The following is a 144,179-nucleotide window of genomic DNA, read 5'->3' as shown; positions in this document are numbered from 1 at the left end:
CTCTGTTGACCCACAGAATTTCCTTCTGTTGGATGAGATTGAGAGACCCAACATGAGATTCACCCTGGAGGAAAAGAAAGACGCCTCTGTTGAGATCAAGGACTTAATTTGCTACTGGGACAAGGTGAATATTCTGGTTGAATGTCCAAATGTTGATATACAAAACAAGAAGACGCCTGTCCGGTGTGCTAGTTTCATGTATTGCTATGAAATGTAATTTCTCTCTCTCTCCACAGTGTCTGGACACCCCATCTCTCCAGAACCTGTCACTCACAGTGAAGTCGGAGCAGCTTGTTGCTGTCATTGGACCTGTGGGGTCTGGAAAGGTCAGAGGTCATGCACAGTACATAGTACACTATATATACAAAAGTATGTGAACACCCCTTCAAATTAGTTGATTCTGCTATTTTAGCCACACCCGTTGCTGACAGGTATATAAGATCCAGCACACAGCCATGTAATCTCCATAGACAAACATTGGCAGTAGAATGGTCTTACTGAAGAGCTCTGTGACTTTCAACGTGGCACCGTCATAGGATGTCAGTTCGTCAAATTTCTGCCCTGCTAGAGCTGTCCCGGGCAACTAAGTGCTGTTATTGTGAAATGGAAACGTCTAGGAGCAACAATGACTCAGCTGCGAAGTGGTTGGCCACACAAGCTCACAGAATGGGATAGGCGAGTGCTGAAGCGAGACGTGTCAAAAAAATTTGTAAAAAAAATTCTGTCCTTCGGTTGCAACACTCACTACCGAGTTCCAAACTGCCTCTGGAAGCAACGTCAACACAAGAATTGTTCATCGGGAGCTTCATGAAATGGATTTCCATGGCTGAGCAGCTGCACGCAAGCCTAAAATCACCATGCGCAATGCCAAGTGTTGGCTGGAGTGGTGTAGTAAAGCTCGCCGCCATTGGACTCTGGAGCAGTGGAAACACACTTCACCATCTGGAAGTCCGACAGACGAATCTGGGTTTGACGGATGCCAGGAGAACGCTACCTGCCCCAATGCATAATGTCAATGCATGACACTGCCCACGTGCACAAAGCGAGGTCCATACAGAAATTGTTTGTCAAGATCGGTGTGGAAGAACTTGTCAAGCTTGTACAGAGCCCTGACCTCAACCCCATCGAACACCTTTGGGAGGAATTGGAACACCAACTGTGAGCCAGGCCTAATCGCACAACATCACTAATGCTCTTGAGGCTCTTGAAGCAAGTCCCCAGTATCTAGTGGAAAGCCTTCACAGAAAAGTGGAGGCTGTTATAGCAGCAAAGGGGGGCACCAACTCCATATTAATACCCATGAATTTGGACGAGCAGGTGTCCGAATACTTTTGGTCTTGTAGTGTGTGTGTGTGTGTGTGTGTGTGTGTGTGTGTAGTAAGCCAGCTCACATGTTTACCAGCCTATCTCCCACAGTCCTCTCTGCTCAGCGCCATCCTGGGGGAGCTGCCGCACGACAAGGGGGTGTTGAGGGTCAAAGGTCAGCTGACCTACACCTCCCAGCAGCCCTGGGTGTTCCCTGGAACCATCCGCAGCAACATCCTGTTTGGCAAAGAGCTCCATCCTCAAAAGTATGAGAAGGTCCTGAGAGCCTGCGCCCTCAAGAGGGTAAGACACACTGAATGGAGCTCTCATGGTATTTAACGCTGGGAGATTTGCAATGGTTTTGTGTTCTGACTGTTAGCCCCTGTCGTCTCTGTTGTCCCTTCTGTGTTCAGGACATGGAGCTGCTGCCAGACGGGGACCTGACAGTGATAGGGGACAGAGGAGCCACCCTCAGTGGGGGACAGAAAGCTAGAGTGAACCTGGCCCGGTAAAACCACAGCTCCACTTCATACCAGAGTAGAAATGAGTTGAGGTACATTCTATAGATGAATATCTTCCAGTCTCTGAAAGCCTTGTTGTGTCTCAGGGCTGTGTACCAGGATGCTGATATCTACCTGCTGGACGACCCTCTAAGTTCTGTGGATTCTGAGGTCGGGAGACACCTGTTTGAACAGTGAGTGAACCACAGTTTCAGCTAAACAGGTTGTATTTTTTTTACCTTTATTTTACCGGACTCGTCCCATTGAGATAAATAATTACTTTACAAGAGAGACAAAATAGCAGCTCAAAGTTTGACCCATTTACAACGCACTACAGTTTTAAAAATATGCATTTACACATTGAGTAGCAAGATGATTTGAGGAGGTGTGGTGCAACTATGAAATGATGACCTCTTCCTAAGAATTTGGTGACATGATTCAGTTTGCATATGGTTTCCTAGAAACAAAGGGTGGCTCAACTAACCCCACTATCCTTTAGTACAACTGAACTACATTCTTCCCAGACTCAGATTAGGTCTACTTACTGGCTGCTTCTTTAGGGCAGGAATGGGTTTTTGTATAGCATTTAGAAGTTAATGGATGTTCAGGGTCATGTGGATTCTCTGACGTTAGAACAGGCCTTTAGGCCTTCACCAGCAGTGTGAAACTGCACTTAAACTGTCTGTGTCGGTCTCTCTCCATGTGCCTGTATGTCCAGGTGTATCTGTGGTATTCTGAAGAACAAGCCCCGCATCCTGGTCACCCACCAGTTGCAGTACCTCCAAGCAGTCGACCAGATCCTCGTCCTCAAGGAGGTGTGTTCCTGGCAGAATTTAACATTCTACACATGCTTTGTAACCTACGTATGACCCCAGGTCCATTTCTGCTTACCTTTTTACTTTGCTGAGCACATAATATGTCTGCTGTCAATCTTTATGAAAGGAATAGTTCACCCAAAGGCATATGCATTTACATATGAATACAGACTCCAAACGTTCGGCAGGGTGTGACGTGTGTGTGTGTGTGTGTGTGTGTGTGTGTGTCAGGGTCACATGGTGGCGAGGGGGACATACTCCGAGCTGCAGCACTCTGGGGTTGACTTCACCTCCCTGCTGAAGAGGGACGAGGAGGAGGAGCCACAAACCAACAACAATCACTCAGTGGTCAAACACGCCCTTTCCCAGAACTCAATTTCCTCCCGGAATTCAGAGGTCTCCCACACCTCCTCCATGCACTCTGTTAAAGATGGAGCTGAACAGCTTTCGGTGGGTCCAAACCCCACCCACCTCCTTTCAAGCCCTTAGATACAGTCACAAGGAGGATTTTCATTCTGAAGTGTCCCAGCTTGTCCCTCCTTTAAGTTAACAGGGTATTATGTCCATGTCTCCTCCCTGTCCAGACAGTAGCAGAGGAGAGCCGATCGGAAGGCAACATCGGCGCCAGCCTCTACTTCAAGTACTTAAACGCAGGAGCCAGCATCCTGGTTATGCTGGGCACAGTCCTCCTCAGTCTCATCGCGGAGGTATTAACGCATCCAAAATGTCAGGCAGTGAATGTCACCATTCTACCTCCTAGCATCTACAGTAAATACCAGCATTTTGACTTCTGATAGATGCGTGCAAAATTTTACTCTGAACAGATCAAGGCATTGGAACCAATGATATTGCAATGATCTAACCAACTATAATATAATTTGCCACCCACAGGTAGCGTACGTTCTTCAGGACTGGTGGCTGGCCTATTGGTGAGAAGCATCTGTTGTTACAGTAGTACATTATTTGTCTCACAGTTCAGTTGGACCATAGCAATGTGAATGTTCAAATAACAACACTGACTGTTTGATTGACAGGGCTGGAGAGCAGGAGAAACTCAATATTAACGGCACTGTGATTGTCCAAAATGGCCTCAACATCACTCAAGAATTGGACCTCGGTTTCTACATGGGCATTTATGCAGGTATACAGAAGAGCATTTACATTTACGTCATTTAGCAGACGCTCTTATCCAGAGCGACTTACAAATTGGTGCATTCACCTTAAGATATCCAGTGGAACAACCACTTTACAATAGAAGAATTACTATATCCTATCCCAGGTATTCCTTAAAGAGGTGGGGTTTCAGGTGTCTACGGAAGGTGGTGATTGACTCCGCTGTCCTGGCGTCGTGAGGGAGCTTGTTCCACCATTGGGGTGCCAGAGCAGCGAACAGTTTTGACTGGGCTGAGCGGGAACTGTGCTTCCGCAGAGGTAGGGGGGCCAGCAGGCCAGAGGTGGATGAACACAGTGCCCTTGTTTGGGTGTAGGGCCTAATCAGAGCCTGAAGGTACGGAGGTGCCGTTCCCCTCACAGCTCCGTAGGCAAGCACCGTGGTCTTGTAGCAGATGCGAGCTTCAACTGGAAGCCAGTGGAGTGTGCGGAGGAGCGGGGTGACGTGAGAGAACTTGGGAAGGTTGAACACCAGACGGGCTTCGGCGTTCTGGATGAGTTGTAGGGGTTTAATGGCACAGGCAGGGAGCCCCGCCAACAGGGAGTTGCAGTAATCCAGACGGGAGATGACAAGTGCCTGGATTAGGATCTGCGCCGCTTCCTGTGTAAGGCAGGGTCGTACTCTGCGAATGTTGTATAGCATGAACCTACAGGATCGGGTCACCACCTTGATGTTAGCGGAGAACGACAGGGTGTTGTCCAGGGTCACGCCGAGGCTCTTAGCACTCTGGGAGGAGGACACAATGGAGTTGTCCACCGTGATGGCGAGATCATGGAAAGGGCAGTCCTTCCCCGGGAGGAAGAGCAGCTCCGTCTTGCCGAGGTTCAGCTTGAGGTGGTGATCCGTCATCCACACTGGTATGTCTGCCAGACATGCAGAGATGCGATTCGCCACCTGGTTATCAGAAGGGGGAAAGGAGAAGATTAATTGTGTGTCGTCTGCGTAGCAATAATAGGAGAGACCATGTGAGGATATGACAGAGCCAAGTGACTTGGTGTATAGCGAGAATAGGAGAGGGCCTAGAACTGAGCCCTAGGGGACACCAGTGGCGAGAGCGCGTGGTGCGGAGACGGATTCTCGCCACGCCACCTGGTAGGAGCGACCTGTCAGGTAGGACACAATCCAAGAGTGAGCCGCGCCGGAGATACCCAACTCGGAGAGGGTGGAGAGGAGGATCTGATGGTTCACAGTATCAAAGGCAGCAGATAGGTCTAGAAGGATGAGGGCAGAGGAGAGAGAGTTGGCTTTAGCAGTGCGGACAGCCTCCGTGACACAGAGAAGAGCAGTCTCAGTAGAATGACCAGCCTTGAAACCTGACTGATTTGGATCGAGAAGGTCATTCTGAGAGAGATAACAGGAGAGCTGGCCAAGGACGGCACCTTCAAGAGTTTTGGAGAGAAAAGAAAGAAGGGATACTGGTCTGTAGTTGTTGACATCGGAGGGATCGAGTGTAGGTTTTTTGAGAAGGGGTGCAACTCTCGCTCTCTTGAAGACGGAAGGGACGTAGCCAGCGGTCAAGGATGAGTTGATGAGCGAGGTGAGGTAGGGGAGAAGGTCTCCGGAAATGGTCTGGAGAAGAGAGGAGGGGATAGGGTCAAACGGGCAGGTTGTTGGGCGGGGTAGGGCAATGTGAGCATAGGGTAGGGCAATGTGAGCAGGACCAGCGGTGTCGTTTGACTTAACAAACGAGGATCGGATGTCGTCGACCTTCTTTTCAAAATGGTTGACGAAGTCATCCACAGGGAGGGGGGAGGAGGATTCAGGAGGGAGAAGGTGGCAAAGAGCTTCCTAGGGTTAGAGGCAGATTCTTGGAAGTTAGAGTGGAGGAAAATGTAGAGAGGAGGGAGTGAAAAGATGCCAGGTCCGCAGGGAGGCTAGTTTTCCTCCATTTCCGCTCGGCTGCCCGGAGCCCTGTAAGAGCATTCCTAAATATACTGTATATTTACTTCTCCCTTCAAAGAATGGGAATATTTTCCAAGTAAGTATGAGGTTGTCCCCTTACCTGGGAGGAAGCTTGGAAAAATCGTGTAACGGTTGACAAGTTACCTTCTCTGTGTTCAGGTTTGACTCTGGCCTCGGTCATCTTTGGCTTTGCCAGGAGCCTGGTGATGTTCAATGTGCTGGTGAAAGCTGCTCAGTCTCTGCACAACCGCATGTTCAACTCTATCCTCCGGACACCAGTACGCTTCTTTGACGTCAACCCGATTGGTGAGAAACCCCTCGCATGAAATAGAATCTGTTTGTGTTGTCTTTTTCTTGTTGAGTACAATACAATTTCTTGTAATTTAGTCCTGACCTCCAAAATGCTTTGAAACTGGTTGGGTGAGAGAACAGATGTCATTTCAACATCTAGTTTTGATTTACATTTGGTTGAGTTGTCAACTAACGTGAATTCAATGAAAAAAAACAAATATCATTGTATTTAGATTAAAAGTTGGGTGAAAAATACCCAACTAAATTCCCTTAAATTTGTTTGGAATTAAATTGGTCAAGTTGTGGAGAAATGCTAGATGCTAAATATAAGGCGAACAACTTCTATATTTAAAAGGTTTAATAGACAAACGTTCCTCTAAGAGGTTTGCAGCAAATCTCTCCCCCTCCACAGGAGAGGGCGGAACTAAATACTCGTGCCTTACCTGTTCATTGTTTCACCCTTCCATGTCTCGTGCCAAATAATTAAATCAAGGCTGAGACCTTGGGGTTGAATAGATTATACATTTGAAACGTCTTAATTGCTTAGGACACCCATAGTCGATTTGTATGCCTCAGGGGCCCAGATACCAGTAACTAAGACCTGATTTACGGTGACCTCTGGCCTTAGAGTGTACCTACAGTTGTGGCCAAAAGTTTTGAGAATGACACAAATATTAATTTTCAAAGTCTGCTGCCTCAGTGTCTTTAGATATTTTTGTCAGATGTTACTATGGAATACTGAAGTATAATTACAAGCATTTCATAAGTGTCAAAGGCTTTTATTGACAATTACATGAAGTTGATGCAAAGAGTCAATATTTGCAGTGTTGACCCTTCTTTTTCAAGACCTCTGCAATCCGCCCTGGCATGCTGTCAATTAACTTCTGGGCCACATCCTGACTGATGGCAGCCCATTCTTGCATAATCAATGCTTGGAGTTTGTCAGATTTTGTGGGTTTTTGTTTGTCCATGTGCCTCTTGAGGATGGACCACAAGTTCTCAATGGGATTAAGGTCTGGGGAGTTTCCTGGCCATGGACCCAAAATATCGATGTTTTGTTCCCTGAGCCACTTAGTTATCACTTTTGCCTTATGGCAAGGTGCTCCATCATGCTGGAAAAGGCATTGTTCATCACCAAACTGTTCCTGGATGGTTGGGAGAAGTTGCTCTCAGAGGATGGGTTGGTACCATTCTTTATTCATGGCTGTGTTCTTAGGCAAAATTGTGAGTGAGCCCACTCCCTTGGCTGAGAAGCAACCCCACACATGAATGGTCTCAGGATGCTTTACTGTTGGCATGACACAGGACTGATGGTAGCGCTCACCTTTTCTTCTCCGGAAAAGCTTTTTTCCGGATGTCCCAAAAAATCGGAAAGGGGATTCATCAGAGAAAATGACTTTTACCCCAGTCCTCAGCAGTCCAACCTCTGTACCTTCTGCAGAATATCAGTCTGTCCCTGATGTTTTTCCTGGAGAGAAGTGGCTTCTTTGCTGCCCTTCTTGACACCAGGCCATCCTCCAAAAGTCTTTGCCTCACTGTGCGTGCAGATGCACAGATGCACAGTGCCTGCTGCCATTCCTGCCTGCTGCCATTCCTGAGCAAGCTCTGTACTGGTGGTGCCCCGATCCCGCAGCGGAATCAACTTTAGGAGACTGTCCTGGCGCTTGCTAGACTTTCTTGGATGCCCTGAAGCCTTCTTCACAACAATTGAACCGCTCTCCTAGAAGTTCTTGATGATCCGATAAATGGTTGATTTTGGTGCAATCTTACTGGCAGCAATATCCTTGCCTGTGAAGCACTTTTTGTGCAAAGCAATGATGACGGCACGTGTTTCCTTGCAGGTAACCATGGATGACAGAGGAAGAACAATGATTCCAAGCACCACCCTCCTTTTGAAGCTTCTGGTCTGTTAAACGACCTCAATCAGCATGACAGAGTGATCTCCAGCCTTGTCCTCATCAACACTCACACCTGTGCTAACGAGAGAATCACTGACATGATGTCAGCTGGTCCTTTTGTGGCAGGGCTGAAATGCAGTGGAAATATTTTTTGGGGGATTCAGTTCATTTGCATGGCAAAGAGGGACTTTGCAATTAATTGCAATTCATCTGATCACTGTTCATAACATTCTGGAGTATATGCAAATTGCCATCATACAAACTGAGGCAGCAGACTTGGTGAAAATTAATATTTGTGTCATTCTCAAAACTTTTGGCCACGACTGTAGAGGCCAAATTCCAATAGGGAATAGCCATCCAAAAATAGCATTCTTAGCACGTGATGACTTTTTAAAAATCCTAGCAGTTTTCCACGTTGAGTAAATGTCATCACATTGAGTTTTTTTGTTGAAATGACGTGGCAAACAATGTTGATTTAACCAGTTTTTGCCCAGTGGATTACTTTCTCCTGTTCTGTCACAGGAAGAATTCTCAACAGGTTCTCGAAGGACATCAGCCAGCTGGATTCCATGTTACCTAATACCTTTGTTGACTTCAGTCAGGTAAATGAGTGTATAGCCCTAGAGGGGAACATCTATGTATTTTGGCAGGAGGATATAGATTTCCCAATCCAGTATCTATATTACATAAATATTTTCTTCATGTCTCCTGGGCGTATCTGATCTTGCCACAGTCGATCCTGCAGAATATCGGCGTAGTGGTGGTGGCAGCCTCAGTCATGCCCTGGATCCTCATCCCTGTTGTTCCTCTTCTCATCATATTCCTGTTCCTGAGACGCTACTTCCTGCAGACGTCACGGGACGTCAAACGCCTGGAGTCCACCAGTGAGTGACAGGACTGACTGGGACAGTTAGGGGGGGCAAGGAACAAATGATAATTGTACATTTTCTCTATTAAATGTGTACGATTTCCTTTTGTGTCTGCCGGCGTGTGTGAGTTGATGTATTTCCTGTGTTCTGCAGCTCGGAGTCCTGTCTTCTCCCACCTGTCCTCGTCCCTCCAAGGTCTGTGGACGATCCGAGCCTTCAGAGCCGAGGAGAGATTCCAGAACACCTTTGACGCTCATCAGGATCTGCACTCAGAGTCCTGGTTCCTGTTCCTGGTCACCTCTCGATGGTTCGCTCTCCGACTGGATGGAATCTGCGCAGCCTTTGTCACTGTCACTGCCTTCGGCTGCCTCTTCCTCAGAGATGGTAAGAGGATAAATTATTATGGCTTCATTACACAAGCTGTTACACAACGGTAGAAATCAATGTTGGTTGCATATGTGTCACGAGAATTTTCAATCCCAATGATGATAACTAACAATTATTTAAGCTTTGACCAATCCCGGAGGTTTGTAAGACCCTGGGTTTAATAATTAGACAAAGACTCAGCTTATGCAAAATGTCCGTACAGTTTATTCAGAGAACGTTCTAAAGTCAAAATGCAAAGACATAAAAAGACATAACTCTCACCCCCACCTATTTCCACGCACACACAGACAGTAGGTGGGCTGTATCTTTCCCCACAGTCCGCATTCCTCGTCTATCACTACCAAGCTGGCAGTTCTATCCTCCTGAGATTAGAGGGACCTTGACAGGACTCCCTTTCCTGTCGTAAGTTTCTTAGAGTTCTAACCAGGTCAGGTCATGAATAGTTTAATTGTCCTCTGTATTTTCTTAGTCACACACACACACACACACACACACACTTCTCTCCCTTACTAGTCTCGACCAAACCTTATTGGACTTAAGTTTATCACTCTAATTATTCATAATACATGTTACATAATCTAATAATTATGTTTCAGGGTGAAATTCTTTAGTCATTACCTTAAACATATAAATTCCCTTATCAATATGACATAAAACAAATTGAATGAGGTTGGATAATCTTTCTGCTCAAAGTCTTTGGCTCATTGCCTGTTCCCTTGCAACAACTTGTATTACACTTGGGGCCAAACAGTTATCCAAGCTACACTACCGGTCAAAAGTTTTAGAACACCTACTCATTCAAGGGTTTTTCTTTATTTTAACTATTATCTACTTTGTAGAATAATAGTGAAGACATCAAATCTATGAAATAACATATGGAATCATGTAGTAACCAAAAAAGTGTTAAACAAATCAAACTATTTTATATTTGAGACTCTTCAAATAGCCACCCTTTGCCTTGATGACAGCTTTGCACACATTCTCTCAACCGGTTTCATGAGGTAGTCACCAGGAATGCATTTCAGTTAATTTGTGTAATTTCTTTCCTTAATGCGTTTTAGCCAATCAGTTGTGTTGTGACAAGGTAGGGCTGGTATACAGAAGATAGCCCTATTTGGTAAAAGACCAAGTCCATATTATGGCAAGAACAGCTCCAAAAAAGGAAAGAGAAACGACAGTCCATATGGAACATTTCAAGAACTTTCAAAGTTTCCTCAAGTGCAGTCGCAAAAACCATCAAGCGCTATGATGAAACTGGCTCTCATGCGGACCGCCACAGAAAAGGAAGACCCAAAGTTACCTCTGCTGCAGAGGATAAGTTCATTAGAGTTTCAGAATTCAAGTAACATACATCAACTGTTCAGAGGAGACTGTGTGAATCAGGACGTCGTGGTTGAATTTTTGCAAAGAAACCACTACTAAAAGGACACCAATAATAAGAAAAGCCTTGATTGGGCCAAGAAACACAAGCAATGGACATTAGACCGGTGGAACTTTGACCTTTGATCTGGAGTCCAAATTTGACATTTTTGGTTCCAACCGCCGTGTCTTTGTGGGACGCGATGTGGGTGAACGGATGATCTCCGCATGTGTGGTTCCCACCGTGAAGCATGGAGGTGGTGTGATGGTATGGAGCTGCTTTGATTGGAATTGGAAGTTTACATACACTTAGGTTGGAGTCATTAAAACTCGTTTTTCAACCATTCCACAAATTTCTTGTTAACAAACTATAGTTTTGGGAAGTTGGTTAGGACATCTACTTTGTGCATGACACACGTCATTTTTCCAACAATTGTTTACAGACAGATTATTTCACTGTTTCACAATTCCAGTGGGTCAGAAGTTCACATACACTCAATTAGTATTTGGTAGCATTGCCTTTAAATTGCTTAACTTGGGTCAAATGTTTTGGGTAGCCTTCCACAAGCTTCCCACAATAAGTTGGGTGAATTTTGGCCCATTCCTCCTGACAGAGCTGGTGTAACTGAGTCAGATTTGTAGGCCTCCTTGCTCACACACGCTTTTTCAGATCTGCCCACAGATTTTCTATAGGATTGAGGTCAGGGCTTTGTGATGGCCATTCCAATACCTTGACTTTGTTGTCCTTAAGCCATTTTGCCACAACTTTGGAAGTATGCTTGGGGTCATTGTCCATTTGGAAGACCCATTTGCAACCAAGCTTTAACTTCCTGACTGATGTCTTGATGTTGCTTCAATATATCCACATCATTTTCCATCCACATGATGCCATCTATTTTGTGAAGTGCACCAGTCCCTCCTGCAGCAAAGCACCCCCACAACATGATGCTGCCACCCCCGTGCTTCATGGTTGGGATGGTGTTGTTCGGCTTGCAAGCCTCCCCCTTTTTCTCCAAACATAACGATGGCCAAACAGTTCCATTTTTGTTTCATCAGACCAGAGGACATTTCTCCAAAAAGTACGATCTTTGTCCCCATGTGCTGTTGCAAACCATAGTCTGGCTTTTTTATGGCGGTTTTGGAGCAGTGGCTTCTTCCTTGCTGAGGAGCCTTTCAGGTTTTGTCGATATAGGGCTTGTTTTACTGTGGATATAGATACTTTTACCTGTTTCCTCCAGCATCTTCACAAGGTCCTTTGCTGTTGTTCTGGGATTGATTTGTACTTTTCGTACCAAAGTACGCTCATCTCTAGGAGACAGAACACGTCTCCTTCCTGAGCGGTATGACGGCTGCGTGGTCCCATGGTGTTTATACTTGCGTACTATTGTTTGTACAGATGATAGTGGTACCTTCAGGCGTTTGGAAATTGCTCCCAAGGATGAACCAGACTTGTGGAGGTCTACATTTTTTTTTCTGAGGTCTTGGCTGATTTCCCCATGTTGTCAAGCAAAGAAGCACTGAGTTTGAAGGTAGGCCTTGAAATACATCCACAGGTACACCTCCAATTGACAATTAGCCTATCAGAAGCTTCTAAAGCCATGACACAATTTTCTGGAATGTTCCATGCTGTTTAAAGGCAGTCAACTTAGTGTATGTAATCTTCTGACCCACTGGAATTGTGATACAGTGAATTATAAGTGAAATAATCTGTCCGTAAACAATTGTTGGAAAAATTAATGGTATCATGCACAAAGAAGATGTCCTAACCGACTTGCCAAAACTATAGTTTGTTAACAAGAAATTTGTGGAGTGGTTGAAAAACAAGTTTTAATGACTCCAACCTAAGTGTATGTAAACTTCCGACTTCAACTGTATAAGGTCCCACAGTTGACAGTGCATTTCAGAGCAAAAACCAAGCCATTGAAGGAATTGTCCGTAGAGCTCCGAGACAACAAGATTGTGTCGCAGCACAGATCTGGGGAAGTTTACCAAAAATGTTCTGCAGCATTGAAGGTCCCCAAGAACACAGTGGCCTTCATCATTCTTACATGGAAGAAGTTTGGAACCACCAAGACTCTTCCTAGAGCTGGCTGCCCGGCCAAACTGAGCAATCGAGGGAGAAGGGCCTTGGTCAGGGAGGTGACCAAGATCCCCATGGTCACTCTGACAGAGCTCTAGAGTTCCTCTGTGGAGATGGAGAACATTCCAGAAGGACAACCATCTCTGCAGCACTCCACCAATCAGGGCTTTATGGTAGAATAGCCAGACGAAAGCCACTTCTCATCAAAAAGACACATGACAGCCCGCTTGGAGTTTGCCAAAAGGCACCTAAATGACTCTGACCATGATAAAACCAAGATTGAACTGTTGAACTTAAGGAAACTAGGCACCGCTCATCACTTGGCCAATACCATTGCTATGGTGAAGCATGATGGTGGCAGCATCATGCTGTGGAGATGTTTTTCAGCGGCAGGGACTGAAGACTAGTCAGGATCGAGGGCAGGATAAACGGAGCAAAGTACAGAGATCCTTGATGAAAACCTTCTCCAGAGCGCTCAAGAAAGTCCTTGAGTGGCCCAGCCAAAGCCTGGACTTGAACCCGATCGAACATCTCTGGAGAGACCTGAAAATAGCTGTGCAGTCACGCTTCCCATCCAACATGACAGAGCTTGAGAGGATCTGCAGAGAAGAATGGGAGTGTGCCAAATACAGGTGTGCCAAGCTTCTAGCGTCATACCCAATCAGATTCGAGGCTGTAATCGCTGCCAAAGATACTTCAACAAAGTACTGAGTTAAGGGTCTGAATACTTATGTAAATGTTATATTTCAGTTTATTAACAAACATTTCTAAACTGTTTTTGCTCTGTCATTATGGGGTATTGTGTTGGATTTACAAAAAAATCCATTTTAGAGTAAGGCTGGTACGTAATTGGTACATCATTTTTGGGGAAAAAGTGAATGGATCTGAATACTTTCCGAAGGCACTGTAACTAGGAATAAAGTTTACAGTGCATTCGTCATATGAGTGTGCAAAGGATAAATAAGTATAAGTAAGTAGCAGCATCGTATGTAATGAGTCAAAAGAGTTATTGCAAAAAGGGTCAATGCAGATAGTCCGGGTAGCTATTTAACTAAATACTTTCCACCGAAAGCCTTTAGAGTGGAAGCTGTTCAGGGGCCTGTTGGTTCCAGACTTGGTGCATCGGTAGTGCTTGCCGTGCGATAGAGAAGTCTTTGACATGGGTTGCTGGAGTCTGACAATTTTTAGGTCCTTCCTCTGACACTGCCTGGCATAGAGGTTCTGGGTGGCAGGGAGCTCGGCACTGGGCCTTACGCACTACCCTCTAGCGCCTTGCAGTCAGATGCCAAGCAGCTGCCATACCAAGCGGTGATGCAGTCAGTGAAGATGCTCTCAATGGTACAGTTGTAGAACTTTTTGAGCATCAGAGGACCCATGCTAAATATATTTAGCCTCCTGAGGGAGACCAGGCGTTGTCATGCCCTCTTCGCGACTGTGTTGGTGAGTGTGGAACATGATAGATCCTTAATGATGTGGACACAGAGGAACTTCAAGCTCTCGACCCGCTCCACTACAGCCCAGTCAATGGGGGCATGCTCAGCCCTCCGTTTCCTGTAGTCTATGATCAGGTCCTTTGTCTTGCTGATGTTGAGGGAGAGGAGGTTGTTCTGGCACCACACTTCCAGGTCTCTGACCTCCTCCCAATAGGCTGTCTCATCATCGTCGGTGATCAGGCTTACCCCTGAGGGGCCCCTATGTTGAGGGTTAGTGTGTTGGATGTGTTGTTGCCTACCCTCACCACCTTGGGGCGGCCTGTCAAGAAGTCCAGGTTCCAGTTAGAGGGAGGTGTTCAGTCCCAGGGTCCTTAGCTTATTGATGAGCTTGGAGGGGGTGATGTTGTTGAGCTGTAGTCAATGAACAGCATTCTCACATAGGTTCTCTTGCCCAGGTGGGAAAGGGCAGTGTGGAGTGAAAGAGATTGCGTCATCTGTGGATCTGTTGGAGTGGTATGGAAATTAGTTGGGTCCAGGGTGTCGGTGTTGTGAGCCATGAGCAGCCTTTTAAAGCATTTAAGGCTACAGATGTGAGTGCTACGGGCCATGGTCATTTAGACAGGGTACCTTGGTGTTCTTGGGCACAGGGATTATGGTGGTCTGCTTGAAATGTAGGTATTACAGACTAGATCAGGGAAAGGTTGAAAATATCAGTGAAGACACTTGCCAGCTGGTCACACATGCACAGAGTACGCGTACTGGTAATCCGTCTGGCCCTGCAGCCTTGTGAATATTAACCTGTTTAAAGTTCTTACTCACATCGGCTACAGAGAGCGTGATCAGTCGTCCGGAACAGCTGGTGCTCTCATGCATGATTCAGTGTTGCTTGCCTTGAAGGCATTTAGACCGTCTGGTAGGCTTGCGTCACTGGGCAGCTCGCAGCTGGGTTTCCCTTTGTAATCAGTGATCGTTTGCAAGGCCTGCCACATCCGACCAGTGCCAGAGGATTCGATCTTAGTGCTGTATTGACGGCTCGATGGAGGTTGTTGCGGTATTTCTTATAAGGGTACGGATTAGTGTCCGGCTCCATGAAAGGGACAGCTCTAGCCTTTAGCTCAATGCAGATGTTGCCTGTAATCCATGGCTTCTGGTTGTTGACATGCTGTGTAGCCAATGAATTGAGTAAATGTTCTAATCAGGGCTGGAGGCGGGAGCTGTGGGTTTGGTGTTGTCCTACGCTGTCACCCTTCTTGGGAACTTCCAATGGACCATTCGTCAGAGTGCAGAGATGGAGAACATGGTAAGATCACATCAAAGTCCTAACTCTGGTATTGTCCCTCCCCCAGCTCCCCAGGCCCAGGACCTTTTATAGTATCTGAAATATTTTACCTGGGAATGAATTTCCACAGGGAAATAATCAAACTCAGAGATCTGCGCCAGTGACCTGTAGAAATAAGATTCATTAGAGTCAAAAGGGTTTTAGTTGCATCCTGTCATTCAGGAATGTTCAGCTGAAACAGCTCACTTAAGAATGTAGCGTGTGAATTATTGAAGTTCTGTAAAGTTTTATAATTTAGTGCTGAGAAGCCATACTAGCATTAGACCAAGGTTAACCACGTTCCCAGTCTCAGAGTAGGCTGGTAAATGAGATTAGAACCAGGTTTGTTTGATTGACATGGTTATTTATTTACCGTCCTCAGATGACGTCAGTGGAGAGGGTGGTGGAGTACACAGAGCTGGAGAGTGAAGCACCCTGGGAAACCCAGATGCGTCCTCCTCTTGAGTGGCCGAGCCAAGGCCTCATCACCTTTGACCGGGTCAGCTTCTCCTACAGCTCAGACGGACCGGTGGTCCTGAAGGACATGAAGGCCATGTTCAGGCCCAAAGAGAAGGTTGGCATCGTGGGCAGGACGGGTGCGGGGAAAAGCTCCCTGGTATCGGCTCTCTTCCGCCTGGCAGAGCCAGAGGGCAGGATCTACATTGACGGAGTTCTGACCTCCGAGATCGGCCTTCATGACCTGCGCCAGAAGATGTCCATCATACCTCAGGTAGCTACTGTTGGTGGGTCTTCTGTGGCTGCTCTGTCCCTTAGTCCTTCTGAATGTAGTAAAGGCTCCTAGTTCAGATATGGCTCTGTTAGAGCTTATTACATTTTTCTGTTTGTGGCCCCTCTGTTCTGCAGGACCCTGTGCTTTTCACCGGCACCATGAGGAAGAACCTGGACCCTTTCAGCCAGCACACAGACGAGGACCTGTGGAACGCTCTCCAAGAGGTACTGCTCCTCAGACTCCTATTGATACAGTAACAGGATATACTCTCACGCATTGACATACAGGTTGTGGAAACTTACTTACTCCAGTAACTGTTTCCTCTCCAGGTCCAGCTGAAGTCTGTGGTGGAGGAGCTGCCCAATAAGATGGAGACGGTTCTTGCTGAGTCGGGCTCCAACTTCAGTGTGGGTCAGAGGCAGCTGGTCTGTCTGGCCCGAGCCGTCCTGAGGAAGAACCGCATCCTCATCATCGACGAGGCCACGGCCAACGTGGACCCCAGGTACAGAGCTGCCTCTCCCATACACACGTGTTGCCATGGAGGACCTCCTGTCTGTTCTTTAGAGCTGAGCAGCAGAGGCAGCTGATATGCTTTGACTGGGAGGCATCTAGTAGTCAATGAAAGTGTGTGTTTTCTTTATCCTGGTTGAGTCTTTCCTGAACTGTTTGTCTGTCTGTGTCCGTAGAACAGACGAGCTGATCCAGAAGACGATACGAGACAAATTCAGGGAGTGTACCGTTCTCACCATCGCCCACCGCCTCAACACCATCATAGACAGCGACCGCATTCTGGTGAGAGCTCTTCCCATCAAATAGATGTATATCTGTCACACACACACACACATCAATCATTTTATTTATATATATAAGATAAAAAAACGAGACTGAGCAGGTTGAGAGATGTACTTTTATTCACTTTAGTTCAGGTTGATCTCAGATCGTGAGAAATGAGTTTACCCTGTTTACACTTCTCTGAAGGTGCTGAGTAATTCAGTCAGTGCAGAGTGAAGTAGGTTACTCTATTGTAAACAGAGCGCTAGATCAGTGGTTCCAAAACTATGGGGAGCGCCCGAGGGGTAGGGTCCCCCCCACCCCAAAAAATTAAGGAACGGTCTGAACTTAATCCTGAAAGTTGTAGTAGTAGAATGCACAAGGTGCAATTTCAAAATTGGGTAGTGTATCAGCAGTTTTCCTCATCGTGACAGTCATTGCAGACCTTAGAGAGCTATTTATAACTTGTCATATATGTCCAGATCATCTAGGCCATGTCAGCTAAAGTTTTTTAGCCAGGTTGACTTACTGACTTTTGACCCTGCCTTCAGGTGCTAGGTGCTGGTATGATTCAGGAGTTTGACGAGCCGTACGTCCTTCTTCAGAACCAGGAGAGTGCCCTCTACAAGATAGTCCAGCAGACGGGCAAGGCTGAGGCAGCTTCCCTGCTGGAATCAGCCAAACAGGTGAGCACTGACACTGCATCCCAACCCAGAATACACATTCTCTCAACCTAACTTGATTTCTTTACCAATTCACAATATTTTCATTCAGGCGCATATGAACAACAGCAACAGCCATGGTCCAAAAATGGCCAACGGAGTGGTCTTCTTTGAGACGGTTGTGTGACGGTGCAGGGACTTGACATCTGCCCAATTCATATTTATTTTTTCCTTTTCACTAATTTCTCTTTTGACCAATCACAGATCTTTACCAGAGCTGATTGGTCAAAAGGAATAAAAAAACTGAAATGTCATTTTCATGGTAAGTTGTTTGCATGCAAAATCAGGCAATATTTATGGAACGGACTTAAAAATAATTTATTTAAGTAAGGAAGCAAAAATGTATTTCCTTATTGACACTTTGCTGGTGTGTGTTGCATCTTTAAAACGACTTTAATTAACAATCATGAGAATAGTGTTACAACAATGGAAGTAGGATTGCATTTTCATACTTTGTGCCTCAATCTTTTACTATTTGAACTGCTGCTACTTCTACTGATTTACCTTACTGCACAGGGCACACTATCCTGACATGCTGCACTGTCTATGCAATCACTTTACTAGGCAATGGAACTAATTGGCGTGTGTATTCAAATACTATACGTGCAACGGAAAATTACACTTCACCATTGTAGGCACATGAAAAGACATGCTGTCATTATGCTATAAGGGATTTATCTTGACCAAAGTGAGTAACCCATGTATGTCTCACATTGTTTGCATGAGTGATGATTGTAAGGACAGTCTAGATCATTTAAAAGCAGGAATACCTACCCATCAATGTGAAATGTATTGAACTACAAACTTATCTCCTAATGAGACAGTATGGAGAGACCTTAGATTTTTTTTAAAACTACATTTTGATTCCATTGTTTTTGTAGTGGATGTAATTCTTTTCCCAAAGGCGTTCTTATTTTTATGTACCTATAGCAACAGTACCTCTTTTTTACAAGTTTCAGATATATTGATGTTTGTAAAAAATAATTGTGAAATGTAAACTTCATTTTAATACAAACTTAAGTCTTGTTTCTTATGTCACGTCTTCCACGCAAACATGGTATTGACTCAAAGAAAAGCAACTATCAGCATTGACTAAAGAAAAAGGGACAATTTTACACCATATTTTCCTAGGATAGTTTTGTAAGCCTCTTTCCACAATATTTCATTATCCCCCTTTATAGACATTAACATTTCCAGATAAACCAAATATACACAGGTTTATCAAGAATTTAAATGCATAATTGGTCTTTTGAACTAACAGATCTTTTTCAGACCTGAAAAAAAAATATTCAAATTGGGCTGCCTTTGTAAATGCAGCAGTTTTCCTTATCAGATCTTGTTCGGAGGACGAAAGCTCAAATGGGCAGAGCTTGCAAGAGGTGAGAGCCAAATAAAGAACAGCCTTTTAGGGAGGCAGGTTGGAGGTGGATGGAGGGCGTTAAACACGGGTTGTGACAGGCTAGGTTGCCAGTTCCAATCCGGCATGTGCCTTTCTACATGACTCATGGACTGAACAGCTTTAAATATGTGAAACAACCAGTGTGGTGGCCTCCCCCTGATGGCACCATGAAATAGGTACAGGGACCAGAAGGTCAAATCTCAGTGTGGTTTGTTTTCTAACCTTACCCCAACCCCTATTCCTGAAATTACAATCACCTTTGTTTCTGCCCTCGACAACATCTAATAAGGAAAACCACATTTATAAATGTTGATCTGGGGCTTTACTCAATCTGTATGGCGGAAGTTCCTCGCTATAGCGCAAATGAAATTGAAAGGCAATGTTCGTGTAGACTGTATTAAAGGTAAACGCCACGGCAGCTTAATCAGAAATGATTATTTGGTATGGCTAAATAACTTACGTTTTTACATTGAATACACATTACCACATTTAATAAATATGAATTATACAAAGATGACTAATCTAAAAACTGCTGCTGCAAAAAAATGAAGGCACTAAAACTACATTACGTAGTTTATACTTTCAACCAGACAATAGGCCATGTAAATGAATCTAAGGAAAGAGTCCTCAAATTTTGGCCCTTGTAAATTATGTACACAAGTCTGGCAAAGATATTTATCAGTCAAGTCACAATCGTTATTCCTTTAAAATCGATTGGTTACTGCATGTTCGTTTGATAAATAAACTAAAATAAATAAGGGACAGTTAACATTTAGTGTTTCCCCATCCCAACTTTCTTAGCTTGGGGAAAAATCCCTACAACTGCATAAGTGGATTTGACTCAACTCAGCCTATGGCACACTGGACCAAACCGTTCCACCTCTTCGCAGCTTCCTGTCCAAATGGAGTTTTTGCAGGGTGATAAGGCACTGTTGATCTCTGTAGACTGGAGAATACCATGGGACTTCAGTACCAGCCAACTCTGAGGAGCAGTACTCCAGGCTTAAACAATAGTCAAAGCCTCCTCCAGGCTGTTACAGGGCCGTCTCAAAGATGACCAAGTTGCCGTCCACTCCGACCCCTCCGTTGGTCGTACTGGGACGACTCCGGCTGTTGTATGCCTGAATCAAGACGAGACAACCGGTGTTAGTGTACACCAACCCGAAAAGTCAGAGGTATGTGGACGCACAAGAACACAACTCCCACACATCTGTGTGGTAGCATGTCACTTTGAACAGTAAGCTATTTCACTACCAGAGAACAGAGTGGGAGAGTAAAGTGAACATACTCTGTTGAGTCAGTATGCTACTTACCTGTTTAGCTGACTGCAGGAGGGCAACAGCCTCCTGCCTGCCTGTCTGCTGGACCATCTTGAAGAAGATACCATCAGGGTTCTGAAGTAGGGTGTAGGGCTCGTCGTATGCGTGGATCTGACCCGCGTCTAGAACCTGGGAACAGAATGAAGTTATAGTAAGTCATCTATGGTCTATCATTAGGATACAAAAAGGACCTGACAAGCCCTTGGACACACGTTGAAATGTTCTTGAAAGAAAAGCAAATTTTTTTGGTCCATTAAAATATCAAATGAATCAGAAATACAGTGTAGACATTTAATGTTGTAAATGACTACTGTAGCTGGAAACGGCAGATTTTATGGAATATCTATATAGGCGTACAGAGGCCCATTATCAGCAAACATCACTCCTGTGTTCCAATGGCACGTGTTAGCTATTCCAAGTTTATCATAAAAAAAAAAAAAGACACTTATCATTAGAAAACCCTTTTGCAATTATGTTAACACAAACTGTTGTGCTGATTTTGAAGAAGCAATAAAACTGACCTTCTTTAGACTAGTTGAGTATCTGGAGCATCAGTATTTGTGGGTTCGATTACAGGCTTAAAATAGCCAGAAACAAAGTACTTTCTTCTGAAACTTGTCAGTCTATTCTTGTTCTGAGAAATGAAGGCTATTCCATGTGAGAAATTGCCAAGAAACTGAAGATCTCAGTGCAAACTGGATCTAACCAGAATAGAAAGTGGGAGGCCCCGGTGCACAATTGAGCAAGAGGATAAGTACATTAGAGTATCTAGTTTGAGAAACATCTTAATCTTTTCTTTTTATTGGCCAGTCTGAGATATGGCTTTTTCTTTGCATCTCTGCCTAGAAGGCCAGCATCCTGGAGTTGCCTCTTCACGTTGAGACTGGTGTTTTGCAGGTACTATTTAATGAAGCTGCCAGTTGAGGACTTGTGACGCATCTGTTTCTCAAACTAGACACTAATGTACTTGTCCTCTTGCTCAGTTGTGCACCGGGGCATCCCACTATTCTGGTTTAAGCCAGTTTGCGCTATTCTGTGACGGGAGTAATACACAGCGTTGTATGAGATCTTCAGTTTCTCTGCAATTTCTCACATGGAATAGCCTTCCTTTCTCAGAACAAGAATAGACTGACAAGTTTCAGAAGAAAGTTATTTGTTTCTGGCTATTTTAACCCTGTAATCGAACCCACAAATGCTGATGCTCCAGATACTCAGCTAGTCTAAAGAAGGTCAGTTTTATTGCAGTTTTCAGCTGTCCTAACAATTGCAAAAGGGTTTTCTAATGAACAATTAGGCTTTTAAAATGATAAACTTGGATTAGCGAACACATGAGTGATGGTTGCTGATAATGGGCCCCTGTAAATATTCCAATAAAAATCTGCCGTTTCCAGCTACAATAGTAATTTACAATATTAGCAATGTCAACACTGTACTTCTGATCAATGATGTTATTTTAAAAAGGACAAAATAGATTTCTTTCAAAAACAAAAACATTTTAATAGTGTGTGTATATATATATATAAATATAAAAAACTCATACTCTAGAGTAGACAGATACCCAGTTGGGTGATCATTGTGTAACTGGAGAGCTCACCAGAATACGGTCGCTGTCTATGATGGTGTTGAGGCGGTGGGCGATGGTGAGCACGGTACACTCCCTGAATTTGTCTCGTATCGTCTTCTGGATCAACTCGTCTGTTCTACAGAGCCAGGACACAGACAGGGAGGACACACTCAGCTGGGAGGAAGAAACACACTCACACTTTCCTCTACTACTAGATGCCTCCCAGTCTTATGTTGCATTCATAACCAAGTGGGAAGGTGGTAATTACCAGTTGGATGCTTTCAACTAATTGAGAAAAGACGAGTGGCTAATTGACAACAGGCTGCATCAAACTAAAATTACAGCTATCATGCCTGTGAACAAATAAGTGTTCGAAAACCATATTAGTAAATAGCTTTTTTTTTTGTACGGTTTTACTGTTTCATTTAACAGTCAAATGTTATCGAGAATTTCCTTAGTAGGTGAGGTCAGCATGTGAGAAAAGTCAGAACTCAGGGATGATAGACGAGTTTCCCCACTAGTAATTACTAGTTGGAAGGGCCTTCAAGTGGATTTTCCCAGTCATAAGTGGTAAATACCACCTTCCCACTTGGTTATGAATGCAGCATTAAAGCATATCAGCTGCCTCTGCTGCTCAGCTCTAAAGGACAGACAGGAGGTCCTCCATGGCAACACATGTGTATGGGAGAGGCAGCTCTGTACCTGGGGTCCACGTTGGCCGTGGCCTCGTCGATGATGAGGATGCGGTTCTTCCTCAGGACGGCTCGGGCCAGACAGACCAGCTGCCTCTGACCCACACTGAAGTTGGAGCCCGACTCAGCCAGAACCGTCTCCATCTTATTGGGCAGCTCCTCCACCACAGACTTCAGCTGGACCTGGAGAGGAAACAGTTACTGGAGTAAGTAAGTTTCCACAACCTGTATGTCAATGCGTGAGAGTATATCCTGTTACTGTATCAATAGGAGTCTGAGGAGCAGTACCTCTTGGAGAGCGTTCCACAGGTCCTCGTCTGTGTGCTGGCTGAAAGGGTCCAGGTTCTTCCTCATGGTGCCGGTGAAAAGCACAGGGTCCTGCAGAACAGAGGGGCCACAAACAGAAAAATGTAATAAGCTCTAACAGAGCCATATCTGAACTAGGAGCCTTTACTACATTCAGAAGGACTAAGGGACAGAGCAGCCACAGAAGACCCACCAACAGTAGCTACCTGAGGTATGATGGACATCTTCTGGCGCAGGTCATGAAGGCCGATCTCGGAGGTCAGAACTCCGTCAATGTAGATCCTGCCCTCTGGCTCTGCCAGGCGGAAGAGAGCCGATACCAGGGAGCTTTTCCCCGCACCCGTCCTGCCCACGATGCCAACCTTCTCTTTGGGCCTGAACATGGCCTTCATGTCCTTCAGGACCACCGGTCCGTCTGAGCTGTAGGAGAAGCTGACCCGGTCAAAGGTGATGAGGCCTTGGCTCGGCCACTCAGGAGGAGGACGCTTCTGGGTTTCCCAGGGTGCTTCACTCTCCAGCTCTGTGTACTCCACCACCCTCTCCACTGATGTCATCTGAGGACGGTGAATAAACCATGTCAGTCAAACAGGCCTGGCTTTTGTCCTAGCATGGCTTCTCTAAGCAGCCCAGTACATAATTGGGGGTGAGCTCACTGCCATCCAGGAAGGCAGGCCCAAATTCCAGCCACCCAAGACAGACTGTCCTCTTCCGCACGGTAAGTGGTACCAGCGCATCAAGTCTGACACCAACAGGCTCCTGAACAGCTTCTATCCCCAAGCCACAAGACTGCTAAATAGCTACACAAACTATCAGAGTTGACCCTTGTATTTAATTTTGTCTCTATGCGCACTGACAGGACTCTACACACTCACTCATTTCATTTGCACACACATATTAGCTGCTGCTACTCTGTTTATCATACATCCTGATGCCTAGTTACCCCACCCCCTGCACATTGTAAATATGGTACTGGAACTGACTGACCCCAATTATAGCTTACTGACTTCACATGTTCTTCTTATTTCTATTTCTCATGTGATTTTGTGTTGTTATTTTTAATACTACATTGATTACTGCATTGTTAGGTTTAGAGCTGGCAAGAAAAGGCATTTCAATGTACTTGTGAAGTACATTTAAACTTGAAACTAAAAGCACTATAGAGAACTGCATTAAGAAGCTTCAGAAAACCCTCAGGCTGGATTCTTGAAAGATGTTATGGACGAACATTGCATCCTGGCATGAAAACCAGCATGAAGAAGATGAAAGGCCAAATAGACAGTGTCAGAGTGACCACTAATAGTTCTGAGAACTGGGTTACACATCTCAATCAACATATTTCCAGACTAAGTTGTCTGGTGGGTTTGTAAAGCATGTAGCATCTCTGAAGAAGGGGTTGATTGTAAATACAGGTGTTCCTCTACATATCTGGTTGTCTCACCATGTTCTCCACCTCAGCACTCTGCCGTACCCCCCACTGGAACATCCCCATGAGAGTCACAGCGTAGGACAACGCCAGGCCTACAGATCCAGCCTCCACCTCTAACACGGCCCGGAGGAGAAACAAACAGGACACTGGTTAGACCCAATGCTCAATCAATCATTGTTATTCTAGGTCTGGTCTGGCAACAAGCTGCAGTTTTCATAACCTCCTTCAGCCCAAGTGTACTCTGTAATTGTGTTGGCTCTGTGTGCCGTTGTCCCTTACGGTCTCGGAGCAGAAGGCAGCCGAAGGCGGTGATGGTGACGAAGACGGCGCACATGCCATCCAGGCGGACGGCGAACCAGCGAGAGGTGACCAGGAACAGGAACCAGGATTCTGAGGGACACTGATTCAGTTATATTCCTATAGAACACACTGTACAGAGCGGAGACTGGGTACAATGTAAACATGTTATTAAATATCATTCTCCATCAATGTACTTAGACCCATTTGAGACAAACAAAACGGAAGTAAGGCAGCATTGAAAGGACAACCACCTGAGTGCAGATCCTGATAAGCGTCAAAGGTATTTTGGAATCGCTCCTCGGCTCTGAAGGCTCGAATCGTCCACAGACCTTGGAGGGACGAGGACAGGTGGGAAAAGACTGGACTCCGAGCTGCAGAGAGACACACCGTTACGGATTACTGTCCATGTGCACGCAGACTATTGAGCAAAAAAAGGCCACTGGCACTCACTGGTGGATTCCAGGCGCTTGACATCTCGTGACGTCTGCAGGAAGTAGCGTCTCAGGAACAGGAAGACGATGATAAGAGGAGCCAATGGGATGAGGATCCAGGGGATGACGGAGGCCGCTACAGCGACCACACCGATGATCTGCAGGAATATCTACTCAGGAAAACATCCCAAAGACATAACCAGAGGAGAGGGAACAGGTTAACTGGTGATCGAATAGTAAATACCTTGTAAAGATGACTGGCCAAAATGTGTCGTGGCTCACCTGAATGAAGTCCACAAAGGTCCAAGGTAAGGCCGCGTCCAGTTGGCCGATGTCCTTAGAGAAGCGGTTGAGGACTCTTCCTGGGACACAACAGAAGACAAGACCAGGAATTTAAAGACTTTTCTTTCTTTGTTTACAGATATTAATGTTTGACCTTAAGCAAACAATGTAGCATCTCTCATCACAGAAACTGTGGCAACAGAAAAATCGCTTTCCCTATGTGTTCCAGTTTGAGCATTGGCTTATGGCTCACCAATTGGGTTAATGTCAAAGAAGCGTACAGGTGTCCGGAGGATAGAGTTGAACATGCGGTTGTGCAGAGACTGAGCAGCTTTCACCAGCACATTGAACATCACCAGGCTCCTGGCAAAGCCAAAGATGAGAGTTGCTCCAGTCAAACCTGAAAACACAGATTTTCCATTTTAGGATGTTACATTTTGTAACACAGACAGACACAAAACGGTTATGGAGGAAGAAAAAGCCTTCATGACACTATTCTAGGAGTAGCAACAACTCCCCGAGTAGGGTTTCCACTGTCTCACCTGCGTAAATGCCGAGGTAGAAATCCAGGTTCAGCTGTTCAGTGACATTGACACCATTTTGGATGGTCACAGTGCCGTTAACGTTGAGCTTCTCCTGCTCTCCTGCCCTGTCAATCACAGAGGAGACAGAGCTAAAGCAGAGAGCCAGTCCCAACACAGCATGTTAAAAGGGTATCATGACAGTTGCATGACTGGAAATGAACAGTGAAATTAAAAATGTCTTACCAATATGCCAACCACCAGTCCTGCAGAATATATGCTGCCTGCACACAAAACATAAGTATGTGACTAGACCTATATCATTTAACGAAGTCGTCGTCAGATTGAGTTTCTTCCACACTACTAGTGCTGTTTTTGACCATGTAGTTGTACTGAGGTTATGATGTCATTACCTGAGCTAGGAACTGGAGTAATGCAACTCCTATCAACACCAGGATGTTGGCGCCTGCCTTCAGGTACTTGACATAGAGGCCGACGCCGATGGTCCCCTCCGAGCGGCTCTCCTCGACTACTGTCTGGACAGGCTCTGCCTGCAGTTACACACAAACACCATATGCTTTATTGGGGGTTATTCATTAAAGCCACTGCAAATAAAATAACATTACGGTGCACAGATATCATGTCAAGTGAGTCACTCTGTGTAGGTTCAAGCACGAGGGAAGTTGAGAACTTACACAACCCCTGTGTTGGGGAATCTGAGCATGTCAATAAGATACAAATTCACTTTTTTTTTTTAAAAGGAAAGTACAACATGTACTTTGCTGTGGTTTGCATAGCTTCTACTAAAATTACAAGGCAACAGTAAACACTGTCCCCCACGAATGATGCAGTGCCCCCCCCCCTTGGGCCAAATAAGTGTAATTGTGTAAATGCCGGATTTCTATGGCAAGACATCATTCACCCAAGTGTCGTCAAAATCGGGTCAGTGCTGTCTGAGATATGACGGACTATGCTGTCTGGCAAACTTCTACTAAAAGTTTGTACGCACTGCCTTGTGGACAAAAAGAGCAAGCACAGGTAACTTTTTCCTTCACTCACTGCTTTGCTACCAAATATCAGGGGCAGAGTGAAAATGCTCCTAGTGACTGTATCTAAGGACTGGACCAGAAGTGGGCGGGACCCACCGGAAGCTGTTCAGTTCCATCTTTAACAGAGCGCATGGAGGAGGTGTGGGAGACCACTGAATTCTGCGAGAGGGTGCGGCTGCATGGCGAGCGGCTTTCAGTCTCCACCCCTGGGGCTTGTGGCCCCTCTTCTTCCCTCTTCAGGAGGGAGGTGAAGTCGACCCCAGAGCGCTGGAGTTCGCTGTACGTCCCCCTTGCCACCATGTGACCCTGAAACAGACACACGAAAGTCACACCCCACCAAACATCTGGAGTTTGTATGTAATGTATAAGTCTGTCTGCATTTATACGCGTGTTCACACCAACTGTTTACACCAACTGTTTACAGTGTAACCCATGGTAACACAACCACCCCCACTTTCAGTGCAGGTCCTGCATTAACTTGAGCACAGGGTAGTGCATGTGCTCCTATGTAGTCTTAAAGTGTGTGTGGAATGTTGAACACACCTCCTTGAGGACGAGGATCTGATTGGCTGCTTGGAGGTACTGTAACTGGTGGGTGACCAGGATGCGGGGCTTATTCTTCAGAATACCACAGATACACCTAGACACACATGGAAATAGACATGGAGACAGAGGATCAGTCTGAGATGACAGCAGACCTGTCAACCCTGTCCAACTTTTTAGAGTACCAGATGGCGCCGGCAAATTGGAGATTGTCACCTCTCAAACAGGGCCAATCACTAGGGCCAGCTCACAAGTATTGGCTTTTTAGACATGGTTCCTAAACAACAATAAAGGCAAAATAATTTTGAAAAAATTAAAAATATGATTGCATCTACACAGATCAAACTGGCTACACAATGCTTAAGTAGGCTACCACAAAGGGAACCTGAACTCTGTTCTCTAGAAGAGTCCGCTGTGTCAGCCTAGGTAAAGGTGCCTATTGGATTTCTTTGCAGCACGTATATCATTTCAGATTTTCTAAATTGATCAAATCTCAAATCTAGTGCAAAGGCATTTTAGAAGCATTTCCTCGTTAGCGAATACTAGACACTCACTCGTTCTTTATCGCGCAGTCTTCTAAACTCCCGACTCCATTTAAAGCCAAGATGTTTATATTGACTTTTGATAATTACAGTCTATCAGGTTGCGTGATCCTCGTAATGTTACGTGGAAAATACAACTAATGGGACGCAGTATTAAATGCATATCACAGTCGCATAAATGCGACCAGTTACTTTTCGTATTTCCATTTCATTTCTTTCACTAGCAAATGAACTGCTGGCACTTCAGAGCCCACTGAATGTCCATCTTATGTTCTCTAACGTTAGCTTGAAACCATTAGTGTTTACCTTTCCACAACACACGGGGTCAAAAAGGGATTTGTCCATGTGTTTACGTACAGCTGACAAGTCGGCAAACTCAGCATCACATCAAACAGGAGGAGGGGCAGACGCGTAGCAACGTCCAATAATGATGTATTAAATCGCCATATCTGTTGACACAAACTCCATACAGGTCTGTGTGTTGCAGCTCGAGAATCGGGATGATTTACTCAGTGGATGTATTTATTAAAATCAATTCAGGCCATATTCATTTCTGGATACTTTTAACTCATATCTCGTACATGGACAGAATTGCATAGTTGGTAGGTAAAAATGTGTGAATGTTGGCAGGTCTGTGACCGCATCCACACCAAAAACACAGATTTACACTTACAATGCTATTGAAACCTGTTCTAACCGTTATAGCTTTTCATACATGTGAGCCCTGCACAGTAAACGTGCTGCCCACTGCTCATCACTGCCCTGCTGGTTCCATTATGAACACTTTCCAGGGGACCATGTCATGTGACAGGAAGAGGTAGAGTAGGGCTCTGTTGGCCATTGTGTGCCTGACAGTGGCAGCAGCACCACTCCTTTTCCTGCCTTCCTACCCTCACTGTGATCAGAGGCTAGGGCTGCTTTGATGGAGACCTCAGGGAGGTTGGAATAGAGCGCTCCAGGCTTTCCGCTACCCTGCCAGATAAATCACCAGCCACCAACAAAGGACTGGGAGACAGGAGCAGGAACAGAACGCTTCATAACACCCCAGAACAATAGTGGAAGTACTGTACATATTCCAGTTTATGCTTCAGTATGTCAGTAGTTCATTCACTGCTTTACATGCTTCAGTAAGAGGAATACATTGCTCTATGCTTTGCTCATAATCAATGAGGTAATGTCCTTGCTTAGCCAATGTTACAGTAGCACATCTTGTTTAGACTTGGTGAGCTACCCTGTGGCAATCCCCGTGACCCCTTATAAGGACAAGGAGAGTGAGGATTATGCTGCTGCAAAATGGATGCGCTGGGCACAGATGTCAATTCAACATCTATTCCACATTGGTTCAACGTCATTACATTGAAATGACGTGGAAACAACCAGTGTGTGCCAAGTCGGTTTGTGTTTATCGTTTTGCTCTTTTACAGTCATGTTGAGACGGTGTACTGAGAGCAAAGTTCTAGCAGTGTATTGCGTCACTATTCAGTTGTGTATAAAAAAAGATATATTTTTAAAAACTGTTTAGCTGAAACTAAGGTTCACTCACTGTTCAAACAGGTGTCTCCCGACCTCAGCATCCACAGCACTTAGAGGGTCGTCCAGCAGGTAGATATCAGCATCCTGGTACACAGCCCTGAGACACAACAAGGCTTTCAGAGACTGGAAGATATTCATCTATAGAATGTACCTCAACTCATTTCTACTCTGGTATGAAGTGGAGCTGTGGTCTTACCGGGCCAGGTTCACTCTAGCTTTCTGTCCCCCACTGAGGGTGGCTCCTCTGTCCCCTATCACTGTCAGGTCCCCGTCTGGCAGCAGCTCCATATCCTGAACACAGAAGGGACAACAGAGACGACAGGGGTTAATAGGACCCACAACCATCACAATCCCTCCAACAGGAGGGCCATAATGACTATGTGCAGGACATGATCTTCCACACACAGAGGGAATGCAGTTTGTACACAGTGAAAGAGGACAGTGTTAATGTTACAGAGTGCACGGCTGGGGAAGTGACACTCACTACAGATCACTGTGTGTTTGAAGTGTTCTCCATGGCAAGTGAATGTGTGGCTGAAAGTCCAGTCCTCTGATCAAAGAGGAAGTGTGTTTGTAGAGCAGATGTCTGTTTCATGGGATGTGGTTGTGAGAGCGTGAATCTAGTCTCACATTGTGTTCAATAGGGCAGAGGGGACAGAGTGTGTATGTGTTCATGTACGAGTGTTGACAGCTCTGATGGAAGGCGTACCACCTAGAAACCAAGGTGTTGGTTCTCTTTGCAGTCAAAGTTCAAGAGACCCGACGGTCTCAATGGAGCTTCAATCCTTGCATTTAGAAATCTCCCAGCGTTAAATACCATGAGAGCTCCATTCAGTGTGTCTTACCCTCTTGAGGGCGCAGGCTCTCAGGACCTTCTCATACTTTTGAGGATGGAGCTCTTTGCCAAACAGGATGTTGCTGCGGATGGTTCCAGGGAACACCCAGGGCTGCTGGGAGGCGTAGGTCAGCTGACCTTTGACCTTCAACACCCCTTTGTCGTGAGGCAACTCCCCCAGGATGGCGCTGAGCAGAGAGGACTGTGGGAAATTTGAAGGGGGAACAGGTGAGCTTGATAAGAACATACCCTGAGTGTACAAAACATTAGGAACTACTCAATATTGCCCTCAGAATAGCCTCAAATCATCAGGGGAATGGACTCTACAAGGTGTCGAAAGCGTTAGAGATACTGGCCCATGTGGACTCCAGTGCTTCCCACAGTTGTGTCAAGTTGGCTAAATGTTCTTTGGGTGGTGGACCATTCTTGATACACAGGAAAACTCTTGAGCGTGAAACACCCTACAGCGTTGCAGTTCTTGACACACTCAAACCAGTCGCCTGGCACCAACTACCATACCCCATTCAAAGGCACTTAAATATTTTGTCTTGCCCATTCACCCTCAATGGCACCATGTCTCAAGGCTTAACAATCCTTATTTAACCTGTCCCCTCACCTTCATCTACACTGATTAAATTGGATTTAACAAGTGACATCAATAAGTTATCATAGCATTGACCTGGTAAGTATCATGGAAAGAGCAGGTATTCATAATGTTTTGTAAACTCAGTGTACACAAAGGCACTATGTCACAGTCAGAGGAGAAAACCTCAATGTTTACAAATCCTGCAATACCGTTTCTGATTCACACGGTAGAAAAATAATATTTCTAGTTGCCTTGCTGTCCTCACACAGTGATGTAATAGGCTGGCACACCAAGAAACATGACCTCTGACCTTTCCAGCCCCCACAGGTCCAATGACAGCGACAAGCTGCTCTGACTTTACTGTGAGTGACAGGTTCTGGAGAGACGGGGCGTCCTGACTCTGTACAGAGTGAGAGAGGGGACATTTCAGGTTAGACTTTATTATAAGAGTTGTAATACAGCGAGAGGTTAGCATGTCTTGGGGGTATGATCTAACTTTCTCACTCATCATTATTCACAAATCATTCAGGACTAGCCATAATCATGGTAGCAGCCACATGAATGTAGAAGTGTTTAAAAGCATTATATTCTTATTTACAATAAGTGACATTTAACATTCATTTCTATTGGGCACAAAATAATCTGAAACAACCTAAACAAACAGCAAATGCATCCAACACGTTTGTAGAGTCCCAAGCTTGATGTAATCAGTGTGTGCTAGGAATATGGGACCAAATACTAAACTGTTGACTACTTTAATACACAAGTGAATTTGTTTAGAAATGCTTTTGGTCCCCTAAAATGGGAAGACTATGTACAAAAAGGTGCTGCAATTTCTAAACGGTTCACCTGATATGGATGAAAATACCGTCAAGTTAAAGCTGAGAGTCTGCACCTTAACCTCATAGTAATATTTAAAATGTGGAGTGTGTATACAGTGAGCTCAAAGTGCTGGAGTAGAGACAAAATTGCCTCTGTCCCAATACTATGAGCTCACTGTATACACACACAACAAGTAGCATCAAGCTGTAATAAAGGTGTGTGTGAGATAGCAGTAAACAGCACTGTAGCTGTATTTAGGAGTCTGAATGGCAGTGGTTGAACATTCACCGTGTCCCAGTAGCAAATCAGGTCCTGGATGTCCACATTGGGCTCTTGCTTCTCCTCCTGGAGGAATCCATGTTTGCTTTTCACAATCTCATCCAACAGGAGAAAAGTCTGAGAGTGGAAACAAGAGAGAACCAGTGATATACAGCCATGTCTCATCATGTTAACAAAAGCACCGCGTCGAGACGGAGCCCAGGCTTTGTTTACAATCGTGTTGGATCCAGATGACACATTTAACTTGAAGATCTTGATAGCAATGATGCCTGTTACGTCCCTGGCTTTGAACAATCAGATGGCATACAGTAATGAAAAGCCTGGCTGTGGCTCAGATAAGTCCCATGATGATTTTACAGTGACTGATCATAAAGCATGATAATGTGACAGGATTACATAATGAATCTTAGGGGGTCAGCCATAGCCAGGCCTTGTGTTTCACATTGGCATCCAGGCAACTGTCAGCACAGCACATCTAAAATTAACTAAAAATGAACCCAGCGCAGAGACGACACCTGCACTGTCAGAAGCCAACACGTGAAGAAGACGAGCTTTGCACAACCTCAGGAGAGCTCTGGTATTGTATGGTTCACACAGAGGTAATACTTACATTCGTCAGAGATAATGCATACAGTAATGCACAATAACCAGAACAACTTGCTGGATTAAAACCACCCAAGAAAGAATGTGATGATTCACATGAGCGCTTAGCTGCTTTTACATCTTCATTTCACACGGTTTCTTTTTAACGAGGGACAATGCGTCGTAGCATCTCTACCTTGGAATACTACAGATGCTGTGTGCTTCCCAGTAACTTTACCATATGATACCACAAACAAATACTGAAACTCCTTAAAATGGTTGCAGTCTCAGAAGCTCACATGTATTTTATACCTTGATCCTGCGGACGCTGATGCGCGTCTCAGACAGCTTCTCTATGGCCGAGGGGAAGAAGAGGGTGACGGTGAGGCGGACGGCACTGTACAAAGACACGGCCACAAACACCCGGCTGGCTGAGATGGTGTTCCCCAGGAGGACGTAGACGGTGAAGGTGATGAAGACTATGATCTTACTGGCCGCAAAGAAGGAGGCCATGTTGAGACCTCGCAGGTAGGAGCTCGACATGATCTTGGAGATCTCTTTCCTGAGGGAAGAATGAGAGAGAGGTGTTCCGTAACATAGCGTAACAAAAACAAACCCAGGAAGCATTTCAACAAATGTAACACCACAGAGAAACAAGTCTGCATATAAATATGCATGAGGATGCTACATGATTGACATGAAAACCAGGAAGACGACACACTGATAACATGGCTTTGATGACTGTTGGTTTATCTGGCCACTTATCTTAGCCCTGCGAGTATGTGTAAACACGTGTGGATATTCAAAAGGAGAGGAGCAGGGCTTGTCCTGTTGCATGAGGAGAGGTTGTTGCTATCCAGAATTCAAAACAGGGCCGATGTGCACCACAGATTCACTCAGTCACATTATGAACCACTGCACGAGGAATCCTTATGTAGCTCTTTATAAATTGCTCAGATTGAGTATTTTTAATCACTGGGAAGAACCATGGGCACCTTGTTTTCCTTATACTAACAGGCAGGTGACAGATTTAGACAGCCTTATGACTGGATAGTAGTAGCAGGTCCATGTCACAGCTCTGAGGTGGAGAAGCTGTGACAGAGCTTGTCGACACTTGTTAACATGCCAGTGGCTTTATGCCAGCTCTGTGATCCATTGTCCATTTTAGGACATCGTAGTATACGCCGAGTGTCCAAAACATTAAGGTCACCTTCTTAATATTGAGTTGCACCCCACTGTTGCCCTCAGCGGAGCCTCAATTCATTGGGTGGTGGACCATTCTTGATACACACCGGAAACGGTTCAGCGTGAAACTCAGCAGCGTTAGCACCTACTACCATACCCTCGTTCAAAGGCACTTAAATCTTTGGTCTTGCCCGTTCTCCCTCTGAATGGCATGCATACACAATCCATGTCTCAAGAATACTTCTTTAAGCCGTCTCCTCCCATTCATCTACACTGATTGAAGTGGATATAACAAGTGACATCAATAAGGGATCATAGCTTTCACCTGGTCAGTCTGTCATGGAAAGAGCAGGTGTCCTTAATGTTTTGTACACTCAGTGTACATGGTGGTTGTGTGTCTGAGGCCCACTAGCAATACCACACCAGGCAACAGTGGTGGTTATGAGAAGTAGGGTTTGGTGTTATCCAGATTTTCATACCGCTTCTGTATCATACCGGGGTATGGGGTTCCTGGCAATGCACACAAGGGGGCACCATTTCTTTTCAAACAGTAAAAAATAAAAGCTTACAAATGACTAGCGTATTCCCATAGCGGACGCTTGCTAATTGCAAACAAGCACAAGTCAACATAAACAAATTGCAAGGACAGACACCCACCAAGAAGCTTGATCTTGCAGGCTAGCCACTTAGCAAACCAAATACATAACTGGAGCCCTGAGTTGGAGGTGTCCAGTTTATTAGGTACACCACCCCGACAGTAATTCACATGGCTGGCAGACAGACATCCTGTTACTGTTCCACTGAACTTTAGAATGGGCAAAGCGAGTGACCAAAGAGACTAAGCATGGTATGATCGTCGGTGCCAGGTGGGCCGATTCCAGTATCTCAGCAACGGCAGTGACTAAGGTTACAGAGAATGGTGTGACAAACAAAAAACATCCAGTCAGTGGTAGTCCTGTGAGCGAAAACAGCTCGTTGATGAGCTCGAAGGAGAATGGCAAGAATCAGGCAAGATAACAGGTGGCCACAAACAGGCAAAGAACAGTGGTGTGGAAAACGGCATCTCAGAACACACAACTCCTCGGTCCTTGCAACAGTTGACCACACCGGGGTTCCACTCCTATCAGCTAAAAACAAGAAGACGCGGCTCCAATGGGCATGCCATCACCAACGCTGGATTATTGAGTGGAAAAACATTGCCTGGTCCAACGGTAGAGTCAGGATTTGGCATAAGCACCATGAGTCCATGGCCCCATCCTGCCTGGTGTCACCGGTACAGGCTGGTGGCGGTGGTGTAATGGTGTGGGGGAATGTTATCCTGGCTCACGTTAGGTCCATTGATACTAATTGAGCAAAGTTTCTAATCTCTGAAGAATTCAGACCATTCTAGAGGATGAATGAAAAAAGGAAACCGCACACTGCTCTTGATAGTATCACTGATATTTAATAAGCTTACGTATCGGCCTAACGGCCTTCGTCAGAGCTTTTGTGAATTTTCAGAAAACAGCACCTCTATGTAGACCTAGCCCCACCCACATCCGTTCCACGTATGGAAAGGGGTTGGAGGCAAAGGAAAAATAAATAAGTGCTACCAAACATAACAATATGCATTTCACAAATATTACAAAAGTGTATAGACAAGACGTACCGAACACGTCCATAAAATCACAACGAGGACATAGCAAGTTTTCATTAATCATTGGGTACATCATACGAAAAAACAAAGTAATCTTAAATAGGAACATATTTTAAATTCACAACATAACATACATAGGCATTTCATCATTAAGTCCTTTAGGAAATAATGTCTGGAGGGTGAAAATCCAAAAACATTCTCTTTTGCTCAGAGTATTATTAATATCACCTCCCCTGTCTGATATCTTGACTTTCTCTATGCCACAAAATCTAAAGGTTGAAATGTCATGCTTCAGGTCATTAAAATGTACTGCGACTGGATAATCCCTGTCGTTTCTCCTGATTGAACTTTTATGTTCACTAATTATCTGTTTGAGAGAGCGGGAGGTTTTACCGACATAGCAGAGCCCACATGGACATTTAATAATGTAAATAACATGGGTGGTGGTGCACGTGATGATATCGTTAATTTGAAACCGTTTTCCTGTGTGTGGGTGGCAGAAATATTCACACTTCATCATATTGTTGCACTGTGCGCATCCTCTACATTTATAGCTACCATTTGGACTTAATGATGAAATGCCTATGTATGTTATGTTGTGAATTTAAAATATGTTCCTATTTAAGATTACTTTGTTTTTTCGTATGATGTACCCAATGATTAATGAAAACTTGCTATGTCCTCGTTGTGATTTTATGGACGTGTTCGGTACGTCTTGTCTATACACTTTTGTAATATTTGTCTACATAGAGGTGCTGTTTTCTGAAAATTCACAAAAGCTCTGACGAAGGCCGTTAGGCCGATACGTAAGCTTATTAAATATCAGTGATACTATCAAGAGCAGTGTGCGGTTTCCTTTTTTCATTCATCCTGTTTCAACTGTTGCCATGCACCTGCAACAAGATTGCTCAGATGTGCGAGTGCCTTTTGAATCTTGTTAGACCATTCTAGAGGAAAAGGTGGCTAGATGGGTGTACCTAATAAATTGGCCCCTGAGTATATAGTGACAGTATTGAAAATCATACCGTGGGTATTTCAAAATACCCCAGTATACCACCCAAGACTAATGAAAAGGGTTAATCGCTAGGATTTCAGTCGATTTGACTGACAACTGTATGTTTTTATTTATTTATTTCACCTTTATTTAACCAGGTAGGCAAGTTGAGAACAAGTTCTCATTTACAATTGTTTGTATAACTTATACATTTGTGTCAGTGTTACTTTGGCACAAAGTACTAGATAAGCTTATCTAAAATGTCTGGACAAACCCTCAGGAGACTGACATGAATGTAGTTAGTGTGTTTGACAATTTCCTTAAACATCGTTACAACATCACAAGAAGCTATTGTTGGTGTCGATTCCTCATCACAGAAAAATAAGAGGAAGGTATTTGGTTAAAACACATCATGGGACCGTCACTCGCGTCAGCAATCCTAACAGGATAACCAGCTGAATTGAATCATGGGTGATGGCAGAATTTTTGAAATAACACATTTCGCAATCTGTAATGGGCTTTGGACAATAGCGCTTGTTAAGTAAGCATTATTACAGTAACAATATCTACAAATTTAACACTCTCTCAATATTGACTTTGTTCTGTGCAGTGGGATCAGTTCAAAATCTTCAATGTTATACTTTTTTTTTTTACCTTCTGACATCATTGACCAGTGCTGAGAAGGGCTTCTCCCAGGCATACATTTTGATGATCCTGATTCCAGACACCACTTCATTCATGGTGCGTATCCTATTGTCAGTCAAGGCAGCTGTTTTACTCCTGCAAGGAAAGGACACTTCTGAGCAATATTTTTATTGTTGAACATAAGACTGTAAAAACACCAGCTCCAAATGATTTTATTTTTGGAAATATTTGCAAGGAGCGTGCAAAGTAGAAATACTGGGGTGCAAAGGAGCAAAATAAATAAATACAGTAGGGGAAGAGGTAGTTGTTTGGGCTATTTACAGATGGGCTATGTACAGGTGCAGTGATCTGTGAGCTGCTCTGACAGCTGGTGCTTAAAGCTAGTGAGGGAGGTAAGAGTCTCCAGCTTCAGAGATTTATGTAGTTCGTTCCAGTCAATGGCAGCAGAGAACTGGAAGGAGAGGCGGCCAAAGGAGGAATTTGCTTTGGGGGTGACCAGTGAGATATACCTGCTGGAGCACGTGCAGCTATCATATGCAAATAAGGTTTGAAATGACTATGATTTAGTCAAATAATATATCTGTTTGGGCTTATTGCGGTCAATTTGCAGTCTACAAATGATTTGTAATCGTGTTCAAGCCCCCTGACTATCTGCTCAAGAAAAAAAAAAAAAAAAAAATATTTATAATTCTTTAAAAAAATAAAATAAAAATTATAACAAATAAATACATAAAAAAATATTCGCACAGCTGAATCTAGTTGACAATCCCTGCATTAGGTAAAAAAGAAAGACCACTATATATTTCTTAGACAAACCTGATTTATTGACAAGACAGCCAATTGTGCCCTCATAGGGTCCACGCTAGGGTTACGTCCTCATAGGGGCCACGCTAGGGTTACGTCCTCATAGGGGCCACGCTAGGGTTACGTCCTCATAGGGGCCACGCTAGGGTTACGTCCTCATAGGGGCCACGCTAGGGTTACGTCCTCATAGGGGCCACGCTAGGGTTACGTCCTCATAGGGGCCACACTAAAAGCAGGCCAAAGATCAGTTTACAAAGCCATTGGTATGTTCATTGGGTTTCATATTGGGCAAGAAAAGGAGGAAGGCACTCAATGCTGCTTGTTTTGAAAAATATTAAGCTCAAACTCCGATCTACATTGTGTTTTACCTGAACTTAGAGAAGAGCCTTCCGAACATGGTCTGCGTTGGCATGAGGATGACGAGGACAGCCATGCCTGCGAGGCATGATGGGCCAATCTCCACCCACAGCAGCCCCAGGACGGCCGCCGCCTGGAGAGGCCCCACCCACAGGAAGTGCAGGAAAATAGTCACCTGTAACCAAGCGAGGGGGAGAATCATGTGTTGGAACTCATAGGGTGACAGTGACAACAGGATTTTGGAAGATTATTGTACATCAGTTGTCTCAAATTCCCACCCGCAGGCCACCAGTGACTTACGGGCCTGCAGTGGCCATGAGTTCTAGACCTCTGTGTTACATCTACAACGTAGTTTGATGCTACAGTCACTGAATCGGACTGTGTACGTTCCAGTCAGCCATGTTCTAAACAGTAAACTGTAGCAGCATCTTTCCTTGACTTTGAATCATTGACCACAACATGCATCAAAACAGTAGTGTGGAGTAGGGCAGTGTTTTCCCAACCGTGGTCCTTGAGTAGCCCCAACAGTACACCGTTTCGTTGTAGCCTTCGACAAACACGCCTCATTCAACTCATTGAGGGCTTGATGATTAGTTGACATGTTGAATCAGGTGTACCTGTCCAGGGTTACAATAAAAATGTGTTCTGTTGGGGGTACTGGGGGACCAGGATTGGAAAACACTGGAGTAACAATGCAAATGTTAATTTGTCTGCCAGGTGCCTGGAGAAGCCTGTGACTGACCTTTATCAGAATGCACAGTACTATACCTCAGTCTGTCACCAAGAAACAGATCCCTTTAGATGCCAAAATAGGTTACGTTTTCACCCCAGGTGTCGGCACACTGATCAAAATTAAACTCAAGTGTTAACCTGCATGGTGCCAGTCAAAGTAACAACTCAGTCAACCTTGTGCGACTTATGCAAACTTCCAGGGTTGAAGTAACAGAGCTGATATTGGATTGGGTCTGTGTCTGCACAGTCGATCAAAAGTACAGGTTAATTTTCAACAGCTTTTTTCTACTGTTGCTATTAGACCAAGTCAGCAATATGCAAAGTGATTAGAAAAATATATATATTACAAGGTTCATACCTCATCAAACTTGTTGACATCGTTGGATAGCAGGTTCACTATTTGGCCTGTGGTTGTTTTTCCCATCGCTGCACTGCTGAGACACAGGGCCTGGGGTGACACAGACATTACCAAGTTAATTATTGCAAACTCAATAAATAACACCAAGTGATTTGTTACTGTCACAATACAAAAGAAAATACCTACACGTCAGTTTGGAAAGGCAGACATACCCTAGAGCAGGGTTTCCCAGCCCTCTCCTCAGGGACCACTAGTCGCTTCACATTTTTGTTGTAGTCCTAAACTGGCACACCTGATTAAATTACTCTATCAATCATCAACCCCTTGACTAATTGAATCAGGTGTGCAAGTTTAGGACTACAACAAAAATGTGAAACGTATGTTGGTCCCTGAGGAGAGGGTTGGGAAATACTGCCCTAGGTGAGGGGAGTTCCTTTCCAATTTGTGACCTTAATTCATCAAGTACAAGAGTGGAGCGAAAACCCGCAGATACTCTGCCCTCTGTGGAATGAGTTTGACGTGTGTGAGAGTGTGTGAGAGAGAGACTCATCCTTTAGTCAGCCGAGTTGAAGTTCAGAAACGACCTTGAGAAAGAAAAAAAAGGTGTGTAGGCATGTGTCTCTTATAAAGACCTTCTTGTAGATCATGTGACACATGGCTACTCGCATCTTCATGCCGCTCCTCTGGACGTGGAAGAAGTAGAGGTGATGCGTGATGGCCAGGATCAGGGTGGACAGACAGACACCAGCAGCGTAGCCAAAGGCCTCATATAGTGCGTCCATATTATCAGGATCGTACTTCTCAAAGTACTGGATCAACTTTCCCAAGAACACTGGCTGGATCACCTTAATCACCTCCTATTGGGGGAACAAGAGAAGAGGTAGAGAATATAACAGAGAATATGAGGTGAATCCACAGCTTGATATATAAACATATGGCTAAGATATCATTGAAATTCCCTAGCAGGGCAGGGTACCGGTAAGTATTCCACAGTCATGTTTTTTTTCTACATACCTCAATAAGAGTAAAGATCCCCAGCACTGCGTAGGGTTTCCAGTAGCACTTGATGAGGACTTTGGTGAGTTTGGGAGGCCTGAGATCTTTAGCAGCCTTCTGCACCTCATGGTCCCAGTGCCTGTGGAAAGACGGCTTTCCTTTTACTATGGGAGAATCTCAATTGAAATGACTTGATTTCTCACATCCTCTCCAATGAGTTTTGAGAAGGAGGCGAGGACCGACGACGCAAGGAATCCCTATAAGTACCTGGATGTTCAATTCTGCATTGCATCATGTGGTGATACAATTGCACAATCTAGGATTGGTACAGCCATTTCTTTACATTTAAATTAGTGATATAGATCACACATGGAACACCTTTAAATAGTTCTGAAGTAACTACATTGATTTGTCATTTTAAAATATATCGAGGTCGTTTTCCCTGCAAAAACATGGAGTTTTTATTATTCAAACCACCTGCGGGCCAGATTGGACCCTTCCAATGTTTGACACCCCCGTTTGGACAAAGACAACAGATCGGTCAGCTTGACAACATTTAACAGACGTAGGATATTTTATTTAAATTTGTGTACCTCCATTTAGTATGATATGCTACGTTGCGTATGGAATAATGGTCCGGTTACTTAAGACAGAAACAAAAGTTGGGTGGTTGGTCGGGGAGAACGGGTTCGTCCAGCAACTCAAAGGTTGCATGTTTTAGTCGCGTCAGGGACAACTGTAGCATTTTAGCTAACCGTTCCCCTAACCTCTACTTTACAGGTATGGAGAATTTAAGTTAATACTCCTAACCTGCTGCTTTAGCCGCTAACGTTAGCCACAAATGCTAATGACGCAACAAGAAGCCTGGCCTCAGAGCAAGACGTATAATACTATACATCCTCAAAGATGCTTGATACATTCAGTCATCCAATTTGTATGATGTGGTACGACCGTTATTCCATTTGTAAGGTAACATATCATACTAAATGGAGGGATACAAATGTACATTCCAAATCCAACAAATTGCCCTGGGGCCAGGTTGGATAGGTGAATCTAGACAACGTCTTGGTGAAATGCTGAAACATTTGTTTATTTTCTCATATTTCTTCATTTACATGCTTCCTTTTATTGAGCCATTTCATAACCATCCTTGAAAGCAGGCAGGACAGGCAGCCTGTAAAATATTAACAATGACATGTTAAATGCAGCAACTCCTTTCCATCTATTTATCAAAGGGTAAACAGCCAACAGAATATGGCTTTCATGATATGCTTGGTGTATAGTAGTGGGAGTATAAACATCCTCAGGTGGGCGATAAGCAACTGGTTCGAAGGCCATTCCGCTTTACGTTCCATTTGGCCTTAATTAACCACAATTCAACAGGCTACTTCTGACTTAGTTCAGAATTATAGGTTTGCCATACCTCTGTAGTTCCTCTCCCAGTCTCTCAGATCCATCCTCCGGAAGCACTTTGTACATGTCATCTTCCTCTAGCCTCCGTTTGTATCCAATGCGGAACAAAGGATTTAGCCAGCTAACGAAAAAGAGAAGAGGTAGAGATGAAGTGTTTAATACATGTAGTGTTACATTCAGGATGAGCAGGGCAATGCATGCACTAGACCAGGGGTTCCCAAACTCGGTCCTGGGGCCCCCCCTGGGTGCACGTTTTGTTTTTTCCCCTAGCACTACACATCTGATTCAAATAATCAAATCTTGATGATGAGTTAGTTATTTGAATCACTGTAGTGCTAGTGAAAAAAAAGAAAGAAAAAACATGCACTCAGGGAGGCCCCAGGACCAAGTTTGGGAAACCCTGCAGTAGACCAGTGCTTCCTAAACTTTTTCACCCATGCCCCCCCTTTCATCTAGAGCTAGGAATTACCAAGGACCTCACGATATTATCCCAATACTTAGGTTCCAATATGATATGTATTGTGATTCTATACTGTGATTTTATTGCGATTCGATGTTCCAAACATATTGCTCTTCACATGTCTGCTGCAGAGGGACAAGACAGCTATGAGAAAACAGGTTTTGATCCATCATAGAAATAAAAGTGCTGAAATGAATTGGCTCCCTATTAAAAGATGGAAAACAAGCTATGAAGGACAAATACTGGGGATTTGGTACAGCAAACTAGCACAAAAATATTGGGATAGTCAAAACGATACATCATCAAAAATAATATCCCGATATGTAGCTATCAATGTTTTCCCCGATGACTACTTTCATAATTGGTGAACATCACCTGGACATTTCTGACAAGTTATAAATAGCTCTAAGGTCTGCAAAGACACGAGGAACTGATGATGCACTACCCAATTTCAAAATTACACCTTGTGCATTATACTATTACAACTTTCAAGAGTAAGTTGAAAGCCTGACTGAGTTTATAAAAATAAAAAAAGTTGTTTATTCTTCATCTCCCACTACCTCTCCAAGCCCCCACTGCAGTAGACAATCACTCTATTTGTGACATAGGCCTACTGGTAGCATGTCTTTGTAAAAAGCATTTACTGTAAATGCTTGAGTACCCAACTGTGTGCACTGTGCATGTAAAATGTACAAATTGTCAGCAAATGCCTTAGCAAACAGCAAATGTTGTTTTAGAGACCTACTCCAGCCACCTTTTCAGCTCATTTGCACTCGGAAAAAACGATTTTGCTCAAAACATTTGTTTTACCCATTTGTATATTACTGTATTTATACGTGGAGGTGGGGTCTTGTTTTTCAACAGGAAATGTCAAAAAATTGCTGGAGTACGTCTTTAATGTAAATATAAAGCACAGTTTGTCTCATTCAAGTCAAAACGAGGCATCCATCCTTTCTCTTCTCGCAGGGGTTTACATCTGAGTGTATCCGAAACAAATGAGATGGCGATTAACAGCCTAGTTTGCGCAAACAATATTCTTGATTCATAAATTACTGGAATTTTACTTGGCGTCATCCTTAATCCAAGACTGAATGAATCAACCGGAAATTGTGATTTCACGGTGGGGAAAACCATCGAATTACATGGGTAAAACGCACTTTGTGATAAACCATACTAGTGATTTGAGTTATAAGTGTACATTATGACGTTATACCTAATTTAATTACACAGCAAATCGTTTAACCCCTCAAACTAAAATTAACCGAATACGTTTCGAATAGCCTAAAAGTACCACTTTCAGTAAACACTATAACGACTACCTGTAGAGCCTAGCTCAGCTTTATTTCAATAACCCGGCGGCGAAGGTTGTTGACTTACCAGAAGAATACCTGGGAGAAAATATTAGCTGTTGCCGATGGATTCGTCTTCGCATCTTTTTTTACCGGTTCCATATTTCCCTGCTGACACTATTCAAAGGCTTGGCCAACTTCCACGCGTGAGATGCGACAAAGTCTGCTACCTCCGCTCTTCAAAACGGTTACTTTATTTCCTGTTGTGTAACTTGGTTGCACGCACATGGTACTAGGCTAGGTTACAAGACAGCCAGCCAATCACTGACCTCGAGTCGGAATTGTGCTGTGGCACGCCACGCGCTGGCTAGCGCCAAACTGGTTCGTCACTAGTTACCAAAGTCATAATCCCCGCCTATTTCGAAAATGTATCTTCTTAAAATGTGTTTTTAACCTAACGCTAACCACACTACTAACCAAACCTTATGCCTAACCGTAAATTAAGACCAAAAAGCAGATTTTGGTTCTCATGAACTTTTACGAAAAGCCCATTTTGACTTTGTGGCTGCGGTAACTAATGGAAAAAAGAGCGGTGGAAATGTAGTAGTTGGTGGCAATCCACAGCAGCGGTCTCATTCAGTAATGTCCAAAATGTAAATATATAGTACTGCATGCTACATCCTTTCTAGGAATAGAGCAACTTCTACCTGGAGCTAACTTCGAGTTCATGAACCACCCGGTACACTTGAAGGCATTGGTTTGTTGAGAACATGAACACTACAAACATACTGCTGCAAACTAGTAAGGTCATTCCATCAATTCAGTGCCTTTTGAGAAGTGTAATTTAGTCCCCCCCCCCCCCCCCCAAAAAAAAAAATCCCATCTCAAAAGGTTAAATATTTGGCACTTAAGTGCCTATTTTGTGCCAAATAAAATAACGGGGTTGACGATTTATTTTTAAATCAGCCATAAATCCCGTTGTGACAGGGGAAATGGAAGGTCCTTGTGTGAAACAGGGAGTGGCAATTGAATGCAAGCGTCACAAATTTGTGTTCATTGCATTGACCTGCTCAGTTTTCTACCACAAAACACCAGAAAATGTCCAAAAACAGTAGAACCAGCTCACCTGCTTTTACTTTACGATTTGACAATTAGATGTTCAATGTTTCATTTGAATAAAAAAAAAGAATAGTTTCACCATATTAAAACGAGAGTTCAGTTCCAGTAACAGGGTTGACCTTAAAATGACAGACATACGTCTATCACTAATCACATGAAATAAATAATAGTCTTCAGAAATGACTTTGTCAAAGCAACAAAAAACCTAGGGCTTTATAATGATGGTGAAAACTTGGAGACATATTGGGATTATGTGGATTAAAATCTTCCTAGAAGTGACAAAGGGTTGACATAGGCTGAATATTGGCACTTTAGCAAGCCTGTATTCATATAAAAAAATCTGGTTTATTGAATTCTCCATGTGTTCTATATTAAAGGGCACTTCATTTAATATAACATTCTTTTAAAATTCAATATTGGTGCATAATTTCTACTTAAAATATCAAAGAAAAGGCACTATTTTTGTGGAACAACCCTCTAACAAATATAAATGAGAGCTACAGTCTTGATAGTTTGAGCACATCAACATCAAACATATCACTGTGTAAATGTGAGACGCCCCCTATAACAGTTATGTACCATACCTATTTGTTATTTGGTGACAAACAAATAATAAAACAAAAACAATAGGGTTCCTGCATCTTTGGTGCTAGGAACCCTAAATAGGTGTGATGCAAAACTAACTGTAAACCTTGACTGTGTGTTCATGTTCCTGAATCCCGGCTAACAAAAACGTATCCTTAGAACACATGTAGCCTATCAGCTTCCAGGGATGTGATCTGGTTTCTCTCTCTAGCAGAATGGATAGTAAACAGTGACACCATAACAACCATCTGTTATATATTAGTGCTGTGGCAGATATGTACTCAGTGAGGAGGTAACCTTCAAGCAATTAATTTTAACCACATGTAACTACACAGAGAACAACAACTTTTCAGCATGCGCAAAACCTTTCAGCATGCACATACACTATTCTTGACTCAAAGCATTTTTGAATGTCATTTTCAACAGTAAAAGCTACTGTAGACCTGCTGTAAGGCTCACTGAGCATTGCTCTCTCTTTTCTCTCTCGCCTCTCTCTGTATAGCCACATATATACCTGGCGCTAACATGCGTCCTTTGTCCTGATCTTGTCCACATTCTGGTTGTGCCCATATTTTCAGAAATGTGTCTACACATGGTATTCAAATGTGGCTCATATCCTTCCGCATTGTGACCAGAATTCCTGGTCCCTCCCTGTATGCAAATGATTTAACACCTACTCTTTCAAAATATTATGTGTTTATTTATTTTAAGACACATATTGATGCCATAAGTCAATGGTCCCATTGGGCACACACTGGTTGAATCAACGTTGTTTCCATGTCATTTCAATGAAATTAATAGAAATTAATGGAATAGACGTGGGTGCTACCTTTCAATGATTTTAGAAGGTGCAATAATAATGTTTTAAATGGTTTTACTGTCCATATCTTTCTACACTTGTAAGATATCCGGACGCAATGCGTGCCTGACTACTTCCAGAGGTGGTCAGGAAGATCAAATCACAATCAGATCACGATGCATCTTTTAATTGTCTACACCTGTCTGAAAATGTGGACAAGATCAGGACAAAGGATTAATGTTAGAACCAGGTATAAATGGGGCTTCTCTCTCTGCTACCCTATGAAGATAAATCAATGAAAGAGCGGATTGCAGGTGACAGATGCATTACACACTCCAGGTGGGTCCTTCTTCAGATAAAGGGCCTGGTGAGAGATAACCCCCTCCCCCCTTCCCCCTTCCCCCCTTCTTTCCTATCCTCCATCCCTGATCTGCCCTTTCACCACAGACAAAGAAGTGGCTCGGGAGCTTTTGAGGAAGCAGACAAGTCGTGTCCTAACTCTTTCTCTCTCTTTCTCTCTTTCTCTCAATTCAATTCAAAGAGCTTTATCGGCATGGGAAACATGTTTACATTGCCAAAGCAAGTGGAATAGACAATAAACAAAAAGAGAAATAAAGAAGGGAAATAAACAATCATAAATTATCAGTAAACATTACACTCACAAAAGTTTTAAAATAATATAGACATTTCAAATGTTATATTATTGGCTATGTTGTAACAATGTGAAAATAGTTGAAGTATGAAAGGCGAAAATAAATAAACAGATAAATATGGGTTGTATTTACAGTGGTGTTTGTTCTCCACTGGTTGACCTTTTCTTGTGGCAACAGATCACATATCTTGCTGCTGTGGTGGTATACTGTGGAATTTCACATAATCACACAAATCTTTGTGTTTCTGTGTAATCTGAGGGAAATATAGAGAATTATTGTGTCTCAAATCAAATCAAATTTTATTAGTCACATGTGCCGACTACAACAGGTGTAGTAGACCTTACAGTGAAATGCTTACTTTCGAACCCCCTAAACAACAAGGCAGTTTAATAAAAATACGGATAAGAATAAGAAATAAAAGTAACAAGTAATTAAAGAGCAGCAGTAAAATAACAATAGCGAGACTATATGCAGGGGGGTACCGGTACAGAGTCAATATGCGGAGGCAACGGTTAGTTGAGGTAATATGTACATGAAGGTAGAGTTATTAAAGTGACAATGCATAGATGATAACAACAGAGAGTAAAAGAGGGGGCAATGCAAATAGTCTGGGTAGCCATTTGATTAGGTGTTCAGGAGTCTTATTGCTTTGGGGTAGAAGCTGTTTAGAAGCCTCTTGGACCTAGACTTGGCAGTCCGGTACCGCTTGCCGTGCGGTAGCAGAGAGAACAGTCTATGACTAGGGTGGCTTCAGTCTTTGACAATCATAGTGAAGGCGTAGGCTCAGGTTTTATGGGTGTCTTTGTTTTTGGTTGGATAGGTTGGTTGGATAGGTTCCTCAGTTATTTTCTTAGGTTTTTGCATTTTTCATCAAAGCATTTGTCATTGTAGTTAATTTTCTTAGGTTGTCTGGTTGAAATGTTTAGATTTGATAGGGAGGCTGACAGGTCAAATATACTATTTAGACTTTCTACTGCCAAGTTTACACCTTGGCTATTGCAGCAAAATGTGTTGTCCCTTCTTTTTCTCCCAATATCAATTATGATCTTGTCTCATCGCTGCAACTTCCCAACGGGCTCAGGAGAGACGAAGGTCGAGTCATGCGTCCTCCGAAACATCACCTGCCAAAAAACACCCACCCGCTTAGCACCAATGTGTCAGAGGAAACACAGTTCAACTGACGATCAGTCAGCCTGCAGGTGCCCCGTCCGCCACAAGGAGTCACTAGAGCGAGATTAGCCAAGTAAAGCCTCCCCGGCCAAAACCTCCTCTAACCCGGACAACGCTGGGCCAATTGTGCGCTGCCCTATGGTACTCCAACTCACGGCCGGTTGTGACACAGCCTGGGATCAAACCCAGGTCTGTAGAGATGCCTCAAGCACTGTGATGCAGTGCCTTAGACAGCTGCGCCACTCGGGAGGCCACATTGTTTTGCAATTTACAAATAAAAAATATTAATAATTACAAAAATATAAAAAGCATTAGTGTTTAGTGAGTCCGTCAGATCAGAGGCAGTAGGGATGACCAGGGACTTTCTCTTAATAAGTGTGTGAATTGGACCCTTTTCCTGTCCTGCTAAGCATTCAAAATGTAATGAATACTTTTGGGCATCGGGGAAAATGTATGGAGTAAGAAGTACATTATTTTATTTAGGAATCTAGTGAATTAAAAGTTGTAAAAAATATAACTAGTAAAGTACAAATAACCCCAAAAACTACTTAAGTAAAAATACTTTAAAGTACTACTTAAGTACTTTACCACCACTGCCATGAAGTTGTCTGAAAGGAATTTCATTTGTTCTTGGCTAATTGTTTTCTGGTAGATTTCCACACTATTTTCCTTCCATCTATAGCATTTCTTAATAGTATGCAGTTTCTTCGGCTTTGATGCCTCATGATTGAGTATTGCTCTGTTCAAGTAGGCAGTGATTTTGCTGTGATCTGATAGAGGTGTCAGTGGTCTGACTGTGAACTCTCTGAGATACTCTGGGTTGAGGTCAGTGATAAACTAGTCTACAGTACTGCTGCCAAGGCATGAGCTGTAGGTGTACCTATTGTGAGAGTCCCCTCGAAGCCTACCTTTGACTATGTACAGAACCAGTGTGCGACAGAGCTGCAGGAGCTGTGACCCGTTTTTGTTGGTTGTTTTGTCGTAGTTGTGTCTAGGGGGGATATTGTGGAAGGAATGCTGTTTTACTGGAATAATGAGCAAAGGTGGTACTCGCGACTGGTGACTTGCAGGCCCTGAAGCCCAGAGTGAAGACTCAATCAAATTTTATATGACATTGTTTGGATGGCTGACCATTTGGGCTAACACAGGGGTCAAACACACCTTATCTGTGGTTTTCTCCAGGGCGGGACATTCCCATGCAAGTCCTGGGGTCACTGATGCCAGAAGAGGAATGAAATAGACAAAATGAATGTTACTGTGTGAGTGAAATTGTCATGTTCGCATTGTATCAAGAGTTTATAAAGAGCTATGACTAATGGTATATTTTATTGTACTGCAAGTGCTATGGATTTATTGCCACATGGACGCTGTATTCTTTTGTTTGTTGGATGGGGATAGTTCAAAGAGGAGTGACACAGAGGTGCTCTCCTATAATTTCAATTGATTAGATAAGAATCTGGGTGTGTTGTTCCTGTCTTTTGTTTTTACTAGCAAAGTGCAAAGAAATGCTAATTCAGGTTGGGGGCGAGTTTCCGCTTGAAGTTGGTTAAAAGGGCAGTGAATTTTCTCATACTTTGAGAACATTCACTGTCTTCTTGGTAAGCAAATCCAGTGTGGATTTGGCCTTGTGTTTTAGGTTATTGTCCTGCTGAAAAGAGAATTCATCACCCAGTGTCTGGTGAAAAGCAGACTGAACCAGGTTTTCCTATAGGATTTTGCCTGTGCTTAACTCCATTCTGTTTATTTGTTATCTCCCCAGTCCTTAACGATTACAAGCATGCTCATTACATGATGTATTCACCAGTATGCTTGAAAATATGAAGAGTGGTAATGTGTTGTATTGGATTCAAAGGACGTTGGTGGCACCTTAATTGGGGAGGACGGGCTCCTGGTAATGGCTGGAGCGGAATAATAAGAATGGTATCAAATGCATATAACACATTGTTTCCATTCTAAAGTCACAACTGGCCTCATGGTGAAATCCCTGTGCGGTTTCCTTTCTCTCCGGCAACTGAATTAGGAAGGACACCTGAATATTTGTAGTGACTGGGTGTATTGATACACCATCCAAAATGTAATTAATAACTTCACCATGCTCAAAGGGATATTCAATATATGCTTTTTTTTTACCCATCTACCAATAGGTGATCTTCTTTGCGAGGCATTGGAAAACATCCCTGGTCTTTGTGGTTGAATCTGTGTTTGAAAGTCCATGCAACTGATTGTGACTTGTTAAGCACATTTTTACTCCTGAACTTATTTAGGCTTGCCATAACAAAGAGGTTGAATACTTATTGAATTAAAACCTTTGAGCTTTTCATTTGTAATTAATTTGTAAAATGAATTTAATCAATTTTAAATATAGGCTGAACTACAACAACATGTAGAAAAAGTCAAGGGGTGTGAATACTTTCTCAAGGCACACAGGAGGAAATATTTCTCTGTTGAGATTATTTCCTTATTTATTTCTAACCAGATGTAAAATATTCTTGTTTTATTATTTAATTGAGTGGCTTAGGTCGGCTCTATACCAAATTAGCATACCCCCTGAGTCTCATCCCTGTTTCACACCAGGTCATTTGGTGAATGGGACGACCAGCTCTCTGTAACCTAGATGGAAACCAGTGGGTCCATCTCCTCTATACCATGTTTCTTGTAGGATGACAATGTCTGTATTTCCCGATTTCTTTGGTGAAGTCTGGGTTCCTGCTCTTCAGTCCAAAGGCAGATCTTGTATATTCCAGGATGAAATAGTCAAAGCTTTGTGTTACACAGTGTCCAGTGTTGTTATTTGTGTAGTTTAGGCTCGGACCATTAGGTGTGAGCTGAGCATCTGGTGCATGCCTCTTAGGCTGTAGGATGTGGCTTGGGCGGGTGTATTAGTGGGGGTTGGGCCTGTTGCTCTGCTTACAGCCTTTCGCTCTCTCTTTCTCTCTAACTTTCTCTTTCTCATTCTCTTCAATACAGCAAAGAACAGAGATAACACCCTCTGGGTGTGGTGCTTTGGCTAAAACTAAAATAGCTTTTTAGCTCCTCTCTGGGGCCAGAGCTCAAGGAGAACAGCCAACAAGGGATTACACTGTTGCCCTGCTCAACCAACTCAGTAAAATCCATCAAGAAAGGATCAAGGCTATTCCCTTATTGAAACCTTGTGATACAATTCATCTTCTACATCAGCGTTTTTCCTAATCCTTTCTTCCCATCTTCATTTTCTCTTTCAGTAATTCATTTTTCTCTTTCACTACTAGTAAGGCAAGTGGCCATAATCAAAGGACTGGAAAAAGGAAATGTATGTCACCATGAATTGAATTTGTGCGAAGTGTGGTAATCTTGGGATTATGGAACGGAAAAGACTAGAAAACATGATGCAATACACACTAAAAACAAATGGTTCTATATACATGTAGTGCCAAATAAGGGTTATTTGGCTTGTAACCATTGTGGATCCCATTTAGGTTTGAAGGTTCTGTAAAGAACCATGCTCATATGGTTCTAAATGGAAACTGCATGGTGCTGTAAAGAACCCTTTCCTACAGTTCTATAAAGAACCATTAAAAAAGGTTCTATATAGCACCAAAAAAGGGTTCTTCTATGGTTACAACCCTTTTTGGGGCTATATAGAACCCTTTTTATGGTTCTTTTTTTATGTTCCAAAGTATTCCCACACATAATAGAGACATGCGCCCTTAGAACAGCCTCAATTCGTCAGGGCATGGACTCTACAACTTGGCCCATGTTGACTCCAATGCTTCCCACAGTTGTGTCAAGTTGGCTGGATGTCCTTTGGGTGGTGAACCATTCTTGGTACATACAGGAAACTGTTGAGCGTGAAAAACCCAGCAGCATTACAGTTCTTGATACACACGGGTGCGCCTGGCACCTACTACCATCCCTCGTTCAAAGGCACTTACATTTTTTGTCTTGCCCATTCACCCTCTGAATGGCACACATACAATCCATGCCTCAATTGTCTCAAGACTTAAAAATCCTTCTTTAATCTGTCTCCTCCCCTTCATCTACACTGATTGAAGTGGATATAGGAAGTGATATCAATAACGGATCATAGCTTTCACCTGGTCAGTCTGTGTCATGGAAGAATAGGTGTGATTATGTTTTAGCAGATGCTCTTATCCAGAGCGACTAGGGTAAAGTTCCTTGCTCAAGGGCACACCAACAGATTTTTCACCTAGTCAGCTCAGGGATTTGAACCAGTGACCAGTGGCCCAACGCTCTTAACCGCTAGGCTACCTGCCGTCAAATATTATATCTGTTTGCGCTTCTTGTGGTCAATTTGCAGTCTGCAAATTATTTGAAATGATGTTCTGGAGCCCTGGCCATCCGCTCAAGAAAAAAATCAGCCCATGGCTGAATCTAGTTGATGATCCCTGCCATAGGCTTTATTATTGAGTTAATTGACAAGTTGAATCAGGTGTGCTGTCTCTGGAAAAGCAAGGGTCCCTGAGGAGAGAATTGAGAACCACTGACTTAACCAACAGTTCTCAGTTAACACAAGGCCTTATATGAGTCTTTCATAAGACACAGCACTGGTCATTTATAAAATGTCATGGCATAACACAGCAGATTACATACACTGGAATGACACTCTCACTCACGGTTGCACAAATAGAGCTGTGAGCAAACCACGCCCCAAAATATTTTAACGAGCCGCACCCTACATATTAATGACCACTTAAAAAGCGAATAACCCTTTTGTTAACTGTAAAGAAATATTGAAGAGCTCAAAAGGTTCTTTGGGTCATTATGGTTCCTCATAGAACCATCACCTTTCCCAAAGAACCTTAAAAAAAACTATTTTCTTAGTGTGTAGGTAATTCCATTGAATTTTGAATTGAATTAGCAAACTCTCATATATAAGCCTGTACATGATTGTGTTATGACATGGTAAAGTAAAATATATATTTATCTGAGGTTGTCACATTTTAACTTGCTTCACAGCTCAGTCGCGTTGTCTACCTAGTTACACATTCTGTCACTGTTGTTAAAGTCTTCACAATTTCTTCCCAACAGAAACACATGGATAACCTACCCATGACCCCGGCCTTTGGACCCACTATTTAGGGGTCAGAATGTGTGACCTCAATGGAAATCCACTGACCTTTCTATTGTTTACAACACAGTATAATAATGGTTGGAAAGTGAAGCCGAGAGCTTAGAGCTGCCCAGTGACACAAGCCTACCAGACAAGATAAACTACTTCTATGCTCACTTCGAGGCAAATAACACTGAAACATGCATGAGAGCACCAGCTGTACCGGAAGACTGTGTGATCATGCTCTCTGCAGTCGATGTGAGTAAGACCTTTAGACAGGTCAACATTCACAAGGCCGCAGGGCCAGATGGATTACCAGGACGTGTACTGCGAGCATGCGCTGACCAACTTGCAAGTGTCTTCACTGACATTTTCAACCTCTCCCTGTCTGAGTCTGTAATACCAACATGTTTTAAGCAGACCACCATAGTGCCTGTGCCCAAGAACACTAAGGTAACCTGCCTAAATGACTACTGACCCGTAGCACTCACGTCTGTAGCCATGAAGTGCTTTGAAAGGCTGGTCATGGCTCACATCAACACCATCATCCCAGAAACCCTAGACCCACTCCAATTTGCAAACTGCCCCAACAGATCTACAGATGATGCAATCTCTATTGCACGCCACACGGCCCTTTCCCACCTGGACAAAAGGAACACATTTACATTTTACATTTTAGTCATTTAGCAGACGCTCTTATCCAGAGCGACTTACAAATTGGTGCATTCACCTATAATATCCAGTGGAACAACCACTTTACAATAGTGCATCTAAATCTTTTAAGGGGGGGGTTAGAAGGATTACTTTATCCTATCCCAGGTATTCCTTGAAGAGGTGGGGTTTCAGGTGTCTCCGGAAGGTGGTGATTGACTCCGCTGTCCTGGCGTCGTGAGGGAGCTTGTTCCACCATTGGGGTGCCAGAGCAGCGAACAGTTTTGACTGGGCTGAGTGGGAACTGTGCTTCCTCAGAGGTAGGGAGGCGAGCAGGCCAGAGGTGGATGAACGGAGTGCCCTTGTTTGGGTGTAGGGCCTGATCAGAGCCTGAAGGTACGGAGGTGCCGTTCCCCTCACAGCTCCGTAGGCAAGCACCATGGTCTTGTACCTATGTGTGAATGCTGTTCATTGACTACAGCTCAGTGTTCAACACCATAATGCCCTCAAAGCTCATCAATAAGCTAAGGACCCTGGGACTAAACACCTTCCTCTGCAACTGGATCCTGGACTTCCTGACGGGCCGCTCCCAGGTGGTAAGGGTAGGTAACAACACATACGCCACGCTGATCCTCAACAAAGGGGCCCCTCAGGGGTGCGTGCTCAGCCCCCTCCTGTACTCTCTGTTCACTCATAACTGCACGGCCAGGCACGACTCCAAAACCATCATTAAATTTGCCTGATCCCCGACAACAACGAGACAAGTTCACCGACAACAACGAGACCTCCTCCCTATAGGGAGGTCAGAGACCTGGCTGTGTGGTGCCAGGACAACAACCTCTCCCTCAACGTGTTCAAGTCAAAGGAGATGATTGTGGACAACAGGAAAAAGAGGACTGAGCACGCCCCCATTCTCATCGACGGGGCTGCAATGGAGCAGGTTGAGAGCTTCAAGTTACTTGGTGTCCACATCAACAAACTAACATGGTCCAAGCACACCAAGACAGTCGTGAAGCGGGCACAACAAAACCTACTCCCCCCCAGGAGACTGAAAAGATTTGGCATTGGTCCTCAGATCCTCAAAAGGTTATACAGCTGCACCATCGAGAGCATCCTGACTGGTTGCATCACTGTCTGGTATGGCAACTGCTCGGCCTCCAACTGCAAGGCACTCCAGAGGGTAGTGCGAACAGCCCAGTACATCACTGGGGCCAAGCTTCCTGCCATCCAGGACCTCTATACCAGGCGGTGTCAGAAGAAGGCCCTAAAAATTGTCAACGACTCCAGCCACCCTAGTCATAGACTGTTCTCTCTACTACCACACGGCAAGCGGTACCGGAGCGCCAAGTCTAGGTTCAAGAGGCTTCTAAACAGCTTCTATCCCCAAGCCATAAGACTCCTGAACATCTAGTCAAATGGCTACCCAGACTTTTTGCATTGCCCACCCCCCCACCCCCTCTCCACACCACTGCCACTCTCTGTTGTCATCTATGCATAGTCACTTTAATAACTTTGCCTACATGTACATACTACCTCAACTAACCGGTGCCCCCGCACATTGACTCTGTACCGGCACCCCCCTGTATATATTGGTATTTTTTTTACTGCTGCTCTTTAATTACTTGTTACTTTTCTCTTATTCTTATCCATCTTTTTTTTTAAACTGCACTGTTGGTTAGGGGCTCGTAAGTAAGCATTTTACTGTAAGGTCTACACCTGTTGTATTTGGCGCATATGACTAATACAATTTGATCTGAAGTGGCATTCTCTCAACTGTAGAATCACACTATTAAAAAACAGATTATGTTGACCTTAGTTTTTATTTTACACTTTTCTGAATGAAGCTGAACCTTATGGGCCGGTTTCCCAGCCACAGATTAAGCCTACCAAAAATTGTTTTAAAATAAAGTTGAAAATCTCTAAGAATATTCTTTGTCTTAATGCTTAGTCTGTGTCTGGGAAAATAACCCTACATAACCTTTTACACGAAATTCAGTCACCAGGTGAAGAACCATGCCTTTGTAATGCCATACTGTGTTCATATGAGAAGGGTGACATATTGTTGTCTTGTCTAAGCCTCCTATGATGCTGTGCCGTTGTCATGACAGCATATGTTCTGCTTTATCATTGGAGCAGTCCTAGATCAAATCGCTCTGGCAACAGCTGCTCTGGCAACACACCCAGGTGACTTAAATACTATTGTCAAGGGTTTTTAATGGGCCACACACCACATCCTTACCTCACCTTGTTTATAGAGGTGCACATGGTCAACACATAGCCATCTGTAATAGTTTAGTGTAAATGGTTTTCTTGAGACTGATTCACTCCTCACAGGTTCAACTCATATTTACATTTCAGATGTAATTTATTATTCTATTTGACCGGCTCTAGTTACTGACACAAAGAGAGAAATTAGCCCACAATAGTGACTGTTCAGAGGAGCTAGTAACTCTCAAAACAGAAACTGTACTTTGTTTTATTTTAGGGAGGCATGTAGCCTAGCGGTTACAGAGGTGAGCCAGCAACTGGAAAGTTGCAAGTTTGAATCCTGGGTCTGACAGTAAAAATCTTGTGGGAAGTGAGCTGGCAACCGGAAGGTTACTTGTATCAACGTCGTTGCCTCCTGTTGTGCCCTTGAGCAAGGCACTTAACCCCCCACATCAACTGCTCCAGTGTGGCAGCCCCCTGCTCCAATCTCTTCCAGAGCGGTTGGGATAAAATCTTATCTTAGTGGTCTTTCTCAGGAATTCTGCCTTATCTGCATTGTTCTCATCCACCCTCACACCTCTGGGAAGTAGAGGTGTTGTGTTCACATTCTGTAGGTCTGGTCATCTGATTGGACATTCACTTTTAAAGTATGCTATTGGCCAACAACTCAAACAAGTCAGATGGTTATAAAAGGGAATCAGATTCCTTGTATGCTTCTCTTGGTTCCTGCTCTCCTTAAGTGTGGTCAGAGTATGTGAGCGGAGTGGAGCGGCGCGTACCTAATTTGACTGGAGTGCGGCGAGATTCCCAAAGGTTGGAGCCTCGGCCTTCTCGCCCGCTCCAATTTCAATCCAATAGTGCTCCAGTAGCGCTTAGTTCATGAGCTCAGGACATGCATTTGTAATCTGCTTGTGTGCTCAGTCCTGTGTGGGTCATTTGGTAGAGCATGGCACTTGTAATGCCAAGGTTGTGGGTTCAATTCCCACAGTGAAAATGTATGCACTCACTACTGCACGTCGCTCTGGATAAGAGTGTCTGCTAAATGACAAAAAAAACATGTTGCTATAGCCCTTTGCTTTAGCTACTGTTATGGAGTTTAAATCTTTTAAACGTTATTTAACTAGGCAAGTCAGTTAATAATAAACCCAGATGACACTGGGCCAATTGTGCACCACCCAATCACAGCCAGATGTGATGCAGCCTGGATTCGAACCAGGGACTGCAGTGACACCTCTTGCACTGAGCAGCAGCGCCACTCAGGTGCCCCTAAAACACATGGGTGCAAAAAATCAAGGTGACTTACAAAAATGAACAAATAACCTATCTCATAAACCAACCACACATGGTACACAATTCAAGATTCTGCAAAGGACAACAGGAAACACACCTCTTTTAACAGGGAAATCATAATGAGTAAATTGGACACACCTGAGTGTTGTTAATGCCTCTAGGACGGTCTCTGCCGCCCTCTGGTGACAGGTGGAACCATGACAGAAGGCAAGACAAATCAAAGTGACATATTCATGTAAGAAATGGTCTGATATCAAACTCTTGGTTTAGACCTCTAGGAGACATTGTACACCAACGGTGAATCCAATACAATTCTCTTCTCAATAATAGATTATCACCCCGATCGGTGTTGAACGAGGAGAACTGTAGCTTGAACACCAGAGAACACTGAGTGAGGAACCCCTTGCATTCTCCCAGGTGGCTGTCACACCGCTCGAGGGCTGGGATCTTGGGTTCCCGGTACAGGTTCCCTGGAGGAGCTACGGCGACGCCTGTAGCCCTGGGCAATGAAACTTGGACATTGGCTCCCTGGGTTGAGGTTGGACTGTGGTTGGAGTGAGTCGGTAAGCCTCTGATATTTGGGAGAGTTGTTCTTGCTGCCGCCCCATCAGTACTCCTTGGTGGGTTACAACATTCTTGATCTGGGTGATCTCTGCTGGGTCCATGTTTCGGCAGAAGCTTGCTGTGACGTGGTAAGGTTGGACCCAGGTGCAGAGAAGAGACCAGATGTTAAATCAGAGGTTAAGGATAAACATAATACACTGCTCAAAAAAATAAAGGGAACACTTAAACAACACAATGTAACTCCAAGTCAATCACACTTCTGTGAAATCAAACTGTCCACTTAGGAAGCAACACTGATTGACAATACATTTTACATGCTGTTGTGCAAATGGAATAGACAACAGGTGGAAATTATAGGCAATTAGCAAGACACCCCCAATAAAGGAGTGGTTCTGCAGGTGGGGACCACAGACCACTTCTCAGTTCCTATGCTTCCTGGCTGATGTTTTGGTCACTTTTGAATGCTGGCGGTGCTTTCACTCTAGTGGTAGCATGAGACGGAGTCTACAACCCACACAAGTGGCTCAGGTAGTGCAGCTCATCCAGGATGGCACATCAATGCGAGCTGTGGCAAGAAGGTTTGCTGTGTCTGTCAGCGTAGTGTCCAGAGCATGGAGGCGCTACCAGGAGACAGGCCAGTACATCAGGAGACGTGGAGGAGGCTGTAGGAGGGCAACAACCCAGCAGCAGGCCTGCTACCTCCGCCTTTGTGCAAGGAGGAGCAGGAGAAGCACTGCCAGAGCCCTGCAAAATGACCTCCAGCAGGCCACAAATGTGCATGTGTCTGCTCAAACGGTCAGAAACAGACTCCATGAGGGTGGTATGAGGGCCCGACGTCCACAGGTGGGGGTTGTGCTTACAGCCCAACACCATGCAGGACGTTTGGCATTTGCCAGAGAACACCAAGATTGGCAAATTCGCCACTGGCGCCCTGTGCTCTTCACAGATGAAAGCAGGTTCACACTGAGCACTTGACAGACGTGACAGAGTCTGGAGCCGCCGTGGAGAACGTTCTGCTGCCTGCAACATCCTCCAGCATGACCGGTTTGGCGGTGGGTCAGTCATGGTGTGGGGTGGCATTTCTTTGGGGGTCCGCACAGCCCTCCATGTGCTCGCCAGAGGAAGCCTGACTGCCATTAGGTACCGAGATGAGATCCTCAGACCCCTTGTGAGACCATATGCTGGTGTGGTTGGCCCTGGCTTCCTCCTAATGCAAGACAATGCTAGACCTCATGTGGCTGGAGTGTGTCAGCAGTTCCTGCAAGAGGAAGGCATTGATGCTATGGACTGGCCCGCCCGTTCCCCAGACCTGAATCCAATTGAGCCCATCTGGGACATCATGTCTCGCTCCATCCACCAACGCCACGTTGCACCACAGACTGTCCAGGACTTGGCGGATGCTTTAGTCCAGGTCTGGGAGGAGATCCCTCAGGAGACCATCCGCCACCTCATCAGGAGCATGCCCAGGCGTTGTAGGGAGGTCATACAGGCACGTGGAGGCCACACACACTACTGAGCCTCATTTTGACTTGTTTTAAGGACATTACATCAAAGTTGGATCAGCCTGTAGTGTGGTTTTCCACTTTAATTTTGAGTGGTACTCCAAATCCAGACCTCCATGGGTTGATAAATTGGATTTCCATTGATTATTTTTGTGTGATTTTGTTGTCAGCACATTCAACTATGTAAAGAAAAAAGTATTTAATAAAATTATTTCTTTCATTCAGATCTAGGATGTGTTGTTTAAGTGTTCCCTTTATTTTTTTGAGCAGTATATTTTATTGAGAAATGGAAGCCACAGGATAACAGTACACTTGAAAAACCAGTCACTCTGTGTACTACAAATCCTGCATATGCGACTGTATTGGCTAACGGGGAGGCTCTTTTTTAGGGGTGTAGGGTGGAAGCTGTCTCCGAGTAACAGAGAATTCCTGTCCGTCGGCTTCCTGTATAGATCCGTGCTAAACCACCCCCACCCCCTCCCTCTTAATCAAAATGGCAAGAAAACTTGTTTCATGCGCATCAAAGGCTAGCGTGAATTGAAAATGTTGACTGCATGTATTGATGAACGAGTGGAATCGATGAAGTTCCTCTGCTGTGCCCTGGAATTGAAGGAATACGTCATCAATGAAGCATTTCCAGAGTCTGATATGACGCAAGAATGAATTGTTCTTCTCAAACAACCCCACATGCAGATTGGCATAATTCGGTGCAATTTTACTACCCATAGCAGTTCCCTTCTGTTGAATGAACATGTCATTGTCAAACATGAAAAAGTTCTTAGTCAGAACAATCTCAGCAAGTTCAACAGTATGGTTAGTGCTAGGGAGTGTGCCATTGGGTCTTTGACTAAGACAGTGTGCCATGGATTCTAGGTCTCCATGGAGGGGGATGTTAGTATACAGGGATTCAACATCAAAGCAAGCCATAAGCGTCTCCCCATTGATATTGTGCATTGTCTTAAGGGTGTTAATCATGTCCATAGAATCGCGTAGATATGCAGAGTGACACCACACTGAGTTTTAGAAAGAAAGCTACAAAATCAGAAATATTTTCAGTCAAGGAACCAATGGAGGCCACAAAAGGTCTCCCTGGTGGCTTATCAAATCGTTTGTGGATTTTTGGTAAGGCATGAATAATGCTCCTGATTAGATCTACTTTCATGAATTCACATTATTTTTGCATAATGTCTCGACTTTCCACAGGAGACTTCAGCTTGCAGTGAATCTCCTCTTTGAACAGGGTCACGTGACAATTTCTGATAGAAAGTTGTGTGGTTCAATTGTCCCCAGATCTCATTGACATAGTCATCTCGGTTTAACAACACCACAGCTAATTAAGTGTGTCATTGTAGCAAAGTATTTCTAAACAAAAAATCTGATCTCTTAAAACTTTCCTTAATTTTTCTTCTATCTAGACAATAGGCCATAATTGATTTTGGATCAATAGGCCTGGCATATTCCAACTTTCAAGGAGTTTTCCATTTTGCTTGGGTTATTTTGCCTAAAAACCTTTAGGACTACCTATAGAAGAAAGAAAAAAACTCTGCATTCCTGCTCAGCCTGGCAAGAGTGGCCAAAAGTGTGTTTAGCATCCCCAGTGGCTCTGCAAGCATGGTGAGAAGATATTCTCCGCTGCTGGCCTGCTCTCCAGGCATGATCGCATGAGCCTGAAGCCACAGACTCTGGCCAAACTGGTGTATCTAAATATCAATTCAAAGGCACTTTAGACTGAGTCTAATTGTGTGCCGCACTCGCAAATGCTTTACAAAGTATTCCTTTGTAGGCTATAGCCTTGAAATAATTGGAATAATATAGCGTAAATAATTCATTTCCGTTCTTTCTTAGAGTCCCTGTCTGTCTCCTGACCTATTTACAGTGTTTATATGCTGTTTAATATGACATCTATCTGAAATGATGAGTGCTTCTTAATTCACCTTTTCATTTTTATTATAATACTTTTCATTCAAATCATATGGTTTGGTTTCAATACTTCAAAACCAAATGGTAGGTCCAGGTAGTCACAAAAATAAATCATTTTTGTTCCTTCTTGTTCCTGTCTGGCTCCTGACCTAATTAGAGTGTTTAAATGCTGTGTAATATGACATGTAGCCTAAATGGTAGGTCCAGGTAGTCACAAAAAATGATGGGCGATGGTTAAATTGTGATTTTAATTAATGGAGCGAATTTGTATTATTATTTTTCGCGATTTTCTTACCGCTCAACTCTGCTCACATACTCTGGGTGAGGTATTCTCTCTCTCACTCACTCACTCACTCACTCACTCACTCACTCACTCACTCACTCACTCACTCACTCACTCACTCACTCACTCACTCACTCACTCACTCACACACACACACACACACACACACACACACACACACACACACACTCACACACACACACACACACACACACACACACACACACACACACACACACACACACACAGACAGAGATAATCTACCCATAACCTGTGCCTTTGGATCTACTATTTAGGGGTCAGAAAGTGTGACCTCAAAGGAAATTCACTGACCTTTGTAATGTCTATGACACAATATACTAATGGTAGGAAAGTAATGTCTACAACACAATATACTAATGGTAGGAAGTAATGTCTACAACACAATATACTAATGGTAGGAAAGTAATGTCTACGACACAATATACTAATGGTAGGAAAGTAATGTCTACAACACAATATACTAATGGTAGGAAGTAATGTCTACGACACAATATACTAATGGTAGGAAAGTGATGTCTACGACACAATATACTAATGGTAGGAAGTAATGTCTACGACACAATATACTAATGGTAGGAAAGTAATGTCTACGACACAATATACTAATGGTAGGAAAGTAATGTCTACGACACAATATACTAATGGTAGGAAGTAATGTCTACGACACAATATACTAATGGTAGGAAAGTAATGTCTACGACACAATATACTAATGGTAGGAAAGTAATGTCTACGACACAATATACTAATGGTAGGAAAGTAATGTCTACGACACAATATACTAATGGTAGGAAAGTAATGTCTACGACACAATATACTAATGGTAGGAAAGTGATGTCTACGACACAATATACTAATGGTAGGAAAGTAATGTCTACGACACAATATACTAATGGTAGTAAAGTAGTCTACGACACAATATACTAATGGTAGGAAAGTAATGTCTACGACACAATATACTAATGGTAGGAAAGTAATGTCTACGACACAATATACTAATGGTAGTAAAGTAGTCTACGACACAATATACTAATGGTAGGAAAGTGATGTCTACGACACAATATACTAATGGTAGGAAAGTAATGTCTACGACACAATATACTAATGGTAGTAAAGTAGTCTACGACACAATATACTAATGGTAGGAAAGTAATGTCTACGACACAATATACTAATGGTAGGAAAGTAATGTCTACGACACAATATACTAATGGTAGGAAAGTAATGTCTACGACACAATATACTAATGGTAGGAAAGTAATGTCTACGACACAATATACTAATGGTAGGAAAGTAATGTCTACGACACAATATACTAATGGTAGGAAAGTAATGTCTACGACACAATATACTAATGGTAGGAAAGTGATGTCTACGACACAATATACTAATGGTAGGAAAGTGATGTCTACGACACAATATACCAATGGTAGGAAAGTAATGTCTACGACACAATATACTAATGGTAGGAAAGTGAAGTGGCATTCTGTCAACCGTAGTATCACACTATTAAAAATCAGATTATCTTGTTTAGCCTAAAAACTATCAGAAGTTGTTTTAATGAGCCGCACACCACATCCTCACCTCACCTTGTTTATAGAGGTGCACATGGCCAACACATAGCCGTCTGTAATAGTTTAGTGTAAATGGTTTTCTTGAGAGACGGACTCACTCTTCACAGGTTTTACTCACATCTAAATTTCATCTTTCATTTTTTATTCTGTTTGACTGGCTCTAATTACTGACACAAAGAGTAAAATTAGCCCACAATAGTGACTGTTCAGAGGAAAATGCAGTGCCTTTAATTGAATTGCCCCAACAACATTTCTCCTATTTACTGAGTCAACTTAACAATTGCCGTTCAAGAGTGCAATAGCAGTGGGATGAGTCTTTCATACAGGTTGCTGAAAGTGGTAATGAGTGCGCTGAGAGTCGGGAAGCAAATTCAGGGAGTGAGTGTTTTAATAAATGAAACAATAAACACATAACACAAACAACACACCGACATGAAACAGAGTCAATAACACCTGAGGAAAGAGCCAAGGGGAGTGACAGATCTAGGGAAGATAATCAAGGATGTGATGGAGTCCAAGTGAGTGTCATGAGGCGCAGGTGCGCGAGACGATGGTGACAGCTGTGCGGGACAATCAGCAGCATGATGACCTAGAGGCTGGAGGGGGAGTAGACGTGACAGTAGCCCCTCCCCGACGCGCGGCTCAGGAGCGGACTGGTCACCCCTGCTGATGAACATGTCACGCCAGCTGAGGCACGGGAACCTGTCGAGTCAGCTGGGGTGCGGGAACTTGACAAATCGGTTGAGGCAGGGGAGCCTGGTGATCCGGCTGAGGCATGAGAACCTGACGAGCCGGTGGAAGCAGGGGAGCCTGCAATCCGGCTAAGGCATGAAAGCCCAACGAGCCGGATGAGGCCGGGGAGCCTGGCAATCTGGCTGAGGCAAGAGAGCCTGTAGCAGTTCCCGGACCCAATGTCATTACCCTGAAAATAGTGATAGATGTGCAGATGATGATGTGCAAGGAGAGATACTGGGGTGAAAAAGAGCAAGAGGATAAATAACAATATGGGGATGAGGTAGTTGGGTGGGCTATTTTCAGATGGGCTGTGTACAGGTACAGTGATCGGTAAGCTGCTCTGACAGCTGATGCTTAAAGTTAGAGAAGGAGATATAAGACTCCAGCTTCAATGATTTTTGCAATTCGTTTCAGTCATTGGCAGCAGAGAACTGGAAGGAAAGGCGGCCAAAGGAAGTGTTGGCTTTGGGGATGACCAGTGAAATATACCTGCTGGAGCGCGTGCTACGGGTGGGTGTTGCTATGGTGACCAGTGAGCTGAGATAAGGCAGGGCTTTACCTAGCAAAGACTTATAGATGACCTGGAGCCAGTGGGTTTGGTGATAAATATGTAGTGAGGGCCAGCCAACGAGAGCATACAGGTCGCAGTGGTGGGTAGTAAATGGGGCTTTGGTGACAAAATGGATGGCACTGTGATAGACTACATCCGGTTTGCTGAGTAGAGTGTTGGAGGCTATTTTGCAAATGACATCGCCGAAGTCAAGGATCGGTAGGATAGTCAGTTTTACGAGGGTATGTTTGGCAGCAGGAGTGAAGGTCGCTTTGTTGCGAAATAGGAAGCTGATTCTAGATTTAATTTTGGATTGGAGATGCTTAATGTGAGTCTGGAAGGAGAGTTCAAACCAGACACCTAGGTATTTGTAGTTGTCCACATATTCTAAGTCAGAACCGTCCAGAGTAGTGTTGCTAGTCGGGCAGGCGCGTGCGGGCAACAATCGGTTGAAGAGCATGCATTTAGTTTTACTAGTATTTAAGAGCAGTTGGAGGCCACGGAAGGAGTGTTGTATTGCATTGAAGCTCGTTTGGAGGTTTGTTAACACAGTGTCCAAAGAAGGGCCAGATGTATACAGAATGGTGTCGTCTGCGTAGAGGTGGATCAGAGAATCACCAGCAGCAAGAGCGACATCGTTGATATATACATAGAAAAGAGTCGGCCCGAGAATTGAACCCTGTGGTACCCCCATAGAGACTGCCAGAGGTCCGGATAACAGGCCCTCCGATTTGACACACTGAACTCTATCTGAGAAGTAGTTGGTGAACCAGGCGAGACAGTCATTTGAGAAAACAAAGGTTATTGAGTCTGCCGATAAGAATGCGGTGACTGACTGAGTCGAAGCCTTGGCCAGGTCGATAAAGACAGCTGCACAATACTGTCTTCTATCGATGGCGTTTATGATATCGTTTAGGACCTTGAGCGTGGCTGAGGTGCACCCATGACCAGCTCGGAAACCAGATTGCATAGTGGAGAAGGTACAGTGGGATTCAAAATGGTTGGTGATCTGTTTGTTAACTTGGCTTTCGAAGATTTTAGAAAGGCAGGGCAGGATGGATATATGTCTATAACAGTTTGGGTATAGAGTGTCTCCCCCTTTGAAGAGGGGGATGACACGGCAGCTTTCCAATCTTTGGGGATCTCAGATGATACGAAAGAGAGGTTGAACAGGCTAGTGATAGGGGTTGCAACAATTTTGGCGTATCATTTTAGAAAGAGAGGTCCAGATTGTCTAGCCCAGCTGATTTGTAGGGATCCATATTTTGCAGCTCTTTCAGAACATCAGCTGTCTGGATTTGGGTGAAGAAGAAGCGGGGGGGGGGGGGGGGGGAATGTGGTCACATACATTTTGGAAAATGTGGTCACATAAATAATGGAGGGAGATTTTACCGTCATTCTGTTACCAAACTTTACATCTGCACTGTTCTTCGAGCAAATCTGTTTTTGTAAAATTTGATGTGGAAATTGTTCAAAGTAGTCCTTGTGCATTAGACTGAGTCTCAGCCATTCTGTTACAGTGGAATTGCCCATAAGCTATTCCTTCAGTTCCCTAGAATAAATACTTTGGTCTTTAATGTAAAACTGGACTTACAGTTTCTGGTCAATATGTAACCAGCCACAGGAAGACACATCCACAATAACAGGAAACTAAGGACAATATGTGTGATCTCTCTCTCGCTCTCGACCTCCCTCCTTCAATGTGAAGCCCTTGTTTCATTTCTAACAGCCAAACACCCCCCATCCACAGGAATTGCCATTTCTGCAGCAAAAATAAACGAACATGACAAGACATGTTGGCATTTGCTGAAATTTCAACTTCTACGTCATTTTCAACATACAGAGACAACCTCTACTTTCCTTCCATCTGCCCTGATGTGAAGGAAATAAACCAGTGAATACTTGCTCATGGCTTTCACCAATCCTGTGTTTGTTTGATCTGGATATTTTCAGATAAAACAAAGAGAGGAAACACCCCTATTAAAGTTTTAGCATCATGGCTCAGTACACCCTCATGTGGTTGCGTGAATGTTTTATATTTTCTCTCCACTTGGTGGGGCTATGAGTCAACAGATAGGCCTACTGAACACCAGATAACTGCAACATTTATAACACATGTATGAAACATTTATAGCAGGACATTTTATAATCAAATCAACTAGTATAATTGTAAAGAAACTATGTGTTACTAACCTTTGCAACGAGGGAACAACGGTCTTCCTCTGTCTGTCTATATGCTGAACAGTCGCTTATTGTCAATTCTTCTGTCATACACACACGTCAGTGTCTTAGCGCTGTTTCCTGTCCACCAACAAACATTTCAAATCCTTTCAATTAGCCTACTGATCCACTCACTGACCCCCTCTCCTATCACTCAAATGACTACTTAGGAGTGATGTGTGTGTGTGTGTGTGTGTGTGTGTGTGTGTGTGTGTGTGTGTCTCTCAGTGTTTGTGTGTATGTGTGGCTCAGTGTGTGTGTGTGTGTGTGTGTGTGTGTGTGTGTGTGTGTGTGTGTGTGTGTGTGTGTCAGTGAGGGATGTGTATCCTTGGGATTAGTCCACAGGTAGAGGTGCAGAGGCTTGAACACAGAGCCCTCCCTGTTGAGCATAAACCAGGCTACGACATCTTAACCACTGACACACTTCACCTCCTAACCATTCATCCTGGACTGACTCTCTGCTCTGCACTCCTTCCACTATCCTCCACAAACATACAGTCTCATCTGCCACTATTGCCGTTTACCAGCTTAGCTGACCCAGCTCTACAACAGACAGGACAGGACTATCTGAGGAGGATGAGCAACATGGCCACGGAGATCGTTGCCTTCATCGTGACCATATCTGGATGGATCCTGGTCTGCTCCACGTTGCCTACTGACTACTGGAAGGTGTCCTCCGTGGATGGGACGGTCATCACCACGGCGACCTTCTGGTCCAACCTGTGGAAGACCTGCGTCACGGATTCAACAGGAGTGTCCAACTGTAAAGATTATAATGGAGTTGTGTGTGTGTGTGCACATGTGCATGTGTGTGTGTGTGTGTGTGTGTGTGTGTGTGTGTGTGTGTGTGTGTGTGTGTGTGTGTGTGTGTGTGTGTGTGTGTGTGTGTGATTTCTTTGACCTAATCACAGATGTGTTACATCCTGAGCATCCGTCTCCTGGGATGAATGGCTGGCTCTGAAAAAAGTGGTATTTGGAATTTGATAACCCTATTGGTTTGTTGGCTTAAGCCCAAGAGCCTCTAAAAGATACACTACCAGAGGCCAGAGCAACATTTGAACCGGGTGTTCAAGCTGCCATTTGAGGATACAATGCTTTTAAAGTGGCAATGAGAGGAAAATTGAGAAAGTCAGAGCACTTTTACAAGTGTGAGATAACTCTGTGTTTGTCTCTTTATCTCTCTCTCCCTCACACCCATCCACCCACCCACCCACACCCACACACACCCACCCACACAGGGTATATCCAGGTGTGTCGGGGCCTGATGATCGCGTCTGTGTGCCTGGGGTTCTTTGGAGCCACCCTGGCCCTGATTGGAATGAAGTGTACCAGGATCGGAGGCTCAGAGAGCACCAAGGCCAGACTAACAGGCCTCTCAGGCCTTCACTTCATATTCAATGGTGAATATTCATTATATTGTGTGCTTGTTGAACTACTCCTTGCTATTTAGACCAGAGCTGAGTCCTCTCCGTTTTCTCTGCAGGGCTTTGCTCCTTGACTGCATGCTCCCTGTACGCACACAGGATCACATCAGAGTTCTTTGACCCACTCTTTTTTGCTCAAAAGTAAGTGTTCAGCTTAACTGTGCTACTTAATGTCCTACTGTACTGCATGTTGACAAATGAAATGCAGTGAGCACATGTATTTACTAACTGGCTTTACTGGCTCTGCCCGTCCTCTCGTTGCCAGGTTTGAACTGGGCGCAGCGCTCTTCATCGGCTGGGCTGGCTCTGTGCTTTGCATTTTAGGAGGACTCATATTCTGCCTCTCCTTGTCAGAGGGCTTCAGGCAAGTTTGTACAATTAATTAAACGATGATCAATTACAGAAAATGGTTACTTTGATAGATGTGTTTCCCTCAGTGTGTTATGTAATCTGAAGTACTGTACGTATCTCAACATCATGTTGACTGGGATACAGAAATCGAAAGTTATCCATAGTAGAGTAGACGGATCGTAAAGCTTGTCATTCAGTAAGTCAACAAAGCAGTTTAATATGAACTGTAATTAAGTTGTTTAAGTACTGGGATATCCAGGGATCACTGTCAACATCTTGTCTCATAGTGATAACAGTATAAGGACATGCACTGTATGTTGATGCCTGAATGTTTTCTTTGTGTATAATATCAACGTACTTATGTGAAAGTCACCTTGGGTGGGGGGGGCCTAGGGAACTAGTGTACGGGGTGGGATGAATTGGCCTTGATCCGGAGACTTCTGTCTACTGAACTTGAACTGTTTTTACCATGGAAATGGAATAAGGACACTGTATATCTCAAAGGAGTAACCATTAGTGTTTTCCTCTAGTCGAGCAGAGTACTCCTACAGTGGTGCTACGTCTATGGTAACCAAGCGTCACAAACCCGGCAAGTCTGCCAACAGTTTCTACAAATGGCCAGTTTCCACAGACCCCCGAGACCCAGCAGAACACTCAAGGCAGTTTGGAAAGAACGCCTATGTGTGACAACGGACAGACCACTGGCATTGCCATATGGTCATATGAGGTGACCGTGGACTATTTGACCCTTGTGTTAAGCTTGTTGAGGTCACCTTTTCATATCTCTTCAACCAGAACCCCAATTCCTTATTGAGACGGATTCCTGTGTGATTACATTACCTAAGGGTGTGATGCATGCTACCTGCTTTTATTTTCCTTAATATGGCACTTCTTTCCAATGCACTGTTCATAGAACACCGTTTTTGATATGCCAAAGGAGACTCCTTCCTGTCCCTGTGCCTCTACTGTATACCTGACTACTTGAATGATGTCACCCCTGTGGCACAAACAATGCTGGTAGAAATAACCCTTGAAATCAGCAAGTGGAAATAGACAAGCTGTCGGTTCCTCTCTAAAACCACATTAGGTAATAAATCAGATAAGCTTGTTTTCTTCACGGGGCAGGAAATTCTGTTTGGCTTGGATCACAATATGAACTGCTGAGTCACCTTGAAGGGACAAAGTAACAATTCGGTTTGGCTAGGATCACAATATGAACTGCTGAGTCACCTTGAAGGGACAAACGAACTTGTGCTCTTCCAAATCCATTGTTGTTCATTAGATATGAACAAATATGAGGAATATGTGTCCGTTTGAGGTCATCTAAAGACATTACTCGATTGGTTAATTCCTGTACATCTCCCAATATGTTGTAATCAGTGGCAATGTCAATAAATGTTTTGGGTTTTTTTGCATACAAGAAGGAATTCAGTGATCATTTTCTCTGAATGATCTGATGAAAGAACATTAATTAAGTATTACGGAAAGGGGGATTGAATAAGTGGACTTTTTAATTGGGGGATTTAACACTTTCACATGGACCTCTGTATGAGTGTCTCATGACAACTACCTCCGGAACTCGACTGTGGAGCCAATGCCTGTCTGCCATATACTGTCACTCTTTAGCAGACCACAAGCGAAGCCTAGATGAAGAAAGAGTCAATAGAGAGCATTGTGTGCTCTCCAGAACTGTCAAGTTCTTGTATTTTTGTAATATACCTCAAACTGAAAGATGGCCCCCTACCAGCCACCACGGACAGAAAGGGGCTTCCGTTGCCTCGACTGATCACAGAGTTACCAATCAACAGCAGTCCTGCCCCAGTTGATCTTTGTTCAAACTCGGATATGGGAATCGGAAGTTTCCTCCACCGCCTGCCATCCATCTCCACCTTCTGATCAATGGAAACCTTAACCCTGTTACGCGAATCCTCTTGGCCCTCCGAGCCGGGGGACTCTCACCAGCTGGCATGGAGCTACAGCTGGCAGCCGCCCCGTGCTCCCTGCTCCAGTCCTGTGTATCCGTAAACAAGTGTCGGGTGTCCCGTAGCTCTGTTTGGTCAGAGGACCTACTCTGACTACACTACTAAGTTAGGATGATAGCCAGACATCTAGACAAAATCAATAATGGTGAGTGATTTCACATTTTGATGTCCCATATTTTTCCGAATGATTCCAGAGATGAATGCACCATTTAAAAAAGATACAGTTTTATTGCACGCAACAAGTCTAAGATTCCTCATTTGTATGGATTGAAGCATCAGAAGGGCCACATGATTCACAAGCATCCATAATTCATGTCTATTTTGTTACATCAGATTCTAAATTCAAACATGAAGGCCACCAGCAGAATCCTTGCCCCAAAAAGCCGTTTATTTATGCCAAATTTACAGCTATTTGTTTGTGCCAGAAAATCCCTTATGGACAATTATACTACTTTTAAACATATAAAAGAATCAAGTACTTCTCCGTACAAAATACACAAGTTGACTGTGATTTGGACTGTGGTTGAGGCACGGTTCGGTTGCATTTCAACAAGCCACCACCAGAGAGCAGTATATCTATACTTTATTTAGAAGACAGAGAATCAAACTATTGACATAGAAATTCAAACAATGCTCTGTACTGTATGCATCTTTGGATGGAATCTTACTTAATATTGCTTAAATGATCATGATAGGTTATTATGCAGCAGGTATTTGTGCTTTATAACCCGTGATTAACGTGAGGCCCTGCCAGCGAACACAACCACTCTTTTGTTCTTTCTCCGTTATTAGCCCTTCATTAATGAAACGCATGAATTTCCACCATATAGGTCCATGCATCACAACAGTGAGTCCATTCCAATGTCCCATCTACTTTGCCAATAACTTTGCCAATAAGCAGAGGGACTCAGTACAAAGAAGACCCTTCTCATCTTCCCTCACCACAAGAAAATCCATCACTCCCCATGCAACTAATACCATCAGAGAGAGCCATGGATTTACGCATAATTATATGAGGTCAAAGACGTTATGTTTTAATTATATAAGTAAAGCAGGCAGCACACCTAGCTAATAACCTACCGCAGCCCGAGGCAATGTCAACGGACAATGGAAGCGCTTCAATGGACTCTGAAGTTGTAATTCCTCAGGTAATGAGTTCTTATTAAACTAGTTAAGGTCAGACCAGCACTGTATTTAAAATAACAATAATCTTGAGATGAGGTCAAGTTTTGCCGTAGCCATTGGGCCATACTAGGTCATGTTTATGTCCTTCGAATACATTTGATCAGAATTAGTCAAATATTTCAAAACCCAAGGAATCAGCTTGGGACATAGAGATGGATGTTTTTGAAACGTGAGATAAACACGTAGGTCAACATTTTTAGCACCCAAACAAGGTTCTGGGAACCTGAGCAGCAACAGACCCATATCCACTCTCATGCTGTATGGGAAAAGTGACAACCAGGTAGTCACACTGAGCCCTGCTACCAAGCTGTATGACTGGGATGAACAGGTTTCTTCTCTATCACAGCACAGCAGGAGTCTCAGGCTCCACTGGATGGTGGCTCCACCAAGGGGACACACCATTGTATAGACGAGAGAAAAAGGAATCGCCAATAAGTCAGATCTTGAGAAAAGAAACACAACAGAGACGGTCATAATAAGATAACTTGAGGGTTGTCTAGCTATAGAGCATATAGACTGACTCCACACACCAGAGTATCAGGATGAAAATCCGCGTGATGCAGATCTGGGGCTTCCTGATGACAGTGCTGGGCTGGATCTTTGTGGCATGCACCATGGCCATGGAGGGCTGGAAGATCACGTCCATCGGGGGCATGGGCGGCTCGGCTATCATCAAGGTGGCCTGGTACTGGTCTAACCTGTGGAAGGCCTGCTTCACCGACTCCACTTCTGTCACCAACTGCCAAGACTTCCCTGTGCTCTGGTCCGTGGACAGTAAGTACCATAGAGACATGCATAATATATTGTGTTGTAATTCTACTTCTATGGTGGGTATGAAGTTGTATATGAACAAGAGGGACACATCTGAAGACAGCCTGTTAAGTTAATTTACCCCCCAAAAATAGGTTTAAAACGAATTCTGTTAATATGTGACTATTACTGTACTTTATCTTTTAAGCAAACTTCTGTGAGTTTAGACTGTTTCCGTACAGTGACATTGGTTATCCCACTGACGTTATAAAGCCTACCGTAGTGTAAAATGTGACCTTGCGTTTGGTTGTGTTCTTATCAACCAGACCACATCCAGATTGTGAGGGGCCTGCTGATGGGTGCTCTGTCTGTGGGGATGCTGGGGTTCGTACTCAGCCTCATTGGGATGGAGTGCACCTTCCTCGGGGGCAAGGACAAGGCGAAGCACAGGAAGCTCTTCACTGGAGGAGTCTGTCACGTCATCAGCGGTAAACACGGGTCTTTCAGTTCACTTCTCCCTCTATGAAAGCTACCTGGTAGATGCACACTGTAGCAGATTGAGAGTAGCTGACTGACTCACTTCGTCTTATGCAGGCATACTGGCTGCGTCAGGATATGCTGTCTACGCTAAATACGTCTCCGGGGAATACTTCAACCCCTATTTTGACGGATTAAAGTGAGTTGACTTGGATGCAGGTTTTTCCATTCAGTTACAAGATAATATTGATTCTCTCTCTCTCTCTCTCTCTCTCTCTCTCTCTCTCTCTCTCTCTCTCTCTCTCTCTCTCTCTCTCTCTCTCTCTCTCTCTCTCTCTCTCTCTCTCTCTCTTTCTCACTCTCACACAGGTTTGACCTGGGCACTCCTCTGTTTCTTGGCTGGGTGGGATCAGCGTGCCATATGACAGGGGGTTGGTTCTACTTGGTCTCTGTGTGCAAACTGCTCTGTGAGGACGAGAGGTGAGTACAAGCATAGCCAGCCTCATCATGGAATAGTTATTAATTTACTCATAACACATTTGCCATTGATTTGTTCTTTCTCATTTTGTATGCTATCTCTCCCAGCAAAAGTCTAGTCATCCCTGAACTTCCCGAGGTTGAGAGCGACCAGGCCAAGTCCACCACAGTACAGTCCCCAGTATCCCAGATCAGCTCCAAGATCAAGGTTTCACCTGCATCTAAGATTTCTTCCAAATCTGCACGCTCAGATGTGTCTGCCATCTCCTCAAGGTCTGGTCAGTCCGGTCGCGTGTCCAAATCAGAGCGGTCTGGACGGTCCTCGAACTCCGGGCAGTCCTCGAAATTTGGCGGTGGGTCTTTGACGTCTGGTCGTCCACCGAGGTCTCATGGGTCAGTGCACTCTGAGGTGAGCAGCAGCAGCAGTAGTACAGTGTCCTCTTTATCCAGCGGGTCAAGAAGGAGCGAGAGAGAACCGTTTATCAAAAACTCCTACTTATGACCTGGTTCTGTGCATAGTATGTGTGATTTTGACTGGACCGAACTGAAGTAACAGTTGTATATACTCCATATGATGATATAGCCTTCCCTGTAGCTCAGTTGGTAGAGCATGGTGTTTGCAACACCAGGGTTGTGGGTTCGATTCCCACGGGGGGCCAGCACAGAAAAAAAAATGTATGAAATGTATGCATTCACTACTGTAAGTCGCTCTGGATAAGAGCGTCTGCTAAATGACTAAAAAAAAAAAAAATGAAAAAAAATGATGAGGGCTGTCAGAGTTCATCTGTTAACTCAAGTTAACTTTTTTGAATTTTAGTGAACTAATGTTTTTCAATCACGATTAATCACATTGCCTGAAAGCTTTCAAAATACCGTGAAAACATCCAAAATACATAATTTATACAGCTAAAAACAACAATTTGATGTCAAAACAAGTTGACAATGAGGTTTGTCAATTTACCTGATTTGCTAACTGTTACTTTGGACAACTCAATTTGAGCAAATTCTGAATTTGTAATGAATCACAACAAATCCTTTGATTAACTCAAGTAAATGTTTGAATCGTTTGACAACCCAATAATGATCCAGTTGTGATTCTGTATGTGGGGGAAAAGTCTCTGTATCTAATGGCCTGTTTCCTGGGAGTGTTTCATTATCATCAAATAAACTGCTTCATCACATTCATTGTTTCATGTATTGCTATTGATAACATCATTAAAGCAGGGCTGTTCTGCCTTTCATCAAGTTCTGTCACGACTTCCGCCGAAGTCGGTCCCTCTCCTTGCTCGGGCGACGTTCGGCGGTCGACATCACCGGCTTTCTAGCCATCGCCGATCCACTTTTCATTTTCCATTTGTTTTGTCTTTGTCTTACACACCTGGTTTCACTCACCCAATTACTTGTTCATTATTTAACCCTCTGTTCCCCCATGTTTGTTTGTGAGTGATTGTTCGTTGGAAATCGGTCCGTTATTGTGGGCTCGCTATATTGCTTTGCATTTGTGTATTTTGAGTAAAGTATGTTGATTACTCATATTGCGCCTGACTCTCTACACCAGCTACACACAGGACCTTTACAAGTTCTCTCTGACTCCGTGTTGTGTTGTTCTCCCTTTTCAAATGATTCAACTGTAGTCTAATCAAAATCAAGATATCTGAAGATATAGAAATAATCACCAACTCTTTTAGATGTTACTTTCCTAATATCGTCAGCACAGTCATATCTGCCAAAGCAGTCAGGGAGGTTGCCTGTAAACAGTCTCTGTTTTTGGTGTTGCCACTCAATTCTGCCCGGACACTGTTTCCTATTTAAACCAAGAGTGATATGCCGCACAGCTGACAGACCGATGCTCCCATCTTGTGCTCTTCTAAGTGAATATGGAATCATTTTTAATGGATGCATTTTTGTGAATTCCGTGACTAGATTGGATGAAATCAGTAACCTTGTAATAGCTCCAGTAACTTACCCTCGGTAGTCCCTGTGAGCAATCCTCTCCACCTGTCCAGACAGAGGCATGTGGAGGAGGTTGGTTCAGATCCTGGGCCTCGTGGTGTCCATGCTGGACTGCGTGTTTGTGTCCTGCACCCTGGCTATCGACTACTGGAGGGTGGCCCAGGTCGGGCGCCACGGTGGATCCTCAATTGTCAGTGTGACCTGGTTCTGGTCCAACCTGTGGAAGGACTGCTCTGAGGACTCCACCGCTGTAGTCAACTGTGTGGACTTCTGTTGACGGTGAAACGTGGTTTGAGTACAAGAATCTCGTCTCGTATCTGGTATCTCTGTGAGGAATAATCAGGAGTCTTACAGGTACAGTGTCTGTTAATATGAATTTTTCTCTAAATTGAACTTAATTAAATAAAGCATATTGGCAGGTTAACACAGCTATGATACATAGTGACTAATACAACAATACATGATAGTTGTGATATATTTTATTTGGCTAAGCTAGGTTCGATTCATTTTGAACATAATGTTACAGTAATTGATTAGCCTCCAAAGCAATGAGATCTGTCTGTGTTACACAGCTTACATCCAGGGAATGAGAGGGATTCTGATGATCACCCTGGGGCTGGTGAGAACTGTGTTTGAGGAAACCAGAGAACCAATGACAAACTGCTATTAACATGCCTCTCTCAGGACACATACAAATCACCTTAACTTAGATGCTTTAAACTTCCTCATCCCGAATAGAAACATTTTCTTCTTCTTTGTCGTTGGTTCCTGATCCCTGACGCATCATCGTGCAGGCATCTCAGACATCGCCAGTTATCGTTTATAAACACGATTTCAGCAGCCATTTTTACACGCCAAAGCAGACCCATCAGAACTAAGGTAATGTCGCAAATAGAACAATCTGATAGGGAAGATGTTGGAATAACAAACTGTATGGGAATGCCAAGCTGTTTTTTGTCTACATTTTCCCTACTCAGGTATGATATTGGATCTGGTCTTTGGCTTGGCCTAGTGGGAGGCTTCCTCATCATATTAGGACCCATTCTGTTCTATGCCACTATATTCACAGTAGCCCATTCAAAAAGGTTAAATGTACAGTACAGTATAAGCGCGTATAAGCATACATGCCTAATTTATATACAACACCACATAAGCATGCTTCTCTAAATATTTCCTTTGTAAGGGCTGTCTTCAGGAATGGACCAAAATGCAGCGGAGTTAGTATTCATCTTTCAATTTAATTATAAAGAACACTATAACAAACAAAACAAGGAAACTGACAGCCAACAGTCCTGTCAGGTGCAAACACACTAAACAAGAAACAATTACCCACAAACCCCAGTGACAAACAACTCCTACATATGTGACTCCCAATCAGGAACAACGATTCCCAGCTGTTCCTGATCAGGAGTCACTAGACACCCACCAGACTGCCACGTCCTGACCCCCAAACTACTACACCAGCTCCATCTGCTGGTCAGGACGTGACATCCTTACCTCCCTAATCTTACATTTGCACACACTGTATATAGATTTTTCTATTGTGTTATTTACTGTACGTTTGTTTATCCCATGTGTAACTCTGTGTTGTTGTTTTTGTCGAACTGCTTTGCTTTATCTTGGCCAGGTCGCGGTTGTAAATGAGAACATATTCTCAACTGGCCTACATTTTTAAATAAAGGTGAAATAAACGTTGAGTGTATGTTTTCTGAATATATCTTAATTCGCTTAATATATTTTCTCTAGCAGGGTGGAATTGTCCCCTTCCTCCAGATTTCCCATGGTGCCCCTCACCAGAGAATTCTCAAGTAGAGAAAACAGACAATCAAAACAGTCACAGGAGCCAAAGGGATCCAACAAGACCCACGTCTTCCGTGACTGGTTGTGATTGTGTGGCATGTACATGTTGCACTGGGAATTAAGTGTTTTTGTATGTAGCTGTTCCGTGTGTATTAGCATGTTTTTCATTTTAAAATGCTATTTTAATTCTTGTGGCAAAACAAATTGTCCAATAAAGATCTACTTTAGGATACTATCGTCAGCCCTACTCTATAGGCTATATTACATAGATCATTATCAATTTGTCCAGAGAATATTGACATGAATCAGTTACATGCACCAGTATCTTGTGACCTTAGCTGGGAGGGAGCAGTTCATCCACTGTGATTTGAGATATAGGGCTATGAGAGAGAGACCTTGTCAAGCCCCCATACGAGGGGAGGGAGAGCGGGAAACAGTGTCAGGGATTGGGAGTGGTGAAACTATCTCCCCCTGGATCGTGGGAAAAGAGACATTTGCTTACTGAGCAAAACCATGTGAGATAAGCCAAACGTCCACAATGCTGGTTTGACTGGGAGGCATCAGTGACATAACAATGCAAGTGCCTGGCTGCACCTTGACTTCCACAGACCGAAGATCCCTGAGCAACTCTGGAACTTCACTCCAGCTTTGTTCACTACACCCATTTCTCGGGTAAATCCTCTTCGTAAACGTAGATTTTTTTTCGTAACCACTGCCAAGCTCGAGGAGAGCATCCTCCTTATCACCATCATCATGAAGCACAGGACGGTGATGATGTACATGGAGATAGGCTGCTTTGTGTCGTGTCTGGCTGGCTGGATTCTGGTGAGCTCCACCCTGGCTATAGAGTACTGGACCTGGTCTGAGGTGGGCAGCGTGGTGCTCACCACCGGCAACTACTTCTCTAACCTCTGGAAGGACTGTGTCTCAGACTCCACGGGGGTGTCCGACTGCAAAGAGTACCCCTCCATGCTGGGACTACCAGGTATGTTCTGGTCAGCTTGTCACAGCTTCCATGGATGTGTGATTCTGTCCTAATATGGACACCGTACATCTCATGATACATGATGGGATAGTGACGCTTACAACTTGGAGGGTTGTTATCTTGATCTTCAGTGCAGTTCGGTGCAGTTGATTGTCATTCAGCAGATGCTCTTATACAGTACTACATTACAGGCAGATAACGGGGCAGAGCAGAAGTATGAATATCATGATCAACATTTTGCAGACGTTAATAGCGATACCATCAAGTGGAATCCACAAACTCCAATATACACAGAGTGTACAACACATTAAAAACACCTGCTCTTTCCATGACATAGACTGACCAGGTGAATCTAGGTGAAAGCTTTGATCCCTTATTGATGTCACTTGCTAAATCCACTTAAAATCGGTGTAGATGAAGGGGAGGAGACAGGTTATAGAAGGATTTTTAAGCCTTGAGACAATTAAAACATGGATTGTGCATGTGTGTTATTCAGTGGGTGAATGGGCAAGACAAAAGCCTTAAATGCCTTTGAACAGGGTATGGTAGTAGGTGCCAGGTGCATGTCAAGAACTGCAATGCTGCTGGCTTTTTCAAACTCAACAGCTTCCTGTGTGTATCAAGAATGGTCCACCACCCAAAGGAAATACAGCCAATTTGACACAATTTTGGGAAGCATTGGAGTGGACATGGGCCAGCATCCCTGTTGAAGGCTTTTGACACGCATCTTTTTTAAGATTTTAGTAATTTAACAGACACTCATCCTGAGCAACTTATAGTGAGTGCATACATTTTCATACTGGTCCTCCATGTGAATTGAACCCACAACCCTGGCTTTGCAAGTGCCATGCTCTACCAACTGAGGTACACAGGACTTGTAGTACTTTGGAGAGTCCATACTCTGATGAATTGAAGCTGTTCTGAGGGCAAAAGGGGGTTGTTACAACTCAATATTAGGAAGTTGTTCCTAATGGTTTGTATACTAGTGTATAATACTTAACTGTAGTCCTGTACTTTGACTTCCTCTGTTTAACTGAGTGTTCTACTCTCTGCATCAGTGTTCCTTCACTCAGTAAGGGCTCTGTCCATCTGTTCTGTCATCCTTGGGTTCTTCGCTGGAGTCCTCACACTGATAGGGATGAAGTGCACCAAGATTGGAGGGTCAGAGCTGGCCAACGCACGGGTCACCTTCGCAGGGGGAATCACCTATCTGGCGTCTGGTAAGATATGTTTATGGAGTACCTGATTAGTAACCAAAGTGGCACTGCATCTCAGTGCTAGAGGTGTCACTACAGAGCCTGGTTTGATTCCAGGCTGTATCATAAGTGGCTGTGATTGGGAGTCCTATAGGGCGGTGCAAAATTGGCCCAGCGTCGTCTGGGTTAGGCCGTCACTGTAATTAAGAATTTGTTCTTAACTGACTTGCCTAGTTAAATATGATAATAATAGCCGTTTTCCTCCTAGGATTTGCTGGCCTGATCGTGTACTCCTGGTGGGGTAACAAAGTAAGATCAGAGTTTGTGGATCCCAATTTCAAGGCACAGAAGTGAGTGGATTGTTTTCAATGAGACTGCTGGAACACACTAGAACAACATTGGTTTCAAGTAGTTAAGTATACAGTATATGCTTTGTAATTTTTTCTCTTCAGATTTGAAATCGGAGCAGCGGTTTTTATTGGCTGGGGAGGTTCGATCTTACTCATCACCGGTGGTTTCGTACTCAGTTTCTTCTCTGGAAAGGAGGGTCTACGCTCAACGTAATACAATCCACAAAATTCCTGCTTCACTGGAAAGACAAATAGTTTGCATCAGAAGAATATATTTTGTGTCGAATATGTTCATCATCTCACAGTTCTCTTGCTCTGTCTTCCAGATCGAAGAAAAGGCCCCGCAGACCGAACTCCTATGCCACAGCTCGGACCAGACGCACATACATGATGCCAAACTCTTCCAGAGTGACTCCAATGCCACAATTGGTCCAAGGGAGCAGAGGTGGCAGAAAGATCAGGAAAACAAGGACCACTGGGACGTATAGCAGGGACGATTTTGTTTGAGCTGCAGTAGCTCCTGTACCGCAGGAAATACACTGCTTCATATCATTGGTCGTTAGTTACCATGAAAACATTGTGAGAACTGAATCAATTTGGTAACTGTCTCGCCACCTACACCTTGTAGATTCCTTATGTATGACTGTTTTACTAACATATAACTGTGTTCCTTCTGTGAACTGAATTGACATCAAGGAAACGGATGAATGTTTTCATTTGATAAAAAAAGAATGTTTATTACTAGCATGTATAAATATTTTAGATACAAAAACACATTTTCTTTTCTTTCATAGACCACACAAATGTCTTACAAATGTCATGGAAATTGTTTTGACACAAATCATACCTCACATGGAGTGCAATATCACATTTCATAAAACCTCTAAGGTAACAATTCACTATAGCTAATATATAATCTGTATATAAAATAAAAACACTGAAAACTGCCACAAGGCAGATAGCTCCACTGTCATAGGTGTATGTCTCTAGAGCTACACTGTGCCCCGAGTAGAGAGGATCTCTTCGTTAAGTCTCTTTTATATGCAACTGTTATTCTAACAGTATAGGTAAATCATGTACAAGTACATTTCTCTTCCAAAGAATTCCTATGGACGTCATATTGAGTTTTATCATTGTAGAACTGTAAACCCGTATCACCTCCTATTGCTATATATCATCGTTACTCCAGTCGCTGACGGAGACCAGGCTGCTCTTCAGAGTGCTGCCGGTTCCTGCTTCATTCAAACCTGGGGAATGGATAAACATCATCAGAGGCTGAAGGTGAAGGATAAAGGGACCTGAATGGGGCCAGGTCTGTGAGAGAGAGAGAGTGAGACTGACCTGTTTTCTGCCCCTTCCCGGTGGATGTTCCCCAGACACTGGTAGCGCTGTCTGAGTCCAGGCTCTTCCTCACGGGGGCGGGTACCGATAGGTCATCCAACGAGGAGATATCCCAGTCATCCTCATCATCATCGTTTGTATACTGGATCGCCACATAATAGTCCAAATGAACATGATTAATATATGGGAAGATTCTGACGTCAGCAAATGTTCTGTTTGTTCTCTGTGTCTTATGTTACTCTGAGTTGATGATGACCCTGCAGAGAGGAGACGAGAGGATTTCTCACCTTGAGTTCCCGTACAACGGCTTTGTCTTTCCTCTCTGGTAAGGTGGTCACTCCCCCTAGTGGCTTCTTTGGTCCTCTGTCTGCAAGCTGCTTCTCCAGGCTCTTAGTCAAGTCCTTGACCAGGTTATCTGGAAAAACAAATATGGTCAGCACAACGCATAAAAACCTATGGGAAACAGTTTTCAAAAAACACAACTAAAAAAGAAAAGGCTGTAGACTTAGGATATGTGTGTTGTTATCTGAAATTAGCACTTAATACCACACAAAAGGAGTAAATCATATCAGTAAAAACAACAAAAGTCCCTCTTACTGTTTGTAGTCTTCTGTACGTTCCCATTCTGGTCTTTGTAGTTCTGGAGCTGTTGTGGGTCGATCTCCTCCAACTCACTCTCCCCTGTCCACTCTCCCTCACTCGCTACCACAGTGACCCCCAGCTTGGTTGTGTTGACCGCAGCGCTTCTGGGCTGCTGGGGTTTATATGGCTGAGCCTGGGTGGTCCTGGGCTGGCCAGATCTGGCCTGGACCGGTTTGGACTGGGTGAGTTTGTGATGGGGGTGGTCTTGGGTTGTGTTGGTTTGGGCTGGGACGCTCTATGATGAGGGACTCTCTGCTCCTGCCTGGGTTTCTGAGGTGGCTTCTCTTCAGACTCCTCCTCCGTTGACTCGTTGTCTGAGCTGAAGGGAGGGGTCCTACGAGGCCAAAGGCAATGTCATCATGTGAAATGAACATACAATCAATCACTCCCATATAAGGTAATAAGACACAGCTTGTAAGACAACTCACTTTCTATAGTATCCTTCTCAATGCAACAGACTGTAGTCAGATTTCTGATACCACATAAATGAAGCCAGTGGCGAGGTAGTCTCTGGCATGCATTGAGACAAACAGCAAGAAATTCTGACTAGGTACGTACTTGGGAGTGGAGGTCTTGGGCAGGGTACTGGTAAGGGTCCGGGGGGCAGGCTGTTTGGCAGGCGCTGCTGGTGTTCCTGACATCACTTGGGTCACCTTGGAAGAAAGGCTGCTGGACCGTTGTCTGGCCTGGGTCACTTTCGGGAGGGACAGAACAACAACAAATCAGTTGATTAGTTCGTTTGAGGACATCTCGAGTCCTAAGCAGGTTAAAACGGTGACGGACATGACTCCTGTTGGGAGCAGCTTAAGGCTTAAATGTTACATTGATTAAGGGGGACTTGTTTAATGTCACCAGCAGCATGCTAGCAAACTATCACAAGAGAATGGAATCGACACACGAGATGAAACATGAACCCCTCAGCAAAAACCACATGAACATTCTTGAATGAGTTAAAAGTTCTAAGTCCTCATACTCCCCACATGCTATAGACCACCAAGTGCTAACAGTCAGCATCTGGATAATATCTGTGAAATGCTTGACAATGTATGTGATATTAACATAGAAGTATATTTCCTGGGTGATTTAAATATTGACTGGCTCTCATCAAGCTGCTCACTCAAGAACAAACTTCAAACTGTAACCAGTCAGTCAACCTACCAGGGTAGTTACAAACAGCACAGGAATTAAATCCTCACCATCTATTGATCACATCTTTACTAATGCTGCAGAATTGTGCTTTAAAGCAGTACCCAAATCCATAGGATGTAGTGATCACAATATAATATCCATATCTAGGAAAACCAAAGTTCCAAAGGTTGGGCCTCATATAGTGTATAAGAGGTCGTACAATATGTTTTGTAGTGATTCATATGTTGATGATGTAAAGAATATTTGCTGGTCTGTGGTGTGTAATGAGGAGCAACCAGACGCTGCACTTGACACATTTATATAAATTGCTTATTCCAGTTACTAATAAGAAAATGACTGTACAAACTGTTAAATCCCAGTGGATTGATGAGGAATTGAAAAATTGTATGGTTGAGAGGGATGAGGCAAAAGGTATGGCAAATAAGTCTGGCAGCACAACTGACTGGCAAACTTACTGAAAATTAAGGACTAAGCTAAATGTGACTAAGCTAAATAAAAATAAACTATACTATGAAACAAAGAAGTGATATTAAAAAGCTTTGGAGCACCTTAAATTACATTTTGGGTAAAAAAGCCAACTCGGCTCCATCCTTCATTGAATCAGATGGCTCATTTATCACAAAACCCACTGATATTGCCAACTACTTTAATGACTTTTTCATTGGCAAGACAAGCAAACTTCGGGATGACATGCCACATCCAAGTATATCAGACCAAATAATGAACAATAAGAACTGTACTTTTGAATTCCATAGAGTCAGTGTGGAAGAGGTGAAAAAAATGATTGTTTTCTATCAACACTGACAAGCCACCAGGGTCTGACAATCTGGATGGAAAATTACTGAGTATAATAGCGGACGATATTGCCACATCTTCAATTTAAGCCTACTAGAAAGTGTGTGCCCTTAGGCCTGGAGGGAATCTAAAGTTATTCCGCTACCCAAGAATAGTAAAGCCCCCTTTACTGGCTCAAACAGCCGACCAATCAGCCTGTTACCAACCCCTAGTAAACCCCTGAAAAAAAATAGTTTTGACCACATACAATGCTATTTCACAGTAAACAAATTGACAACAGACATTCAGCACGCATATTGGGAAGGACGCTCAACAAGCACAGCACTTACACAAATGACTGATGATTGGCTGAGAGAAATTGATGATAAAATGTAGAGGTCGACCGATTGTGATTTTTCAACGCCGATACCGATTAATCGGCCGTTTTTTATTTATTTATTTGTAATAATGACAATTACAACAATTCTGAATGAACACTTATTTTAACTTAATATAATACATCAATAAAATCAATTTAGCCTCAAATAAATAATGAAACATGTTCAATTTGGTTTAAATAATGCAAAAACAAAGTGTTGGAGAAGAAAGTAAAAGTGCAATATGTGCCATGTAAGAAAGCTAACGTTTAAGTTCCTTGCTCAGAAAATATGAAAGCTGGTGGTTTCTTTTAACATGAGTCTTCAATATTCCCAGGTAAGAAGTTTTAGGTTGTAGTTATTATAGGACTATTTCTCTCTGTACGATTTGTATTTCATATACCTTGACTATTGGATGTTCTTATAGGCACTTTAGTATTGCCAGTGTAACAGTATAGCTTCCGTCCCTCTCCTTGCTACTACCTGGGCTCGAACCAGGAACACATCGACAACAGCCACCCTCGAAGCAGCGTTACCCATGCAGAGCAAGGGGAACAACTACTCCAAGTCTCAGAGCGAGTGACGTTTGAAAATCTATTAGCGCGCACCCGGCTAACTAGCTAGCCATTTCACATCGGTTACACCAGCCTAATCTTGGGAGTTGATAGGCTTGAAGTCATAAACAGCGCAATGCTTGAAGCACAGCGAAGAGCTGCTGGCAAAACGCACGAAAGTGCTGTTTGAATGAATGCTTACGAGCCTGCTGCTGCCTATCACCGCTCAGTCAGACTGCTCTATCAAATCATAGACTTAATTATAACATAATAACACAAAGAAATATGAGCCTTTGCTCATTAAAATAGTCGAATCCGGAAACTATCATCTCGAAAACAAAACGTTTTTTTTTCTTTCAGTGAAATATGGAACCGTTCCGTATTTTATCTAACGGGTGGCATCCCTAAGTCTAAATATTCCTGTTACATTGCACAACCTTCAATGTTATGTCATAATTACATAAAATTCTGGCAAATTAGTTCGCAACGAGCCAGGCGGCCCAAACTGTTGCATAGACTCTGCGTGCAATGAACGCAAGAGAAGTGACACAATTTCACCTGGTTAATATTGCCTGCTAACCTGGATTTATTTTAGCTAAATATGCAGGTATAAAAATATATACTTCTGTGTATTGATTTTAAGAAAGGCATTGATGTTTATGGTTAGGTACAGTCGTGCAACGATTGTGCTTTTTTCGCAAATGTGCTTTTGTTAAATCATCCCCCGTTTGGCGAAGTCAGCTGTCTTTGTTAGGAAGAAATAGTCTTCACAGTTCGCAATGAGCCAGGCGGCCCAAACTGCTGCATATACCCTGACTCTGTTGCAAGAGAAGTGACACATTTTCCCTAGTTAAAAGAAATTCATGTTAGCAGGCAATATTAACTAAGTATGCAGGTTTAAAAATATATACTTGTGTATTGATTTTAAGAAAGGTATTGATGTTTATGGTTGGAGCAACGTGTACCTAAGCGATTATATGCAACGCAGGACAGGCAAGATAAACTAGTAATATCAACCATGTGTAGTTAACTAGTGATTATGATTGATTGATTGTTTTTTTATAAGATAAGTTTAATGCTAGCTAGCAACTTACCTTGGCTTCTTACTGCATTCGCGTAACAGGCAGGCTCCTCGTGGAGTGCAATGTAAAGCAGGCGGTTAGAGCGTTGGACTAGTTAACCGTAAGGTTGCAAGATTGAATCCCCTAGCTGACAAGGTAAAAATCTGTCGTTCTGCCCATGAACAAGGCAGTTAACCCACCGTTCCTAGGCCGTCATTGAAAATAAGAATGTGTTCTTAACTGACTTGCCTAGTTAAATAAAGGTGTAAAAAATAAAATAAATAAATAAAAACATTTAGGCCAAATCTGCATCCAAAAATACCGATTTCCGATGGTTATGAAAACTTGAAATCGGCCCTAATTAAAATCGGCCATTACGATTAAATCGGTTGACCTCTAATAAAATTGTGGGGGCTGTCTTGTTAGACTTCAGCACAGCTTTTGACATTATCGATCATAGTCTGCTGCTGGAAAAACATAAGTGTTATGGCTTTGCACCCCCTGCTATAATGTGGATAAAGAGTTACTTGTCTAACAGAACACAAAGGGTTCTCTCCAACATAATCCAGGTAGAAGAAGGAATTCCCCAGGGTAGCTGTTTAGGACCCTTGCTTTTTGAATCTTTACTAACGACATGCCACTGGCTTTGAGTAAGGCCAGTGTGTCTATGTATGTGGATGACTCAACACTATACACGTCAGCTACTACAGAGACTGAAATGACTGCAACACTTAAAGAGCTGCAGTTAGTGTTTCTACCCATTCTGAAACTATCAACAAGGCAGGTCCTACAGGCCCTGGTTTTGTCACACCTGGACTACTGTTTAGTCGTGTGGTCAGGTGCCACAAAGAGGGACTTTGGAAAATTGCAGTTGGCTCAGAACAGGGCAGCACGGCTGGTCCTTAAAAGTACATGGAGAGCTAACATTAATGACATGCATGTCAATCTCTCATGGCTTAAAGTGGAAGAGAGATTGACTTCATCATTACTTGTTTTTTTAAGAGCTGTTGACAAGCAGAATGTACCGAGCTGTCTGTTTAAAATACTAGCACACAGCTCGGACACCCATGCATACCCCACAAGACATGCCACCAGAGGTCTCTTGACAGTCCCCAAGTCCAGAACATACTTTGGGAGGCGCACAGTACTACATAGTGCCATGACTACATGGAACTCTATTCCACGTCAAGTAACTGATGCAAGCAGTAGAATCAGATTTAAAAAGCAGGTAGAAATACACCTTATGGAACAGTGGGGACTGTGAAGTAACACAAACATAGGCACAGACGCATGCATACATACACGATAACATACGCACTATACACACACGTACACATGGATTTTGCGTTGTAGATGTGTGGTAGTGGTGTATGGGCCTGAGGGCACACACTTAGTGTGTTGTGACTTATGTAATGATTGTATTGTAATGTTTTTAAAATTGTATAACTGCCTTAACTTTGCCGGACCTCAGGAAGAGTAGCTGCTGCCTTGGCAAATACATGTACCTTGAGTGGGTTGTTTTGGTTTGACCCGCTGCTCGGGGGCAGAGTCACTCCCCGTCCTCTTGTCCTTCAGTCTCAGACGCAGTGTGTGAGCCACATCCTCACGGTGACGCCAGTAGTCCGGAATGTCCCTCGCCGTACTCTCTCTTTCCGAGCGCACCTTAGCCATGAGATCACTGTACTCGCTGCCTCCGAGTCCCCTCAGCCCCTACAGAGTTGTGTTGATTAGAAAGCGGAAGACGCTTAACTATCATAAGGATTATCTTTACTGGGGAAACAAATGATCCCTCAAGTCTATTAGTGAAGTCAATTTGTTGTATGTTTTTGATGGTGTATCTGTCAGGCAGACTCTTTAATGGCATAGATCTTCCACAGAGTGTGATTTTAAAGATTCCATCGTGTATTTGTACTCATGAAGGTACAGTTACATACCGGTTTGACTCCCAGGGACTCAAGCTTCTCTAGGAGTGCCTGCTCCAGGGCGGGGCGCAGCTCCCTCTTGATGTTGCGGTTCTTCCTCAGGACACTGGTCACCGAAGACGGCTGCTTCATAACAACAACTGGCTTCTTCTCAGACACGCTGGACGAGTCTATGACAAGCACCAGACAGGTACAGTACATTTACACACATACACTTGATAACACACTCAAAATAACACGGACGCCTTTGTAGTTTCTGAGGACAGGCTGGGCAAGCATGAAAACGATTTGAGAGCGAGAGGTGCATACGAGCTTCCTTTTCTTCCATCTACAAAGGACCTGTGCCATAGATAACTACAGCTAACAGCCACAGGATTCTGGAGAGGGACGGGCAGAAGAGAACATCTTGCTGCTTTTTTGGGCCAACGTGGCTTTGACTGTCTCGACTTCACAAATGCTCACTGACTACATGGCAGGCATCACAGACCGACTCACACGTCCGTGCAGAGAGCATGCATGGAGCAGACAGACAGACGCCGCTGCCGTCTAGACTGTGTTACCTTTGTCCTCCTCAGACAGCTCCTCTATAGGATCCAGTTTAGGAGCAGAGGGAGGCTGCTCTGATTGGACAACACAGGGGGTCAGAGGTCAGACAAGAGCGGGAATTAGGAGGAGGCAACTCAGGTAGAGGGAACAATAACACTGATCTTTAATGGTGTCTCGTTGGGAGGTCTGATCAACAGGGAGAGATCGCTGACAGAACAGTCTTGTACGTGCTTGCATACCTTTTGTTACATGCTAGCATACCTTTTCTCTGAGCAAAAGGACGCAGATGTCTAGATTGACTGAGCTACTTATTGTTGGGAATCTCCTGCTAATAACTTACCCTTCACTACTCTCTTTGGTTTAGGCTCTGGTGCTGGGGCTGTTATGATCACTGAAACATACAAAGTAGGAACAATAGTCAGTAGTAAAAGGTTCTTTACAGAACTACAAACCGCTAATATCCAAGTTAAAGCTAATATCCAAATTTGACAAATATAAACATAGTAATACAAAAAATTAAGTCAAAGAAAAAGTATGCATACCTGGAACTTCTACTTTAGTAGGTGGATTTGAGGACATATACTTTATCTGTGAAATGAAGAAGTACAATTAGCTACATTTCTTAATTATATATATTTTTATGTTTTGTATTCAAAGCTGTTGAACCCTAAGGACGTGATGTAATTTAATTTAACTTCTTAACATGCTTATGAAGTCAGAGTGGCCTTGACGACTACACTATATGAGTGTGTGAAAACATGACACGTCCATCCGGCGCCATCAATCCAGGATTTCCTGTATGAGGGCCAAGTAGGCGCCCTGTTTCCTGATATTCCCTGCTGCCCCGGTGGCTGGGTCGCAAGCGGGTGGTGGTGAGTGTACTGACCTGCTCTCGCTGAGAGAAGATGATTAGGTCCCGCTCCTGAAGCCGCTGGTCACTCTCCTCCTTCTGCCTCTGGCTCTGCTGCTGCCACTCCACCACAAACGACTCCAACCTGCTTAACTGATCCTGCCACTGAGAGGAAACATAGGACAGACATAGATGTTAGAGATCCCACTGCGATGGCTGCCTCTTTCAAGGCTCTCCGCTGACCTTGATTGAACTATTCAACAGAACTCACAAGTAGTTCTGTTAACCAGTATTCTTCATGAAAGCTTCACAGATATGTCATCCACATCATACCTGATTCTTCTCGCTCTCATGGTTAGCCTTCATTTTTTCTATTTTTGATGTAAACCTTTCTTCCTGTAACAAAATATATAGTTGATTTTTTAAATGTTTTATCACAACTTGAAATATTTAAAGAGAAGAAGTACTGCTCAGCTGCTTACCAGTTTCTTGTGTTTCTGATCCATCTTCTGTACCACAACCTTGTTTTTTTCATCCATGTCTTGGTCAGTCTGCTGGGGAGCAGGACTGGGCCTCCTCTCAGGATTGGTCAACTGGAGATCCACTTTCTGTACAGATCACATCAAATCATTCAAACAAAAACCTCCCTGACTTACAGAACCAAATCACCAACACATCAGTTTGAATTGGACACAGAACCATGAAAGTCAGTGCTTTGACAAATGGACTAACTTGTTGAAGAAGAGCGTTCCTGTTGTGAAGCATCTCTATCTCCCCCCGGAAACCGTCTCTCATCTCCTCTATCTTCCTGTGTTCTTCTTCCTTCCATCTCTCTAGCTTTCTCATCAAATCCTGCTGCATGGACTGCTGGTCTGTTTCCTACAGATGAAAGAGAAGGAAAATGGTCAAAACATATACGCAAGTGCAAACATTGCATTCAATAACGAAGCTAATCAAAGCCATGGAAACAAGCACGGTTCTTATTGTCCCACCTGAGAGGCTTTGGCCAAGAGGGCTTGCCTCTGTGACTCCAGCTCAGATGTGGTGGAACTCAGCTGCCCTTTCAGCCGACTGATCTCCTCTTCATCTGCAACGCTCTTCACTTTCCTCTGGTTGCCTGTCCTTAACTCTGAGAGAAACAATAACAGAGACATACTAATGAAGAAAAAGTTAGCCTAACTAGTGTTTCAGGGCCTGGGCTCAAAGATACACCTCTCTCTTTCTGCTAGACTGTGTGGGAGTGAGTGATGTCTACTGCTGCTGCAAACTAGAGCGGGATGTCATAGGAACTGGTTTCCCAGCATTGTAGGAACACTGTGGTGCGCTTGGGGACACCCATCCCAGTGGGACTCCCTATGGGACTGTCAGGGGACAGGGTGGTTGGCTGCAGCGAACCTTCTTACCTGACTGACGGTTACTTTCCCTACCGTTCTCTCTAAACTGATGATCAAACCTTTTAAAGCTCTCTTGACTTACGGCTGTCGTACTCGTCTGCATGGCGACGTTGCATATGATTCTGGAGAAAGGAGGAATTCAGGAAGGCTTTATCACAATGTTGACACTAAAGGAAAAGAAAAGGAAACGGAATTATACATCTACAGTACATTCCCATGCAAAGATTGCAATGAATCAATGGTCTGAATACATGTTGTTTGCTACCTTCACTTATAGATCAAATGTAAAGCCAATTTCATAATAGGCAACTTGGACTGTGTGTATAAAATGAACACATCTGAACCCAAAGCTCAAGACGTGTCTATACCATCTACCATTAAGCTTTAGGGACTGTTTCCTGGGAGACAGATCGACATAGCGACTATACCATCTACCATTAAGCTTTAGGGACTGTTTCCTGGGAGACAGATCGACATAGCGACTATACCATCTACCATTAAGCTTTAGGGACTGTTTCCTGGGAGACAGATCGACATAGCGACTATACCATCTACCATTAAGCTTTAGGGACTGTTTCCTGGGAGACAGATCGACATAGCGACTATACCATCTACCATTAAGCTTTAGGGACTGTTTCCTGGCATGACAGATCGACATGGCGTGAGTGACGTGATTCACTCCGGATGCCTTGCGTCACCTCGCTCCAGCTCACAGGGGGAGTGACAGACGGGGCAGATTAAAACGCTGGAGCAACCACATCACACACCACATTTAACGCCCGACACCAACACAGCCTGCATCTGTGCCTTCATTCAAATTGAACCGCACTGCCACCGATACCTTGTTGCGCCGCGTGCTGGTGCTCTACCATGCTGCAGGGGAAGTGGTGGTTTTTACAACAGAGACCCTTGTTGTTGTGTGCTGTAATTACATTGCTGCTCTGGAATAACTTTGGAAATGGCCAGTGAAATTGAGTTAGGTCTGGTCATTGATAGAATCAAGGCGGTTGTGTGTCTGTTGCCATCCGTTTGCCGTGTCTGAAATGTGCGCGACGGTAATTAAAAAGCGGACTAAAACGTTCATTTTCTAGATTGCATTGACAACACACACACAAAACTACTACAATTTAGGCAACATTTCTGTGCTTTGCAGACAATTAGGCTAGATAGTCTATCAAATACACTGTGCATTCTGTATATCTGTTGAAGTTACTGTATCTGTAAAATAAAGCTTGACGCAATACATTCGAGTACCTGTGTGAAACAACCAACACATCGAGGTCTATTTTTGGATGCATGGTGGCCCATCAATTTTTGAGCTGTACAGACGCCTCCGTTATCTACGTGCCTGTTAGCCCGGCAGGGCACGCTCACCTAGCAACAATGCTCAGTCATATGAAACACTAGGTGTTGTCTTGGCAACAGCTGGGCCCTGTTCAACAGCAATGCCCTTTAAAAGTCTGTTATCTGTTCAATAAATGCATACATTTCTGGTGTAGAAAATAGAACGTCAAAACGTCACGTTGACGCGAGACCAATGTCATTATGGAAACATGAATGAGGGTAGGGGAGGTGGTTCAGTAATTTTGGTTATGTCTCTTGCCACCCTTTTGTAAGTGGATTAAAAGAAGTAGGTCTGATTATCCCCAGCTGACACCCTCTGCTCAGAGCACAATCCTATCGTTTAGGTCCCAAAACAAGGCTGATAATGTTTACGTCTACCAATCCTTATAAAGTGGCCACATTACAGCTACGGGACGAGGTCAACCTATTTCCAATACTATGTCTCTGATTTAAATGGTCAAATTCATTTAAACAAATCAAATTTGATTTGTCACATGCATCGTAAACAACAGTAGACTAACAGTAGACTAACAGTGAAATGCTTACTTCCCAACAATGCAGAGAAAAAATAAAAAAATTGAAAAATAACAACAAGGAATAAATACACATTGAGTAATGATAACTTGGCTGTATACACAGGGGTACGGGGTAATTGAGGTAGATGTGTACAAAGATGAACCCCTGTTAGCATTCTCACTCTCCTGACAATGATAATTGAACAAAGCTAAAGCAGCTCTGAATATCGCCTGGGGGAACAATGGCTAAGAGGAGGACCCAGGAGGAAAGGGGGTGGGGGGACTAACTGTTGTACAATACACATGGAAACAGACACCGAGAAGAGGCGGCAGCGTGAGGTGGTGTTCAGTACCTTATGGCAATTAGTCATGTTGATCATAGCCTGCTGGTTGAGGGCAATGATTTTCTTCCTCTGCTTCAGCTCCGTCTTCAGTACCTTGGCCTGGTCCGCCTGCTTCTGCTGCTGGGCCAGGAGCTGCTGGTGCTCGCGGGCCTGGGTCTGCAGCCTCTCCTCAGCCACCCCAAGGCTCAGGGTCAAGTACTCTTGGGAGTGTAGCAGGTACTCCACTGTCAGCTGGGCCAGGCGGAAGAGCTTGAGCAGCGCCGGGTCCACGGGGCTCTGGCAGCAGACACAACGCTCCCACTCCACGTTGCAGAAGGTCACCCCTGTGATGTGCTCCTGCAGGGTCTGGAAGTCCAGTTCGCTGGCCACCAGGTCCACGTCCACTGCGCTGATCCGGCGCCAGTCAACGCTTTCGCGCCGCGGACGGAATTTGAAGGGCGGGATGGTGGTGGATGTGGAGGCAGACATGGCTGGTGGGGGTGGTGCTGGAGGACACCGGCTGCTGGAAGAGGGCTGGCTCTGGGGGGAGTTTAGGAGGGAGGGGATCCCAGCTGATGAGCGGGTCCCTTGGGTCTCTGGCTGGTATGGGTAATAGATGTTATTGTAAAACGGCTGAAAAAAAAACAAGACATTTATACTAGGTTATTAGTTGGGATTTGATTTGTGACAGACAACAAGGAAGGGATTATTGTGTGCTACAGATGCAGCATTGTGTGCTAGAAATGCAGCCTCTCAAACAAGGTCAGGGAGAAACAAACCTTCTGCAGGTATCACAGCAGCACAACAGCAGCATGAACACAGAGTAGAGAATATGGAAGAAACAAAGCAAGGATTCCACCACTCAGCACATGAATGAACCATATGAGATGACACAAAAAAGGCTAAGCATTACATTCGTATTCGATGGTAATCTACCCAGTTCTGCTGATGTCGAGTTGATGCCGTGTTGTCCTTACCATCGTGGATTTCATGAGCCTTTATGAGATTGAACATAGAGAACGAGTGGTCGTTTCCTATTGGTGCACGCCCCCTTCAGCTGTACGCCGCGACACCGAGGCAGGGCGTCCTCTCGATCACCATGGAGACAGAACGGCGCGTCCCACTTTACGGGCCCCCTGAGGAGACACGTTATCAAAATATTGCACCTAATCCATCCTAAATGATACCACAATGCACGCGACTGCAGCATCCTCGCAAGCTGGACGTTTTCAATGTTTTTGTGAAGCTACTGATACTGTAGTAATAACATATGACCATGTTTAATTAATGTTCTGTTATTCTGACCACGTGATATCCGTCTGGCTGACATCGGCAACAGAAATGCTTAAACTTCAGTCTTTTTTTCTATTTGTGCATTAAAAGCCACATAACCAATTGAGTCAAGTGAGGTTTCAAGCTCTCAACATGCATGACATTGCTTGATCGGTATTACCAAAGCATCACCCACTTCTGGTTGCCCCTCTCAAATTACGGGCACTGTGCCTCAAAACAGTTCAAGTTGGGACAAGTTGAGCCCAACAAAAGAACAGAACGCATGTGGAGAAAAAGTAAATTGATTTTAAAAAAAAACGTTAGTTAGCTAACGTTAACTAGCTTTAAATGTAACTAGGCTATATTAGTTAATAGCGGAGTAACTAGTTATTTAGCTAGCTAAGTAACGTTTATTTTGTAGACATGAACAAAATAGCAACCAGTAAGTCAGCTAGCTCACACGTCTGTATTTTCAAAAACATCCCTAGCTAGTGGACTAAACTCCACTCCATGGTGAAGGAATGGAGTGGAGTTTAGTCCGTTAGTTACTACTTTCAGCTCGCTAACATTAGCTAGCTAAATTGGCTAACAGACATTTAATTTAGCAGCAAACAAATGTATTGAACATGGACTTCATGAATGTATCTCATAAAATAAATAACATTCTGATCTAATTCTAAGATTTAGTTAGAACGCAAACTTACCGTCCGCAAGTCCATAAAAACTGTTTTTTCACGGGCCTCAAACTTGACTGGAGAGACCGCGGTGACGTAGAAGCTGCTCATCGCCGGGGAATTAGAGAACTCAAACTGCTGAGATTTAGAAAAGGGGGGTTGACAAATGTGGGTGTTAGTCTATTATCCCCTGAATACGCAATTGCATATACACATTTAGAGCCACAGTGCTTTTAAAATTTTGTTGGCTGTTGGCCGATACTTTTTAGCCACAGTCGTTGTTTTTATAGGCAAGAAAAGCAACGGCTCAAAGTGGTGTTCGTTTTTAAGCGGTTTTTAGTGGCTGAAGGACTCCCCATTGTGGTGGGGAGTCCTGAACTTCCCCACAGAGATGTGTGCCTTGTTCTGCCAGAAGATGTCAGTAGTTGGTCCTTCACAAAAATGTTTATGATTATCCATCACTGGCATGTCAGCTGTTTTAGTTGAGGGCAGTGAGGCCAAACAGCTGTGGGGGCAGGGAGAGAACACAGCACCTCGTTGTTAAAAGAGACAGAAAGACACTGTGGGGGGCATTGTGCCAGTCAGTGCGCGTGCGCACACACACACACACACACACACACACACACACACACACACACACACACACACACACACACAGTGAACATTACATTGTTCATTTAACAGATCGTCTAGTGCTGAACCTGCTGATGGGGTAGACGCTGACAGTAGACGCTATGTGAGCAGTGGATCCTGGTACATTTCCCTGGTCAGTCCCCAGACTGCACCACTAGCATCAGATAGAGGTCCTGATAAATAGAGGATTTAATTCAGACAGACAGACAGACAGACAGACAGACAGACAGACAGACAGACAGACAGACAGACAGACAGACAGACAGACAGACAGACAGACAGACAGACAGACAGACAGACAGACAGACAGACAGACAGACAGACAGACAGACAGACAGGATAGCCCCAGGCAGACCGACAGGATAGCCCCGGGCAGACAGACAGAGACTTTTCTCTCAGGGGCTTTTCCAGGAGCAGGCAGGAAGCCCATGCTGGTGTGGTGTGGCATCCCAATGAAGCATCCCACAGTTCAGCAAAAGGACAACATGTTGAAGATGATGTGTAGAGGTCCAAGTTTCACCCAAAGGCGCCTGATCCCAGGCCCATTAGATGCATACTCCAAAGGTCGATATCGGTGATGTCTGGGGCCCTTTGGAAGGTGAAACCATCAGAGCCACTTCAGCAACTATCAAGCTGAGTGACAAGTAAAATTGCAAGACAAGTGAGTGCTACACTGTCATCGCTATGCATCTTATCCTCCACTTTTCTCCATGTCTCGAGCCTAGTGAGTGCGGTATAACAATTGTGCAGTATCTCAGAGCTGAACATTCTGTAGAAATGGTCCTTTTCCTTTCATCCAAGCCCCTTTGTTGTCTATTTTTGACAGGCGAGCCGAGGAGTGTTTAGATACAGTGTAGTGAGGTGACTCGGCCTCGTAGGAAGAGAACATGAAAGGAAATAGCGACGAGGACAGAGGCAACCCACGGATCCTTTTATTGTCTACCCACAAACACATGTTGCAAAGTTCACTGGGAACCGAGGACTCTGTGTTCACAGGTTGTGCGTGATTCGTTCCTGGAGATAGGGCGGAGAAGGCTCTAAGAGTGTGAGAGAGAAGGAGATAGAAGTAGAGAGATTACCAAGAATCTCAAAAGTAATAAGAGGTAAGAGTCAGGGAGAGGTACCTGTATGCTGCATGTGGACTAGGACTGTGCTTTAGTGCTCTAAAATGGCTGCGTCCTCTTCTATCCTTTCCTGGAAGGTGAAAGGTCTTGTTGTTTTCACGCACCTCCTACCTGGTTCTATATCACAGGTCATCAAACCAAAGGTCAAATAGGGGGTGCTTATTTTTGTCCTGTTTCACACATGTACAAGCGTGTAACCTGTATAAGCGTGTGGTGTGAATTGGAAATATGTTTTTGGCATATGCCACTCCCCCTGAGAAACCCTCGTAGAGTGGGGGCCGCGGTCAGGGATCAGCCATTATTGACAGCGATCCTGGAGAAATTAGGGTTAAGTGCCTTGCTCAAGGGCAAATGGGCCGCTTTTTTCCCACCTAATCACCTAACAAGTGAAGCAGCAACTTTTCAGCTACTGGCCCAACGCTGGTCAGCGATAAGGAAGGGAAGATAGTTCACAAGAGTCACAGCTTAAGAGTAGGTGGGCTCCAACACTCATGGAGGAACTGTGAGACATGAGCACTTCTCACCGTCTTCCAAGATAGTGCTTCGTGCGACACTGAATAGTATCATTTGTATGTTAGTGAGTAGCACTCACCGGTTCTGATGATATCTATGTGCTTTATGTCATGTGACATCACATCAAGCTGTGTTTCGCTCCCTTTGGCCTGGCTCCAGCACACAAAAAAAGTAATCATCTTGTTATAACACGTCTCTTATAAGCAGTAGTCATTTCTAAATGCTTCCTCCCCGCTTGTCTTCCTGGAATATTCAGTTATACAGCTTTTAATCAATATGTTTGGGTGTCTTCTTGACTTCTGTGATGCAACGCTTTCAGACTTTCAGTCTCTCTATGTAACTCACTGTGTAAAGTCTGCACAGTATCACTCTGGTGTTGGAGGTAGAGAGTTCACACAACTGCAGTGAGCCAAGCATGGCAGGAGGGGAAGTGTTTGAGTACTGGCTGTTGCTATCCAATAGGGAGATGGGAAGCTGACATCGACATATATTAACAGAGATCATAGTGTATATCGATGTACCTTGTTAGCAATGTTAGCAAATACATAGGTTATGGCTCCACGTTTTATTCAATTGAAATACTTGAGTTCTCTAGCTCAGTGTGCGGGTAGAGAGCATCAGTAGCTATCTTAATTTGACAGGTTGAAAGACAATAAAGGGTGTAGATTTGAAAGGGTGATATCCGACATAGTCCCTGGCAACTCTCAGCCTGATTCTCTTCCAATTCTGAGAAGGGATCTCATTCCTGTCAAGCCAGGACAAGAGAAACACTTAACTTGACATTTAGAAAGGCTCAGAGATTTTCTCTAGAGGCCAGGGGAAAAAGAAAAGAAAAGAAGAGGATGTTATCGCAGACATGTGTTTAAATGCCAAATGGGCTGGTAGCTTTGTGACCACGGAGATAGCAAAAACCTGTCCTCTGGCCTATTTGGAGTTCACATATTAAGCTTTCTCTACATATTCTCTTTTTTATCAAACATTATCTTCCAAGGCTTAGTGCTTAGCGAAAGGTCATCATCACAGAACAATCTTCTTACATAGCATAATAATGCTGCTTCAGCCCTTTCAGATACTACTGCAATACAAATTGATTTGAAACTGTCCACACATTCGGGCCGGATGAGATTTCACTGATCTTCATGACTCACAATCGAAAACATAATAACAGACATATATAGCTGAACAAGGTTAATATACTGTTCTGTCCCAAATGGGACCCCATGCCATATGCCCAACTGAGTGTGGCTCAGTTGGTAGAGCATGGTGTTTGCAACGACAGGGGTGTGGGTTCGATTCCCACGGGGGACCAGTACGGAGAAAAAATGTATGAAATGTATGCATTCACTACTGTAAGTCGCTCTGGATAAGAGCGTCTGCTAAATGACTAAAATGTAAATGTATAGAGTGCACTACTTTTGACCGGAGCCCTAGGGCTCCGGTCAAAAGTAGTGCACTACATAGGGAGATAGGACACCATTTGGAACGTATCCTACATCTACTTCAGGTGTCCTTTTAAAGCAGTCATGTTTTAAGACCTCTCTAGATATTCAACCACTGCTCTTGAAAAATAGCGCACTAGCTGTATCATTCATTCATCGTTCCAACTGCTGCTTGTTGAAAGAATCCTTACAATGTAATTTAAAATGGTGTTCCTTTATGTTGATATACGGTACCAGTCAAAAGTTTGGACACACCTACTCATTCAAGGGTTTTTCTTTATTTTTACTATTTTCTACATTGTAGAATAATAGTGAAGACATCACAACTATGAAATAACACATCTGGAATCATGTAGTAACCAAATAAGCGTTAAACAAACCAAAATATATGTTATAATTTAGATTTTTCAAAGTAGCCACCCTTTGCCTTGATGACAGCTTTGCACACTCTTGGCATTCTCTCAACCAGCTTCACCTGGAATGCTTTTCCAACAGTCTTGAAGGAGTTTCCACATATGCTGAGCACTTGTTGGCTGCTTTTCCTTCACTCTGCGGTCCAACTCATCACAAACCATCTCGATTGGGTTGAGGTCAGGTGATTGTGGAGGCCAGGTCATCTGATGCAGCACTCCATCACTCTCCTTCTTGGCCAAATAGCCCTTACACAGCCTGGAGGTGTGTTGGGTCATTGTCCTGTTGAAAAACAAATGACTGTCCCACTAAACGCAAACCATATGGGATGGCATGTCACTGCAGAATGCTGTGGTAGCCATGCTGGTTAAGTGTGCCTTGAATTATAAATTGATCACTGACAGTGTCACCAGCAAAGCACCCCCACACCATCACAGCTCCTCCCCCATGCTTCACGGTGGGAACCACACATGTGGAGATCATCCGTTCGCCTACTCTGCGTCTCACAAAGACATGCGGTTGGAACCAAAAATCAAACATTTGGACTCATCAGACCAAAGGACAGATTTCTACCGGTCTAATGTACATTGATTTTGTTTCTTGGCCCAGGCAAGTCTCTTCTTCTTATTGGTGTCCCTTAGTAGTGGTTTCTTGGCAGCAATTCGACCATGAAGGCTTGAATCACACAGTCTGCTCTGAACAGTTGATGTTGAGATGTGTCTGTTATTTGAACTCTGTGAAGCATTTATTTGGGCTGCAATTTCTGAGGCTGGTAACTCTAATGAACTTATCCTCCGCAGTAGAGGTAACACTGGGTCTTCCTTTCCTGTGGCGGTCCTCATGAGAGCCAGTTTCATCATAGTGCTTGATGGTTTTGTTATTGCACTTGAAGAAACTTTCAAAGTTCATGAAATTTTCTGATTGACTGACCTTCATGTCTTAAAGTAATTGTGTTTGTTGTTTCTATTCGCTTATTTGAGCTGTTCTTGCGATAATATGGACTTGGTCTTTTACCAAATAGAGCTATCTTCTGTATACCAACCCTACCTTGTCACAACACAACTGATTGGCTCAATTGCATTAAGAAGGAAAGAAATTACACAAATGAACTTTTAACAAGGCACACCTGTTAATTGAAATGCATTCCAGGTGACATCCTCATGAATCTGGATGAGAGAATACCAAGATTGTGCAAAGCTGTCATTAGTCAAAGGGTGGCTACTTTTAAGAATCTCAAATATAAAATATATTTAGATTTGTTTAACAATTTTTTGGTTCCTACATGTTTCCATATGTGTTATTTCATAGTTTGATGTATTCACTATTATTCTACAATGTAGAAAATTGTAAAATAAAGAAAAACCCTGGAATGAGTTGATGTGTCCAAACTTTTGACTGGTACTGTAATTGGCTTCATTAATAATTTAAAGTTCAACAAACGTTTGTTTAGAAGTTTTGTTTCTGCTAACCAACAATCTATTCTACTAAGGGGTGTTGAGGACACAATGTCACGGATTCCACCGGTACTGCTGCTCATTCCGTGTACCAGTTCTGGAGGTCTACGTCACCGGCCTTCTAGGTCTCACTGAACTGTCTCATTACGCACACCTGATTCCAATTCCCCTGATTAGTAATTGTATAAATGTGCCCTCTGTTCACCATTGTGTTGTGGGTTACTGTTCCATCTCCGTTGGTCTTATGAGTACCTGTGCGTTGTTGTTTCGGCTTTCGTGCTGCGTGTGTTGTGTACTCGTAATTATGGGTCTTGTCCCGTGTAGTGTTTTGCGGGTCTTGTCCCGTGTATTTATTAGAGGTTTTACCTTGCTCTTTTGTTTGGGTTACATCCCAGTGTTTTTGTATACATGTTTGCTTTGGGCTTTGTCCCCGTGCCTTTTCATGGCATGTTGTATATTTTGGTGGAGTATTAAACCCCCCTATTACAAATTCCTGTCTCCAATCATTTATACAACGTGACACACAACATACTCTATTTTTTATTTCTGTCAGCTCTCACCATTCTGCATCCCAAATGGCACCATATTCCCTAAAAGTGCCCTACTTTTAACCAGAGCCCTATGGACCCTGCTCAAAGGTAATGCACTATATGGGGAATAGGGTGCTATTTGGGACGCACCCCATGTCACTGTGGAACATGTCACTCAGGGAATGTACTATAAAAGATTCCCTGTTGGCTGCCTTATGGAATGTGCCTAGATGAGATTCACTATATTTACGGCCAGAGGGAGATGACTAATACATTAGTATATTTTTCTTACCATTTCTGCTCTGCTCACTGAATATTTTGAGGCTTTGATGTACAGTTGTCCAATGCACTTACCTAAGCAGCCCAGGCATATCAAGCTTTCACAGATTTCCCAGTGCAATTCCCCTAGTTTTGTGCAATGTGACTGCATTCTAATATTAAGATATCCGTTTGAAGTTTCCATGCTCCTCCTCTGGGGAAGGTGTTTTCAGTAGATAATGACTTTCTGTGATTCAGACTGGATCCACAGGCTGTTCACCTTGTTTTCTTCCCCAAGTTGCTTGTTAAAGTCCTGAATACCCACACATATTACTGTATGAAATCCACCATGATCCATTGACATTATTACACATACCGCTTTGGGAAAAACAACAGCAATAACAGCTGTAATAACAGAAAATCATTTCAGACAAATACACATTTTGTTTTTATATGACTTTAACAGCATATAAATATTGACTTTCTGTGAGATTTGAAGCACTATGGAATGACTGAATGTCGGCCCTAGTCTTTAGTGATGGAGTAATACATTGGCTGGTGAGGGCTAGTCTGGTCTGTGTGGCACAGCTCCCACTTCCTCCTTGACTCAGGTGGTACCCTGGGTTAACTCAGCACCCATGCACCCACGCACACACACCCGCAAACACCCACCCATGCACGCACACAGACACACACACACACAGATCAAGGTATTTAGCCCTACCATTACCAAGAAAGGCCAGTGAGTGTAGTCTCTATCCTATTCTGCATCCTATGAATGTCCTTCCCTATAGATGGGTTAGCTGATTGTTAGCTGATTGTTAGCTGATTGCTAGCCAGCATGACAAGAAACTGCCATGCAGGGAATCGTAAGTGACCCATTTCATATGGTTTGTCTTGTTCTTCATAACATGTCTTGTTTTGAGATGTTTTGACTGATTTCATGTCAATTCTATGGCAAAAATGTGTTAGCTAGTGAACCAACAACTGGAACGAAGTATTTAAGAGACAAGTGCTCATTGTGAAAATGTATTCGTTTTCAATAAACATTGGAGACGAAATATAGTTTACATGTTGTCAACAATCTAAGCCAACCCTGTCTGTTTTTTCCCATAGTTAGTTGCACATGCGTCGGTTTTGTTGCTAAACAACCAACCCGTCTATGCTGTCACGTCCTGACCAGTAAAAGGGGTTGTTTGTTATTGTAGTTTGGTCAGGGCGTGGCAGGGGGTGTATGTTTAGTGTGTTTCGGTTTTTTTGGGGCAATGTTCTATGTTAGTATATTTCTATGTCTGTGTCTATTTAGTCTATTTCTATGTTCAGGTTTTTTTTGTTTGGCCTTCAATTAGAAGCAGCTGTTCTTTGTTGCTTTTAATTGGAGGCCATATTTAAGTAAGGGTTTTTTGTCACTGTGTTTGTGGGTAGTTGTTTCGTGTATAGCGTTTTGCCTTACAGGACTGTCTTCGTCATTGTTTGTTATTTTGTTTAGTGTTCACGTTGCCTTCTAAATAAAAGAACATGAGTATACACATTCCTGCTGCGTTTTGGTCCAATCAATACGACGAGCATTACATATGCATCCTTCCTATTTACCAGACCTAGGTTCAAATACTATTTGAAATAATTTCAAAGACCAAAACTGCAAACCCACCCATTTGGCACTCCAGTCAGACTCAAACGCTTTTATTTGAAAGATTTTAAATAGTATTTGAACCCAGCTCTGCTATATACATCTATCGGAATCCTATGCTAATCCAAAATACTTTTATGTATACCCATTTCACCCATTACTGAGTCATCTATGGTTTGACTTGAGACCTTCGTTTCAATGGATCCATTACACAACTATAGCACGATTTCTAATGAACACTGACATATCTTTTAAAGAATTCTATCAGGGCCAAGGCAAAAGGACACCTGAGAATTTACTCTCACAGCTTCACACTTTTGACCCACTTTAAATGGATCCTTTGAAATGTGACATGTACAGTACATGGCTGAAATTCTAAAGCATATGATTAAAATCACTTGTATGTGGTTGAGTTTTTTCACACTTTGTTTTTAGTTTCTTCTTGAAATCTTTCATCTCCTTCAATTATGTCCATAACTCAATCAATGTAACAGCACCTCACAGTCAAGGAATTACTACAATGGCCCTTGCTGCCATGGATAATTTCCCCTCTGCCCGGAGACTGCCTGCAGAGAGGAGACTGCCTGCAGAGAGGACACCCCAGGACTGGATCACTCCTGTGAAATCAACAGCAGGAGACGGAGAGGGAGGTAAAACACCGTCAGAAACACTTGATGACACATCTAAGCTCTTTATCTCACACAGCAGCACTTGTAATTATCATATTTTGAGGTAAAAAAAACATGGATGCATTAATTCACAGGGAGGATTCTGATGCTTGTGCGTCCATGGATTGCACCATTACAGAATGTCAAAGCTGCCAGTACATGTGTTTCAACTGGTTGAATTCTAGCTTTAAGTAGACAGGTAGGACAGCAATTACTTGTGGGCCTTTTTACATGTTATTTTTCCCCTGCAGAGTGGTAGAGTGGCCTTACCCTGGGATGTTGCAGCGGTGAGTACCTCCTCCCTCAGCACTGGCCCGCTGGCAAAGCGCTGGTCGGCTGAGGTGACAGACTCCTGTCGGAACCCAACCGTCCTCCTCCAATGCCCCAATTTCCTTCCAAATCACAGAGATAGGTTCTGTGTATTTCCTGTTTGGACAGGAAAGTGGGTAATGGCCCTCCTGGCACACAGAACAATCATAGCTGCCATGGTAACCTTGGTGGACAGAGCATGAGCGAGAAGGCTTTTATACAGGCCCAAGAGGAAGACATGGGAGCTTTACCATTGTGTAGTTGGACCATGGGGGACAGTGGGGAGCGGAAGCTTGGCACTGGAGCTCCACAGGGCAGTGGGTCTTTACAGAAGCAAACGGCTTCTATCTAACTCATTTATGTGTTGGACACACACGCACACACACACACACACAGTCAGTTATATGCAGTCAAGGCGAATGGCACAGTGTGTGATTCATGCACCTATGGAGTTAGATGTCACTTCCTGTCCAGAAAGTGTATTGATTTGGAGGGCCATCTCAGCTCTCCAATGAGGATTTCTCTTGGATCTCTTCAACCAGAACTACTCAGAACTATTGAAACTGAGAGGACGTGCTATGTACCCCCTCAATGTGATCCAGTTCTAGGACAGAAATACAAGACATACACAGAGCATGAATGCAAACAGTCACATGATCTGTCCTCACATCTCAGGACTCCAGGGAACGTTTAAAAAATATATATATATATATATATATAAAAATATCTAATTTCCTGTAGTCGCCTGTGCCCGTCGGGGCTGTATATCAGCGGTGAGGTGCTGAGTCTGCACTCTGAGGGGTTGTTCCTCATACCGCTGCCTGCTTGTCTGAGTCTCAGGCCCTATAAACATCACAGCCACAGGATTACAAGACTCTTTACCACACCTCACTAACTGGGACCGATGCCAAGGGGGTAGCAGAATGTTCCCGTAACGATTCTGAGAACCAACAATTGTTAGCCGGGATGGCTGATGTTGATGTTTACAGTCACCAGGACTGGAATTTTTTATTCTGTTCCCGATTAGACTGGATTCAATTGAATAATAAGACCCCAACCTTATTGAGTAAACTACATTAGCTCAATCTTATGGCTGTAATCAATGATTGTAGTATTGGGAATGGCTCCAACTGCCAAACGTCTTTTCAAAGGTGTCCATGTGACCATCAAACAGTTTGGCAAGTGGGTTAATGTTCAACCAACGAGGAGAGGAAAATGGCGAGAACTTATCTGTATAGTTTTTTTTATGGTGTTATGTTTGAACTTATTCAACTGCGTGTGATCCCTTGACAGTGGTGATCTCTGCTCTGTAAGAGGACACAGCTGTTGTCTTCATCCCTTTCTACAGCACAACTTCTGCTCTATTATCCACAGTCTCTCACCACTGAAGCTCTAACACTCTCAGCTTATGGCTTTGTTCTCCTGGCTGCAGTGACACGAACCACAATGTCACATTTTCCGATGCTGATCAAAGCTGTGATTATGTTACCGCAGGACAAGGCAGGAGTCGTGTGCTGGGGCAGTCACGGCAAAAAGACGATGGAATACTAAAGTGTTTCACCACATCGTTATAAAAGCTTTTGATGGTGGGTGTTTCACGCAAATCACAACAAAAGCTTGAGATCGGTATAAAAGCTTAAGAAACATGCTTCCACTAACATGCATTAGTGGAAGCACTTACAGTCTTTATGATACAGATTGAGAACAGCATGAGAGTAGACTATATTCATGCACACTGTCCTGCAAGGCCATGCAGGTTATGGTGTAATTTTGGAAAAGGCAGTAATGTTGGAGGTGTATTGCAATGAAAATAATCTGCAAATGATTACACACACGCACTTGCGCTCGCACGCACACGCACACACACAAGGCTGCCGGCCCAGACGGCATCCCTAGCCGGGTCCTCAGAGCATGTGCAGACCAGCTGGCTGGAGTGTTTACGGACATATTCAATCTCTCCCTATCCCAGTCTGCTGTCCCCACTTGCTTCAAGATGTCCACCATTGTTTCTGTACCCAAGAAAGCAAAGGTAACTGAACTAAATGACTATCGCCCCGTAGCACTCACTTCTGTCATCATGAAGTGCTTTGAGAGGCTAGTTAAGGATCATATTACCTCTACCTTAACTGACCCCTTAGACCCTTAGACCCGCTACCATCCAGAAGGCGAGGTCAGTACAGCTGCATCAAAGCTGGGACCGAGAGACTGAAAAACAGCTTCTATCTCAAGGCCATCAGACTGTTAAACAGCCATCACTAGCTGGCTACCACCCGGTTACTCAACCCTGCACCTTAGAGGCTGCTGCCCTATGTACATAGACATGGAACACTGGTCACTTTAATAATGGAACACTAATCACTTTAATAATATTTGCATACGGCTTTACTCATTTCATATGTATATACTGTATTCTATTCTACTGTTTCTAGTCAATGCCACGCGACATTGCTCATCCTAATATTTATATATTTCTTAACTCCATTCTTTTACTTTAGATTTGTGTATATTGCTGTGAATTTTTAGATATTACTGCACTGTTGGAGCTAGTAATACAATACATTTGCTACACCCTCAATAACATCTGCTAAATATGTGTTTGTGGACAATAACATTTGATTTGATTTGACACACATACACACACTAATGTAGTGGTTACAAAGGTGCTTCGCTTTCCTATAATCTGTCGCTATTGGACCTGTCCAAGGTTCTGAAACGCTATAGCCTAGTATAGACCGTTCAGGTCAGCACAGGGCTCACTTTAAAACCAAGAAGACATATGACATTTGTATAAAAGTCATGTAGTTACGATTGGGAATTTGATGAAGCAGAAGTTTGACATCAGAAACTCCTTTGCAAGCTGACCGCAAAGGAATTTGATTTCCATTAATGGGGATGGCCGGTGTAGGTCTATAGGCATAATCAAGTATCCCCTGTTTGGATTGGCTTAAAAAGTAAGGTTTTACTGCGAACATTGGTATGGTGGCCAATGGGTATTTCACGTAGGCTATGTTCATGGATTGGTTGATTTTGCAGCAAGTGATAAAAAATGATTGGTTCATATGCAGAGGGTTCTCTATCCTCCGCTTTCAATTTCTTGCCCTACGCACAGAAGAACAATTGTTGTTGAGATGCTGACTTGAAGAGCCGGCCTTAAGCGACACAAAATTATTATTTAAAAACATTGTCGCGGTGACGCAAAGGTTTCAAATGAACAGTGGACTGGTAGGCTATAGAGAGATGCATGGGTAGTGCGTGTGCGCCTGGTGGTTATGCTACTAATGACAGCGTGATACACTTATGAGAGCTTGCACTCGCCGCCTCCGGTCAGAGCCGTTGTAGAAGAAGATGCTGAATCGGCTGCGCGCTCGTGAGATAGACTACCCCGGATAGGCTATGTCTCCTTTTCAAATTTCACAAATGTCTCCCTTGCTTCTGACAATAGAAGACGATACATTGGCACAGCGTTGGGAACGGTTTATTATTACATTTTGCTGCTGGAAATAAATAGGCTGCCTGTCTAGAGAGATGTGCATCGCCCCAAAGGAGACATCAAGTTTGACAACACCATCTAGACTACGATGAAGCAGGGTGCACGAGGAGTTAGAGCGTTTGGTTTGGCTGGAGACTTTATGTTACCGCTTTTATCAATGGCATGACTATTTCACCACGCACAATGGAGGATAAATCCAACAAACTAATTTTGATTCCGATACTGGCCGTGGTCTTCTTGATGATAGGCTATCAGTACATTTGTCCAGCCGGCAATAACTCTTGTCGCTTTCTAACTGGGGACAAGTTGAGTGGAATGTTCCGGCAATATCACTCGGGGGACGACATTTACGCGTACCAAGATGGGCTGGACGAGGAGGGTTCCTCAAAAATTCTGTCCAAATTCAATTTTACTGACCGAGACCTTGAGCGACACGTGGATTTCAACATCAAAGGAGATGACGTTATAGTGTTCCTCCACATCCAGAAGACCGGCGGGACTACTTTCGGACGACACCTTGTCCGAAACATTCACCTCGAACAGCCCTGTGATTGTATGCCCGGACAGAAGAAATGTACCTGTTACCGCCCGGGCAAAGCGGAGTCCTGGCTTTTCTCCAGGTTCTCTACTGGCTGGAGTTGTGGTCTGCATGCGGACTGGACCGAGCTCACAAACTGCGTGCCTGCAGTGATGAACAAGAAAGACAAGAAGGATGCTCAGAGGAACGGACGGTAAGGGGTCCCAATTCAGGTTCCTGTACCTAATCAGTAGACCCTGAACTGTTTGTGGCCAGGAGAAACAGTGTGAGATGCAAGTGTACATTGACAGTGATCAGATAGGTTTGAAAGAATAATGTAGCCTATACTACATTTCTATAACAGGAACAATAACATGCACAGGGTGGACAACCCTGGCTCTCAGGGGCTGCAGTGGGCAGGCTTTTGTTCCAACTCAGCATGAACACTCATTAAAATCGTTATGGTTTGTATTAAAATACAATGATTAGCCTCTCTTTTGAATAGAGCGTGCTAAAAGCTTGAAAGCACAGAAGACAAGGAGCTTGACTAAAGATGTGAACAATTTCCCCCCTTGCACTCATGTTCCTGTTGAAAATGAATTTGCACTTTTCTGAAGGCTTTAACAGGAAGTAGTTATCCTCACAGAGGGCTACTGCACATGACACCTTTATAAATGGTTATAAACACATTATAAACTGCATCTATGTAAGGGTTATTCCATTCTGGGAAAGAAGGGCTGAAACACTTCTAGTAAAAAAAAAAAAAGTGTTCCGTTTTTACTTTTGGGTTCTGCTTGACATTACAATAATTTAATCTTCTTGTATTTTTGTTGGTGCATTTGTCCTCTTGTTGGTCCTGATCCCATACTTCTTAGCTTTAGGATGTACTGTAACCATAGGGATAATACAAGTAGAGTACTGTAGATTATCCCCATGGTTTTTATTGGTATCAAGAGTTCAAAGATAATCAATGATTATGAGGGTGTTATAAAAGACCATAAAGACTGAGATAGTAAAACTTGAAACAGTAAATCTGGTAACAATGCACTTAAGTATTACAGAAATATGATCTGCTTGTATAAGAAGAATAAGCATGGAAATGAAACAGATCAAACGGTCAGACCAAAACCATGGCGCTGGTTTATTAAAGTTCCAATGCAGTCATTTTAATCTCAATATCAAATCATTTCTGGGTAGCAATTAATTACCTTTCAGTTGAGAAAATGTTTCAACGGTAAAATATAAACAAAAATAGCTTGTTAGCAAAGAGCAATTTCTCAACAAAGATATTTACTAAGACTGTCTGGGCGTCGTCTGAGTGGGGAGGGGAAAACTTTGGAACTTTCTTTCTTATTGGTCTAGGCAAGCCAAAATTCCATCCCACCAAAACAGACTGAAATTTCAGGCGGCCTTTTCAAACAGCTCTTACTATGAAGGGCACTATCATCATTTTCACAATTTTACAGTATTATTCCAACCTCATAGTGGGGAAATATTTAAAACACATGAAAAACATGTTTTTGACTGCACTGGGCCTTGACATTGGAAATTGAGAGGTTGTCACTCTGACAGTCTCCGTGCCTATAGACTAGCATGGAGCATCTATGGGGACATGATGGTCTTTAGTGGAGAGAGAGCTGCCATCTGTCTATTGTTGCCCTCGGGTCAACTCACAGACACCCCATCATCTGGTCTGCCCTGGTCGAGGCTGTGTCAGGGCTGGTGCCAGGGCTCTGACAGCGTTGGCATTTCCAGGCAGTCCCCATGCAGCTCCAGAGCATGGGGCGCTTCAGTCAGGCTAACGCATGAAAGGTCACATCTATCCCAGCAGATCCTGTCACATCAGACTACTTTCATTGGAACGCCCATCGTGGGTGAATGTGGATGTATCTCCTTTTCCTAACCAACATGATCAGGATTAGGCTCTGCCCTAATGCTAAAATCCATCCATCCATCCATCCATCCATTCATCCATCCATCCATCCATCCATCCATCCATCCATCCATCCATCCATCCATCCATCCATCCATCCATCCATCCATCCATCCATTCATCCATCCATCCATCCATCTATCCATCCATCCATCCATCCATCCATCCATCCATCCATCCATCCATCCATCCATCCATCCATCCATCCATCCATCCATCCATCCATCCATCCATCCATCCCTCCATCCTCCCTCCCTCCCTCCCTCCCTCCCTCCCTCCCTCCCTCCCTCCCTCCCTCCCACCCTTCTTGACTTCCGTCCTACTTTCCACATCATTTACCTTCACTTGACCAACCCCATCAGTGAGTCATGTGAGGTTACTGACAATTACTAATAAGAGCACCGTGCCACAGAGTCCAGCATGGCGTGCTCCTCACAGCAGAAACACACTGCTCCAGCCTTAGAATCTGCTTCATTTGTCACGTCTGCTCTTGCATGGTCAGCTGCGACGGTAGGAAGGAAAGAGAGAGAGAGCGAGAGAGAGAGGAGGCAAACCTCACTGTCTCACCCAAGTAGAAAGATAACATAATTACCTGTTCTGGGGTCAATTCCATCTCAGAACAATCAAATTCAAATTGCATTGAACCACCGGCTATGAACTGGAAAACTGGCCATTATCTTTGACAGTTTTTTTTTCTTCAATTAATTGAAAATGAGTCAAACCCTGAGACTGACGGACACGGCTTTTACTCAGAGCCTGTGAACATTGGCTAATGTGTTTCTTCCATAAAGAGACACCACTACTAGAATAGACAAATATATTATTATCATTTTGCTTTGTTTTATAGGAGGAGAGATAAACACATCCTACCCAGGACCCACAGCAGCCTAGTAGTCTAATAATATGGGTTTTGTGCACAAAATCCAGTACACTGATGATTCAGCGTTGTCTTCCTCCTCCATGTTTCACTGGCACTGGGACCCAAAGCAGACCATGAGAAAATGAGAAAAAAACCCATCTGGTGGCAAATTTCTGACATTAATCTTGTCCTGCACTTAAGTCAATTTCTCATCCGTTAAATCCCTCAGCTCAAGATTCCCATCTGAAGAGAAGGCTGTTTTATGTAAGCTCCTCTCCCAGTTAGTTCAGAGGGTGGATTGAAATTCTAACTGTATTTACAGTGAATTTCACATGACTCTGTCACAACCCATTTCACAAACACATATAACAAGGAAGTCACATCAGATAGGACGAAAATGAATAAGAATAAGTCAATAAAACGAAACAAAACGGATAATATATGATCAGAAGGTGATTATCAGTGGAGGTGTAGCCCCAGGTGTATTCATGTACAGCAGATGTCTCACACTCCGAGGTATGTGTGTGTTCCAGACACTCTGTGTAGGTCAGCCACACGCACACACATGCACACAGAGCTCGGAGCATGCTCTTCACACATCATTAGGCACAGCATCCCGGTCCTGACACTCATTTACCTGTTTTTTTCTTCGCAGAAGGCAAGAGAGAGAGAGAGAGGTATGATTTCTGACCTTAATTAGCCAAGTTGGTATAAGGTAATTCTGTCATTAGTGTGTTCCCTCTGTGTAGTTTCTATAGACCTGGAATTAACTAGACCAGGGCTTCCCAAACTCAGTCCTGGGGCCTCCCAGGGGTGTACGTTTGGGGTTTTGCTCCAGCACGACACAGCTGATTCAAAGAATCAAAGCTTGATGAAGAGTTGGTTATTTGAATCAGCTGTGTAGTGCTAGAGCAAAAACCAAAACCTGCACCCATGGAAGGCCCCAGGACCGAGTTTGGGAAACCCTGAAGTAGATAAAAGGTCCATTCAATTATTATTTTCCATAGAAGCTGGTCAATTGATCATATGCCTTAATAAAGTATTGTGTCAGCAACACTTTCTCCCAGCAATTGCCTGGGAAGTCTCTCAAAAATCCAAATGTGTCGTGGGTTTGGATCATATTCCAAAAGCGTATCAGTCCCTAATCAGAACTTAACGTGTTCCATACTAACGTAATATCATGCATTGTGCAGAGGTAGTCAGAGGATAGTAGTAATCTCCACACTCCTTTACGGGAGATAGAGATTACATCGTTTTATCATCTGGAGGCAGATTAAGGAGCAGATCCCGATTTATTCACAAACTTATCGTTCTTCACGCGTATGTATAGCACGTCCCAAAACCCCGGATACAAGCCTGTTTCTACTTGTCCCTTTCCCCTCTCTTTTTCTGTCTTATCAAGAAGTGTTTTGTGTACACAGGTTTCACGACAGAGATTCTGGGTGAGTGGTATTACAGTAACAGCTGTGTGTGTGTGTGTGTGTGTGTGTGCGTGGTGTGTGGTGTGTGTGTGTGTGTGTGTGTTTTGTTTGACTCTGAATTTCTCTAATATAAGGTCATTTGAAATAGTGACATAACTTGACTGTTTTCATGTCTCCATACCAAGTTCTTTTCTGAGAAACAATCAGGACATGCTCATGAGTGACATGTGATTGTATTATTACCTGTTTGGCCATCTGTGTCTGTAGGCCAGTGCTGTGGTTCCATGTATTACTGTATGTAGTTCCATAAGCAGTGCATGGTCTTTCTGATAACTGTGATAAAGAGAAAGGTGACATGCTAACTACAATCCTGACAGGCTGCTGTGCTCCTGACTTGTATAGTTTATCTTTAGGAAATGTCCAAGTCTTTGCAACAAAAGCAGGTTTCTGTCAATCGAGAAATATGCTCTGCTCTGTGCTGGGGGGAAAGTGAAGGCTGAAATACATTGTGGTCCAAGTAATTCACTGGAGAGTCCATTATTCTTTGGTGTCTCCCCCCCCCCCCCACCGTCCCTCTCCCCTGCCCTCTCACCCTCGCCCTCCTTCTCCCTCTCCCCCCTCTCTCTCGCTCTCTCGCTCTCTCTATCTCTCAATTCAATTCAATGGGCTTTATTGGCATGGGAAACATATGTTTACATTGTCAATGCAAGTGAAATGGATAAACAAAAGTTTATCTCTCTCTCTCTCACACACACACGTACTACCTAAGATCTACCCAGTAAATCTCTCATTTTATTCCACTGTCTCTACACCAGTATCCCTAGGGCTTTTCTGTAGCTCCCGAAATAGCATCCCAGATCTGAGACCATCAGAGAACCACAGTTAGCCCTCTCTCTCTCTCTCTCTCTCTCTCTCTCTCTCTCTCTCTCTCTCTCTCTCTCTCCTCTCTCTCTCTCTCTCTCTCTCTCTCTCTTTGTCTCTCTCTCTCTCTCTCTCTCTCTCTCTCTCTCTCTCTCTCTCTCTCTCTCTCTCTCTCTGTCTACTCAATCTGAAATGGATCTGTGCCGTATCGAGTAACATACCTTCTCTGCCTATTCTCCCGTGGGCTTGTAATGGACTGCACGTTGTACTGTGGATGTGCAGTAAGTGTGTGAGCATTTGTGTGTGTGTGTGTTGGCACGTGGGTGTGTGTGGGTATGTGACTGTGTGTGTGTGCGCGTGCGAGCACTGTAGGAAGGTATTCTATTATCACCTCATGTAACAACTGGCAGAGAATTCCAGTAGAGGAAGTGATCTGTTCAGTCACGTCAACTAATTGCTCAATTAATATGCACGACTATTTAATCCAACAGCATCAGCCAAACGAGTGGTGTTAAGTTATCACAGCATCTCTAAAGGAAAATAGGATTTCACACACAGCTGTTCATGCTTGGCTAGCACGTAGCATCTTTCCCTGCTTTAAATGAGTGTTGCATCAGCATTCGCGCTTCATCTGTGGAGAGAGACTATACACGCCGTCGAACAGACGCCGTCGAACAGACGCCGTCGAACAGACGCCGTCGAACAGGAGAGAGTGCAGAAGTGATCTGATTGGTCCCTAATACATGGTGACAGTCATATACATTCAGGAAGAGAAACAGTGGTTCTGTCCCAAATGTAACTCTAATCCCTATATAGTGCACTACTTTTGACCAGGGCCCTGGTTAAAACTAGTGACCTTTAGGGAATAGGATGACATTTGGGACTCAGCCACTGAGAGAGATACACTACCAGTCCCATTCTGCCTAGTGTGAGCTCTGACGTTACTTGATGCTCTGTATAAAACATTCTCAGTGAGGACTTAAGAATGCATTTACCTGACCATGATGATCTCTGGGCTCTTGTCATTACAAGTTAATTACCCCAACAACACCTTCCAATCCTGAAACTGGCTTGAGCAGCAATCAGTCATTTAACAAAATCAATCTCACGCTAGAATGAATGGATCTGTTCACTCCCACACTTGGCTGTACGGGCCGGGGACAGTGCTGGGAGTGTGAATGGACAAGAGGTCAGTCTGACCAATAGAACTGGAATGAGTTTCAATCTATTTCGAGGATCTGACCTTACTCTACAGACAGCTCTCGCAGGTCTTTCAACTCCTGTGGAGTTGTCCTCCCTGCAGTCTCTAAGAAGGGGCTTTGTATATGTAGTATCTATGCTCTTTTTATCTTACCGTATCATTCTCTGCCTCTTTTTTGTCACTTCTCCCTCTCACCCTCTGTTTGTTTTTTTCTTAGACCCTGTGGTGCAGCGAGGGTTTATAATGCAGAGCTCCAGCTCTTTGTTGTGTCGTTGTGTCTCTGACCCTCTCTGTCCCTCTCTGTCCCTCCCTGTCCCTCTCTGTCCCTCCCTGTCCTCTCTACCTCTTCTTCTCAAATCAAATCAAAATCATTATTCTAAAAATGTTGTAATTTCCTCTCTGACTCTCTCTCTCTCTCTCTCTCTCTCTCTCTCTCTCTCTCTCTCTCTCTCTCTCTCTCTCTCTCTCTCTCTCTCTCTCTCTCTCTCTCTCTCTCAGTGATGGTTCATTAAGTAGATCTCTAGACCAGACTAGGGAGGATATCTCCTACAGTCTGGCTGTTGGCAGTAGTCACACAGCTCCACATGGCTCTGGCTCAATGGACACACTGATGATCCAACTCCCATCTGATCGTTTCCCACACTAATATAACTCCCATACTGATATTCTAATACTCGGAAAGAAATGTTTAGTCGATGTGATTTTAAATGTTATGTTCAGTTCCCTGTTTTGACCATCTTTCAGGCCCCTACAGTAAGTATTGAATAAATCTGCCACTAAGTATAGTAACATTACCAGTGGTTGGTTAATGGTTTATGGTGAATGGTTAATTGCCGGTTAGTGATCAGTTAGTTAGTGGTTAGCTCTGATATGTCTTCATCTTGGGCGCACGAGTGGCGCTGCGGTCTAAGGCACTGCATCTCAGTGCAAGAAGTATCGCTGCTGTCCCTGGTTCAAATCCAGACTGCATCACATCCAGCCATGATTGGGTGCCGCACAATTGGCGTTGGCTAGGGTAGGTCGTCATTATAGATAAGCTTTTGTTCTTAACTGATTTGCCTACTTAAATAATATATATATTTTTTAAATCGCACCTCTCACTATCTTTCTATTTCTTGTCTAACACCGTTGGCCTGCTACCTCGACCAATCACAACGTGCTTGATACAAACATGACACTGCACGGTTCAAGGACACAACCTTCAGGGGGGCCGGGGAGCAGGAAGTCACAAACTCACACCCTCTGGGTCTCCTGCAGGGAAGCTAATTCACACACCAGAAAGAGGTATTGGAGAGTGTTTGAGGGTGTTAAGTTTGGGAATAGGACAACCGATTGGGTTATTGTGAATATGAAGTGTATGATAGAAAATGGTACGCCTTGTGTAGCCTATGTGGGTGAATGTAGCTTCAGAGTGGTGTTAGTGACACCTTTGAATTGGATTTGCACTGGCTGTGTGGTACACTCCCCAAGAATCATCAACACCCTAGCTTCAGTGTGAAGTAGAAACATCCACAACTTTCAAACCTCTTATCTACCAGTATCACACAATATGGCGGAAGTAAGGGTAGGGTAGGAACGCTAGCACACAAGTACCAGGTCAGGCAATCGTGATTTATGAAAATGTCTGATGGACTTATTCACCTCATTGGATTGGAATTACAGACAGTAGTCTCAGTTTGGCCAAACGTCCTATGGGGGGACTTAGTGCACAGACTTAAAACAGTCAACACAGCAGTAGATTAAGAGATGACGCTGCAGTGGATAGCAGCCATTTTACGGGCTCCTGACCAATTCTGCTTTTTGAGTGTTTTGTTACGCTGATCGTAACCTTTTTGTACATCACGTGTTCGCCATAGTTTCCTATGAACGAAAACAGCTTCTGGACAGAACAGCGACCATTAACCTCGATTTGGATGACAATTTATACTACAGCTCTGGACTTGCTGCTTACTCCAGACAAGGCGCTAATCCCCGGGACTCGAAAAGAGGAAGTGACAGCACTAGAAAGGCAGAAGAGCCACCATCCTGACAAGATTATGTTGATGAGCAAATAAACCGCCTCTACCCTGTGTTCTGTTGGCGAACGTACAGTCACTAGAGAACAAACTGAAGAACTGTAATATTCTATGTTTCTCGGAGTCGTAGCTGAACAAGGACATGGATAATACACAGTACATTCGGAAAGTATTCAGACCCCTTGACTTTTTCTACAATCATCTCTGCAGCACTCTACCAATCAGGCCTTTATGGTTGAGTGGCCAAGCGGAAGAAATTCCTCAGTAAAAGGCACATAACAGCCCACTTGGAGTTTGACAAAAGGCATCTAAAAGGACTCTCAGACCATGAAAAACAAGATTCTCTGGACTGATGACACCAAGATTGAACTCTTTGGCCTGAGTGCCAGGCGTCACATCTGGAGGAAACCTGGCACCATCCCTTCGGTGAAGCATGGTGGTGCAGCATCATGCTGTGGGGATTGTTTTCAGTGGCAGGGACTGGGAGAGTAGTTGGGACAAGTCTCTGAATGTCCTTGAGTGGCCCAGCCCAGCTGGACTTGAACCCAATCGAACATCTCTGGAGAGACCTGAAAATAACTTTGCAGCGACGCTCCCCATCCAACCTGACAGAGCTTGAAAGGATCTGCAGAGAAGAATGGAAGAAACTCCCCAGATACAGGTGTGCCAAGCATGTAGCGTCATAAGACTCGAGGCTGTAATCGAGAAGACTCGAGGCTGTAATCACGGCCAAAGGTGCTTCAACAAAGTACTGAGTAAAAGGGTCCGCACCTCTCTGATTCAGAGAGGTTAAATGCGGAAGACACATTTCAGTTGAATACATTCAGTTGTACAACTGGCTAGGTATCCCCCTTTCCCTTTCCTTTCCTGATACATATTTAAATGTGATATTTCCATTTTTTTTATATACATTTGCAAAATGTCTAAGAACTTGTTTTTGCTTTGTCGTTATGGGGTATTGTGTGTAGATTAATGAGGGGAAAAAACGATTTAATACATTTTAGAATAAGGCTGTAACGTAACAAAATGTGGAAAAAGTCAAGGGGTCTGAATACATTCCGAATGCACTGTACATCTCGCTGGTTTTTCCATGCATCGTCAAGACCGGTCGGCAGCCTCAGGTAAGACAAAATAGGAAGGAGTGTGTCTCTTTGTTAACAACAGCTGGTGCATGATCTTTAATGTTAAGGAAGTCTCAAGTTTTTGTTTGTGTTAGAATACCTCATGATAATCTGCAGACTATACTATTTACCAAGAGTTTTCATATATATTTTTATATATCTATTTTCCACCACAATCTGATGCTGGCACTAAGACTGCACTCAATGAGCTGTATAGGGCCATAAGCAAACAGGAAAATGTACATACAGTACATACAGCGGTGCTTCTCATGGCTGGTGATTTTAATGCAGGGAAACGGAAATTAGTTTTACTTAATTTTTACCAGCATATCACCTGTACAACCAAATGCAACAAAACTCTACATCACCTTTACTCCACACACATAAACTCATACAAGGCTCTCCCCCGCTCTCCCTCTGGCAAATCTGACCAAAACTCTATCCTCCTGATTCCTGCTTACAAGCAAAAATTCAAACATGAAGTACCAGTGATGCTCTCAATACGGAAGTGGTCCGATGAAGCGGATCCTAAGCTATAGGACTGTTCCGCTAGCACAGACTGGAAAATGTTCCGGGATTCATCTAATAACATTGAAGAGCTTATCACATTGGTCACTGGCTTCATTAATAAGTGTATCAACAACATTGTCCCCATAGTGACCGTACGTACATATCCCAACCAGAACCCATGGATTACAAGCAACATCCGCACTGAGCTAAAGGCTAGAGCTGCCACTTTCAAGTAGCAGGACTCTAATCCGGAAGCTTATAAGCAATTCGGCCACGACCTCCGACAAGCCATCAAATAAGCGAAGCGTCAATACAGGACTAAGACGCTCGTTGGATGTGGCAGGTTTAACAAACTATCACGGATTAAAAAGGTAAACCAACTGTCCAGTGACGTGAGCATACCAGATGAGCTAAATGCCTTCTATGTTCGCTTCGAGGCAAGCAACACTGAATTAGTGTTGTTATGATACCAGCATTTTGGCTTCAATACCAGATTTAGTATCACAATACTCAATACCATCACGACACTCAATACCAAAACAATACCAAAACGATACCACAGCAAAAAATAAGACATATTAGGCAATGCCACAGAATGGCACCTCATCCAGACAGGTCAACTCAGATAATGCTCTGTTAAATTGTTGGGCATCTTTTGAGCGCATTTTTATTACATCAACATATTTCAGAGACAGCCATGTATACATTAATGAATCAATTAAACAATCAATTAGACATTTTTTTTGTTTACCAATCCAATCTAATTACATAATGGTAATAATTTATTTGAATGTTAAATCTCTGTTGAAAAACTGGGTAAATCAACATGTAGCCTTATCCACTATACAGGTGAATACATATTCAATAGGAGTGTGTACATGCATTGAGTTATTGAGCTTGTCGAGGCAGATTTCATGGGGCTACAGATGACAAACAATCGGTTTCCCTTCCATTTGGGACTTATTTTATTGTACTGATCTATCACGTTTCAGGTATGACCCAGATGCAGACAGTGTCAAAGAAACAAACGTTTATTTCTAATACAGGGGCAGGCAAACGACAGGTCAAAGGCAGGCAGGGGTCAATAATCCAGAGAGGGTAATCATTTATGGTAAAGGGTCCAGAACAGCAGGCAGTCTCAGGGTCAGGGCAGGCAGGGGACAATAATCCAGTAAGGTACAGAACGGCAGGCAGTCTCAGGGTCAGGGCAGACAAAACAGTCAAAACCCGGGAAGAATTAGAAAATAGGAGCAAGAAACAGGCAGGAGCAGGGGAACAAACACGGGTAGGTTTCACAAACAAAATGAACTGGCAACAGACAAACAAAGAACACAGGTATAAATACATAGGGGATAATGGGGAAGATGGGCAACACCTGGAGGGGGATGAGACAAGCACAAAGACAGATGAAACAGATCAGGGTGTGACAGTACCCCCCCCCCCCCCCCCCCCCCCTCCCTCTAGAGGCGCCACCTGGTGTCCTACCTGGTGGCGGAAACAGGAGACAAAGGGCTGTGAGACATGGGTTTAACTCAGGACACATGAAAGGGATGTATACGAAGGGTACTGGAGCCGGGGTCCGGTGGTGATCCGCTTATCGTCGATACCTGGAGGTGGTTTTGAGAAGGGCCGACCGGGCTCTCCTCCAGGTACGACGACAGCTGCGGACAAACATCTGGGCTGAAGGTATGCCGACCTCTTCTTCCTGCTCAGGGAAGAGCGGGCTGATACCCCAGGGAACACTCAAAAGGTGATAGGCCCATGGCAGAGCAGGGAAGGGTGTTGTGGGCTGGCTCCAGGTGGTGGGGTTGGCGGAGACCAGGCAGCGCAGAGTAGTCTCTAGGTCTTGGTTGGCTCGCACCGACTGGCCTTTGGACTGGGGGTGGAACCTGGAGGACAGGCTGGCCGACGACCCAATGAGGGTGCAGAATGCCTTCCAGAACCGGGATGAGAATTGAGGACCCCGGTCGGAGACCATGTCAACATGCAGTCTATGGATCCGGAAGACATGCTGCACCATGAGCTGGGCCGTCTTCTTGGCAGAGGGTAGCTTGGGAGAGGAATGAAGTATGCGGCTTTGGAAAACCGATCCACAACGGTCAGGATGGCGGTGTTGCCATCAGATGGGGGGAGATCCATGACAAAGTCTAGGGAGATATGGGACCAGGGACGGTGAGGGACAGGAAGAGGTTGGAGTAGACCAGCCAGAGCTTGCCGAGGAGTCTTATTCAGTGCACAGACCATGCAAGCGGCGACAAATGCGGAGACGTCAGGAACCATGGTAGGCCACCAAAAGCATTGTCGCACAATAAGCCAGGGTCCGCTGGGAACCCAGGTGGCAGGCAAGCCTGGAGGAGTGGGCCCACTCCAGGACCGCCGAGCGGACTGCGTCAGGCACGAACATCCGGTTTGGCTGGGAACGCTGTGCCTCCTTCGCTATTCCCCAGCTGGGTGCTGTCGCCAGGCACGAGGTGGGTAGGATGGTCTCAGGTTCTGGGGTACAGCCACTCTCCATTCCCATGGACGTTAGAGCACTGGACGGGCACTCTGTAGACCAGGTTACCCACAATACCACCCCCATCAACTTTCGTGTGTCAGGGAACCACAGCGAGACGATCAATTTCCTGCTCATTAAGTCTCCTCAGATTCCTGTGGTATTGGGATTCCAGCAACACAATCCCCTCATTGGCTGGTCTGCCGGTGCCATGATGGGTGGGCTGGAGCCCGTTCTGCCATGCCCATTGCCTGAAGTTAGTGCAGCCTGGGGCCTCGGAAGCCTGGGGCCTCGGAAGTTGCCCCGGACCTCTCCACCATTCCCATGGAGTACCAGGACCTCCGGAAGGTATTCAGTAAGGCCCGGGCCACTTCGCTGCCGCCGCACCAACCATATGACTATGAGAATTATCTTTTCCCAGGCACCACTCCGCCCCGGGGACGACTGTACTCTCTTTCGGTTCCGGAGTCCAAGGCTATGGAGACCTACATTGAGGACTCCCTAGCAGCTTAAATTTAGAGAGGGAGATATAAGACTCCAGCTTCAGAGATTTTTGCAATTCGTTCCAGTCATTGGCAGCAGATAACTGAAAGGAAAGGCTGCCAAAGGAAGTGTTGGCTTTGGGGATGACCAGTGCAGTATACCTGCTGGAGCGCGTGCTACGAGTGGGTGTTGCTATGGTGACCAGTGAGCTGAGATAAGGCGGAGCTTTACCTAGCAAAGACTTATAGATGACCTGCAGCCAGTGGGTTTGGCGACGGATATGTAGTGAGGGCCAGCCAACGAGAGCATACATGTCGCAGTGGTGGGTAGTATATGGGGCTTTGGTGACAAAATGGATGGCACTGTGATAAACTACATCCAGTTTGCTGAGTAGAGTGTTGGGGGCTATTTTGTTAATGACATCGCCAAAGTCAAGGATCGGTAGGATAATCAGTTTTACGAGGGTATGTTTGGCGGCACGAGTGAAGGAGGCTTTGTTGCGAAATAGGAAGCCGATTGTAGAAAAACTGGGTAAATCAACATGTAGCCTTATCCACAATACAGGTGAATACATATTCAATAGGAATGTGTACAATAGGATTGGAGATGCTTAATGTGAGTCTGGAAGGAGAGTTTACAGTCAAACCAGACACCTAGGAATTTGTAGTTGTCCACATATTCTAGGTTAGAACCGTCCAGAGTAGTGATGCTAGTCGGGCGGGAGGGTGCGGGCAGCAATCTGTTGAAAAGCATGCACTTAGATATACTAGCATTTAAAAGCAGTTGGAGGCCACAGAAGGAGTGTTGTATGTCGTTGAAGCTCGTTTGGAGGTTTGATAGCACAGTGTCCAAGGAAGGGCCAGATATATACAGAATGGTGTCGTCTGCGTAGAGGTGGATCAGAGAATTACCAGCAGCAAGAGCGACATCGTTGATATATACAGAGAAAAGAGTCTGCCCGAGAATTGAACCCTGTGGCACCCCCATAGAGACAGCCCTCCGATTCGACACACTGAACTCTATCTGAGAAGTAGTTGGTGAACCAGGCGAGGCAGTCATTTGAGAAGCCAAGGCTATTGAGTCTGCCGATAAGAATGCGGTGATTGACAGAGTCGATAGCCTTGGCCAGGTCGATGAAGACGGCTGCACAGTACTGTCTTTTATTGATTTATGATATTGTTTAGAACATTGAGCGTGGCTGAGGTGCACCCATGACCAGCTCAGAAACCAGATTGCATAGTGGAGAAGGTACGGTGTGATTCGAAACGGTCGGTGATCTGTTTATTAACTTGGCTTTCGAAGATTTTAGAAAGGCAGGGCAGGATGGATATAGGTCTATAACAGTTTGGGTTTAGAGTGTCTCCCCCTTTGAAGAGGGGAATGACCGCAGCAGCTTTCCAATCTTTGGGGATCTCAGACGATTTTGAACAGGCTAATAATAAGGGTCGCAACAATTTCGGCGGATAGTTTTAGAAAGAGAGGGTCCAGATTGTCTAGCCCAGCTGATTTGTAGGGGTCCAGATTTTGCAACAGCTGTCTGGATTTGGGTGAGGGAGAAGCGCCGGGGGGGGGGGGGGGGCAAGTTGCTGCAGGGGGTGCTGAGATGTTGGCCGGCGTAGGGGTAGCCAGGTGGAAAGCATGGCCAGCCATGAAAAAATGCTTATTGAAATGATCGTTTATCGTAGATTTATCGGTGGTGACAGTGTTTCCTATCCTCAGTGCAGTGGGCAGCTGGGAGGAGGTGATCTTATTCTCCATGGACTTTACAGTGACCCAAAACTTTTTGTAATTAGTGCTACAGGAAGCAAATTTCTGTTTGAAAAAGCTAGCCTTAGCTTTCCTAACTGACTGAGTATATTGGTTCCTGACTTCCCTGAAAAGTTGCATATCGCGGGGGCTATTCGATGCTAATGCAGAACGCCACAGGATGTTTTTGTGCTGGTCAAGGGCCGTCAAGTCTGGGGAGAACCAAGGGCTATATCTGTTCTTAGTTCTACAATTTTTGAATGGGGCATGCTTATTTAAGATGGAGAGGAAAGCACTTTTGAAGAGCAACCAGGCATCCTCTACTGACAGGAGGAGGTCGATATCCTTCCAGGATACCTGGGCCAGGTCAATTAGAAAGGCCTTCCTCGCTGAAGTGTTTTAGGGAGTGTTTGACAGTGATAAAGGATGGTGTTTGACCACAGACCCATGACGCACGCAGGCAATGAGGCAGTGATCGCTGAGATCCTGCTTGAAGACAGCAGAGGTGTATTTAGAGGGAAAGTTGGTCGGGATGATATCTAAGAGGGTGCCCATGGTTACGGATTTAGGGTTGTACCTGGTAGGTTCCTTGATAATTTGTGTGAGATTGAGGGCATCTAGCTTAGATTGTAGGACGGCCGGGGTGTTAAGCATGTCCCAGTTTGTGTCACCTAACAGTACGACCTCTGAAGATAGATGGGGGGTGATCAATTCACATATGGTTTTCATGGCACAACTTGTGGTTGAGGGGGTCTATAACAAGCGGCAACAGTGAGAGACGTGTTTCTGGAAAGGGGGATTTTTAAAAGTAGAAGTTCAAATTGTTTGGGCACAGACCTGAATAGTATGACAGAACTCTGCAGGCTATCTCTGCAGTAGATTGCAACTCCACCCCCTTTGGCAGTTCTATCTTGTCAGAAAATGTTATAGTTAGGGATGGAATTTTCTGGATTTTTGGTGGCATTCCTTTTTGGCGGAGTGTGCTAAAGCAGTGAATTAAACAAACTTAGGGAGGAGGCTTCTAATGTTAACATGCATGAAACCAATGCTTTTACGGTTACAGAAGTCAACAAATGAGAGCGCCTGGGGAATGGGAGTGTTGCTGGGGCCTGCAGGGCCTGCAGGGCCTGAGTTAACCTCTACATCACCAGAGGAACAGAGGAGTCGGGTAAGAGTACGGCTTAAGACTAAAAGATCTGGTCGTATAGTGCGTTCGGAACAGAGAGTAAAAGGAGCAGGTTTCTGGGCACGGAAGAATAGATTCAAGGCATAATGTACAGACAAGGGTATGGTAGGATGTGAGTACAGTGGAGGTAAGCCTAGGCATTGAGTGATGATGAGAGAGGTTTTGTTTCTAGAGGCACCATTTAAACCAGGTGTGGTCACCGCATGTGTGGGGGGTGGAACATAAGGGCTAGCTAAGGCATATTGAGCAGGGCTGGAGGCTCTACAGTGAAATAGACAGAAATTACTAACCAAAACAGCAATAGACAAGGCATATTGACATTAGGGAGAGGCATGTGTAGCAGAGTGATCATAGGATCCAGTGAGCTCGGCCCAGGAATTATCTGATGGATTTCTCCGGCAAGTCAGGAGATGGGCCTAGCTCGAGACTAGCTCCAGGCTAACTGGTGCGTGCTTCGGGACAGAAACGCCCTGGGACGGTTACGTCAGTAGACCAGTCGTGATGGATCGGCGGGGCTCCGTGATGGCAGCAAAGGGTCCAATCTAATTGGCAAAAGAGGTCCTGAAACCCAGGAATTATCTGATGGATTTCTTCGGGTAGCCAGGAGATGGGCCTAGCTCGAGGCTAGCTCCAGGCTAACTGGACCTAGCCTGTATCACCGCTTGGTATGGCAACTGCTTGGCATCCGACCACAAGGCACTACAGAGGGAAGTGCTCCCTGCCATCCAGGACCTCTATACCAGGTGGTGCCAGAGAAAGGCCTGAAAAATTGTCAAAGACTCCAGCCACCCAAGTCATAGACTGTTCTCTCTGCTACCGCACAGCAAGTGGTACCAGTGCATGAAGTCTGGAAGCAGCAGGACCCTGAATAGCTTCTAACCCCAAGCCATAAGACCGCTAAATAGTTACCTGCACTATCTGCATTGACCTTTTTTTAACTACATTTTAGTCATTTAGCAGATGCTCTTATCCAGAGTGACTTACAGTAGTGAAAGCATACATTTCATACATTTTTTTTTGTACTGGCCCCCCATGGGAATTGAACCCACAACCCTGGCGTTGCACACACCATGCTGGCGTTGCAAACACCATGCTCTACCAACTGAGCCACAGGGAAGCCAAACTAACACTATTGCTGCTACTATCAATCCTGTTGCCTAGTCACTTTACCCCTACCTATATGTACATATCTACCTCAATTACCCCGTGCATCGACATTGTGTATTTATTCCTCTTGTTGTTCTTTTTTATTATAAAAAAAAATCATCTCTCTCCTTTGTTGGGAAGGGCCCGTAAGTAAGCATTTCACTGTTAGTCTACACCTGTTGTTTATGAAGCATGTGACAAATAAAATTGTATTTGATTTGAGACATTTTCCAGTAAGTGACTCAATTCCACCTCATCAAGCCAGTGTGTGTCCTTAATAGTAATGAATGAGAATTGTCTTGGCTAATATTGATCCCATGTTCCTCATTTCCTCTACAGCGTGAGTTCCTTTAAAGCCTAAGCAAGCAAGGGGGATGTGAGAGGAGGCAAGGGGGAGACAGCAATAGCGTCAAGTTCGCCCCACACACTCCGGGAAATCAATGAGAGGCTGTCTGCACTGCAGATGAAGGAGACTTGGAGATCAGGCCATAAGAGGGGCATAGACATAGAAATAGAATTCTAGGTCTATGGGAATACAAGGTGTTTCAACAACTATTGCTCCTGTTTTAAGTGTCCCGTCCATTCATTTAAGTTAGTCATTGAGTGCGTTGTCTGATATAGCAGCATACTGTTTCCTTATTTTTTTATCATATGAGTTTGTGTCCAAGTATCTTCCCGACTATCATGGGTCCGAGTACACATAACACCCTCTGTTTCCCTCAGACATTTCTAAACCAGAGAAATGTGTCAAAAAGGTCAGCAGACTCTGCAGACACTGTATAGCTTACTGAAGGCCAGTGGATACAACTCCAGCCGTCTTAAATGCCACAAGCCAATTTTGCCCATTTCGTTTTTTTTTTTATATCTTTGACCAATTATCTTTATTCAACCATCCATCAGACAGACACTGGGAGTCCTGGCAGAGCAGTATTGATTGCTTGTCCAGAGTGCTCAGTGTGTTTCTATGCACTGTTGAAATGGTCAGATATGAATGATTGAGAGACACTCATCTTATTAGGGTGGATAGAGGCCTCTCTCTGCCACTGGGTCAGATGCATCCGAAATAGCATCCTATTTCCTATACAATCCACTACTTTTGTCAAAATAAGTGCACTACATGGAATAGGGTGCCATTTTAGACACAGCCATTGCATTGACCATGCCAGAAGATGAGGAGGGGTGTTCTTCTGAATGAAAATGATTATGTAGTAGTGAATTACATTGTTGCTCATTTACTTACTTTCCCTATATTGCTTGGTTTGCTATTTTATCTCAATAAATATTAGTGACTTCATGGTTATAAATATTAAGTTATTTCAGCTTTTTACAGTACATGTTCATATTCCTTGTTGTAACACAACTTGAATTGAAGTTACACAGGGATTTTGTGAGAGCAACACAGAGAGGAGCTGGGCTAATTTGAATCAATCAAATGTATTTGCCTGCACTTCTCTGATTGAGCTCTGTGCAAATAGAATTGTTTCTCAATGAAGTCCTCAGATAGGATCAGTCCTCCAGTCGCGCTGATAGAATCCGAGCTGTCTCATTCCGTTATGGAAACCCAGTAGAAATTCATTAGAGGAGAAGCAACCTGCTACAGCTGTTTAAACAGTGGGAGGGAGTTGTAGTGTAGACGCTGATCTAAGGTCAGGGTTAAAGTACCGATTTGAGGATGGCAAGCTATATCTGTCCATCTATCTGCAGCATTTAACCTTTTACTGCAGTGGGCTGAATAAGGGCCACACAGAGTGTTTCTTGGTAGTCTTAAACAAATCTTCTTTGAAACAAAATTATTGTAAAGGCCGTCGTCAGAAAGAGACCAAGGTGCAGCGGAGGATGTGTTCATCATAACGGATTTTAATCAACGAATGAACACTACAAACAAAACATGAACCCGAAACGACAGCCAACAGTTCTGTCAGGATTAACAAAAACCTAGACAGAAAATAATCACCCACAAACCCCAAAGGAAAAACAGGCTGCCTATGTATGACTCTCAATCAGCAACAACGATCTACAGCTGTTCCTGATTGAGAGCCACACATGGCCAAACCAAAGAAACAAACCAACATAGAAAAATAAACATAGAACGCCCACCCATGTAACACCCTGGCCTAACCAAAATAGAGAACAAAAAAACCCTCTCTATGGCCAGGGCGTTACAATTATACACACATGGTTATGGGCTTCAAAAAAAGAAGACACCTGTACCATGTCAGATATAGAGTTGAAATGTATTACATTTTGAGTTTGCATCCCGATATTACACTTTATGTACATTTATATACAAAAATATAAAAACCATTTGACATAAACCCACCAGATTTTCTGTGATAAAAAAACAAGATTTTTTGATCAATTATGAAATTATGAAAAATATGATGGACCCTAAGCATTGTTCGAGTGTCATGTATAAGGGATCATAATATCTGTATAAGCACACAGAGTATATACGATTTGGCGTTAAATAGTTTGGAGTACAGTTTCACAGCTTGTTTCATTTAGATTTCATCCCATTTTAAAGATGACTGGCACTAACATGGTAAAACAAGCCCTCAGGCTCTGGTCAGCTTCAAGTGACGAGTTCTTTCTGTGCTGTACAAATGAAACAAGTATAATGAACAAAAATATAAACGCAACATGCAACAATTTAAACAATTTAACTGAGTTACAGTTCATATAAGGAAATCAGTCAATTGAAATAAATTCATTAGGCCCTAATCTGTGGATTTCACATGACCACCCACTGGGGAGCCAGGCCCAGCCAATCAGAAGGGCTTTGTTTTATCAGCTGTCCGGGGGGCTGGTCTCAGATGATCCCACAGGTGAAGAAGCCGGATGTGGAGGTCCTGGGCTGGTGTGGTTACACGTGGTCTGCGGTTGTGAGGCCGGTTGGATGTACTGCCAAATTCTCTAAAACGACATTGGAGGTGGCTTTTGGTAGAGAAATGAACATTAAATTCTCTGGCAACAGCTCTGGTGGACATTCCTGCAGTCAGCATGCCAATTGCACACTCCCGCAAAACTTGAGACATCTGTGGCATTGTGTTGTGTGACAAAACTGCACATTTTAGAGTGGCCTTTTATTGTCCCCAGCACAAGGTGCACCTGTGTAATGATCATGTTGTTTAATCAGCTTCATGATATGCCACACCTGTCAAGTGGATGGATTATCTTGGCAAAGGAGAAATGCTTACTAACCGGGATGTAAACATATTTGTGCACACAATGTGAGAGAAATAAGCTTTTTGTGCGAATGGAAAATGTCTGAGATCTTTGATTTCAGCTCATGAAACATGGGACCAACACTTTACATGTTGCGTTTATATTTTGGTTCAGTATATATGTAAATGCATGGAGTGTAGCCAGTCTGTAAGTCAACATCCATCCTGTTACAGAATATGATCTTCGCCCAAGACAATTACATGCCAAACGTGTGCATGTTGAAACAAAGTGTGCGTGCACTGTTGTTTTGCACAGTAAGATAAAGCTGAACACTCGATTGTCTGATGACGGACTCTATTAACTGTTGATTGATGCCCTGACCTTCCCAACCACTCTGTCCCTCGAACACACACACACACACACACACACACACACACACACACACACACACACACACACACACACACACACACACACACACACACACACACACACACACACACACACACACACTCATACAGATGAGTAATCGGAGCGCTTCGACATTCGCCCATTCATGTCAATAGGTCACTATGAAAGAATAGAAGGATGGACCTAGAATGTCTGGATTGTGTGGAGACGTATTGATGGGCCTGTCCTGTGGTTAGTGGCCCAGATGTAGGATCTTAATAGAACCAGTAACCAGGTAGCCTAGTGGTTAGAGTGTTGGGCCAGTAACCAGAAGGTTGCTAGATCGAATCCCCGAGCTGACAAGTTAAAACGCTGTCGTTCTGCCCCTGAACAAGGCAGTTAACCCACTGTTCCTAGGCTGTCATTGTAAATAAGTATTTGTTCTTAACTCACTTGCCTCGTTAAATAAATAGTATTGTCACAGCAAAATAATCCTACAGGATTTGAACATTTAGTCCATAATGTTGCTTGAACAGTGGTTTGGCTATTAGCTGGTCAAAATGTAGTAATATGAAAAGTGAAATACTCTTAATAGAACTGTGGGTTTTCAGTGAATTTATGCAAATCATGAAGCTCATCTGCATTTCCTGGAGGTCTAAAAGGCCCTCTTCCCAGAAACACTGTGTAGGCAGCAGCTGTGGAAGTGTATCCATCTCTCTGTACAGCTGTGGAAGTGTGTGTGTCCATCTCTCTGTACAGCTCTGGGAGTGTGTGTCCAGCTCTGGGGTGTGTCCATCTCTCTGTACAGCTGTGGGAGTGTGTGTCCATCTCTCTGTACAGCTGTGGGAGTGTGTGTCCATCTCTCTGTACAGCTGTGGGAGTGTCTGTCCATCTCTCTGTACAGCTCTGGGAGTGTGTGTCCATCTCTCTGTACAGCTCTGGGAGTGTGTGTCCATCTCTCTGTACAGCTCTGGGAGTGTGTCCATCTCTCTGTACAGCTCTGGGAGTGTGTGTCCATCTCTCTGTACAGCTCTGGGAGTGTGTGTCCATCTCTCTGTACAGCTCTGGGAGTGTGTGTCCATCTCTCTGTACAGCTCTGGGAGTGTGTGTCCATCTCTCTGTACAGCTCTGGGAGCGTGTGTCCATCTCTCTGTACAGCTCTGGGAGTGTGTGTCCATCTCTCTGTACAGCTGTGGGAGTGTGTCCATCTCTCTGTACAGCTCTGGGAGTGTGTCCATCTCTCTGTACAGCTCTGGGAGTGTGTGTCCATCTCTCTGTACAGCTGTGGGAGTGTGTCCATCTCTCTGTACATCTCTGGGAGTGTGTCCATCTCTCTGTACAGCTCTGGGAGTGTGTCCATCTCTCTGTACAGCTCTGGGAGTGTGTCCATCTCTCTGTACAGCTCTGGGAGTGTGTGTCCATCTCTCTGTACAGCTCTGGGAGTGTGTCCATCTCTCTGTACAGCTCTGGGAGTGTGTCCATCTCTCTGTACAGCTCTGGGAGTGTGTCCATCTCTCCCCACACTCTCAGTGTATCAAAGCTGCCAGTTTAATTAATTTACAGCCTGTGCCGTGGTCGGATATCAATTACGGCTTGGAGTGTGTGTGTGCGTGTGTGAGTCTGTGCGTGTGTGTGAGTCAGTGTGTGCGCGTGTGTGAGTCTGTGTGTGTGCGCGTGCGAGCGTGTGTGTCATGAGAAAAAACTTTGTTAGGATCTATTTCTGCTGACACATTAAAATCTTGGTCGATGGTGGTCTGCCACCTGACAATAATCTCCTAATTACCTTTGAGGGTGGCGTGTGTGTCCCCTGCACCAAAAGGTCAACGGTCAGATGGTTCTTTAAATGACAGTCACAGAGCCGTTATTACCTCTTCAGTGGTGCAGACTACATTTCACTTTTCTTAATTACCCCTAAGAGGTTTGGTAGAAATCAAGATTTGTTCATCAGTATAGAGACAACATCTGACGTACTCAACGCCACTGCTCACCGTTGAGAAAATCCTGTTCAAGCAACTCAGTTTCTGTTCAGGCAAAAATGTAAGCAATTCAGTGTTGACTATGGCATCTATCTTATAAAGTGTCTGTTCCTTCTCCATCAAGTATTCCCATCTGATTCAGAATGTACAAGTGAATGCTTTGTGAAGCTTCGTCTCCTCTGACAGTCTCTACTCTTTTCCCACCCGCTCCTCATAAATCTCTCGCAGCTCGCCGTTAGGAACCTCGAGGTGGAAACAAGCAGCGCTCTACGTTTGACACAGTCTGACTCCATGTAGCTGCAGCTTGCAAGGTTTTAGTCTTGATCTCAATTGTCAAACTCCCGTCACTACCTGTCAAGGGGCGGGGGGTATTTTTTCCAGTGCGCAAAACGGTTCCCTTACTTTATTTGACTACAGGATAATGTAGAAAATACTGCAGTGCGGGTTGATCTGTGTTAGAAGAAGTGATTCTATATACATAGAAGGGGATCTCTCTGACTACACTCTCATCTTTAGCCTATATTCCCTTTTTTGATTTAGGAAAAATCCTCTAGGGATTGGATGTTCGATAAATTGATAATCTTCCGAAAAAAGTACAGTAGAGCGCAATGAAAAAGGCTACTTAAATGTAGCTATTTGTTATGTAATGAAAGGAAGGTACCGAGGAATGCATATTCAGGAGCTAGGGAGGCCTAGCAATAAGATGAGAACTATCTCTTATTCAGTATTAAAAATGAGATAGCCCACTGTGCTCTCAGCTCATTAGGATCACTGTTTAGAGAGAGCCTTAGAGTTCTGATGCTGGCTATTTTTAAATGTGAGAAATATTATATTTTCTTCACTCTTTTCATTTCCACCTTTTTTTCTCTTTCACATGGTCAAATAATTATAGCTCATTGCCACCCTCTAGCTCATCAGTGAGTGTTAGATAGAGGGAGGGAAAGTGAAAGACGTGTGCCAGTCTCACTCTCTCTAACTCTCCCACTTCTCCCACTTCCCAGTTATGTCATTACAGATTGGAGAGCACGGAGGAAATAAGATAAGGAAAGGAGGCATGGAAAGGAAGCAAGTATTGAAACTAATGTCTCTTTCTGTCTTTGCTGCTGCAGAAACTTCTACTACATCACCATGCTGAGGGACCCTGTCTCCCGCTACCTGAGTGAGTGGAAGCACGTGCAGCGCGGCGCCACCTGGAAGACAGCCCTGCACATGTGTGACGGCCGCTCTCCCACCCAGGACGAACTTCCCGCCTGCTACAGTGGCGACGACTGGACCGGGGTCACGCTGACCAACTTCATGGACTGCCCTTCCAACCTGGCCAACAACCGGCAGGTCCGCATGCTGGCCGACCTCAGCCTGGTGGGCTGCTACAACGTCTCCACCTTCACCGCCGGCGCCGAACGGGAGCGCGGCCGCGTCCTACTAGCCAGTGCCAAGAACAACCTCCGCAACATGGCCTTCTACGGCCTGACCGAGTTCCAGCGCAAGACACAGTACCTGTTTGAGCGGACGTTCGGCCTACGCTTCATCCAGGCTTTCACGCAGATCAACAGCACGCGCGCGGCCAGCGTGGGGGTGGGGGAGGGGGCTCTGCGGCGGCGCATCGAGGGGCTCAACGCCCTGGACGTGGAGCTGTACGAGTACGCCAAGGAGCTGTTCCTCCGGAGGTACCAGTACAGCCACCAGACACAGCACCGGGAGCAAAGGCTGAGGAGGAGGCAGGAGAGGCAGGAGGAGAGGCAGGAGAGGCAGGAGGAGAGGCAGCGGCTTCACCAGCACAGAGCCCCTATCTCCAAAGCCAGGAGGGAGAAGGAGGAGAGGGAGATAGAGGTGAAGGAAGGGGAGGAGGTGGGAGGTGTAGCCACCACAGAGGACTACAGCAGCCAGGTGGTGAGATGGTGAGGCCGTAACACCCATGTAAGGACTTCCTGTCAGTTTCTCTTTCTCTCTCTCTCTGCCTGCTCCCTCTCTCTCTCTCTGCCTTGGGCTGCCCAATGGTGTCTTAATCTTTCAGATAGATGTATTTATTATTACTATGTATTATGATGTGGTAAACTTTTGTTTCTCCTCTCATGCAGAGTATATTGTGTGTGTTCATTTTCTAATGCTTGTCTGTTCTTCAAAGTAGGTGAACAACTCTAGGGTGTCAAATGGACATTCTACAAGATTTTATCAGAATCTCCATGGGACTGTACGTAAACAAAATGAGCGCCTCAGGATTCTTGAAAAGTAATGTGGTTCGCTTAGGGTTGCAAAGGGAGGGTACAGTACTGTGAAAAGGTTTTAGGCAGGTAAGCTAACAAGGTGAGGTTGCTGAAGACAGTTTACTGTCAAAAGTCATACACCATGGCAAGACTGAGCACAGCAACAAGACACAAGGTAATTATACTGCATCAGCAAGGTCTCTCCCAGGCAGAAATGTCAAGGCAGACAGGGGTTTCCAGATGTGCTGCCCAAGCTCTTTTGAAGAAGCACAAAGAAACGGACAACGTTGAGGACCGTTGACGCAGTGGTCGGCCAAGGAAACTTACTGCAGCAGATGAAAGACACATCATGCTTACTTCCCTTCGCAATCGGAAGATGTCCAGCAGTGCCATCAGCTCAGAATTGGCAGAAAACAGAGGGACACTGGTACACACATCTACTGTCTGGAGAAGTCTGCTCAGAAGTGGCCTTCATGGAAGACTTGCGGCCAAAAAGCCATACCTCCGACGTGGAAACAAGGCCAAGCGACTCAACCATGCATAAAAACACAGGAACTGGGGAACAGAAAAATGGCAGCAGGTGCTCTGGACTGATGTGAAATATTTGGCTGTAGCAGAAGGCTGTTTGTTCACTGAAGGGCTGAGAGCGGTTCATGAATGAGTGTCTGCAGGCAACAGTGAAGCATGGTGGAGGTTCCTTGCAAGTTTGGGGCTGCATGTCTGCAAATGGAGTTGGGGATTTGGTCAGAATGAATGGTCTCCTCAATGCTGAGAAGTACATGCAGATACTTATCCATTATGCATTACCATCAGGGAGGCATCTGATTGGCTCCAAATGTATTCTGCAGCATGACAACGACCCCAAACATACTGCAAAAGTCATTAAGAACTATCTTCAGCGTAAAGAAGAACAAGGAGTCCTGGAAGTGATGGTATGGCCTCCACAGAGCCATGATCTCAACATCATCGAGTCTGTCTGGGATTACATGAAGAGAGAATCACCTGAGGCTGCCTAAGTCCACAGAAGAACTGTAGTTAATTCTCCAAGATGTTTGGGCCAACCTACCTGCTGAGCTCCTTCAAACTGTGTACAAGTGTACCTAGAAGAATTGATGCTGTTTTGAAGGCAAAGGGTGGTCACACCAAATATTGATTTGATGTAGATTTTTCTTCTGTTCACTCACTTTGCATTTTGTTAATTGATAAATATAATCTATTAACATGTCTATTTTTGAAAGCGTTCTTACTTTACAGCATTTTTTCACACCTGCCTAAAACTTTTGCACAGTACTGTATAATACTGGAAACTTTCAAAGTTTACCAGTAAACTACCACGATTTTGGTAGCTTTCTTTTTGTATTTTATCACATGACATCTACAGGTCATTTTGGGTACTTCAGTTTATCACAGGTGTCTATAATTATATATGGCCCTTTATGTGGCCTTATCACATGTAAAATGTATAAAATAATCACATAAGATTTTAAAATAAGAAATTGAATGAAAAACCTGTAAAATATTATCCAAATATAAACCATCAACTTAGTGAATACCATTGGTGTTTAATATGAGGGTTTCAGCATAAAACACCGTTATATTTTTTTACACACTTTTATGTCTTTGTTGTAACTGTTTTGGCGCCAAACTTGTGGCAGTTGTGCAAAAAGTCAATAGTTGTAAGAGTTGCAGAGTTAAATGAAAATAATGCCATTCTTGATTAGATGCTTTTTTTTCATTAATTAGGCTATTTTCTCTTGAACGATATGGTCTATACACTAGAAACTCATGGACAATATGGACACAGATATAAAAAAATGTATACATATATGAATATATATTTTTTAAGTTATTCGAGTAAATGACCAAAGTTACCAAAGATTACATTTTAATTACCAAAATTACTGAAAATTCCGGTAACTTTGGTGAATTAGCGGTAGCTTTGCAACCTAGGACTTGCTCATGATATCTAAAGTAAGATACGATAGTAAATAACACAATAAAGGATTCATTAACCACCCTCCCATACTTTGGTCATTTAGGACAGGACTTGTATTAGTTTACCTTGTAAGTTTGCTTTCCAACTATGAGTTAGTATGTACAGTATGATGGTATTCAAGACGTTCACCTGTAGGAAAGCTGTTCATTAAATGGACACAGCATACCACTGATTTCCAAGCTTTCCAAAATCTCTCCTTTTTTCTGCTTCCGTTCACATTGTGTTATTCATGACAAAGAGAAGTCTTGATGACATCCAGTTCTCTTTGCACGCCTTCCCTGTCAAATCCACAAACGTGCACACACAAACACTCACACAAACACGTAGACACACTCACTCACTGTGTGATGGAACTCTGTTTAAGATGTTAGAAATAAACACCGGGGGCGGGGGGGGGGCACAATAGACTGGCTGTCTGAACCAATTAGAGCCCTCTTACGTCATGGTGGTGTAGAGCAGCTGTTAGCTGTTAGTTGTGGTTACAGGCAGTTCAGGGCGAAATTAAGCGTTTAAAGTGCCATTGAGCTTGACTCCAACGCAGCACAATAAAGAGTAGGCTGTCTGAATGCCGTTCTCCTTCATCAGGGTACATAGTCACCCTGGGGATTTCTACACACCAGAGAGGCTGGTGTGATGTGATGAAGAGAGAACAGAACCAGTGATCTACAGTTGAAGTCGGAAGTTTACATACACTTAGGTTGGAGTCATTAAAACCCATTTTTCAACCACTCCACAAATTTCTTGTTAACAAACTATAGTTTTGGCAAGTTGGTTAGTACATCTATTTTGTGCATGACACAAGTCATTTTTCCAACAAATGTTTACAGACAGATTATTTCACTTATAATTCACTGTATCACAATTCCAGTGGGTCAGAAGTTTACATACTGTGCCTTTAAACAGCTTGGAAAATTCCAGAAAATGATGTCATGGCTTTAGAAGCTTTTGATGAATTTCAAGGCCTACCTTCAAACTCAGTGCCTCTTTGCTTGACATCATGGGAAAATCAAAAGAAATCAGCCAAGACCTCAGAAAAAGAATTGTAGACCTCCACAAGTATGGTTCATCCTTGGGAGCAATTTCCAAACGCCTGAAGGTACCACGTTCATCTGTACAAACAATAGTACGAAAGTATAAACACCATGGGACCACGCAGCCGTCGTACTGGTCAGGAAGGAGACACGTTCTGTATCCTAGAGATGAACGTACTTTGGTGTGAAAAGTGCAAATCAATCCCAGAACAACAACAAAGGACCTTGTGAAGATTCTGGAGGAAACAGGTACAAGAGTATCTATATCCACAGTAAAACGAGTCCTATATCGACATAACCTGAAAGGCCGCTGAGCAAGGAAGAAGCCACTGCTCCAAAACTGCCATAAAAAAGCCAGACTACAGTTTGCAACTGCGCATGGGGACAAAGATCGTACTTTTTGGAGAAATGTCCTCTGGTCTGATGAAACAAAAATAAAACAGTTTGACCATAATGACCAGTGTTATGTTTGGAGGAAAAAGGGGGAGCTTGCAAGCCGAAGAACACCATCCCAACCTTGAAGCACGGTGGTGGCAGCATCATGTTGTGGGGGTGCTTTGCTGCAGGAGGGACTGGTGCACTTCACAAAATAGATGGCATCATGAGGCAGGAAAATGATGTGGATATATTGAAGCAACATCTCAAGACATCAGTCAGGAAGTTAAAGCTTGGTCGCTAATGGGTCTTCCAAATGGACAATGACCCCATGCATACTTCCAAAGTTGTGGCAAAATGGCTTAAGGACCACAAAGTCAAGGTATTGGAGTGGCCATCACAAAGCCCTGACCTCAATCCCATAGAAAATGTGTGGGCAGAACTGAAAAAGTGTGTGCGAGCAAGGAGGCCTACAAACCTTTTTTATTTTTTTATTTCACCTTTATTTAACCAGGTAGACAAGTTGAGATCAAGTTCTCATTTACAACTGCGACCTGGCCAAGATAAAACAAAGCAGTTCGACACATATAACAACACAAAGTTACACATGGAGTAAAAAAACATACAGTCAATAATACAGTAGAAAAATGAGTCTATATACAATGTGAGCAAATGAGGTGAGGTAGTTGTTTGGGCTATTTATAGATGGGCTATGTACAGGTGCAGTGATCTGTGAGCTGCTCTGACAATTGGTGCTTAAAGCTAGTGAGGGAGATAAGTGTTTCCAGTTTCAGAGATTTTTGTAGTTTGTTCCAGTCATTGGCAGCAGAGAACTGGAAGGAGAGGTGGCCAAAGGAGGAATTGACTTTGGGGGTGACAAGTGAGATATACCTGCTGGAACGCGTGCTACGGGTGGGTGCAGCTATGGTGACCAGCGAGCAGAGATAAGGCGGGGCTTTACCTAGCAGGGTCTTGTAGATGACCTGGAGCCAGTGGGTTTTGTGTCGAGTATGAAGCGAGGGCCAGCCAACGAGAGCGTAGAGGTCGCAGTGGTGGGTAGTATATGGGGCTTTGGTGACAAAACGGATGGCGCTGTGATAGACTGCATCCAATTTGTTGAGTAGGGTGTTGGAGGCTATTTTGTAAATGACATCGCCAAAGTCGAGGATCGGTAAGATGGTCAGTTTTACGAGGGTATGTTTGGCAGCATGAGTGAAGGATGCTTTGTTGCGAAATAGGAAGCCGATGGAGATGTTTGATGTGAGTCTGGAAGGAGAGTTTACAGTCTAACCAGACACCTAGGTATTTGTAGTTGTCCACATATTCTAAGTTAGAAGCGTCCAGAGTAGTGATGCTGGATGGGCGGGCAGGTGCAGGCAGTGATCGGTTGAAGAGCATGCATTTAGTTTTACTTGTATTTAAGAGCAGTTGGAGGCCACGGAAGGAGATTTGTATGGCATTGAAGCTCATCTGGAAGGTTGTTAACATAGTGTCCAAAGAAGGGCCAGAAGTATACAGAATGGTGTCGTCTGCGTAGAGGTGGATTAGAGACTCACCAGCAGCAAGAGCGACATCATTGATATATACAGAGATATAAACCTGACTCAGTTACACCAGCTCTGTCAGGAGAAATGGGCCAAAATTCACCCAACATATTGTAGGAAGCTTGTGGAAGGTTACCTGAAACGCTTGACCCAAGTTAAACAATTTAAAGGCAATGCTACCAAATACTAAGTAAGTGTATGCAAACTTCTGACCCACTGGGAATGTAATGAAATAAATAAAAGCTGAAGTAAATAATTCTCTCTACTAGTATTCTGACATTTCACATTCTTAAAATAAAGTGGTGATCCTAATTGACCTAAGACAGGGAATGTTTACTAGGACTAAATGTCATGAATTGTGAAAAACTGAGTTTAAATGTATTTGGCTAAGGTGTATGTACACTTCTGACTTGAAATGTATGTATGGAGGAGGAGGAGGGAGGGGAGGAAGAGGAGGAGGAGGAGGAAGTCAGTGTGTTCTTACTCCCATAATTGTACAACCATCATTATTTCTTATCAAGAGAACCCAGCAACAGTGAGATAAGTTGTTTTTCTCCATAACTAATACCATGCACTACTGTGAATAACACTTAGAATGTGAAGCTTTTTTTGAAAAGCAGTGTGATAACAGTAGAAATCCATTGTTGCAAGAATTCAGACCGAAATTAACCTCAGTGTCAAGTCCACCGCTTCCCCAAATGCACTTGTTCTAACCATAGGAGCTCTTATACTTTCAGAATCATTAACATGAGCGAGCACTGTGAAATGGTTAGTGACTGTCACGTCTACTCCCTCTCCAGCCTCTAGGTCATCAGGCTGCTGATTATCCCGCACACCTGTCACCATCGTCAAGCGCACCAGCGCCTCATGACACTCACCTGGACTCCATTACCTCCTTGATTATCTTCCCTATACCTGTCATTCCCCTTGGTTCTTTCCTCAGGTGTTATTGACTCTGTTTCGTGTCAGGGCGTTGTTTGTGGTTTGTTTATTAATTAATTAAAACACTCCCTCCCTCCCTCCCTGTACTTGCTTCCCAACTCTCAGCGCACTCGTTACAGTGACGCATAAAGGGATATGGCATTCAGTAGAATCGTTTGGTGACATCATTTCTAAAGAACAAACAATCCAATCACTCCTCTTTTCTGAAGAAGATCTCTCACTGTTGATTGAAATGGGGCATTCCGGGTTGTTCGGGTGGACTAATTTACCTTAATTATACATTGAAATGAAGACAGCCCTGAACCACATGGAGTCCTTATACTCAGTACACTTATGTCATATTCAACATATTATGTAGAATTGATGTTTGGGAATAATATATATTTTTTAAATAGAAAAGTAGCTGTGGCCTGTAGAGACACCTGTAAAACAGTGGCTTTGTCAACTTACATTCCAGTTGACTTATATGGGAAGGGCGGGTGCTAATAGAAAGACAAGTGGTTAATAGAGAAACGTGAAAATATACAGATAGAAAGGGAGGTGTGGGGGAAGGAAGAGACCGGTTTACCAGACAGAAACAGTTACTTCCTGGTTCCCAGTCAGTGTGCAACAACAATACTAATCTGTACATCTGAACACCTCTGAATGACAGTAGATATTATGACAGGAAACCACATGCTCCTGTTGGCATACACCTGTACATTCTCAAAAGGTTAAAATGCATTAAACACTTCTTCTAATGACATGGGGTATCCATCAAAGGAACTTCTCAACAATGTTTACTGGAACGGTAGAGGGAGAGATTGAAAGGTTGACAAGAAACAAAAGCCAACAATCAATTGCAGCTAGAGACAGGAGGAACTTGTAACACACATAGGCCTACTCATTTATATTCATATTCAAGTTTCCATCCTAGCCTATCACTCGTCTTTATTGTTCTCATAGTGTTATGGTAGCAAGATACTGTACAGAGGTCTTTTTTACTGTCAGCGGGTTCACTCAAGTGTTTCTTTGCATTAGATACTTGCTTTCAGCTTTGAGTCTGAAGTGAGGTCTGGGCTCCCACAAGGTAGGGTGGACAGTGGACATTACCACCCTTTGATGTGGGATTCAGATAGTACAGCCTCAAATAAACATTTAAGCACCACTAATCTGACACTAGTTTGTTAGCTATTTGATACTATCAATTGATGAAATGAGTTGAAATTAAATTGGATGAATAATGTATTATAGTAAATAGCCTTCAGAGGAAAAGCAGGATTATACAGTTTATTGTCAGTTTACTTATTAGGAAGTGGTTCTGTGATTCTCGATAATTTAAGATGCAAAACAGACGTCACTTAACGTCAGGAAATCTTTCTGCCCAGCCACTCCTTTTCGCCCCTAGCCAACGTGTTTCTCGTTCCTAGACTCTAATTTCATTGTTGCTTGCGTGTACTAGGTGAAAAATACACACCTGAGAGAGTGCCAACACTGGGTATAGAAGTGAAAACATTTGGTGTCTTAATCATATTGACATGTTTCTGGTCCTGGGCCAAGTGTATCATGTTCTTGTTTCTCTCTCTCAAGTCATGCCAGAACAATGCATCAAATACCCACTGAGGCATGAGACTGATATTGGATTGTTAAATGTTGATTGTTAAACATTTATTTATAATGGAGTGATACGGCAATATCAATTAGACTATACAGTAGATATAAAGTCACTCTTTACAAGTACGTAATATTTTTATAGAAACCACATCAATGTTGTAAACCTCATGTTGGCGTATAATAAAATCTGATAAAAGGTTTTCTATTTACAGGATCACAGTACAGTATATCGAATATTGTAGGACAATATATTGCCATGATAGTAATGTCCACACAGAATGAAACAGAACACTGGATTATATCTCATGTCCTTATTTCATGCCGTGGCTGCTGGCCTTTCGGCTGAAGCTGTGTTACTGGACTTACTGACGACAGCCAGGCTGAGTTTGAGGTGAGTCCTGAACTTGGTCCACCAGGGGCCCCAGGGGAACACACTGAGGAAGGCCTGCTGGAACTTGTCCCCGGCCAGGGTGTATAGAGCCAGGTTAAAGAAGGTGTTGAGCCCCGCTATGGGCCTGGACAGGATATAAGCGAGGTGGACCCAGTGCACCAGCATACATGACGACTCAGGCTTCCTCCTGGTGTCTACTCTTAGGATCCTCAGGACGTGGTACGGCAGGAAGCATACCACGAACACCACCAGGATCAGTACGTTGAGGCAGCGTGCCCGCACCCGGGGAGGGTTGTGGGTGTAGGGCCCCGTGGCTAGTTTATGGACCACACCGGCGTAACACACCACCACCACCACCAGGGGCAGCAGGTAGCCCAGCACGGTCAGCAGCCAACCGTACCACAACAGGACAGCCAGGTCGCCGCTAGCAAAGTCCAAAGTCCAGTCTTGTTGTTTTTAGTCTCCATGGTGATCATGGTGAGCATGGGCACGATCTCTACCACGGCTATAGCCCAGACCGCAGCGCATGCTGCACCTGCGCCGCCCTCACAGGATGTGCCGCCACGACATATCGAAACACAGCCAAACAGGTGAGAAACAGTATTCTACCATATAGGTTAAACTGGGACCCGAAACGCAGAAAGCGACACATGAAGTCGCCCAGGTTCCAGGATTCACCGTTGTTGTAGTAGTAGACCATGAAAGGCAGACTCAGAACATACAGAAGATCCGTCAACGCCAGGTTGAACATAATGATACTGCTGGACTTCCAGGGTCGTAGCTTGGCCAGGTAGATGGCGATGGCGGTGACATTACCCAGCAGCCCCACAACGAAAATGACACTGTACATGACGGGCAGGTAGTAGTGTTTCATTAGGTTGTCCACGTCGGTGCAGTTATCGTCGGATTTGTTCCCGCCGTAGATGATGCTAGACATGACCGTGATGTGAGTGTTGTTATAGGCCTAGAAGAGGAACCCAAGTAGAGACAGACAGTTATATAATTATATACAATACCAGTCAAAAGTTTGGACACACCTACTCATTCAAGGGTTTTTCTTTATTTTACTATTTTCTACATTGTAGAATAATTGTGAAGACATCAACACTATTAAATAACACATGGAATCATGTAGTAACCAAAAAAGTGTTAAACAAATCAAAATACATTTTATATTTCAGATTCTTCAAATTAGCCACACTTTGCCGTGATGACAGCTTTGCACACTCTTGGCATTCTCTCAACTAGCTTCATGAGGTAGTCACCTGGAATGCATTTCAGGTGTGCCTTATTAAAAGTTCATTTGGGGTATTTCTTTCCTTCTTAATGCGTTTGAGCCAAATAGTTGTGTGTGACAAGGTAGAGGTGGTAAACAGAAGATAGCCCTATTTGGCAAAAGCCCGAGTACAAGTTAATGTCAAAAACACCTCAAAAAGGCAAAGAGAAACGACAGTCCATCATTTCTTTAAGAAATGAAGGTCATTCAATTGGAAAATGTCAAGAACTTTTAAAGTTTCTTCAAGTGCAGTCACAAAAACCATCAAGCACTATGATGAAACTGGCTCTCATGAGGGCCGCCTCAGGAAAGGAAGACCCAGAGTTACCTCTGCTGCAGAGGATAAGTTCATTAGTTACCAGCCCAAATAAATACTTCAAAGAGTTCAAGTAACAGACACATCTAAACATCAACTGTTCAGAGGAGACTGTGTGAATCAGACGTTCATGGTCAAATATCTGCAAAGAAACCACTACTAAAGGACACCAATAATAATAAGAGACTTGCTTGGGCCAAGAAACACGAGCAATGGACATTAGACCGGTGGAAATCTGTCCTTTGGTCTGATGAGTCCACATTTGAGATGTATTTTTCCAACCCCGTGTCTTTGTGAGATGCAGAATAGGTGAACGGATGATCTCAGCATGTATTGTTTCCGCCGTGAAGCATGGAGGAGGTGGTGTGATGGTGTGGGGGTGCTTTGCCGGTGACACTGTCTGTGATTTATTTAGAATTCAAGGCACACTTAACATTTTGATGAAACTATCCAGGACTGTAGAACCCACCAACAGTAACTATCACTGCTTTTAGGCCTACTTCTACCACAGTCAACACTATTACTATTACTACTTCTAATACTGCTTCTGCTACTACTACTGCTACTGCTACTACTACTTCTACTTCTACTACTACTACTACTACTTCTACTGCTCCTACTACTTCTGCTACTACTACTAGTACTACTACTATTGCTACTGCTAATACTACTACTACTACTACTGCTCCTACTACTTCTGCTACTACTACTGCTACTACTAGTTGTACTACTATTACTACTACTACTACTGCTACTACTACTAGTACTACTGCTACTACTACTACTACTTCTGCTACACTGCTAGTGCTACTACTACTACTACTTCTGCTACACTGCTAGTGCTACTACTACTACTACTACTGCTACTGCTACTACTAGTTGTACTACTATTACTACTACTAGTACTGCTACTGCTGCTACTACTACAACTACTATTTCTAAAACAGTCACTTACCCTCACCTTCTCAACACTAGCCTCTAACAATTCAACTTCTAAACTTATTATACTAATACTAATTCAAAATGATCATTTCTAGTTCCCTCTGGTCTCATTATCACAAAAGGTGTGAGACAGTCTCAGGATTGTCTGGCAGCTTACACAAACAAAAAAATCCACACCATGCCAGTGGAAAGTTTACATCTCAGGTCTGATTATTCCTTCTCATCTTGTTCTTTACTTTTTCACTCAGCACTTCATGTATTCTTCCTTTCAGAAAATACTATGACATGTGGAGCCACCTAGTAAGTATGATCAACGCTAGACTAGAATTTAAAAAAATCATCCTTAGAGTTTCTTTGAACAATACACATTGAGTCAGAAGCCCCATTTATACCTGGTTCTAACATGCGTCCTTTGTCCTGGTCTTGTCCATATTCTGATTGTGCCCACATTTTTAGACAGGTGTAGACGATTAAAAGATGCATTGTGATCTGATCATGATCAGATCTTCCTGACCACCTCCAGAGGTAGTCAGGGACCCAGTGTATTTGGATATTATCAATCAAGTATAAACAATCTGGATGGTCAAATAATTTAAATCATTATTATACCGGTCTCTATAATCATTGACAGGTAACACCATGTCTTAAAATAAATAAATACATATTATTTTGAAAGAATATCTGTCAAATAATCTGCATACTGGGAGGCACCAGTGAATCTGGTCACAATGCAGACACAGTGGATGGATAAGAGACACATTTTAATACTGTGTGTAGATGCAATGGCTACAATGTGGGCACATTCAGAATATGGATAACATCAGGACAAAAGACGCATGTTAGCACCAGGTGTAAACAAGGCTAGAGATACAGTTAGGGATATGGCAACTTACAGTCAGTCAGTCAGTCAGTCAGTCAGTCAGTGCTGTTCCCTCAGTCATCGATATCCTGTCTGAGACTTTCCTCCTCCTCTCTTATACATCAGCCACCTCTAGTCCCTCCTTTCAGCTACTTTAACCTCCTACAGCACTGTCTGGCCCCCACTACAGGAAAACACAAGCATGTCACGCACTGTGCCTTTGTTGGGCGTTACCTCATTGACTTCTGCATAGAACCCTTGTGAAAAAATCATTCACATCCTATTTCAGCTGTATTTGACATGAAATTATTGAAAATATACGGGAAGTACAGTACTACTTCCTCTTCACTATGGGTACAGTACTGTCACAGTTGTTGTCTTCGTCTTCTGACGATAATGCGAAATCGTCATCAGAAAATGTGGACCAAAACTCAGCAGGTACGTGAATGCTCATCTTGATTTTTAATTAATCTCAAAAATGAACATACAAAATAACAAAACACAAAAAACGAACACTCGACAAATAAACAGTCTGGTAAGGCACAAGGCTATACACAGAATAATCACCCACAAATAACACATACAAACACACCCTAATATATGGGACTCTCAATCAAAGGCAGATAGACAACACCTGCCTTCAACTGAGAGTCCCAACCCCAATCAACCAAACATAGAAACACACACACTAGACTAACCCTAGAATAAACTAAACATAAACCAAAACCCGGAAATACTAAATCAAACACCCTTTACACAAACACAACACCCCGAACCACATAAAACAAATACCCTCTGCCACGTCCTGACCAAACTGCAAAAACAATTAACCTTATACTGACCAGGACGTGACAGTACCCCCCCCTTAAAGGTGCTACCCCAGAAGCACCTTAAAAAATAACCCCAAGCAACACCAAAAAAAAATTCCCCTTTTCTAAAGGGAGGGAAGGGAGGGTGGCTGCCGTCAACGACGGCACTGTGCTACACCCCCCCTCCCCAACCCACCTATTTCTGGAGGTGGCTCTGGCTCCGGCCGTTCCAGGCTGTCGGGCCACTCTGGCATCGCCGAGGGGCAGTCGGACCAGTCTGGCATCGCCGGGGGGCAGTCGGGGCAGTCTGGCAATTCGGGAGAGTCTGGGCAGTCTGGCAATTCGGGACAGTCTGGGCAGTCTGGCAATTCGGGACAGTCTGGGCAGTCTGGCAATTCGGGACA

General features: G+C 43.9%; 7 protein-coding genes and 1 pseudogene across 9 annotated transcripts in view; 5 read left to right on the top strand and 3 right to left on the bottom strand.

Moving 5' to 3' along the window:
• The window catches only part of LOC106575315 (ATP-binding cassette sub-family C member 4), a 36,824-nt gene extending 18,247 nt beyond the window's left edge, over nt 1-18,577 (top strand). For both annotated transcript variants that reach the window (XM_014151777.3, XM_014151778.3), the window contains exons 9-29: nt 17-124; nt 237-326; nt 1,417-1,608; nt 1,719-1,813; nt 1,913-1,999; nt 2,524-2,620; nt 2,852-3,070; nt 3,205-3,327; nt 3,512-3,549; nt 3,655-3,761; nt 5,853-5,999; nt 8,405-8,484; nt 8,616-8,766; nt 8,905-9,135; nt 15,210-15,310; nt 15,711-16,058; nt 16,193-16,282; nt 16,388-16,560; nt 16,745-16,850; nt 17,381-17,515; nt 17,604-18,577. In XM_014151777.3, coding sequence (XP_014007252.1) covers nt 17-124; nt 237-326; nt 1,417-1,608; nt 1,719-1,813; nt 1,913-1,999; nt 2,524-2,620; nt 2,852-3,070; nt 3,205-3,327; nt 3,512-3,549; nt 3,655-3,761; nt 5,853-5,999; nt 8,405-8,484; nt 8,616-8,766; nt 8,905-9,135; nt 15,210-15,310; nt 15,711-16,058; nt 16,193-16,282; nt 16,388-16,560; nt 16,745-16,850; nt 17,381-17,515; nt 17,604-17,678 — 2,793 coding nt within the window. In that variant the 3' untranslated portion in view covers nt 17,679-18,577. The remainder of the gene's footprint in view (nt 1-16; nt 125-236; nt 327-1,416; nt 1,609-1,718; nt 1,814-1,912; nt 2,000-2,523; nt 2,621-2,851; nt 3,071-3,204; nt 3,328-3,511; nt 3,550-3,654; nt 3,762-5,852; nt 6,000-8,404; nt 8,485-8,615; nt 8,767-8,904; nt 9,136-15,209; nt 15,311-15,710; nt 16,059-16,192; nt 16,283-16,387; nt 16,561-16,744; nt 16,851-17,380; nt 17,516-17,603) is intronic.
• An 847-nt stretch (nt 18,578-19,424) lies between these two features.
• LOC106575314 (ATP-binding cassette sub-family C member 4) lies at nt 19,425-43,750 on the bottom strand. The gene is made up of 30 exons (XM_014151776.3): nt 43,520-43,750; nt 41,693-41,803; nt 40,288-40,408; nt 39,906-40,130; nt 39,274-39,363; nt 38,195-38,358; nt 37,032-37,157; nt 32,875-33,124; nt 31,990-32,097; nt 31,190-31,279; nt 30,304-30,495; nt 29,655-29,749; nt 29,469-29,555; nt 27,384-27,480; nt 26,937-27,146; nt 26,205-26,342; nt 26,038-26,075; nt 25,813-25,919; nt 25,524-25,670; nt 25,271-25,350; nt 25,008-25,158; nt 24,809-24,928; nt 24,537-24,647; nt 24,270-24,370; nt 23,038-23,385; nt 22,814-22,903; nt 22,536-22,708; nt 21,864-21,969; nt 20,264-20,398; nt 19,425-20,071 (listed from the first exon to the last, which is right to left on the bottom strand). Exons 1-30 carry the CDS (start codon nt 43,591-43,593, stop codon nt 19,985-19,987), a joined length of 3,972 nt encoding a protein of 1,323 aa, XP_014007251.3. The 5' UTR covers nt 43,594-43,750; the 3' UTR covers nt 19,425-19,984.
• Nucleotides 43,751-66,888: 23,138 nt separating this feature from the next.
• On the top strand, nt 66,889-68,661 carry LOC145861312 (claudin-10-like). The gene is made up of 5 exons (XM_082963288.1): nt 66,889-67,118; nt 67,561-67,746; nt 67,830-67,911; nt 68,036-68,142; nt 68,660-68,661. Coding segments are annotated over exons 1-5 (573 nt in total). The 5' UTR covers nt 66,889-66,922.
• A 2,914-nt stretch (nt 68,662-71,575) lies between these two features.
• On the top strand, nt 71,576-74,177 carry cldn10e (claudin 10e). The gene is made up of 5 exons (XM_014151775.3): nt 71,576-72,062; nt 72,365-72,526; nt 72,633-72,714; nt 72,885-72,995; nt 73,101-74,177. The coding sequence occupies exons 1-5, from the start codon at nt 71,831-71,833 to the stop codon at nt 73,492-73,494; spliced, it is 981 nt and encodes a 326-aa protein (XP_014007250.3). The 5' UTR covers nt 71,576-71,830; the 3' UTR covers nt 73,495-74,177.
• A 2,978-nt stretch (nt 74,178-77,155) lies between these two features.
• cldn10d (claudin 10d) lies at nt 77,156-80,043 on the top strand. 2 transcript variants are annotated; one of them, XM_014151632.3, is made up of 5 exons: nt 77,156-77,730; nt 78,852-78,950; nt 79,195-79,276; nt 79,379-79,486; nt 79,603-79,993. In XM_014151632.3, the coding sequence occupies exons 1-5, from the start codon at nt 77,499-77,501 to the stop codon at nt 79,781-79,783; spliced, it is 702 nt and encodes a 233-aa protein (XP_014007107.3). In that variant the 5' UTR covers nt 77,156-77,498; the 3' UTR covers nt 79,784-79,993.
• LOC106575312 (cilium assembly protein DZIP1) lies at nt 79,981-95,477 on the bottom strand. Its single transcript, XM_082963461.1, is given in 19 exon segments — nt 79,981-80,523; nt 80,618-80,759; nt 80,905-81,032; nt 81,215-81,467; nt 81,470-81,593; nt 81,818-81,953; nt 86,680-86,884; nt 87,109-87,266; nt 87,983-88,033; nt 88,185-88,230; nt 88,529-88,657; nt 88,826-88,888; nt 88,975-89,100; nt 89,225-89,371; nt 89,485-89,621; nt 89,969-90,053; nt 92,099-92,701; nt 93,046-93,204; nt 94,045-95,477. Coding segments are annotated over 18 exon segments (2,628 nt in total). The 5' UTR covers nt 93,061-93,204; nt 94,045-95,477; the 3' UTR covers nt 79,981-80,443.
• A 10,614-nt stretch (nt 95,478-106,091) lies between these two features.
• Nucleotides 106,092-133,869, top strand: LOC106575311 (heparan-sulfate 6-O-sulfotransferase 3-B). Its single transcript, XM_014151768.3, has 2 exons — nt 106,092-107,204; nt 130,607-133,869. The coding sequence occupies exons 1-2, from the start codon at nt 106,636-106,638 to the stop codon at nt 131,397-131,399; spliced, it is 1,362 nt and encodes a 453-aa protein (XP_014007243.1). The 5' UTR covers nt 106,092-106,635; the 3' UTR covers nt 131,400-133,869.
• A 5,629-nt stretch (nt 133,870-139,498) lies between these two features.
• Nucleotides 139,499-140,510, bottom strand: LOC106575336 (2-oxoglutarate receptor 1-like; annotated as a pseudogene).
• Nucleotides 140,511-144,179: the final 3,669 nt, after the last annotated feature.

Source organism: Salmo salar, chromosome 17, assembly GCF_965601325.2.
Source record: "Salmo salar chromosome 17, fSalSal1, whole genome shotgun sequence".
Taxonomy (NCBI): Eukaryota; Metazoa; Chordata; class Actinopteri; order Salmoniformes; family Salmonidae; genus Salmo; species Salmo salar.
The sequence above is the reverse complement of the archived record's forward strand: the minus strand, read 5'-3'. Positions and strand labels throughout refer to the sequence as shown.

Bases quoted from the DNA above. Each gene is read 5' to 3' on its own strand.
- cldn10e (XM_014151775.3), top strand. From the start codon at position 71,831: ATGAAAATCCGCGTGATGCAGATCTGGGGCTTCCTGATGACAGTGCTG. The intron at 72,527-72,632 runs GTAAACACGGGT...CGTCTTATGCAG, and splicing joins AGTCTGTCACGTCATCAGCG to GCATACTGGCTGCGTCAGGA. The intron at 72,996-73,100 runs GTGAGTACAAGC...TATCTCTCCCAG, and splicing joins CTGCTCTGTGAGGACGAGAG to CAAAAGTCTAGTCATCCCTG.
- cldn10d (XM_014151632.3), top strand. From the start codon at position 77,499: ATGAAGCACAGGACGGTGATGATGTACATGGAGATAGGCTGCTTTGTG. The intron at 79,277-79,378 runs GTGAGTGGATTG...TTTTCTCTTCAG, and splicing joins CCCAATTTCAAGGCACAGAA to ATTTGAAATCGGAGCAGCGG. The intron at 79,487-79,602 runs GTAATACAATCC...TCTGTCTTCCAG, and splicing joins AAGGAGGGTCTACGCTCAAC to ATCGAAGAAAAGGCCCCGCA.
- LOC106575311 (XM_014151768.3), top strand. From the start codon at position 106,636: ATGACTATTTCACCACGCACAATGGAGGATAAATCCAACAAACTAATT. The intron at 107,205-130,606 runs GTAAGGGGTCCC...TTGCTGCTGCAG, and splicing joins GATGCTCAGAGGAACGGACG to AAACTTCTACTACATCACCA.
- LOC106575314 (XM_014151776.3), bottom strand. From the start codon at position 43,593: ATGGAACCGGTAAAAAAAGATGCGAAGACGAATCCATCGGCAACAGCT. The intron at 40,131-40,287 runs GTATGTAGAAAA...TTCCCCCAATAG, and splicing joins GGATCTTTACTCTTATTGAG to GAGGTGATTAAGGTGATCCA. The intron at 27,481-29,468 runs GTGAGTGAACCT...ATGTGTGTCTAG, and splicing joins GGGAGACACCTGTTTGAACA to GTGTATCTGTGGTATTCTGA.
- LOC145861312 (XM_082963288.1), top strand. From the start codon at position 66,923: ATGAGCAACATGGCCACGGAGATCGTTGCCTTCATCGTGACCATATCT. The intron at 67,747-67,829 runs GTGAATATTCAT...TTTTCTCTGCAG, and splicing joins CCTTCACTTCATATTCAATG to GGCTTTGCTCCTTGACTGCA. The intron at 67,912-68,035 runs GTAAGTGTTCAG...TCTCGTTGCCAG, and splicing joins CCACTCTTTTTTGCTCAAAA to GTTTGAACTGGGCGCAGCGC.